The sequence below is a fragment of the Rhinoderma darwinii genome, chromosome 6, assembly GCF_050947455.1.
Source record: "Rhinoderma darwinii isolate aRhiDar2 chromosome 6, aRhiDar2.hap1, whole genome shotgun sequence".
Taxonomy (NCBI): domain Eukaryota; kingdom Metazoa; phylum Chordata; class Amphibia; order Anura; family Rhinodermatidae; genus Rhinoderma; species Rhinoderma darwinii.
In genome coordinates this window covers 42,164,544-42,308,722 of record NC_134692.1, presented here as the reverse complement: position 1 = coordinate 42,308,722, position 144,179 = coordinate 42,164,544, and the positions used below count along the sequence as shown (strand labels likewise).

General features: G+C 42.7%; 3 protein-coding genes across 4 annotated transcripts in view; 1 reads left to right on the top strand and 2 right to left on the bottom strand.

Annotated features, from left to right (window-relative positions):
- Nucleotides 1-67: 67 nt before the first annotated feature.
- ARL4C (ARF like GTPase 4C) lies at nt 68-1,808 on the bottom strand. Its single transcript, XM_075829598.1, has one exon. It carries the CDS (start codon nt 1,467-1,469, stop codon nt 888-890), a length of 582 nt encoding a protein of 193 aa, XP_075685713.1. The 5' UTR covers nt 1,470-1,808; the 3' UTR covers nt 68-887.
- Nucleotides 1,809-69,238: 67,430 nt separating this feature from the next.
- On the top strand, nt 69,239-120,260 carry SH3BP4 (SH3 domain binding protein 4). Of its 2 annotated transcripts, XM_075829597.1 has the most exons (6): nt 69,239-69,359; nt 88,960-89,046; nt 107,346-107,542; nt 111,548-113,910; nt 116,661-116,849; nt 118,810-120,260. In XM_075829597.1, the coding sequence occupies exons 3-6, from the start codon at nt 107,425-107,427 to the stop codon at nt 119,032-119,034; spliced, it is 2,895 nt and encodes a 964-aa protein (XP_075685712.1). In that variant the 5' UTR covers nt 69,239-69,359; nt 88,960-89,046; nt 107,346-107,424; the 3' UTR covers nt 119,035-120,260. The 2 variants fall into 2 exon arrangements, with proteins under 2 accessions (XP_075685712.1, XP_075685711.1); XM_075829596.1 differs by lacking the exon at nt 88,960-89,046.
- Nucleotides 120,261-134,217: 13,957 nt separating this feature from the next.
- Nucleotides 134,218-144,179, bottom strand: part of LOC142655441 (UDP-glucuronosyltransferase 1A1-like) — a 10,852-nt gene continuing 890 nt past the window's right edge. Inside the window, exons 2-5 of the mRNA XM_075829595.1 lie at nt 142,157-142,288; nt 141,554-141,641; nt 137,501-137,720; nt 134,218-134,702 (exon numbers count right to left, since the gene is read on the bottom strand). Of these exons, the coding sequence (XP_075685710.1) occupies nt 134,411-134,702; nt 137,501-137,720; nt 141,554-141,641; nt 142,157-142,288 (732 nt within the window). The 3' untranslated portion in view covers nt 134,218-134,410. The remainder of the gene's footprint in view (nt 134,703-137,500; nt 137,721-141,553; nt 141,642-142,156; nt 142,289-144,179) is intronic.

Here is a 144,179-nt window from a genome sequence, read left to right as displayed (position 1 = left end):
GTGGTCTTGCCAACCATGAATGCAAAGACGCAACAGAGACCAACAAAACAGACACACAAGGCAGGAATTAAAATTCAACAATCATTTTTAGTAAGGAGTGCAAATAATATGGAGGCTAGAAAAGACAAGGATAACAGGTAATTCTAGCAATCTCACATATTAATCTCATGCAGTAGAAATGGGCACCAGATGATACCAGCCATGGATCCCACCCCGAACCTTAACCTCCCCTCCCCATTCATTGTGAGACTGAATCACAGAAATGTAGCAGAAAATGAATGTTACATTTGTAACCTGTGGCTATGAATGAGAGAGAAACAGTGCAGAATGGAGTGAGGAAGGAAGAATTAACACCAGGCACAACTGTCAGACCAGACAGAAAAGACACCAACCCCCTGCAGACCCTGCAGACCCATCACCCCCAGCAGGCAGTGATACCAGGACTTGTCCACAGAGATAAGAATGTCAACACTGTACACTAAAAACTTCAAGTTTCATTATTTTTGGCCGGTGGATAAATTACATAGATTGAATAAGGTCTATCACTCAACATTTGTGGTCCACTGTCAGAGAAGACACTTGTCACCTAGTCCAATACCAAGTCTGCAATTCCATAAATTCAGTACACCATTTTATTTTACCCCCTTTGTGGCTCTGGAGGGTTGGGCCAAGTATTGCTCAGCAATGACACGACTTTTGCCTTCAGCATACAAGGAGTTAAATGGCAGGGTCCTGCCCTGTATCTGGGGTAGACTCGATCCCCTTGACACACAGTGCAAGGAGTTTATAGTTATCTAAAAATGCCAAGCCAATAGCAGTGGATCGCTGGCCATAATCATAGTGGGCATCTTTGGTTGGCATCCTGTAGCTTTGTCAATAACCCAGCGTTACCGCTGCTTTTTCTTTTGCTTGAGTGTCTTCCTTCTCTTGAGGATCATCTCATAGAGTTTGTCCATGCCTTCTGTGAGCCCCTCACCAATGATAGCGCAGGCCGGCTGGACGTGGTATGGGGTAGATGGACTCAGTTCCTGCAGTGCCAGCTGTCTTTCAATGTCGACCACTGCCAGGGATTTGGGCAAATCCTGCTTGTTGGCGATGACTAGGAGCGGGGTTCCCTGGTTCTCTGCAAACTTAGTCACTTTTTGCAGCTCGGTTTTGGCCTCCTCCAGTCGATCTGAGTCCACGGAGTCCACCACATAGATGATGCCATCTGTACATCGGCTGTACGACTTCCACAGGGGGCGCAACTTCTCCTGACCCCCGACATCCCAGAAGTGACAGCTGATTCCCTTGGCAGCCCCGTTGCTTAGTCGTATCCTTTCAGTGTTGAAGCCAATGGTGGGCACAGTATTGACAAACTCATTGAACTTCAGCCGATATAATACAGTTGTTTTCCCGGCAGAGTCCAGGCCGAGCATGACAATGTGCAGGGACTGGAAGGACGAGATGTTGGAGGAGATGTTGCCCATGTCTACAGGCTCAGGCACAGCTGCAGAACACGGTGATGACGCGCCGGTGGTGCCCTCTGAGGTTCCTCAGCCCATGCATGCCATGATAGTCTGCAATGTGGCCAGAGACACTGGGATCCCTCCTGGGTAGACGAGTCCCCTGCCTAACTGGCCAAAGCAACCTCACCCGAGGTGCATGTCTGCCGGGTCTACAATGGCACAATCCAGCGCTGGTCATCCAGGGTGAGTGCGGTCTGCGGGATCCCCTGTGTAAGTGGAGGGGATGTCATCCAGAAGACACCCTCCTCCTCCTCCGCGTCTGCTCTCTCTCCTCTACACCTCCTATCTCTCTCCCTCCTCCAGCCCTTCACATGATAATGAATCTGCATCCCTAGCCATCAATCTCCTCCCAACTCACACCCCTAAGACAAGGAGGGAGGGGGAGTCTTAAAAGGGCAATTGTATTACTGAGAGAAATGCTCTGAAGTGAGGCATAGATGAAGGCATAGATGAAGTGAGGCATAGACACTATATCCATGCGCTGCAATATGGTCACCCTGCTCAAATAAAAGAATAAAAGGTCCATACTTCATGTTATTGCTGAGATTGTACAGGTGTACAGCAGTTGGCAAGCAATTTTCCCAGGTAAACGCGTGTAAAATTGGAATAAATAATTCCTAATAAGGCTTCGTTCACATCTGCGTCAGGGTTCGTTCTGGCGTTTCATTGGAGCTTACCGTCAGAACGGAACCCTGACTGAAAGGTTTACAGTTGCATCCTATGTTCGTTTGTTTCAGTCAGGGTTCCGTTTTGACAGAAAGCTCCGAAGGAACGCCAGAACGAACCCTGATGGAGATGTGAACGCTAAGACCGTACACATGTGCACGGCCGTGATTTTTGGGTCGGCCGGGTGCAGAGTGTCATCCACAAGCCACCCGCAAATCGTGGGCCGTGCACATGGCCGTGGCCATTATTTGCTATGAGCCTGGACCGCAGAACACAGTCGTAATAAGACATGCACGTTCTTTCTGCGGTCCAGGCTCCTGGGCCATGCATGGATCGTGGAAAGCATGGTCGTGTGCATGGCCCCATAGGAATGAATGGGGCCGCAATTCTCCCGTAGATTTTCGGGGGAATAGCAGCCGCAAAAGAACGTTCGTGTGCATGGGGCCTAAGAGATACAAAATGTCAGTCCTCTACAGGAAAGCTTGCTATTCGTGCTCACTTCATATGTTGTTAGAATGATATATCACCTGTACAGGACTGTCAAGCGTACATATTTTTTCAGGTAACTTTTCAGAATATGCTGTTATATGAGGAATAACTACATTTTTGGCCCTTGTATTTGGCATCATTTAACAGTTTTCCTCAGCAGGCTCTCTCATTCTCAGTTGTCTCTGAGATAGTGGGTGGAGCCTAACTGCTATCATGTCTTCTATACACAGCGCACATAGAAAAGAGGAGAATCCTGCTCTCCTATCTCTATCACATAGACATCTTACTAGGAAGATGCTGCAGCATCTCTGTGTCTTTTTCACTCTTCTCCTGCCAATACATGTCTATGGAGAGGGGGCAGGAGGAGAGAGCAGAGAGAGTGAGTCAGACAAGTCTTTAGAGAGGCCCTCCTCCTGCCTGCCTGCTTGCAGTGTGCCAATTATATAGCGCCAACATATTATGCAGTGCTGTACAAAGGTCCTCTTTTACTGTCCCTATTGGTATGTTTTTGGGAGGAAACCCATGCAAACACAGGGAGAACATACAAACTCCATTGCAGATGTTGTCCTTGGTTGGATTTGAACGCAGGACCCCAGTGCTGCAAGGCAACAGTGCTATCCACTGAGCCACTATGCTTCTCCTCCCCTCTCTATAGGCTTATTTTGGCAGCGTCTGTGTTTGTTTCTTTCTCTCTCTGCTCCCTCCCCTCTCTATAGACTTTTATAAGCAGGCATTGAAGAGACACCCCCCCACCTTTGCAGTCTGTCAATTTTGCTCCGTAACCAGGGACGCCCATATTCCTCTAATATAAAGCTCATAAAGGGGTTGTCTGGACATTTTTTTTTCATTGATAGCCTATCCTTAAGATAGGACATCAATATCAGATTGGTGGGGGTCTGACTCCCACACTTCCACCGATTTAGCTGATTGATGGGGTCCGGCTTTCTTTGCTGCAACCTTTTTTGCAGGTTTTTTTTTACAGACACAGCGCCGTAACACATCTGGAGTGTCTGTGCCTGGGATTGAAGTTCCAGTTCCATTCAAGTCTGAGAGACTGAGCTGCAATCTTAGACACAGCCGCTACCGATGTGTACGGCGCTGTGCCTGGTAAACCTGGCCCCTTCAGTCAGCTGAGCAATGTGGGTTCCGGGAGTTTGTACCCCCACCAGTCTGATATCTCCACCAATCTGATATTTATGGCCCATCCTAAAGATTGGCTATCAATAAAAAATGACCGGACAACCCCTTTAATCTCCCGCTTATTCACAGTCTACTTTGATGCATGTAAATATTATAGCAACCTGTGATCCTGCTGTTTTATACGCCAGTCTTAATATAAAGATCGCTTGAGTAAGATGCTCCTAATTTATTAAGACACACATCTTAATAAATTAGGCGCATCTCTGGCCATCCGTGCGCCTGAAAGGCAAATCTACGCCAGTTATGAGCTTACGTAGATTTATGCTATAATTAACATTTTTGGTGTAAATTATAGTAAATTTGTTGGTTTTTCAACAGGCCACCAAGCTCTACTTAATTTTTGAAAAAGAGGCGAAGGTAGTGTAAAAAGACCAAAGTCCGTTCTGGAGCGATGCACCATTGAGATATTTATATGTCTGCATGGCGTTATTCTTTTTTTTTCTTTTTTTTCCATGCTTAGTTGAATTTTCTCTGTTTCATTTCCAGGTCGCCGCTGCCGTTTAGCTTGTGGGTGGGTTTGGGTGGGTAAATTAGTTTTCTTTTGTGTATAGTATGGTTTTTTTTTTCTTTCCTTTTTTTTTCTCCTTGTTTAAATGTTGATATGCTAGGGTATGTTCACACAGCTTATTTTCGGCTCTTTTTCGGGCAAAAAAAATGGCAGGAGAACGCCTTTAATCATCTGCCCATTGATTTCAATGGGAAAAACAACGTTCTGTTCCGTTGGGCCATTTTTTTACCTGGCCGTTTTTAAAAACGGCCGCGTAAAAAAACGGACGCGAAAAAGAAGTGCAGGTCACTTCTTGGGACATTTTTGGGGGCATTTTTCATAGACTCTAATGAAAACAGCTCCAAAAAGGGCCATAAAAACGCAGCGAAAATCGCGAGTTGCTCAAAAAACAGCTGAAAATTGCAACTTTTCTGTGCTTTAAAAGTTTAACCCCTTTGTGCACCTTGACGTTAATGCACGTCAAGGTGTGCAGTAAGTTCGGGCACCTTGGCGTGCAGTTACGTCTGTACTTTAACCGTTAACCGCCGCGCGGCGTTACACGGCAGTGGTGGTTAACTGTGCAGGGTGTCTGCCCTGCTCTCCCTGTTGCCGATCAGCTGTCCATCACCGCTGATTTCAACAATTAACCCCATAGATGCGGCGATCAATTGTGATTTGTGTTTGTAGCAAATCGGCAGCCCTCAGAATGCAATTTCAGAGGCTGCCCATGGTTGGCATGGCAACCGGAGGCCAGACAATGGCCTCTGGCTCTGCCATGTACAGAAGCCTCTGGCTGGTCCTCATAAGCTTCCTATTACTTCACTGTCAGTGTCAAACTGACAGAATACATTACACTACGTAGGTCAGTGTAATGTAGCGATCAGAGCTGCAAGTCTTTAAGTCCCTTAGTGGGACAAAAAAAAAAGTTTAAAAATGTTTTATAAAAGTTAGGGTATGTTCACACGGCCTATTTTCAGCCGTTTTTCAGGACGTAAATGCCCCAAAAAATGGCTAAAAATGCAGGGCTGAATGCCTACAAACATCTGCCCATTGATTTCAATGGGAAAAACGGCGTTCTGTTCCCACGGGGCGTTTTTTAATTTTTTTAAAAACGGCCGCGTAAAAAAACGCCTCATAAAAAGAAGTGCGTGTCACTTCTTGAGCAGTTTTTGGAGATGTTTTTCATTGACGCAAAAGAAAAACAGCTCCAAAAACGACCGTAAAAAACGCCACAAAAAAGGCAAGTTGCTTAAAAAAAACGACTGAAAATCAGGAGCTGTTTTCCCTTGAAAACAGCTCCGTATTTTACAGCCTTTTTTAGTTACAAAAACCCCCAAAATTTTTTTCCGATAAGTCTTTTATTATAGGAAAAGAATTAAACCGTTAAAAAAAGAATACATATTTGGTATCACCGCGTACGTAAAGACCCAAACTATAAAACTATAATATTATTTTTCCTGCACACCGCAAAACAAATAAGTAAAAAAAAAATGCCAGAATCACTGTTTTTTGGTCACCACCCCTTCCAAAATATAGAATAAAAAGTGTTCAAAAAGTCGCATGTTCCCCAAAATAGTACCAATAAAAACTACAACTGTCCCGCAAAAAACAAGCCCTTACACAGCTTTTTTGACTAAAAAATAAAAAAGTGATGGCTCTCAGAATATAGTGACAAAAAAGAAAATATTTTATTAAAAAAAAGTTATTTTATTGCGCAACTGCTACAAAACGTAAAAAAACTATATACATATGGTATCATCATAATCGTATTGACCCGCAGAATAAAGTAAAATTGTTATTTATAGCCCAGTAAAAAAAACACTGTAAAAAAGAAATAAAAAACATTGTCAGAATTGATGGTTTTTGGTCACCTTGCTTGCCAAAAAATTTGAATAAAAAGTGATCAAAAAATCGCATGTACCCCAAAATGGTACCAATGAAAACTACAGATTGTCCCGCAACAAATAGTCCCTCACACAGCTCCATTGGAGAAAAAATAAAAAAGTTCTGGCTCTCAGAATATGGCGATGCAAATGTGCAGAGCGTTACAAAAGCGGATAACATCTGCCACCATTTATCAGTGCGACACTGGCCACATATCTGCGGATTATTATTTAGTTACCCCATTATTATACCCCATTATGATACCCTGATGTACTCCGCACATATTACATGTGCCTCCACATTTTAAACTGAAATACCAGTAGAACCCCAAATAAAACTACTACCAAGCAAAATGTTCCCTCCAAAAGCCAAATGGCGCTCCCCTCTTCTGAGCCCTACAGTGTGTACAAACAGCAGTTGACATCCACAGATTTGGCATCGCCATACCCGGGAGAACCTTAACATTTTATAAGGTATTTGTCTGCAATGGCACAAACTGGGCACAACATATTGTGCACTAAAATGGCATATCAATTTTCACTTTTCACCATCCGCTGCGCATTAACCCCTTCATGCACCATGACCTAATAGCATGTCGTGCTGCGGGGGGGGGGGGGTGATGTATGAAGTGGGCTCACGCGCTGAACCCGTGCCATATGGTGCGTGTGTCAGCTGTGTATTACAGCTGACACCTGGGACTAACGGAACAGGAATAGTGATCGCGCTGTTACAGGAGCCTGTAAAAATGACAATATACTGCAATACATTAGTATTACAGTGTATTGTACTAGGGGGACTAATAAAATGTATATAAAAAAAAAAGTTAATAAAGTTATTATTAGTGAAACAAATTTAAATAAATATTTAAAGTCCAAAAAAAAAACAACTTTTCCCATTTTTCCCCTAAAGGAATATAAAAAAAAAATAATCAAAATTGGTATCGCTGCATCTGTAAAAGTCGCACGGTGAACGCCGTAAAAAATAAAGAATTTGAAACTACAAAATCGCTGTATTTTGGTCATAGCTCTCAAATAAAATGTAATATAAAGTGATCAAAAGATTGTATGTATGAGAAAATTGTACCAATAAAAACGACAGCTCGTTCCGCTAAAAATAAGCCCACACACCGCTCAATGGCCCAAAAAAACAAAAAAAGTTATGGCTCTCGAAATGTGGTGAAACAAAAATTATTTTTTTTTAACATATAGTTTTTACTTTTTAAATGTAGTAAAATATAAAAAAAACTATATAAATTTGGTAGCACCGTAATCGTATTGTCGCAGAAAAAAAAAATTTGCTTTTACCGCACGGTGAAAGCCGTAAAAACGAAATCCAAAAAAACAATGGAGGAATCGCAGTTTTTTCCAATTTCAGCCTGCAAAGAATTTTATTTTCGGTTTCCCAGTACATTAAATGGTACTTTAAATAGTGTCAATAGAAACTACAACTCCTCTCGCAACTAATAAGCCCTGATACGACTCTATTGACAGATAAATAAAAAAGTTATGACTCTTGGAAGACAGGGAGGGAAAAACGAAAATGAAAAAGCAAAAAATGGATCATTTCTGAAAGGGTTAATTAATTTGTAATGAAAAAACATTTATGACCACATGTGGGGTATTGCCGTACTCAAGAGAAATTGCTTTACAAATGTTGAGGTGCTTTTTCCTCCTTTATCCTTTGCGAAAATGAAAAAATGCAACATTTTGATATTAATTTTCACGGCCTAATTCTAATAAATTCTGAAAAAGACCTGTGTGGTCTAAATGCTCACTATACCCCTAGACAGATTATTTTAGGGGTGTAGTTTCCAAACTGGGGGGTTTCCACTGTTTTGGTCCCTCCAGGGCGTTGTGACATGGTACCCGCAAACCATTCCAGCAAAATCTGCGCTCCAAGATCCAAATGGTGCTCCTTTCCTTCTGTGCCCTGCCGTGGATCCAATCAGCAGTTTATTACCACATATGGGGTATTTCCGTAATCGGGGGAAATTGCTTTACAAATTTTGGAGTGCCTTTTATTCTTCCTTGTAAAAATTTAAAATGTTTACGTTTTTTCCTAAAAAAAGGGGTCACTTTTGGGGGGTTCCACTGTTTTGTCACCACAAGACCTCTTCAAACATGATATGGTGCCTAAAATATATTCTAAAAAAAGGAGGCCCCCAAAATCCACTAGGTGCTCCTTTGCTTCTGAGGCCTGTGCTTCAGTCCATTAGCACACTAGGGCCACATGTGGGGTATTTCTAAAAACTGCAGAATCTTGGCAATAAATATTGAATTGTGTTTCTCTGGTAAAACTTCCTGTGTTACAGAAAAAAAATGTATTGCAAATGAATTTCGCCCAAAAAATGAAATTTGTAAATTTCCCCTCTACTTTGCTTTAATTCCTGTGAAACGCCTAAAGGGTTAAGAAACTTTCTGAATGCTGTTTTGAATACTTAGAGGGGTGCAGTTTTTAAAGTGGGTGATTTATTGGGTCTATCTAATATATAAGGCCCTCGAAGCCACTTCAGAACTGAACTGGTCCCGAAAAAAATAGTTTTTTTTAAATTTTCTTGAAAATGTGAGAAATTGCTGCTAAAGTTCTAAGCCTTGTAATATCCTAGAAAAATAAAAGAATGTTCAAACAATGATACAAACATAAAGTAGACATATGGCAAATGTTAACTAGTAACTATTTTGTGTGGTATTGTAATACCCATGGCTGCGGGCCACCAGGTTTACTTACCTCCTGAAGGCTGCAGGTATGGATCAGTGAGCGCTGGTCCCCATCTCCTCCTCACGAGATGCCAGCGCTCACTTCCGCTTCACTCTGCTGTGTCCCGTAGGGTGCGCGCGCACGCTCGTGCCTGCTCTTAAAGGGCCAGCGTGTGCCCCTCAAAGTAGAGACCAAATTAGCCCATGAGTACCCTGGACTATAAGAAGGGCCCTGCCCCTTCCTGCATTGCCTGAGCATTGTTGTTGTTTACCTATGTTTGTCTCTGCAAATGATCCCTTAGTGTTTCCTAATTCCCAGTGTTCCCGTTCCTGCTACCTGTATCCTGTGTCCTGCGCTATCCAGAACCAAGTGCCGTATAGAGTTGGAGTCGAGCTGAGCAAATTACCACACCTGGTGTCTGCCAAAGTCTCTTCCGAGCATGTCTTGCTGCTGTCCGAAGTTGCCACAAGTTACTGCAACACGACAGTCGCAAACTGTTGAGTTATGGTCGCGGCAACCTTTGCTGTGTAGCCCTAGCCTTAACTGCAAGGAGATCTCCAGTGCATTTACTCTTTGCTCAGCTGTCCATTTTGCATAGATCAACACCCGGGAGAATGAATGCAGAGCACTGTAGAGTTTTCTGATTGGTTGGGCTGCTGCGTGTATTCATTCAAGCTTCTCCAGTGAATTTTTTCCAGAGTACATGATGTCACGATCTAGGGGTATGTGGACCCACTAGGCCGCTCCGCCATGGCAGAGAGGCAGCTGGCCAAGTCACAGTCAATGCACATGTCTATACAAGAAGTACGTAGCACGAAAGTACCTGAGATAGTCCAGACAATTGGCAAGGCCTTTAGCATGGATGGAGGTGGATGTGGCAGGTTGCGCCAGACGTGGCGGATGACAGCAGATGCAGCAGGTTGCGCCAGATGTGGCGGTTGACAGCAGGTGCAGCAGGTTGCGCCAGACATGGCGGATGACAACATGTGCAGCAGATTGCGCCAGACGTGGCTGATGACAGCAGGTTGCGCCAGATGTGGCGAATGACAGCAGGTGCAGCAGGACACGACTCCAATCACTAAACAGGCTCAGGAACAATAACACAGCACGGGATACAGGTTGCAGGGCACGGGAACACTGGGAGCAGGGTAACACTCAGGGACCATTTGCAAGACTAACATGGGAATTACAAACAACGCTCAGGCAAGGATCGAAAGGGCAGGGCCCTTTTTATAGTTCAAGGTGATCAGAGCATAATTAATTAATTACATATGCACGCGCTGGTCCTTTAAGGCCGGGAACCACCGCACGCCCTCTGTTGACCACTGCGGGACAGAGAGGACGCGTGTGCTGGTGTCTCCGGGAGGGAGACATCGGCAAGAAGAGGAGGACCTGTGGGAGGCAGGTAAGAGGAGGTTGCAGTCTGTGACCGCAGCCGTAACACATGCTGTGCCAACGCAGCTCAGGGTATAGGATATAATAACGGCTATACTGGGCTGTACTGATTCTTGTATATTTGGAAAATGGCTGCTATTTTTATGTAGAATTTCATCTTTGCCAGATTCAGAATTTGTATAAGCCTCTGTTCAGATCCCTTCTCCCTTTGAAGTAGGAAGTAGAAATTCTTATTTATACTCCAAAAATGACGAACCATGATGCCTACTTTTTGCCACCACCAAATAACATAGGTTATGATAACTAACACTTCAATAGGCATATATTAAGAAACAGATTAGCAGAATACAACTTTCATTTATCTGGAATCCATGCCCAAGCAAGATCCATACATATCTACAAGTGCTTGAGAAAGCAATAATACGTTTTCTAGGCGGGCCACCACCCTCACTTCCAGAATGCTGTTGCCCTTTTAAGAAGAAAGTGTGTATTTTTTTTTGAAGCTGTGAGCAGGGAAACCTCTTATCATGAACAGGAAGGGAAGGAGAGATAGTGAGAATGATTGTGCACTCTGAAGCTGAGATCAACTAAGGCTATGTTCACACGGAGTATTTTGGGGGAGGAATATCTGCCTCAAAGCTCCAAACGGAATTTTGAGGCAGATATTCCTCCCCCAAAATACTCCGTGTGAATAGCAATGATCGCGCCGTTTTTCGCCCGCGGCCATTGAGCGCCGCGGGCAGAAAACACGCTTTCTCCTGCCTCCCATTGAAGTCAATGGGAGGTCGGAGGCGGAAGCGCCCGAAGATAGGGCATGTCGCTTCTTTTTCCCGCGAGGCAGTTTTACTGCTCGCGGGAAAAAGACGCCGACGCCTCCCATTGAAATCAATGGGAGGCGTTCTCGGGCCGTTTCTGCCGAGTTTTGCGACGCGGTTTCCGCGTCAAAAAACTCGGCAAAAGACCCCGTGTGAACATAGCCTAAAAGAATAGATTTTAGGTTTTAAAAGCAGGTGGACAGAATACACAAAATACGATAACATTTTTTATCTATATGACGTTTACTCTCCATCATAATTCAGGTTGCATATAATTTACACCGTTGTAACTAAGGGCCCTTTTGCCCCGGCCAATTATTGGGCAAACAAGCGTTCACAGAACGCTTGTCCCGATAATTGCCCTGTGTAAACAGGGCAACGATCAGCCAATGAACGAGCAAACACTTGTTCATCGGCTGATTGTATTGTTTTAAATGCCCAAAATATTATCGTTGTTGGCAGCACATCTCCCTGTGAAAGGAGGAAACAAGCGCTGATCAACGAGCTGTCTCGTTGATCGGTGCTCATTTACACGGCCCAAGTCGGCCGTGTAAAAGTACCCTAAGGGCCTGTTCACATCACCGTTGCCCTTCCGTTGAGGGGTTCCGTGGGAGGTTCCGTCGGGTTAACCCCTCAACGGAAAGGCAAATGGAAACCTCAGCTTGATGTGAACACACCCTAAGTCATATTTCTTACACAGGAATATCTTGACCTCTTCAAGGTTCCAGCTTCGTATGTCCAGGATCCTTGGAGGAATAAGGAGTCACGGGGCTCCACAGGAGTAAGATCAAGAATCTAAGCGCTGAGTTTAGAAGAATTGATAGGCAGATGCTACAAGCAAGATAATGATTACAGTACTACATAACTAGTTATAAGCAGTGTCGAACAGGGTTCCTCGAGCCCACTAGAGCAGATGATCCTGAGGGCACACTCTCTATAAAGGACATGTTGCGCTATTGTTTCTGGTAAAACCACAAACAAACTGGGGGAAATCCAGATGGAACCCATCAAAGTCAATGGATTCTCTTGGCCACCGATGGTGTCCGTGGTGCAACTGAGCTGGTGCTTCTGGGTATTCCCTTGTTCTGCTCCTCTGATGGAGCAGAACAACAGAATGACAGGCAGCGTCGAACTGGGGTCCCTTGGTCCCACCAGAGAGAATGATTCTGAGGGCCCATCCACCATCTTTACAGAATATGTGCACATCCACTTGTTGTTATCATTGTATACATAGGACATATCGTAAACAAGGTCTCATAGGTTATTTGTGAATCACTCATATTAAATAGACCATAGTGGCAAGTGCTTGGCTCCAAGTTACCTCCCAATGGAGTTGACTTCTTCTAGACCTTTTGGCACCGAGTCTGGGCAGACCTGAAGATCCTCTGGTACTCTAGTGGTCCAGTCTGACCTCAATGACCGGTATGAACATAGCCTTATTTGTGAATTAACCAATAAGAAATAGACCCTAGTGATGAGGAATTGACCCCAAAGTCAGCTCCAAATGGGGTGTTCTCCTAGAGCCCTGTTGTATTAAGGGCCTAATAGGGTATGTTCACACGGGAGAATTTTGCGGCGGATTCCGCTGCAAAATTCTGCCTCCCATTCATTTCAATGGGAATCGGATGCTTCTTTTTCCCGCTAGCTGATTATTTCAGCTAGCGGGAAAAAGAAGCATCCTTCTCGATCTTCGGACAAATTCTGGCCGAACATCCCGTTGTTGTCAACGGGAGGGAGGAATTTCCTGCCAATGGCACGTTTTGCAGCGGGACCAGCCACACAAAATCCGCCGTGGGAACTAGCCCTTAGTGGCTGATTTTGTTGCAGACATTTTCTGCGACTGAAAATCAGTACCATTCATCTGAATTGAGTTGTTTCTGCAGCAGGTGTATGGATTCAGATGAATGAAACGGATTTTAAATTACGTAAAATTTCTGGATCAAAATACTGTCGCGTGTGACTGCACCCTTAGGTCATGTTCACACGTAGCGTAACGCTGCAGAATTTCCGGTCAGATTTTCTGTGCAAACATTCCGCAGCCTAATGGAGATATGTAAAATAAAGTAGTGACCAAGGGAGCAGAAACAGCTGCTAACAGAGGAAAATAGATTGCATACATCTGCATAGGCAATGTAAAATATGAAATAATAATATTCATCATCAATAATTGTGTTTTTATGATGGGGTAAAGAAGGAAACATAGACATCTCCTTTCCCACGTTTTGATGGGCAGACAGCACCTTTGTTTTGCCTGGGGGAAGCATCTGCTAAACAAGTAAGTACAGAGTGGTATTCTCCATTGATCCTGGTGCTGAGATGCTTGTAATTATCGATAGGTTTTAATGGAACAACACATTGTTGCTTTCATGATTAAGTATTGATCAGTGTAGTCCCATTGGAAACTTTTTTCTATATTCCCAATTAAAAGATTCTGAGTATAAATATAACATATTCCGCAGTTCTACTCCTACATTATTTATATAAGCATGGCATTAAAGTCCTATAAAAGTAATAGTTTAGACTCAAGACGGTGTCCAACTTTCTAATATGCGCCTGTCCAGATTCTTATTCCCATTTCTTTACCTTCCTTACATTCTAGTCAAGTAGTGTTCATCTGTAAATACAAAACACTTATGTTATACTGTAGAATAGGCGCATTCACTACAAAACTATTCCTCACTAGGACACAAGGAAAAGTTTATGGGTATGTTCACACATCGCGTAAACACTGCAGATTTTCCGCACCGGATTACAGTAGCAGCAGAGTAGATGAGATTTTTACAAATCTCATTCACACGCTGAATAAAAAAATCTGACGAAAAACTGTTAATAAATTGACCTCCGGTGTGTTTTTTTTAATCCGCAGCATGTAAATTTACGCTTCGAAATTTGCTTTTCTGTTGTGGGTTTTCCCCATTGAATTCAATGGGGAGGTAAAACCCGCAAGAAATAGCAAACGTTGCAATTTTTGCATAAAAAAATCGCAAATAAAGAAAAAAACTTATAATAATGAATAAAAAAGTTAATACAGCCTGGCCGTTGTCATAGCGGCGCTTTCTCTTGCTCTCATCCATGCCGGCTTCCTAAGATGATGTTTTATGCCATTTGACAGCTTCAGCCAATTACAGAATGCAGTGGTCACATGGGCTGCAGCGTCATCCCAAGAGGCCGGCCTGGATAAGAACAGAAGAAAGTGCCAGGGTATGTATAAACTTTTTTTTTTACCTTAACCACTGTTTTCCGCAGCGGAGATTCCGGCCGAATAACTGCACCACAACTGAGTGCATTTTCTCGGCCGAAATTCCCTGCGGGTTCCAGGATGGAACTTTTGTGTACTTTTACGCAGCGTATCCGCCCTGTGCGAACATGGCCTAACAGTACTTGTTAAACAGCTGACCTGTCTCAATCGGAGTCTATAGGGCTGGATTACCCTCACCTAAACTAATTATTCTGCAGTATATAGACTCCAAACCTGAGTAATCAAGACCTACCAATAAGAACTGTCGGGAATACTCAGGAGACTTGCTGCAAGTTAGGCCAGATTCACACGAACGTGGGGGAAATCGGACGTGAAAAACTTGATGTTTTTCACGTCGGAGCTGCCCCTGTGCGGGTTCCATTTTCATGGATACCATGGACTTGAGTCTATGGAGGGATCAGTGAAAACGGAAGAAAATAGGAAATGTTCTATTTTTCAACGGACCCTTGAAGTTCTTTTTACATTATTTTTTATTCCACTAGGTACTCTTTTAGTTTGCTGGCTGCCATGACAACCGATCAAAGGATGCCGATCCAGGACACTGATGAAGTCACAGAGGGAGCACTTATTTGCCATGGTCGCTGTGTCCCTGAAAATAATAATGCATCACACTGTGCCCCCTGAATATAATACTGCCAAACATTGTGCTCCCTGAATATAATACCTCCATACACTGTGCCCCCTTATCATAATACTGTCACACACTGTGCCCATGAATATAATGGTGGTGCACACTGTGCCCCCTAAACATAATAGTGCCATACACTTTGGCCCTTAAATATAAGTCTCTCAATGTGCGCCTTGAAATTAGCACACTGCGCTAAACACTGTGTCCCCTTAATATAATGCCACATGCTGTTCCCCATGGAAATAGCACTACACACACAGTGACTTCTGAACTTAATAATACCACACACAGAGGTACATCCAATGTCTAACGGCTTAGATGTTGTGGTTGCTTTTTAAATAAATACAATTATCTACGATCCCAGCAGTTACAGGCTCTTATGTTACGTTGTCCATACTAAAGGAGCCATAGATGCTCCGTGCCCCGCCGTATGCATGAGCCCTTAGAATGTATGGTTAATACATAAAAGTATTGTTAGTACATGGATGTTATGTTAGGTATGCAACCTATTTTAGTGGACCCTATCACATTATCCAATACCTTAGAAATTTTAGGTAGTATTTCCTTTAACCCCTTATTGACAGCCCATATGCCCTTACACAGCAGTCATTAAGATTACCTATGCCTTGGTTGATAACCCGCAACGGATCTTCTTGGGTGCTGCAGGATCTCCTCGGTGGGGAGTGTTGCCCCTTCCTCCTCCCCTTATCCTTCTCATTTATCTTTCTTTATCTCGCTTAGTCTCTCTTGCTCCTTTCTCTCAGAGGGGAATGTCAATCAGATCAAGGGGGAGATGTCACATGTGGTTATACCTCCCTTGAGGCTTTCAGTATGTGGTTAAACACTATGTATCTTCATTTTTGGTTATGTGCTTCATTTTCCTTTCTGTATTTTCTGTATTCTTGTTTTTTTATTATGTAAAAATATGGTTGTCGGCCATGAAAATAAAGAATTTCAAAAAAAAAGATTACCTATGCCACAGCACCGCCTTTTCACGTCGCTGTGACAAAAGCCCAGCACAGGTATCCCGTGACGACTAGAGCAGTCATCGGAATCTCTAAAGACAGCCCGGTTTCTGCTCTAACGGGCGGGATCGAAGTTACTTTTTTAAAAGTAGTAAAGGATAAAAAAAACAATATAAATTTGGTATCGCCGTAATCGTATAAAGTTAATATTTATACCACACATTAAAATGAGTAAATTTAAGACACATAAATAATAGCAAAATATCAAGTTTTTTTCCATTACCCCCTAAAAAAAGATGGCATTAAAAAAATACAACTTGTCCCGCAACAAGAAAGCCATCACACGGCTCTGTCTTCAGAAAAATAAGAAAGTTATGACTTTTGAAACACGATAATGAAAAACTGAAAATAAATGCTCCGTCATTAAGTCACAAAATAGGTTGGTCACTAAAGGGTTAAGAATATGTATACCAAACTGATTACAAACATAAAAAATATATATTTAAACAATGTCCCAGATCAGAGTTTCTGTGTCTTCCATCTGGTTCGGAAGTACATATGTTTCCCTCACCTATCCAGTCGTTTTTTTTATTTCCCCACCCGATCCACAGGATATGTCATAAATGTCAGATAGATGCAGGTCCTACCTCTGAGACCCGCACCTATCTCTATAACGGGGCGCCCTAAACCCCGCTCTACTGCTCTGTGTTGTGGCTGATGCTGAGCTACGCTGTTTTTGTAACTCCCATAGTAGTGAATGGTAGTTACAGAAGCAGCGTAGCATGCGAGCTATGCTGTTTTCGTAATTAATGCTCGGGAATCACATGCTTCAGCCACACGCAAAGCAGTAGAACGGGGTTTAGGGGGCCCCGTTCTAGAGATAGATGTGGGTCCCACCTCTGGGGCCCGCACCTATCTGACATTTATGACATATCCTGTGGATATATCATAAATGTCTGTGATGAGAAAAACCCTTTAAAGAGGCTCTGTCACCAGATTTTGCAACCCCTATCTGCTATTGCAGCAGATCGGCGCTGCAATGTAGATTACAGTAACGTTTTTATTTTTAAAAAACGAGCATTTTTGGCCAAGTTATGACCATTTTTGTAGTTATGCAAATGAGGCTTGCAAAAGTTCAAGTGGGTGTGTTTAAAAGTAAAAGTCCAAGTGGGCGTGTATTATGTGCGTACATCGGGGCGTTTTTAATACTTTTACTAGCTGGGCGCTCTGAAGAGAAGTATCATCCACTTCTCTTCAGAACGCCCAGCTTCTGGCAGTGCAGACACAGCGTGTTCTCGAGAGATCACGCTGTGACGTCACTCACAGGTCCTGCATCGTGTCAGACGAGCGAGGACACCGGCACCAGAGGCTTCAGTTGATTCTGCAGCAGCATCAGCGTTTGCAGGTAAATAGCTACATCGACTTACCTGCTAACGCCGATGCTGCTGCAGAATCAACTGAAGCCTCTGGTGCCGATGTGTCCTCGCTCGTCCGACACGATGCAGGACCTGGGGCAGGAAATGAGTGACGTCACAGCGTGATCTGGCAGAAGCTGGGCGTTCTGAAGAGAAGTGGATGATACTTCTCCTCAGAACGCCCAGCTAGTAAAAGTATTAAAAACGCCCCGATGTACGCACATAATACACGCCCACTTGGACTTTTACTTTTAAACACGCCCACTTGTACTTTTGCAAGCCTCATTTGCATAACTACAAAAATGGTCATAACTTGGCCAAAAATGCTCGTTTTTTAAAAATAAAAACGTTACTGTAATCTACATTGCAGCGCCGATCTGCTGCAATAGCAGATAGGGGTTGCAAAATCTGGTGACAGAGCCTCTTTAAACTCAGTTGGGCAGGGATTTTTTTCTCTTCATGTATCATGTTTCTGTATGTATTTTGCTGAAGTGTGAATTTGCAACCCCTCTATCATGCAATATGCCTTGCTGTAATAAATAAGTGTGCTTTATAAATAAAGAATGATGATAATAATAATAATAATAATAATAATAATAAAAGTTACTTATTCAATGTAATAGTCACGTTCCTATTATATATAGTCAAATAAGGACAGTATTTATTTTCCTTTGTTTAATAATATTATGGCTCCCTCTGGTGGACATTCAGTGAATAACATGAACAATAATTTCTGCATGATACATGTTTTTCCTTATATCCCAGAAGACATATATGTATCAGTCTCTTCGAAAAAGAGTTTATTCATTATGGAGCCATACATAATATTTCAGTTTAGAGTGTAATAACCAATGGTTTACACCTCTGATACAGCTTAAAATGATATTTAACCCATACAGCACTTTAATAAGCTTAGCCTACGAATGCGCTAAACGTAGGGCAAAAACGTGGTGTGAATGGGGCCTAAGTCAGATTGAAAATGAAAACAGTGAACATCATTGTTAGGGCAGATTCAGACGAACGTTGCGTTTTTGCGCGCGCAAACAACGCTGCGTTTTGCGCGCGCAAAAAACATTTGACAGCTGCGTGTGTCATCCGTGTATGATGCGCGGCTGCGTGATTTTCGCGCAGCCGCCATCATAGAAATGAGGCTAGTCGACGCACGTCACTGTCCAAGGTGCTGAAAGAGCTAACTGATCGGCAGTAACTCTTTCAGCACCCTCGACAGTGAATGCCGAACACAATATAGAGCAACCTGTTAAAAAAAAAGAAAAAGTTCGTACTTACCGAGAACTTCCCTCCCGGCCGTTGCCTTGGTGACGCGCCTCTCTTGACATCGGGCCCCACCTCCCTGGATGACGCAGCAGTCCATGTGACCGCTGCAGCCTGTGCTTGGCCTGTGATTGGCTGGAACTGTCACTTGGACTGAATTGTCATCCCGGGAGGTCAGACTGGAGGAAGAAGCCGGGAGTTATCGGTAAGTCAGAACGTCGTTTTTTTTTTACAGGTTCATGTTTATTGGGATCGGTAGTCACTGTCCATGGTGCTGAAACAGTTTAACTCTTTCAGCACCCTGGACAGTGACTATCTCCTGACGTCGCGTACCGGAAATTTTTTTGCCGGGTTCGGCCAAAACGAGTTCGGCCGAACCCGGTGAAGTTCGGTTCGATTGTCCGGGTTCGCTCATCTCAAAGACACTCCATTTGGATGTTTGGAAACAGAAAAGCACGTGGTGCTTTTCTGTTTACATTCATCCTTTTGACAGCTGGTGCGCTGTTTCAGTAGGTTCGCACGGAAGTGCTTCCGTGCGACCTGCATGGTTTTCACGCACCCATTGACTTCAATGGGTGCGTGATGCGCGAAATACGCGGAGATATTGAACCTGTCGCGTTTTGTACGCAGCGAACAAACGCTGCGCACAAATCACGCACTGTTTGAACTGCCCCATTGACTTCTATAGGGCTGTGCGTGGCGCGCGAAAAATACGCGGCCTGCACGCACGAAAATCACGCTCGTGTGAATCCCCCCTTACTATGGAAAACTACTACACTTTTTGTCTTCACTGGTTTGTGTTCATGGATTTTGGGAATACATTTATTTGGATCTATGATTCTAAAGGGCTATTTCGATTTCACAAAATAATGGTTAATATTTGTATAATGGAAAGTTATACCATTTTTCAATTTATTTTCTATATCAATTCCTCACAGTTTTCAATATATCTGCCTCATTCACACGAGCGTATCCGATTCACACGCGTGAAAAACGCGTGTGAATCTGGTTCGTGTGTGTTGCGTTATGCATCAGTGTGCTTTGCGAGGGCATGCGTTATTCACGCACTCGCAAAGCACATCTTTTTTTTTTTTGTAAAGGCAGACTGCATGGCTAGGTGCTGGATTTTAAACACCTGTGGCAGTGGGACTGAAAAAAACACCTGAATTCAATGGTTAAGAGCTGTGTCCCAATACTATTGTCCATATGGTGTTTGTACCCCTTTCTGCCCTTTCTCTTCCACTGATAGAATTTTACACATCTTTTACTGCTAAATGATATCTTCACTTATGACAATAGTAGACCATATGTTTATATGTTCCATCTCCGTTTTTTTTTTTTTAAATCTTTTTCTTTTTTCTTTCTTTTGTATTCTTTTTGCACTATTATGATATATACGGCTATGTTTATTTTCAGACATATGTTCTTGGCAATTAGGGGTACATAACTGTAATCGCCATTTTTCTAAATGCGGTTAAAATATATAGAGATCGTGAAAGGGTAATTTCTTCCATATGTCCACTAGGTGGCCTCAAAGATCAAGTTTCACATTCTGCAACTCTAGGTCACTGCTGCAGACTCATATCACGTCGCCTATTTAACAATATCACATAGTGATAAGTTGTGTTCAAGAGTGGACTCTGTTTACTAATATTTTTATTGTTATTGTTATTATTGCCTCCTTCTTAATCTATTCCCTGATAGCTCCATTGCTATCTAATATTAATGTACTATAAGCAAGGTATATATTGTTTTTTTGTTTACAGCCCCTATGCAGACCTATGTGTTTTCATGGTAAGTGTAAAAAAAAAAAAGCCCTGTGTAGTTTGATCCTATATATACACTCCCTTTTATCTGTCCCCTACTTCTTATTAATATACGGTTGGTAGGTTAACAAGAAGTAGGTGGATAGATGGATGTCAATATGACTGCAGTATTAGACTACACAGTTTTTGTTTGTAGTCTGTAACCATGGAAACACACAGGACTGCAAAGGAGCTGTAGACACAAGAGGACAGGAAATGTTTAATTAGGACTATTTGCAAAGATTATTCAGTTTTTATTTAAGATGCAATGGAGCAATAAAAAAATTGGTTGCAGAGTTGGACCAAGAGAGAATAGTCAAAGTGAATGTCCACCTTTTAACACCATATCATTTTAGGTCCAAAATTCGGACTAGAGAGGAGGGGGAATTGAAGAGCTTACTGCATACTATTTTATTATTGACTTTAATGTATAGAATTATAGACCATAAGCTCTTAAGCTCATCTAGTCGTTATTACTTAGGGTATGTTCACACGGCAGCCTCCGTAACGGCTGAAATCACGGAGCTGTTTTCAGGAGAAAACAGCACCGTAATTTCAGCCGTAATGGCATGTGCAGGCGTCTTTTGCTGCGTCCATTACGGACGTAATTGGAGCTGTTTTTCCATGGAGTCAAGGGAAAACGGCTCCAATTACGTCTCAAGAAGTGACAGGCACTTCTTTGACGCGGGCGTCTTTTTTACGCGCCGACTTTTGACAGCGGCGCGTAAAAAAAATGACCGTCGGCACAGAACATCGTAAAGCCCATTCAAATGAATGGGCAGATGTTTGCCGACGCTTTTGAGCCGTATTTTCGGACGTAATTCGGGGCTAAAATGCCAGAATTACGTCCGTAAATAGTGTGTGTGAACCCAGCCTTAACTCTATGTCATGTAGAGATTTTGGTATTATGGATCAGATAAACTAAGCTCTGGCCGCAATAAAAACATTAAGTTAAAGAGGCTCTGTCACCAGATTTTGCAACCCCTATCTGCTATTGCAGCAGATCGGCGCTGCAATGTAGATTACAGTAACGTTTTTATTTTTAAAAAACGAGCATTTTTGGTCAAGTTATGACCATTTTTGTAGTTATGCAAATGAGACTTGCAAAAGTCCAAGTGGGCGTGTTTAAAGTAAAAGTCCAAGTGGGCGTGTATTATGTGCGTACATCGGGGCGTTTTTACTACTTTTACTAGCTGGGCGCTCTGACGAGAAGTATCATCCACTTCTCTTCAGAACGCCCAGCTTCTGGCAGTGCAGACAGCGTGTTCTCGAGAGATCACGCTGTGTCGTCACTCACAGGTCCTGCATCGTGTCAGACGAGCGAGGACACCGGCACCAGAGGCTACAGTTGATTCTGCCGCAGCATCAGCGTTTGCAGGTAAGTAGCTACATCGACTTACCTGCAAACGCCGATGCTGCTGCAGAATCAACTGAAGCCTCTGGTGCCGATGTGTCCTCGCTCGTCTGACACGATGCAGGACCTGTGAGTGACGTCACAGATCTGCACTGCCAGAAGCTGGGCGTTCTGAAGAGAAGTGGATGATACTTCTCATCAGAGCGCCCAGCTAGTAAAAGTATTAAAAACGCCCCGATGTACGCACATAATACACGCCCACTTGGACTTTTACTTTTAAACACGCCCAGTTGTACTTTTGCAAGCCTCATTTGCATAACTACAAAAATGGTCATAACTTGACCAAAAATGCTCGTTTTTTAAAAATAAAAACGTTACTCTTATCTACATTGCAGCGTCGATCTGCTGCAATAGCAGATAGGGGTTGCAAAATCTGGTGACAGAGCCTCTTTAAGGGGTTTTTACACAGGACGATTATTTAGCAGACGAGCATTAATATAACGCTCGTTGCCGATAATTGCCCTGTGTAAACAGGGGAACGATCAGCAGATGAACAAGCAAACGCTCGATCTTCTGCTGGTCGTATCGTTTTAAAAAAGTAAAATATTATCGTTGTCGGCAGCACATCTCACTGTGTAAACGGAGACGCGCTGCCTACATGATAATAATGGATGGGGTCGAGCGATCGGAGTAACGACCGCTCATCCCCATCTATAGCTCCGTGTGACAGGAGCAAGCGAGTGCCAATCCACGATCTCGCAGGTGTAAAAGGGCCTTAACTCAGCATAAAAAGTTGGACCTATATAGTTTAAAAAACAAAATGCTGTTGAAGTTTGAACATTCTCTCTAAGGCTTTGTGAATGGGTTTTATTTGGACTGCACTGTTATGAGCACATGCTTTCACAGTGTACTGGAACAGTTTGTATTTGGTGGAACATGAGCTCCATTTTGATAGCATAAAAAAAATTGTACAAAGATCATTGGCTGTTGATATACATCTTATCATCACCAAAACAAGCATTCGCACTGGACAGACCAGGGTTCCTTTGTTAGGTCTATTTTCTCATTGTTGCTCCATTTATCTTGTCTGTACAATAGAGAAGTAGAGACGTTGACAAACAATGACAAACATCAAACTATTTACCCCTGTGCACATAAAACAGAAGTCAAGAAGAAAAAACTTTTGTAACCTTCATAGCTTGAATTCCTGCACAATTTCTAGAGAATACATAGATGTATCCGTGTTTGGGGACTTGGGGTGGAGCGCCACCTCAGTGATGAGTCAGTATCTGGAATTTGGAAGGAATGCAGATTCCTAACTTGCTCAGGGCTCAATCTTTTATTTATTCTGAGATATATACAAGTATATTAATAAATCAGCATACAGTAAAGTGAAAAAATGTCCTGGGAAACTCTAGAAATGAACCTGGATTTTGTTAGTTATCCTTTCTGCTTAGCTGGTCAATGTATCACTTGTATAATGCAATTGTCTCTTACCGCACAGAGACATCTAATATTATATAATACACGCTCGGAAATCCACCTAAAATCTACAGAAAGTTATATAATTCTATAATAAATAATATGTCCTCTCTCAAATCTAATAAAAATCCTTTTTCTAAAGTTTCCAAAGTACCTAGAATAATGTAGTAGTAATTGTATCATTAACATTAGTTACGGAGGGGACATTGAGTGTAAATCTTGAGTTGCCTTGAGTTAGAACCATTATAATCAAGATTACCTAGTTACAGTTATAGTAGTAAGGTTAGATAAGGATTTCTAGTTCTAAAGAATTTTTTTCTTCTTGGCAACAGAGTCTAATTCTCAGACTTAATTCCCTATTACACTGGTCAATTATTGGGCAAAAGATCGTTCATATAACGCTTGTTGCCGATCATGAGCAAAAGCTCGTTCATCTGCTGATCGTATCATTTTAAAAAACTAAAATATTATCGTTGTCGGCAGCACATCTGTGTGTAAACAGGGAGACGCGCTGCCAACATAATAATAATGTATGGGGACGAACGATCGGAGTAACGAGTGCACATCCCCATCCATAGCTCCTTGTGACCGGAGCAAGCGAGTGTCAATCAACGAGCTGTCTCGCGGTATAAGAGGACCTTTAGTGTGAGTCTGTCTGGATTGTAGGAACTGTAAACTGTCTCTCTTTAGGCAGAGGGAAATTTATAACTGGCCATACACATTAGATAGATTTTGGCAGAAATGCATGTTCGACCAAGTGCACATGTATTCTGAATGGGGCGAGGGGAGTGAAGTGCTTCCGGACACCTTTGGCGGCGAATTATCTTCCCAAAAGAAGAACAAAAGGATTGGTCATGTTGTAATCCAACTGCCTGACCAGTCACACCACTGACATCTGCCATCGGGGGTGAGTCTGGAGGGTTCCTTACACATTAGATTATCGATGGCAGACAAAAAATGGCGACAGCACCCTGCGACACTAATGCCACCTAAACCACTAAATATAAATAAATATGCACTAAAGCTAAATCTACTTACAAATAGGGAGGTTCTTAGTGCACATTTTGATCAAAAAGTGTTAGCCCACCTGCCACGACAAGGCGACCTCTGTAAGGTGGGAACCTACGCTGCACATACACCCAGAACTGGGACTAAGCCTACATATATATATATACCTGGGGATGGTAGGATCCAGCATTGAACTGATTAAAATCACCCAGGGCAGAATGGGAGGAGTGCAAGAACAACAAGTGGAGGCAGTCACTAACCCCACATATATGGATACCATCAACACAACAAAAATTTGAACAGCACATTCCAACTAAATGATACAAAATGTATGCAGGTGCAAGAACACCTGTGACTGCAGATATACAGCAGACAAAAAATGGCGACAGCACCCTGCGACACTAATGCCACCTAAACCACTAAATATAAATAAATATGCACTAAAGCTAAATCTACTTACAAATAGGGAGGTTCTTAGTGCACATTTTGATCAAAAAGTGTTAGCCCACCTGCCACGACAAGGCGACCTCTGTAAGGTGGTTAGATTATCGATGGATACTGCAGAATTAGTCGGCCGATTCTGCAAAAAAAATGCACAGATTTTAGAGCATACTGCATATTTTCAAATCTGCTGCAAAATCAACATACCCTACACAGATTGTCAATGGGGAAACTTTTTTTGCGCCCAAACTACACAAATGCCAGAGGAAGACTTACCATATATGTTCAACCTGAGCAGCTACACATGGGCCCTGTAGACAATGGGGCACAATTCGATCTTAAAAGAAAAATATCTGTGCTTCTAAGTGCCTACTTAGCCTACCTGATGGGCAGAGACTTCGGTGCCAGACAATTTGTTTCTAAGGGCTCCTGAAATGTAAATCCATTTCTACTTACTCTCAGTTAAGAAGACTCATCATGTTTGTTTTAGTAAAACATGTATTTCCCATAAAAAAAACATTGTTGGCGCATCTGTTCTTAGAATGTTGCGCTGTGCTATTCCTCTGTTATTCCTCCTCGAAATGTATGAATAAATTGACCACTGGGTGTTATCATTCCCCTTGTACAATATGGTGCGTCCTTACACTTTCAGCAATGATTATAGTGTGGGGATACGCCACATTGACAAGGAGAATGATAACACCCAGTTGTCAATTAATTCGTACATTTTCAGAAGGAATAACAGAGGAACAATAACACAACACAGAGTTCTAAGAAAAGGTCTGCCAGCACTGTTATTAACACCTTAACGACCGCCCACAGTCTTTTGACGGCAGGCGGTGCAGGTGCTTAGTCTACAGCGACGTCTTTTGGCGTTGAAGAGGCTGATGAGTGCAGGACACTTCTTTGCAACGTAATTTGAGCCGTTCTTCATTGAAGTCAATGAAGAGCAGCTCAAGATTACGGGCGTCAAAGACGCCTCGCATAATACGAGGAGGAGCTTTTACGTCTGAAACGACGCAGCTGTTTTCTCCTGAAAACAGTCTGTCTTTTCAGACGTAAAAGCCACTTCTCGTGTGCACATACCCTTACTCTTTTATCTCGCCATCGGAAACCCGGTGATGTGATCAAAGAGCAGGGAATCCCTCTGCAGTCAGCCATGGGGACCTACAAAGGACCCCAGGGCTGTCTGTTCAGTTTGCCTGCTGTTAGGGGACACTATGTGCTGTCCTAACAGCAGCCTGTGTCAAAGTGTCACAGTATAATGTATTAGCATACAGGAGTATACTAATTCATTATAAGTAAAAAATAAAGTTGTAAGTAAAAGTTATCCCTTAATGGGATTTTTAAAAAAAAGTAATAAAAAAAAAGTTTAAAAAAAAAGTTCAATTATTTTGCATAAAATATATTTTATTGCCCCTACATTACATAAAAACAAAAAAACGTACACATATTAGGTTGACCGTAATAACCTGAAGAATTAATATGACAGGTTATTTAGTGTGAAGCGTGAACGGGATAAAAAATAAACAAGAAAAGCTATGCCGAGAACCGCTTTTTTCTATAGTCACGCCGTAAAAATAGTTTTTTTCTACCCCCAAACTGCAAAAAAAAAATACTATTTCACCCGCGTAAAACAAGGCCTCATACAGCCACGTCAATGAAAAAAAAAAAAGTTATGGCTGCTGAAATGCAGAGACAAAAACAGAAAAATTAAGGGGTTAAATGAGGTATGCAAATATTTACTAAAATAGACGCGTTAGGAGGGCTGACAGGCCCTTTTTGAATCATCAGTTGGAAAGCAAGAGGCCCACATGTTCCAGCACAGAAGACCTCTACTGCCTGTGACAAATAAATCATTATGCATTCATCATAAGAGACTAACCGCTACCCTAAGGCCTCGTGCACACTTCCTTCACCGTTTTAGCGGCCATTTTTAACGGATCCGTGTGCCCATTTTGTTGGCCGTGTGGTTTCCGTGTGCACTCTGTGTTTCCGTTTCCGAGCGCCGAGCATGGTACTGTCCAGGGTGCTGAAAGAGCAGGGTTGTTCAGCGCTGGTCACGCTACAGGATGCTGAAAGAGTTAATGGACTGCACTGATCGGCGGTAACTCTTTCAGCACCTTGGATAGTGACTAGCGCTGAAGAATGACCATGCTCAGCGCTCGCAAAATACAATTTTAATGAAATAAAAAATTAAAAAATCAGTTCATACTTACCCAGAACTCCCTGCATTTTCCTCCTGTCCGGCCTCCTGGTATGACGTTTCATCCCATGTCAACGCTGCAGCCAATCACAGGCTGTAGTAGCGGTCACGCCGGACTGGATGACGTCAGAAGGCCGGCCTCCAGAGATGACGCTTCATCCCACATGACCGCCTTTGCAGCCAATCACAGGCTGCAGCGGACACATGGACTGCCGCGTCATACAGGAAGGTCGGACTGGAGGAAGAAGAGGGAATCGTCACCAAGACAACGACTGGGGTACGTATGAACTGCTGTTTATTTTATTTTTATCAGCAGCCTCTTTTCTCTATCAGTGCTGGATAGAGATAAGTGGCTGCCGATTAGTGTAATATCGCTAATGTACTTCTGCCCGCCCAGCCGTTGCTAGGCAACGGCTCCGTCACACACGGACGGCACACGGATGCCTTCCGTGTACCTTCAGTTTTTTTGACGGCCCCATTGACTTGCATGGGACTCACGGTCACGGAATCTCAGACCAAAGTAGGACATGCTCTACTTTTGTCGCAACGGAGCAACGGGAACGTCAAAAAAACTGAAGTGTGCATGGCCCCATTGAAATGAATGGGTCAGGGTGCTAGCCATCAGAAAAACGGCTAGCACCCTGAAGAAAAAGACTGACGTGGGCATGAAGCCTAAGGCCTCGTCTACATCTGCGTTAGGCTTCTGTTGATGGGTTCCATCAGACCTTTCTGTCAGTGGAACCCATGAACAGAAAGCCAAACGGAGCTATAGCTTCCGTTTGCATTACCATTGATTTCAATGGTAATACATCTGTTGCAAATGGTTTCCGTTTTCTCCGTTCCGTAAGGTTTCCGTTTTTTAAGCGGAAACAATAGTCTAGTCGATTGCGCTATGGTTTCTGCTAAAAAAAAAACCTGTAAACATTACAGGAATACAGAGAAACGGAAACCATTTGCAATGGAAGCATTACCATTGAAATCAATGGTAATGCAAACAGAAGCTCTGGTTGCCGTTTGTCTTTCCGTTCATGGGTTAATTTGACAGAAGGGTGACGCTGATGTGAACACACCCTAAGAGGCATGCATGCAAAAATAATTTCTGTTTTTCAGGAGTTACACCTTGGGGGATTACTGCCTGCTAAAACAGCAAGCCATTTTGTACATTTTACGCTACTTTTCATCTAGGTGCCAAAGGTTAACTATTTTTTTCCTTTTCAGGCATATAAAACACTATGTCACTGGCTAGGATTATTTACTGACACTAAATAAAAAAAGTTTGATATGTCCGTTGGTCACCATTGCGGCAGATATCCGTTTTTCCGACGGAATCAATAGCGCAGTTGACTGCGTTGATTCCGTTGTTAAAACGGAAACCTGACGGAATGGTGATGAACGGAAACCATTAGCAATGTTTCCGTCACCATTGATATCAATGGTGACTGAAACGGAAGCTGTGGTTTCAGTTTGACTTTTCGTTGCGGGGTTCACCCGACGAAAACCCCGGAACGGAAAGCCAACGCTTATGTGTACAGGCCCTGACCTTTTCCTATGACTTCACAATGTTTATTATCCATGTACTGTGACATGACTGTGACTTTTATCCCTGTATGGTGATACATAGTAAATATAATTATTGTACTGTGACATCATTGCATACATAATTACTGCACTGTGACATCACTGTGACTATTATTCCTATGCTGTTACTTCACATTGGTCATTACCTTATGTTCTGTGACATCACTGTCTTTATTGTCCCTGCTCAGAGATATCACTTTTGTTTATTATCACTGTGCTGCGACCTTGCTGTGTTTATTATGCCTGTGGTCTGCTATTATTGGAACAGCTGTAAAAATTATTCCTGTGACATCACTATGTGCATTTTCAGGGGTATAAATATATATAGAATAAATTCCTCTGCCACATAAGAGGATACCAGTACTAAATGACATTAAACATTATGAAATGTTGCATCATGGTCCAGGAACTTAGTTGCACCTCCGATAGTGTGTATGCATGTCAAATTCTTTTAAATTCACTGAGGTCTCATCTGAATTATAGCCATCCACATTTTATAGATTCGCTGGACATGTTGGTCTGTTACAAGTTTAATTACAGCACTAACTCTTCCTTTGAACATGTTTGGTGTCCCAGATTTTGCTATTTTCATTCACCACCTGTTCATTTAAACTTTATGGCAAGATCCCACAAAATCCACAGCCCATAATGTGACCGGATGATATGATAACTGTGAATTCATTCCTTGGACTTGGTACAAATTCCTGCTTATTGACTGCATCTTTCCCAGAAACGGGCAAGCCTCAACATGTATTTTTGCATGCTGGGATAACCACAATGAAACTGCTCTTTGTCAAAGAGAAAGCAAATTTAGGTTTGGTGCTGCCCAGCAAGAGTTTAATGGGTTGATCTACAATTGACAACTAAAGTAGGAGCTGCATGGGCTAGCATTTATGCATACATTGATTTAAAAATTACAATGATAATGAAAAAAAAAAGATAACATCTCTACTAGGGCGAAGCAAAACCTTTTACACCTATACTGGCGATACACATAGGGTTCTGATCTGCCAAAATGCAGCTGATCAATTGTTAGTAGGATCGCTAGACTAAACTAGTAGACCAGGGAGCAATTTCTTGAAACAAAAAAATAACAGACTGGGCTTGCACATAATGGCAACTGATCGAACAAATTTGGCCAATCATGCCATGCTGTCACGGCCGTGGTCGCAGACCGCCGCCGATCCTTACTTTGCGACAGCAGCGACCACAGACCGTTGGCATGCCGCCAGCGTCTCCCTCCTAAGAGACGCCAGCATTTGCGGCCGTCCGACCCTGCTCTGAGTGTCAAGGTACGCTCGCGCGCTCGGTCCCGGCCTTAAAGGGCCAGCGCATGCACATTTTAAAGTCCTTAATTAACACCTGTTCATCCTGAACTATAAGAAGCGCTCCGCCCTACCACTCGCCTGAAATTACGGTCAAGAATAAGTTTGCCCAGAAGAGAACCTCAATACCCTTACCCTCATAAGGAAGTTCCTCTTACGCTCCGGATCCGGGAAGAGGGGGCGTAGGGGGTACTGTCACGGCCACAGTCGCGGACCAACTCCTTTCCTTACCTTGCGACAGCCGCGACCAAAGACCGTTGGCATTCCGCCAGCGTCTCCCTCCTAGGAGACGGCAGCACTCGAGTGTTAAGGTGCGCGCACGCTCGGACCCCGGCCTTAAAGGGCCAGCGCTCACATGTTATAGTTCCCTAATTAACTCATGTTCATCCTGGACTATAAGAAGGGCTCCGCCCTTCCACTCCTTGCCTGAGCGTTGTAGTTTTCTCATGTTTGTATTGCAAATGGTCGATATACGGCACATACATCCCCATAGAGAATGCGAACAGGAGCCGTTCCATTCACTATAGAGTACGCCGCCTGTGTGGGAACGGCACATGCGCCGCTCCTACACAGACCAAAAGGAAGGTCTTTGGCAGAGCGAAATCCGGCGCTATTTTCATGTGGACCGGAAGCCGCGGCCGGACAGTAAGATGACGATTTCCGGTTGCGGCTTCCGGCCATATGTTCAAGGCAGCGAAGACGCAAGGTATAGGAGCGGAGGCGGCAGCGGTGGCAGGAGCAGGTAAGTTATGTTTGTGTATGTGATGTGTGTATTATGTTTGTGTATGTTCGTGTTATACTGTCTGATTACCACGTTATCTAATCCTCCTACACTGTGCATTCGATCAGAAAATGGCGGCACACAGTGTAGGAGGTTTGAAGATTCAACCCCCTCCTTCTCCTGGCACTAGCCAGAATAAGGGAGGGGGGATTGTGTGAGGACACTAGAGCGAGTGTGTCTACCCCAAATTTGCAGCATAAAGCAATGAGGTTTATAAATTAGAATCTAATTTATAATATTTCCTGACTTGTGAAAAAATTAAAAAAATTAAAACAATGTGTAATCACTTATATACTAACTGTTTAACTGAAAAAATGAAAATTCTAGCGACACATTCCCTTTAAGGCTGGGTTCACACACCCTATTTACGGACGTAATTCGGGGGTTTTAACCTCGAATTACGTCCGAAAATACGGCTCCAATGCGCCGGCAAACATCTGCCCATTCATTTGAATGGGCTTTACGATGTTCTGTGCCGACGGTCTTTTTTTTTACGCGTGCCGCTGTCAAAAGACGGTGCGTAAAAAAGACACCTGCGTCAAAGAAGTGCCTGTCACTTCTTGGGACAATTGGAGCAGTTTTCCATTGACTCCATAGAAAAACAGCTCCAATTGCGTCCGTAATGGAGGCTGCGAAAAACGCCTGCAACATGCCATTACGTCTGAAATTCCGGAGCTGTTTTCTCCTGAAAACAGCTCCGTAATTTCAGCCGTAATCTACGCTGCCGTGTGAACATACCCTAAGAGTCTAAGTACATAAATATGCTCCACAGTGAGATCATGGACAGAAAGTTTCCCTATGATCACAGGATCTTTTGTCTCACAAATCTCCAGTACTTAGAAATTCCAATAACACTTATACAGCTATGGGAAAAAGTAAGAACATCTCATGTAAACTTTTTTACTTTTTAACAGATGTGGACATACCATTATTTTATCTTAAATCAAGCAGTATTTAATTTTAGGATCGGTGGCGGTCCCAGAGGCCGGATCCCCACCGCTCAGAAAGTGATGACTTATCCTAGCTATATGCCGACAGTTTATAAGATGGGAAAACTTATTTGACTTTGCAGTTCAGGAGTCTACATAGGAAATGCTCTGCCTCCTGAAATCTGGGCTATCAAGCAAAGGGAGTATTTTCTATGCAGTCTCACAGGGGGCTCATGGCATTGTCATAAAACTCTTTTGTGCCTAGTAGAGGAATGCGGACTGGTGGAGAAATTATGTTTATCTTAAAAAAACTTCACTTAAGAGTAAAACTTTGGGGTGAGAATAATTAAAATTGGGACCCCTGGCTTGAGCTGGCGCTAGCCATTACACCTCTCCATCCCTAGACAGAATGGCCGGATGTGCCCCTTTCTCCCACCCACTTTTTATCCCTTGTAGGAGAGTAGGATGAGATAACCCATTAGCCATTTTCGCCTTGACGCTTTAGCCATTGCTGCACTTGCAGTTTTCATTGCTGTTGCATTTTTCCCCTTTAATGTTAATGAGGAAAACTGTTGCCCACATAACAGGCCATATGCCCACATATTATTGTTATTGAATTTCCATGGAAAGTGTTAATTTATATCTGAATATCTTTATGCAGAACTCTTCCAGTTACTGTCCTAGTGCTATGTAGTCAAGTATATTTCTGGCTGGTGTGAGTTTGTGTGAGGTGCAAGATCACAACACTTACAGCATAAGGTGGCATCACACCTGGAAGGAAGAAAACTGTTTCATTAAAGCTCTGTGAACAGATAAATCTAGTTGCTGATAATCTGAAATAAAGTTAGAGAATATGATTACATAATTACAGTTAGAGATTACGGAGATAAGGACTTTAACAATTGTTTTCCAAAAATATTTTCTATTTATGTTTAAGAAAATACGAGAAGTCCCAGACATTGGGATCATAGACATTCATAACACACACCGCTGCTCATGTGCAATATTTTTTAAGTCATTTGCTTTGGCTTTTGCATTGTTATTTTGCACTAATTAATTAAAGGGAACCTGTCAGCTCCTATTTGCCTACTAAACTGGTCCCAGCGTTTGCTAGGTCTTCTAAAACGATGTACCCACATACCTTTAGTTTGCTTTTGTATTACCTTTTTTGTCCAGATAAGCAAACTTTATTGCCATATGCAAATGATTCTGCAAGTGCCACTCGGGCAGTTTGTTTCCCCACAAGTGCTCCTGTTCTTGCCATTTTGGCCTGCTTAACTCTGCCCACTCAGTGAGGAAAAGAGTGATGGGGCTATAGTGTGCCAACGTCAATCCTGAGCAAGGGGGCGGAGTTGAGCACGCTAAAATGGCGAGAACAGGAGCACTTGTGGGGAAATGGACCACCTGAGTCGCATTTGCAGAGTCATTGGCATATGGCAATAACGTCCGCACTAATCTGTGGAGGTGTCCCAAGAGACCGAACTCCCTCCATAGCAAACCTTTATTTAACTACAGGTGGATGCCCACCAAGACCCAGAGCCAATAGTAGCTGCAGACCATGGAGGGAAGACATCCCCTCCCTTTCGTAAAGGGGCCAGTCAACGGCTCCCTTACTTTAGCAGTAAGGGAGCTAAGCAGTCACGTGCGGCAGATTTTGTTGCAGAAATGTCTGTCACTGAAAATCAGTTTAATTCATCTGAATGGAAATTCCAGAACTCCATGCACCTGCTGCAGAAAATGTGGAAAATGATGGAGTGGAACTGATTTTCATTTGCAGAAATTTCTATAACAAAATCTGCCGCGTGTGAATCCATCCTTAGGGTATGTTTACTCCGTGCAGATACGCTACGTAAAAGCAAACAGCGTATCTGCCCTGGTTGCCGCAGGGAATTCTGGCCGACAAACCAAATTGTGGTGCAGTTTTTTGGCCGAAATGTCGGCTGCGGAAAACTGCGCATAAAAAAAACCACGTTTCATACTGACCCATAGCCATGGCGACGCGACCCTCTGCCGTGATGCAGCCCGGCCTACTGGGATGACGTTTCATCCCATGTGACCTCTGCAGCGGTCACATCGGATGAAACGTCATCCCAGGAGACTGGCCTGAATAAAGATACACAGAATTCTGGGAAGGTATAAGATTTTTTTTTTTCTGAGTTGTGATTTTTGCAGCGGAATAGCAGCTTTTCCGCCGCAAAAATCGTAACGTCTGCTATTTGTTTTTGGGTTTGCCTTCCCACTGAATAAAATGGGGAAAACACGCAACAAAAAAGCAGCGATTACGCAAATACAATTGACATGCTGCGGATTTTAAAAAAAGCACAGCAGGTAAATTTCTGAGCGTTTTTTTCCGCTTATCATTAATTACGCAGCGCGTGGATGATTATGCTGCAGATTTTCCATAATGAAATCCGTTGAGGAAAAATCTGCAGTATTTACGCTACGTGTGAACACGGCCTTAGGTCCCCTGCACACCCTGCAGATTTTGTTGCAGAAATTTCTGCAACTGAAAATCTATTCCATTCATCTGAATGGGGTTGCTTCTGCAGCAAGCACAAACTCTGCACCAAAATCTGCAGCGTGCGCAGGGGACCTTAGTGGTTTCCTGGAATTTTCCATTGATGGACCTCCGAGAAGGACCCAGGAGGGAGCGCCTGTCTGCAGCTATTAACATACAAAGCTTTTCTTGGAGTCCTGTTTCCAAGCACAACATTCATGGGTAAGTACATTTACATTAGAAAACCTGATTTATTCCAAAAATTCTAAATCTGTTTTTACATTGTTGCCCTGCTCTGTCTTGTGTTTTCTTTTTGAGAAACATTACTCAAGTAAAGCAGGTGTGATGGGTATGGGCATAACACAGTCTGCTCATCTACAAATCTATTCACTTCCAGCCCTGCTCATCTCACCTCCATGCCTACTTCTGTATATTTATTCATCCTCCTCTTTGCCCCAACTTTTCACACTCAGCAGAAATCTTAATTGTACTGTCCAATTATTGTGCTGTGCGTTGCAGAGAGTGGAAGGAAAGGGTGGGGGGGGGGAATAAGTATTCAGATGCAGACAACGTAGAGTGGAAATTCAAGGAGCAGAGACTGCTACTTGCATGCATTTGTATTCCGCCTCTTGTCTATCCCCTTTTCTCAGCAGTACACACGGAGCAGTGTTCACACAGAGTTTTTTTACGCGGAAACCGCGCAAAAAAACTCCTCAAAAACCGCCCGAAAATGCCTCCCATTGATTTCAATGGGAGTTGGACTAGGTTTTTTACCGCGAGTAAAAAAAACGTGTCGCGGTAAAAAGAAGCGTCATGACCCATCTTGAGGCGGTTTCCGCCTCCAAAACCCCATTTCAATCAGTCAGAAAGAGGAAAAAAAAACCTTGACAAGTGTTTTGACGAGTTTTTGTCAAACCACTGCAAAAACCTACTGCACCAGTTTTTGCAGGAGGAATTTTCCTCCTGCAAAAAACTCTGTGTGAACACAGCCTTACTGGACCAAAGATCCTATTGTAGATGTAGAAGCCAGCGGGACAGCAGCCAATCATCTTTATGTACCCGACTTCTTTTGAAACTGCAAATAGTTGTTGGTCACCTGCACTACTGTATTTTTATGTGACAGCACAGTAGCAGTCAAGCGTAGTATATTTAGCATTTGACTACTGATATGACAAAAAGGGTTGTAATTGTTTATAGTAAACATGGACCAGTTGTAGGCATACATTACAACTGACTGCAGATCAGTCCATTTATGTTTGTTTCTATTTTAGCATGTTTCTAATCTCATCCTATATAATTTATAACAACAATAATAGTAATAACATACCCCCCCCCCAGGCATATTTTGGGACGGTTCATTCTTTTGACCCAAACTCCTCCGTGCCTCTTTGTTTCAGAATAATTTTTTGGGGAATTAATCATAAGATGTGCAATAATAAATTGACTGCAAGCGTTTTATAAAATGATCTATGCTGAGATATTCGCACTTGATGTTACAGGCCTAAAGCCGGATGCTGCACTACTTGCAGGTTCTAATGACAATATTCCCAGTTCCGAATTCTGTCAGGTACAGTGTTATCATGGACACTTTGGCCCACATTTACTTAAACTAGTATATCATACCAGCCTTAGTAGAGGAGATAGTTGTGGTGAATTGCGCCAAATTCACACCTCTTAATAAATTTGACGCATTTTGCACTGGAAGGTAAAAAATAAATCTAAGCTTGATAGGAGCACGTGTAGATTTGTGCCAAATTTTGCACCATTTCCAGGCTTTATACTTAATAAATTTGACTAAAACTATATTTTCTTGATGACTACTCCCACTTTTCTCATCACTATCCAAATTTTGCGAATGATGAAAAGTCAAAGCTTTTAACACAAATGGGTGTCTTAATGCCAATACTGCACCTGGCACCTGACAGAAATCAGACGGGAAAATATCTTCACCAGAATGTAACTTCAATTGGTCATATTTTCTCATAAAAGTAAGGTATCAAACCATGTTTTCACATTTTCCATGGAAATTAAGCATGTGTGACACTGTTTTTTTTTGGGGGGAAGCACTATGTGCCGCACTGATTTATGGGGGCTTTATATGTGGCACTGTTATTCAGAAGGTACGGTGTGTGACTCTATTATACTCAGAGGGGGGGGTGTAGCACTATTATATTCAGGGGGAAAAGTGTGTGGCGCTGTTATAATCAGGAGGCATAGTGTGTGACATTATTAGATTAAGGGGCACAGTGTGTAACGCTATTCGATTCAGGGGGCACAGTGTGTGACGCTATTAGATTTAGGGGGCACAATGTATGATGCTATTAGATTTAGGGGCCGAGTGCCTGTGTGACACTATTAGATTCAGGGGGTACAGAGTGTATCGCATTATTATATTCAGGGGACACAGTGTGTAGCACTATAATATTGTAGTGGTATTAAATTCAGGGGGTACAGTGTGTGGCCCTATTCTATTCAGGGATAGAGTATGTGGCACTATGAGGATTTTGTATTAGTTTTGAGTCTGGAGATGTTCTACAAAAGTAAGGAACCAGAGACATCGGCGGCAAACTCTGCAAAGATGGGTCGTGACCAGGAGAAACCGTCATGATGGTCTGGCTCAGATGGAGAAGAAAAAGATAATAGCTCCAATCAGAGAAGACGTCACATGTGAGTCACTGAATGTCATTGTTTGTACTCACTCTGACTGTGTCGCATCAGTACTGGATTCACTGTATGTTCTGCAGCGATGATATGTGGTACTAATCTAGTTTATGAAACAATTCCCTTTGAGCCATACTAGAAGCTGTAGTTTCAAACTTATATAACAATTGACTTTGCAATTGATATTTGTACTGTGATTGATACTAGTGCTGTATTTATTTACTGAGCTTTGTTCTGGTACTGTATTTATGTAATGAACTCGGTTCTGGTACCACATTTGTTTACTGAGCTTTGTTTTGACAATGTATTTATGTACTGAGCTTGGTTCTGGTACCTTATTATCTATGTAATAAGCTTTGTTCTGGTACTGTATTTATACAGTGAGCTTGTTTCTTTTGCTGTATTTATGTACTGAGCTTGTTTCTGGTACTTTATTTATGTACTGAGCTTGGTTCTGATGCCACATTTATATACTGTGCTTTGTTCTGGTACTGCATTTATGTACTCAGCTTGGTTCAGGTACCGTATTATATATTTGCTTTATTTTGTACTGTAGTTATGTAGGGAGCTTGGGTCTGGTACCGTATTTATATAGTGAGCTTGGGCCTGGTACTGTATTTATATAGTGAGCTTGATTCTGGCATTGTGTCTATGTGTTAAACTTGGATCTGACACTCTATTTGTACTTTTGTATTTAGAGGATGTGAAAAAAGGCTTGGAGATTTGCTGTGGCGTGCTGTGCACCGCGCACATCTCTTCTAGTCTCGCCCTGCAGTCTAACTAAATGGGCTGTGCATTAATATGAATCTGTGCCCATAGGTATGTAAGTACAGATGTGTTTATAGTGAGTGTAGCTAGGTATGTATATGTACATGTAATTATATTCATAGTGTGGAAAATTTGTTTTTAAAATTTAGTCTGGGTGGCACACAAGTTTGGAAAATACATAGGATATTACTGTTATGTACATAAATATGTATTTCAATTTCAGATTAATATAAACTGTATTTTGAATATTGTAAATGTTGAATATTAGGGTCGGAATAATTTTTGCCGAGTAGGGAAATTGTTGTTAAAAATTTTAATCTCACTTCTGGGTAGTCACAACTCACACATTCATGGCATATCCACAGGACATATCCAAGCAGCAATGCGGAGAATGGGGGTGCCCCGACCCCATCCTGCTTTGTGATGCGGCTGCAGGTCGCCGCATCTAGGCAAAGAATGAATGAAGAGGTGGCTGTGCATGTTCTCAGCTCTCTTAATTCAGTTCAATGGATATGCCATAAATTTGATAAAACCTTAATCCTTTCAGTGTGTTTTTTTTTTTTTTTGTCCATGTGGTCAGAAAATTAACTCATGAGCCCTTTTAGGGATAGAGATTTATGTGATTATATTTTGGGTGACATGAATCAATACTGTCACTCTATCATACCAAATGGAGAAACCTATTCCACAAAATGTGACATATAGCATATGCCGCACACTGTTATAATTTTATGGTAAAAGTAATTCTAGCATGTCTAGTAATTGGTGCGCATGATTTTTCAGAATGAAGAAGTAGCATATCTCTTCCATCTATACAATGTATGACATAAGGAAACATTAGGGCTATCTTTATAATAAATAGAGACCGAATAATAATTAAAAAATATTATTACTTCCCAATGCATGTGATGATCAGACATAGTCTAGTGCCATGATGTCTGTTTATACATAGATGTGACATTTTATAGTATAGAAAGCTGACAGTCTGCATCTCATTTGGACAAAAGACTCTCTGAATCAGATGTTTCAAGTGAAGAAGGGTTCAGATGTTTCCATGGAGACAGAGCTCTGAGATGCTGGGGGATAATGGACTTTTCTTTTTTGACATGTGCAAAATGACCCCATTGAGCAATACAAAAGATTAGTGTGTGCAGGTTGCTGAGGAAGAAATAGAAACGTACTCAAGTCATAAAAGTGTTACTCCAGCATCCTCTACTAATAGTTCATCATAATATTTAACCCAAAATCTGGCATTTCAGATCATCAATAATTGAATAGATGTGAATATAGATGTGGATTAAGGCTCCTAGGATTATTCTTGGCATAATAAATATTGTATTAAGTCATAGAAAGGGACTATGTAGAGTCAAGTAAATGATTATAGTGGTCAGTCAAACAAGTCATGTGTGGCAATAGTCACTGCATCCTCAAAAAATTGGTCTTAATTCAGAAATCTGGTCCGGTTGCGCGGAGATTGGGGGAGGGTTTATACAAGGCAAACCACACACATTGGGGGGAGAAATTCCTGAAACAGTTTCTTAACAGAAAGTGATGGATTCAGAGATTGAAGCATTCACAGGCTCCTAGTCATGTTCAGGTCAGGGTCAGGTTGCTTCTATCAAGGTCTGTACCTAGAAACCAAGAGTTTCATAGACACATAGCAACCTCCAGTACAGATTTAGGAGTAGACGTTGATTAACAAATGTGGGGAAAAGAGACTCCAGTAACAAATGATATCCTGTTAGGTCAATTCTAATAAGGATAGCCTCATTTCACATTATACACATTAGGTGCAACTGCATAAAATAGATCAGATTGTCTTCCTGTTGGAAACTCTATATATAGATGTGTCCACCATCACTTTTTCTTGAATTGCGTTAAGGTATACAATTTGTTATGATACCAATTCAATATAATACGTTAAACATATACGCTTTTTGAACATGGGAGTCTATGGTTAACGGGTTGCTGACAGGTGCCTCTGATGGATGCCATCCGTCAGTCATCCATCGCCCGTAGACTCTGTTAAAAATGTGTGCATTTAACGCCAACATTTTTTACTGAATAGCTGTGACGTATACGTTTTTAACATGGGAGTCTATGGGCGACAGATGGCTGACGGATGGCATCTGTTGGAGGCATCTGTCAGAGGTATATCGTTTATTTTTTACATGTTTGTTTAACATTTCGTGCCATACATCTCGGAACAGTTGTACATAGAAACCAATAGGATTTCCTAAGGATATACTTCTATGTCTGCATGAGGTCCAAAGACTTATACAAAAAAATAGGGTTAGGATAATAAATTTGAATATAATCTGTCTCCAGACCAGTTAGAGGGAGATTTCCATACTGGAAGACCCTTTTTGTTAGAAGGGTGTCCTAACATTAAATTGATCACAGGGTGTCCAACTGTAAACCGGGGGAGTTTAATTCCCCTGCAGTGCCCCCACAGGGAAAACTAAGAATTACAGTTTCCTTTAAATAAATAGGCTGATTGTGTAATGCACAGTCTTGTCAGGTCCACCAGGACTTATAGATGAGGATCATGAATGGGGGACCCCTGTTCAACCGGGAGTTCTCTTATCGGTTATTTGAAAACAGGTTTTCTAAACCAGACAACCCTCTTCAAATTATGCCATCAAATTGACACCCTAAGATTTGTAAGGCAGGCTTTACATAGGGCGGTTTGATGGAGTTTTTGTTTTTCTTATATTTGGCTAAAATACAAAAAACAGCATAAACTGCTCTTTGTTAACCTGACCTAGTGGGTGCCATTACAAGAAAAGTGTTGTGGATCCGTTCATAGGATCCCTCTCAACCAATCGCGCTCTCATGCATCTGTAAAACGTCTGACTGTGAAGACTACTATGTATATAGACTGTGTGTGTAATATATATATTTCTAATATTAAAAAAAATATTCCTAATTAAATTTAGAAATCGTTTATGTTACGAAATAAATCTTTACCGCACTCTGCCTGTTTCCATCAAGTACCTGTCTTTAAGATAGATAATACTAATCCCTATATTTTTAACATAAAAATCATAAATGAAAATAAAGTTACATATTCGCAGAACTATAACAAGTTTCTAATTATTTTTCCATAGCCAATGATGATATTATCTACACACATATCTGTCCTTTAAACTGTATTCGAATCTTGGCAGAACTTCATGAACTACAGCAGGGATTCCAACAGGAAAGGGACTTACAAAAAATGTTTATAAGTAACATAACTTCAAAGACTATGGAGATATTGCCAGCTTTTACACTCTTAATGAGGACACCCCCTAGGGGCCTGAGATCCTGCATAGGATATCTGGAATTTATGATAAGAGATGCCAAATAACTTCTAACTTACCAATATCATGACTCATTTAATGAGGACCTGTCACGTCCATTTTTGCACCAAAACCGCTAAACCTGTCATGTAGACTAAAGTAGCGATACTTGGTCTTCGTTAATTGGTTTTTTTTTTAATATGCCCCATACTTAGGCAATTCATGTGCATGGAGAATCTAAGTTATGAGGAAAGATTTAAATAATTAAACCTATTTAGTCTTGATAAAAGACGACATGATTAACGTATATAAATATATGAATGGCCCATACAAGAAATATAGTGAGAACATGTTCCATGTAACAACCCCACAAAAGACAAGGGGGCACTCCCTCCGTCTGGAGAAAAAAAAGGTTCACTCTGCAGAGGTGACAAGCCTTCTTTACAGTGAGAATGGTGAATTTGTGGAAAAGCCGACCGCAGGAGCCGGTCACAGCAGGGACAGTAGATTGCTTTAAAAAAGGCTTCGATAATTTCCTAGAAAAAATATCAGCTCCTGTGTCAATGTGTAGAATTTTTTGTTTCATCCCTTCCCTTTCTCCCATCCCTTGATTGAACTTAATGGACATATGTCTCTTTTCAACTGTACTAAGTATATGTAACTATGTTCAAGGAGTGCGCACATCGTATGTAAATTAGTTGGTCTGCATCATCACTGCTTTTTTTCATCCCATGTGACCGCTGCAGCCATGTGACCGCTGCAGCCATGTGACCGCTGCAGCCATGTGACCGCTGCAGCCTGGATGAAGATGTTAGGAAAACGCCTGTTCCCTTAAGATAACCATGACTACTGTTCTAGCTTCTGGGCGGTTCTCGTTTTACTTTAAGCCTATCTCTTTTCTCTGGTGTAGGGTTGTATTTATACTTGGCTTCCTCCACCTGTTCTTTGCTTGTGATTTTCCTGTATGCATGTGTTTTGATCAAGCTACTTACCTACACCCTTTACCTCTGACTTCTGGACTTCTTGGAAATTGACCTCGGCGTGTATTTGGATAACCCTTTGTTTACCGATTTTGATTATCTGTTCCCGGCTGGTTCTGACCTCTGCTTTACCTGATATCCACTTGTTTACTGTTTTGAACGTTCTGTTTACCCTCTGGCTGTCTGGTTCCTATTCAGGTTTGCCTGCATTGCACCTCTTATCCAACACTGAACTCTGCTAAGACAATCTGGGTTCTATGCAGCCTTGCGGTCGGCTCTGGCGAAGACCTTAGTGTAGCCTTAGACTCTGTCGATCAGTGTTGTGACGGATTTGAGGTTGCAGATTTATTTGCACGCTTTCTCCCGGCAGTCTCCAGCAGCCTTTGGGGAATTGCTGAACTTGCAATTCCATAACAGAAGAAACACAGAATTCAATTCAATTAGATGGGTAAAACACGCAACAAATAAGCAGCGATTACGCAAATACAACTGAAATGCTGCGGTTTAAAAAAAACGCACCACAGGTCAATTTCGAAACCTTTTTTCAGCTCAGCATTTACGCAGCGTGTGGATGAGATTTGTGAAAATCTCATCCACTCTGCTGCTACTGTATTATGCTGCGGATTTCCATTGTGGAAAATCCAAGGAAGTGTTTACGCTTCGTGTGAACTTACCCGAAGGGCGAAGCTATGCTTTCCTTCACCCATGGCAAAGGTTCAGTTTCCTGCCCCCCATCTCTTTATCTAAATATCCTGGCCAAGTCAAAGTGACTTGATGGTACCTCATCTGGAACCCTGCACTTGGGGTATGTGCATCAAATTGTTTTATATTGTGTATGTGTATATATTTTCCTGGAGCTGTACAAGTTGCACTATGCTGATTTCTGTATTGCTTTTTTCCTTTCTAAGACCTGCTATCTCTAACATGTCTGCTTGTGGAGCTGCAAGTTCAGAGATCAAGGGGTATTCCTTGTGAAGGATGTTAACTTTCTCCCCTTTCTCAGGGCTGGCATTAGGGGGTGGCAAACAGGGCAATTGCCCAGGGCCCATATCCTATACGGACCACCAGCCCACTATGGCATGAGGGGGCCCGCGCCGCCCCCAGGACATAACATTTATGGGCCGGGATGGCTTGGGCCCCCTTAATGCCCGGTGGCGTTGCTAGCCATTAATTAATTTCTTTTTTGGGCTGTGTGGCACTATCTCAAACAGGGGAGGATTGCTGTGTGGCACTATCTACAAGGGGAGCTGTGTGGCACTATCTACAAGGGGAGGGCTGTGTGGCACTATCTACAAGATGGGGCTGTGTGGCATTATCTACAAGGGTGGTGTGTGGCTCTATCTACAAGGGGGACTGTGTGGCACTATCTATAAGGGGGTCTGCGTGGCACTATCTACAGGGGAGGTCTGTGTATATGTGTAAATATATTTTTTATGTTTTACTTCTTTTACAAAGAAAAATTAATTGTTAAAAAACATTTGTTTTGTGTCATATTTTGAGACCCATATCTTTTTGAATTTTTTCATCGATTGAGCTGTGTGAGGGTTTTTTTCTTGCGGGATGAACTGTCGTTTTTATTTTTTACCATTTTGGGGTACATGTGACTTTTTGATCACTTTTTATTCCAATTTTTGGTGAGGTAACAAAAAAACACCAATTATGGCAATTTAATTAAATTGTTTTTTTTACACGGCATTCACAGTGCGGGTTAAATAATGTTATATTGTATAGTTCGGACTTTTACAGATGTGGCGATACCAATTATGTTTTTTAAATTACTTTAGGAAAAAATGGGAAATCTTTTGTTTTTAACTTTTAATATTTTTTTTGACAACACTGTAAAAGTGTCACGGGTGGAGGGGGGTGGCGATGGGCTGATGAAGGGGGCCCCCTTCTTCTAGCGGCTAAGAGTCAGCAGTTGCTATTGACCGAGGCATCTAAGTGGTTACAAAGCCGGGATCGGTGTTATCGGTGTCGACTGTTACAGTGAATAGTGCTGAACTGCAATACCAGGCACAGCTCCTGGACAAGTATGACATGTCCAAGACACGGACTACAGCACCTATAGCTTGCGTATTCAGTCCATTTTAGGCTACAGATCCCAACCACAGACTGAACATTTTATTTAATTGCATGGTTGATAAAATGGAAATATCTCATGTACAAGCATAAGTATTGTGTGAATATTTAATCAATGGCTGTATGATGTCAATACAAGAAAATTGTAAATGGCCAAAGGCAGTGATAGATTGAGAAAGACAATTATTCAAAGGCCATGCAAAACTTTTTTAATTTGCACATCACTTTATTTACATATTCCATAAGGTTAACTTGTATTGGTAAACTATTGATGGAAACTTATTCATAAAAATCAGGGTTTAATGTTGCTTAAATGAATAGCAATTAATCTTAATCTGGCAATATTCATTATATATTTATGAGCGAATTCCTCTATATTCAATGGGATCCACCAGCAATCTACAATAAATTATGTCCCTCAATATTTCTTGTTGTTGTTGTTGTGGTTTGGAATTTTAACCCATCTGATCATTTTCCGCCCCTGTAGAAAAGCATTCCCAGAGGTGTTTGATAGTAACTAATCTCACTCCCCCTATTGAAACAACATGTCCATTCAGCCATTCTGAATGTGCATGTCTGCGGGGGAGTTGGGGTGGATGGATTTCTCAGCAGACCGCTATCTTATGTGTATGACCAGTTTAAGAGTAAGATTAAGGATCTGTTGACCAAATATTATATTGAAACATTGTGTACACAAGTCATTCATTACAATGTTACAATGGCTTCTACTGTAGGGGTTAAAAATGCCTTTAGGCTAACCATACACCTCAGATAGCTGTTGGCCAAATGCTCGATCGGCCGAAATCTATTCCTCCCCCCCATACCCATGTATGCTCGGCTCGGTCAAGCCTTCATGTATTTCAAAAGTGGAGAGGAGGAGTAAGTCGCTGCCAGACAACTCTGGCAGCGGCTTATATTCCCTAAGAACAAAAGGATTGGGTATGTTAAAAACCAACTGTCCGATCCTTCTGTCCCATGACAAATGCCATTGTGGAAACGTCGGGAGGCCCCATATAGATTAGATGGTCGGCCATTCCTGTCAAATTCAGCGGGTTCGGCTGACGTTATACTAATGTGTATAGCCAATTTAAGAGGTCTGAGTGGACTAGTCATTACTTACTGAATGCATGCTATATTCAAAAATTTAATCTCATTTTGTTTCAGTTTACCCTTAGGTGTTATCCGTGTGGTGAGTGGCTACAGTATTTGCCTTTCACATAATAACCTGAAAGGACGAGTTTGGATCCTGTCCTATGGGATCAGGAAAATGTTTAAAATGCTTTACTGATCTAGCAGAGTGAAATCCAATCACATTCTTGGCACTTAAATATATGGTTCATGCATGGAGCCATAACACGATCTTGTGCATGAGCCCTTAAGCTGGCCGTACACAATACACCCAACCAATTTCAGAGTGATCCACAGACAATCTAATGGGTATAGAGGCAGCCGGATGGTCCTCCCAAGTTTGCCATCAAGAGAACGAAGGATCACGCATGTGGTATTTCACAAATCACAATCCTTTCTTCCCCAGGGAGGTACTGTAAGCACTGCTGAAGATGTCTGATAGTGGCCTCATTTATATTTACCTAATATAATATTCTGATAATGACCTGCAGGAATATAAGTAAAGCTGAAATTTTCTGCCTGCAGAATTATCAGTTTAGCACGTTACTAAATATATGCAAACTCATCAGAAAAGACTGCAAAGTGGAAATGTGAATTTCATAAATTACTATTTGCAAATATTACATAACTAGCCACTTCACTTAAAAAAATAAAAACGTGGTCAATGAGTTACATAACAATTTTTTTCTTGTTGAGTATAGAGGACTCATTTGTTTTTGTATTGCTGTTTTTTTTGTTTTTTTTTGAAGGCCTCATGCATTTATTTCTTATTTTATACTGAGGCATATGGAGGTTCGAAATCGGACAGAAAGAAAATAGTGGCGTTCTCCATCACTTGCAACACTATGGAGGTAATTCTAGGGGAGAATATGTCCAACATATGGCACCTGATGGAGCACCATACAGTTTTTATTGACATGAGCCCTTAAGCTGACTATACATTTTAGATCGGTGTCGACCAAACGCTCGTTCAGCCAACACCTATTCCTCTCAACTCTCCCTATTCAGCTTGGCTGTGCATGTGTTCTCAAGGAGAAAGCCACTGCCAGACTCGTCTAGCGGTTGCTTAAATAATAACGAACAAATAGATTGGGCATGTTGTTGGGGAAGGGTTGGATTGGGCAGACGTCGGGACGCGGGCATACACTAAGTAACTACACTAACACAGCCGTCTACCAGGAAATTTTTGAGCACTTCATGCTTCCCTCTTCTGACAAGCTTTATGGAGATGCTGATTTATGCCAAATGTACCAATACCTGGTTTAATAATCACAGTATCACTGCGCTTGATTGGCCAGCAAACTCGCCTGACTTAAACCCCATAGAGAATCTATGGGGTATTGTCAAGAGGAAGATGAGAACCACCAGCCCCAACAATGCAGACGAGCTGAAGGCCGCTATCAAAGCAACCTGGGCTTCCATAACACCTCAGCAGTGCCACAGGCTGATCGCCTCCATGCCACGCCGCATTGATGCAGTAATTCATGCAAAAGGAGCCGTGACCAAGTATTGAGAGCACATACTGTACATACTTTTCAGTAAGCCAACATTTCGGTTTTAAAAATCATTTTTGAAATTGGGTTTATATAATATTGTAATTTTCTGAGACACTACATTTTGGGTTTTCGTTAACTATTAGCCATACTCATCAACATTAAAAGAAAAAAATGCTGGAAATAGATCACTCTGTGTATAATGAATCTATATAATATATGAGTTTCACTTTTTTGATTGAATTACTGAAATAAATTTACTTTTTGATGATATTTTAATTCATTGAGAAGGACTAGTATTACAGAATATGATATCACGTGGTCAGAATGCTTTGAATTTCTATTGTTTTATGTTACTGAACAAAATGAAATCACAGACAAATATGTTGAAAAGATCTGGATTATCTGCAGTGGATTATACAGGCTGCAGGGGAGACAGAAGCCATTTTTAGAAAGCCTGTGTCTGTTAATCTGAAACACCATAGAGGAAAAATCAGATTAGTCCTCAACAAACAGGTCATGCAAAGTTTTAATCTTTTGCTTTACTGCACAAAATAGACTTTCAATTACAGACATGGTAAAGTACTGTAGCATCCACTGGAAAGTATTAACCAGTTAATAACCACTTTAAACCTGCGCCAATGTACATGTATGGTATCCTCTAAAAAGCATATTGATAGATTAATTGGACTTTTATGAAATTAGTCCTTAACCCACTTAGGACTGACTTATTTTGGGCCTCCATGACAGTGCAATTTTTTCGTGAAGGCCCTGTGTTTAAACAGCACCATTTTGGGGTAAAAAAAACAACAACATTATAAATAACTTCATTTTATGTCTTGTTTCATGGAATAAAAATAAATTTTTGCGTCACTGCATTCTGAGAGCCATAACTCTTTTATATTTCCATAAACTTAGCTGTATGAGGGCTTTCTTTTTTTGTAGGACATGTTAGAGATTTCATTACCACAATTTTGGGGTACATACAACTTTTATTACTTAGGGGTATGGAAAAGACCATCATTTTAGATGTCGTTTTTAGGATTTTTTTGATATCATTCACTGTATTTAATAAATAATATGTCGACTTTATCCACATGCTGCTAAACATTTTCCACACGGCAAACAGAGCACGGTGCAGATTTTTAAATCTGCAGAATGCTCATTCTTTTCTTGATGTTCTTAGCTAATTTCACCCTCTTCAACAGTGGTGTAACTACAGTCCTAATAGCCCCAGGCAAACTTTGTACCTGGAACCCCCCTCCTGCTTGTTGCTCGAATGCGTGGGCCCTAGTGGTGCTGCAAGTCTCAAAGACAATATAGCTATGTGGTAACTTTACCACACTTTATGTGGTAACTTTTTAAGTTACCACATAATAACACTATTGTCACGATCTAGGGTATGTGGACCCACTAGGCTGCTCCGCCGTAGTAAAGAGGCAGCTGACCAACTCACAGTCTATGTAGAGGTGATTAGCACAAGGGTACCTGAGATAGTCCAGACAGCGGTAGGGTTCCGTCACAGATAGGTGTGGCAGGTTGCACCAGGCGTGGCGGATGGCACCAGGGATGGCATATGACACACAGACGTGGCGTATCCAGCCGGCGGAACCACGCGACTCCGATACAAGGCAGGCTCAGGAAGGAAACACAGCATGGGATACAGGAGATAGGATGCAGGGACCGGAACACTGGAAGCAGGAAAACACTAAGGGACCATTTTCAATACAAACATGGGAAAAGTACAAACAACGCTCCTGCAAGGAGTGGGAGGGCAGAGCACTTTTTATAGTCCAGGGTGCATTGGGGTAGGGTAGGAAACTTTTAGGAAGTGCGCACGCTGGCCCTTTAAGGCCAGGGACGAGCGCGCGCACACTCCATCACACATTCCAGGAAGGTAAGGCCGCGCCAGCCGGGGTCTCCAGGGAGGAGGACATCGGCCGGCCGGCCAGGGAATTGCGGTCGCGGCCATTTGCCGAGGGTTAGCTATACATGGATCAAATTTCACCATATTGTTACTGAACAAAACCCAGTATACCAAGGCCATTATTACCAATGATACTACTATACAAGCGACAAACAATACTGTCACAACATGATCACATATTACCACCACATAGTGACTGAATAATACCACCATACTGTTACCAATTAATACTACTACCGCCATATTGTTACTGAATAATACCTCCACACAATGGCCACATATTACCACCACATAGTGACTGAATAATACTACAATGCTGTTACTGAATAATATAGCCACCCAAGGACCACATTTTACCACCACAGTGACTGAATAATACCACTATACTGTTCCTGAATAATACCACCACACTATGGTCCCATATTACCACCACATAGTGACTGAATAATACTATCATTCTATTACTGAATAATATCTTCACACCATGACCTTACACTACCCCACATAGTGGCTGAATAATAATACCATACTGATACTGAATAAAATCCACTATACAAAGTCCAATATTACCACCACATAGTGACCATATAGTGGTAGATACTAGTCCTACTCAGTACACAAATTTATATCCAGTGACTCAAAGTTGACATTTTCTCAGATTTGAGTCATTCACTTCTTCTTCATCCTGGCCAGACTGCCATGTCAGCACATATATCTTTGGCTTCCTGATTTTCCAGAACCATCCCCACCTATTTGCCCCACCTCAACATTAATATTGCCCCCTTTAGGCCCCGTAATGTAATAGTACTCCTCTTAGTACCTTACATAGTAATAATGCCCCCCAAACAGTAATAGTGCCACCACACAGTATTAATGTCCTTCTTTGTGCCCCCCACACCGTAGTAGTCCTTTTTAGTGCTCCATATAGTACTTAGGTGTCCCCATATAGTAGTTAGATGCCCCTACATTGTAGATAGGTGCTCCCATATAGTATAACGCTGGCGGCGGGTGCCGCTCCTCCTGTGCTTAATTGTGGCAGATTCTCTGGTCACCTGGAGCCTGAACAGCTTTTGTGCAATTTAGTTTGTTCCTGCAAACGCTACCATCTGCATCCCGCTACCTGTTACCAGTCCGTATCTTGCTACTCGCTATCAGTCTGCATCCCGCTACCTGCTACAAGTCCGTATCATGCTATCCGCTACCAGTCTGGATCCTGCTGCTTGTGTTATTTACACCAGTTTGTATCCTGCTACCTGGTACGAACTGTGACCTCAGATCAGGGCCGGCCTTAGAGGTGTGCGACCTGTGCCTTCGCACAGGGCGCATCACTCCAGCAGCTGGAAGGGGACGCTGCACTGGCTCCCTTCCCCTGCCTGTTTCAGAAGCGCTCGGGCGGAAAGGCGACTTCTGAGTCTCCGGTAATCATAGCATGAGGGTGGTGGCGCCGCTAGCAGCCGCTGCGGCTGCTACAGCGGTAGCGACGGCACTATAGCAGAGCAGGGAGGTATTTCCCTGCTCTGCCATCTACTAGTGCCACTGTAGCTCCCTGAAGGAGCGGAATCCTCGTGTAGCCGGGGATTCCGCTCCTGGAGCGCTCCGCTTGATGTCTCTGTCCATATATGGACAGTGACATCAGGGCATACTCCTGAAGCGGAATCCTTGTCCACAGCATTGCAGACTCTGTGACCGGGGATTCCACTCCAGGAGAAGCCAATGACATCACTGTCCATAAATGGACACAGACGACAGGAGCTTCTCCTGAAGTGGAATCCCCAGTCACAGCGTCGGCTACGCTGTGGACGGGGATTCCACTTCAGGAGTTTCTCCTGATGTTACTGACCATATATGGACAGAGGAGCGGAATCCCCGGCCACACAGGGATTCCGCTCCTCCAGGGAGCTACAGTGGCACTATTTACAGGAAGGGGGGGTGCTATCTACAAGGGGGCTGTGGGCTGTGTGGCACTACCTACAAGGGGGCTGTGGGCTCTGACACTACCAACAAGGGGGCTGTGTGGCACTACCAACAAGGGGGCTGTGGGCTGTGTGGCACTACCAACCAGGGGGATGTGGGCTTTGTGGCACTACCAACAAGGGTTCTGTGGGCTGTGTGGCTCTACCAACAAGGGGGCTGTGTTGCACTACCTACCAGGGGGCTGTGTGGCACTACCTACCAAGGGACTGTGTGTCACTACCTACAGGGGACTGTGTGGCACTCTCTACAGGGGGCTGTGTGGCACTCTCTACAGGGGGCTGTGTGGCACTCTCTACAGGGGGCTGTGTGGCACTCTCTACAGGGGGCTGTGTGGCACTCTCTACAGGGAGCTGCGTGGCACTCTCTACAGGGAGCTGCGTGGCACTCTCTACAGGCGGCTGTGTGGCACTCTCTACAGGGGGCTGTGTGGCACTCTACAGGGGGCTTTGTGGCACTCTACAGGGGGCTTTGTGGCACTATCTACAAGGGGGCTGTGTGGTGCTATCTACAAGGGGGCTGTGTGGTGCTATCTACAAGGGGGCTGTGTGGCACTATCTACAAGGGGGCTGTGTGGCGCTATCTACAAGGGGGCTGTGTGGCGCTATCTACAAGGGGCAGTGTGGCGCTATCTACAAGGGGGGGCTTTGTAGAGCTATCTACAAGGGGGCTTTGTGGCGCTATGTACAAGGGGGCTGTGTGGCACTACCTACAATGGGCTGTGTGGTACTACCTACAAGGGGCTCTGTGGCACTATCTACAGGGGGAATCTGTGACTGGTGAGCTGATGGTCATTTTACTTTGAGTGGCGGGCTGATGGTCATTTTACTGTGAGTGGTGGGCTGATGGTCATTTTACTGTGAGTGGCGGGTTGATGGTCATATTACTGTGAGTGGCGGGCTGATGGTAATTTTACTGTGAGTGGGGAGCTGATGGTCATTTTACTGTGAGTGGGGGGCTGATGGTCATTTTACTGTGAGTGGCGGGCTGATGGTCATTTTACTGTGAGTGGCGGGCTGATGGTCATATTACTGTGAGTGGCGGGCTGATGGTCATTTTACTGTGAGTGGGGGGCTGATTGTCATTTTACTGTGAGTGGGGAGCTGATTGTAATTTTACTGTGACTGGGGGGCTGATGGTCATATTACTGAGAGTTGGGGACTGATGGCCATTTTACTGTGAGTGGGGGGCCGATGGGTATTTTACTGTGAGCGGGGCGCTGATGGTCTTCAAGTGGTTTCCACCTCTGACCTCCAATTGAAATTAATAGGAGGCAGAAAATACCTTGTTCGGTGCTTTTTTGCCTGCGACTTTTGCATTAGCTTCAACGGCTTAAAAAAAAACGCAAAAAAAAAAAAAGGTTAAACAACGCTGTCAATATAAAATCTGCTTCAAAATTCCTCAAGGAGTTTTGAGGCAGATTTTTTTTGCCTTACAAGAAACGCTGTGTCAACATACCCTACAAGTATAGTGCATGCGGGGCATTATACTGTGTGGGGGCCACTAAGCGGACATTATACTGTGTAGGGGTGCTACAAGGGGCATAATACTGTGGGAACAATTAGAGGACAAAATACTTTGTCCTTGAAGGGGGTTACAATATATTATATTCTTAAATATTATTATTATACTGTATGGGGGCACTAAAGGGGCATTATACTGTGTGGAGGCACTATATAGGGCATTATACTGTGGGGGCATTATACTTTTCTTATGGGGCATTTTTTTTTATGATGGGGGTGTGGCGCCGAAAGATAATTTTGCACGGGGCGCCACATTTCCTAAGGCCGGCCCTGGCCGCATGTTTTACCTTTAAAAAGAACATCCTGCAAGCTTGGTAAAATGCAACATGAGCAGCAGATTGTACGTAATTAATTGCTATTGAACTGTAAAAGCTGAACCAGGTAAAAGACTATTTAGCAGGCAAAATCAGCTGTATGTAGTCTCTTGCTGTAGAAAACTTGGGTTTTGTGGTCTCTTTGTTCCCATTTTCAGCTGCAGTTTCCTGTAGCAAAGTCTAACCGATTTTGAAATATAATATAAAATAGGCCTGTAAATCAACAAATACGCAAATATTGTATACTCTGCAAGCCTCGATCTTATCAGAGACAACACTCAGCAGCTCACATTGCTTATCCTATCTAATACGATCTATGGCAATGCGCTCATAATAGTGTGTTTTCCCAAGGGAAAATATCTCACATGTGAAATGACCTCACTTCAGAGGAGACCGCCTAGCCCACAATCCCATGCCTGTAGCAGAATGGTGTTGTTGCCTTGGCTATTGTTTGTGTTTCTCATGTATAGTTCTTTTCAATAGTAGCTGCTAAACTCTCGTCATCGGAAAAAATTAAATGGTGTTTTTCTGTGTAAATGAACTTAGTCAACGAATCCCTCTACTTGAAGGAATATAAAGTTCATACAAATAGTTGTATTCTGTTGCTACATATTGTCACACTTACCAAGACAATATTAATAAGGCCTTGGTTAGGCCCCCTGCACATGGCCGTTCCCGTAATCACGGTCCATGATTACGGGCACGGGAGGCCGCGGACAGTCACCCGCATTTGCGGGCCATGCTCCCATTATAAAGTATGAGAGCACGGTCTGTAAAATCAAAAAATAGGACATGTCCTATTTTTTACGGATGCTTTCTACGGCCCAGACACCTTCACGTAAATATACAGGAAGGTGTCCGTGGGCCATAGAAATGAATGGATCAGTATTTTGATCCGCAATTACAGTCCGTAATTGCGGATCAAAATTACGGTCGTGTGCATGGGGCCATAGATTTTACAACCTTATATTGCCAGGCTGCACAGGGTTTATTACAACAGATGCCATATATGCTATAATAGTGAATGGGTGTAAAGGATCTGCCAGACACAGCTTCTGTGTCGACGCCCGTGGTTACTCAGTCTGCACCTGCTCCTAAGTCTGATAGAGTGACTCCTTCTTCCACCACTCAGGCTGGGAGGCTGAGGAGTGGGAGAGCCTATCACAGCCTGGCCAGACGGAGCTAGCTCCCGCCCTCTGTCTATTTATACCTTCATTTCCTGCTTCTCCTTTACCTGTGATTCTGCTTGTTTCCTGGCTCTGCTGTTACTTCTGCTTGTACTATTTGTCCTCTGCTTCATATTGACCCTGGCTTTACTGACTACTCTCTTGCTCTGCGTTTGGTACCTCGTACACTCCTGGTTTGACTCAGCTCGTTCACTACTCTTGTAGCTCACGGTGTTGCCGTGGGCATCTGCCCATTTTCCCTCTGCTTTTTGTACCCTTGTCTGTCTGTCTGTCGTGCACATAGTGAGAGTAGGGACCATCGCCCAGTTGTACGCCGTCGCCTAGGACGGGCCGTTGCAAGTAGGCAGGGACTGAGTGGCAGGTAGATTAGGGCTCACCTGTCTGTCTCCCTACCCCGTCATTACAATGGGAGTTTACAAAATCCTCATCCTCACACTATACAGAGGAGAGCTGCACATTTTTTAGGAGCCTTGTTTGATTCTTCAGACCATGGCAAACCCTGTCCCTGATTTTATTAAGTAAAATGAGTTACAGAAAAAAATAAAGTATACAATGCATTTTTCTATTTTCTGTGGTATGGGGAAAATCTGTGAAATTGATGTTCTGATATGTGATATATACTTTTGGGACCATCACAGTGGTAAAATGTATGGCTTAGGGTTACCACTGATTTCCAGAGTAAAAGGGCTCTGAAGAGCGCTAAAAACCCTTGTTACAAAACAGCGGCCCAGGTATATTCAGGCTACAGCCTAGCTAAACACTCTGAATGACTCCCCAATGAATACTTACAATGAAAAGCTTATTTTGTACCTTAGTTCCACTTAATAATACCAAACATCAATTTTAATTGGTCTAATACTGAGAAATCTATGGTATCATTTGTACAGGAAGATCTGAGACATCTGTATCGAGGTGCATACTGTAAGACTGTGATTTCTAACCTTTGACTTTCCAGCTGTTACAATTCCCAGCATGACCTGACAGCTGCAGACAGCAGAAAAGCCACAGACCCCTGCTGTAAGGGAAACAGGTCCTTTGGACGACTTGTTTTGCAGCCTTGGCAACAGTAACTGCCACAGTGCCAAAAACGATCCACATCTCAACCCTTTTCCTCTCCTTTTCCAAATTTTTGTTTTTATCAACCAGTGTTAAAACAGTCATCTCCAGGAAATATCTGACTAACACTGCATGTTACAGAAGTACAGATAAGCATGTGGGGGATTAGAGATGCTTCAAAGTAACCTAAAAAAACTACATACATAATTAAATGGGAAAAAAAAGTCCATCTAAAAGACGTGCCATGCAATGCACAAGATATTTCAGAACGCTCCTGGAATGTTGGCAGTACCCCAGAGACATCTCCTGTGCCAAAAAGGAAAGGTTTAACATAAAATGTCAAGTTTTGTATAACTTGCATGGTTGGTAAACCTGCACACACAGACAATATAACTGCACTTGACTTTACGCTTGAAAACCTGTATGCACTGTATTTGATGCTTCTACAACATGAAATTGATGGTAAATTGATATGAACATAGTGTTCAACACCCACCAAATATGTAATTCAATGGTTCTCTTTTTTTTAATATAGTGCTATAAAAAAAAAAAATTGCCTTTGGCCTCGTGCACACGACCGTAGCCATGTGCACTTCGCAAATCCATTATTTTCTATGAGCCTGGACCGCAGAACACGGCCGTAATAAGACATGTCCGTTCTTTCTGCGGTCCAGGCTCCTGGGCCATGCACGGACCGTGGAAACCATAGAAATGAATGGGGCCGCAATTCTCCTGTGGATTTTCGGGGGAATTGCGGCCGCAAATGCACATTCATGTGCATGGGGCCTTAAATCACAACATGTCCAACAAATATTGACGTTTCTAAGGGCCGGTTCACACCTGCGAGGGAGGCTTCATTAGGGGCTTACGTTGCACATCCATCCAACATTACCGGAAACAATAGCCCAGCATGCTGTACTATTGTTTCCGGTGAAATCACGGACACCCCGACAGAAAGCCGACAGCACCCTTTAAAGCCAATGTCCATGGTGCAACGGAACCGACGCTTCTGGTTATTCCCTTGTTCTGCTCGTCTTGGTGCTACCCTAAGGCAATGATTCTGATTATGCCCTCACTTAGCGGTTGTTACGCTGCATCTGCTCTGTTTGGATCTGCTGATTGTATTTTCTTTGCTTTGTTGGTACTTTCCAATGACGTTACAGGTATTTAAACCCCATGTTCTTCTACACTGCTATACTGTGTGTATTTCCATCCTGTACTTGCCTCAGGCCTGATATTCTTCTTTTGTTACTCCTGGTTCATGATCCTGCGCACTCCCTCTGTTTTGTCCTCTTGCCTGCTGACTCCTAATCTTGACCTTTGGCTATGCTTCCAACTATGTCTCCTGTCTGCTCCCTTATACTGCAGTATTCTAACCTTCAATTCAGACCACTAGCTATGTCTGCCCTATATGTATCTATCTATCTATCTATCTGTGTATATATACATATTGTGAGGGTTTAGCATCAGGAGAGGTTGGTACAGCGGTTTCTTAGTAGCCAGAGACAGGGACACCGTGCATTAAAGTTCATAACAGGGCTTTGCCTGTGTTTTATTCTTGTCAAAGAAACAGCCTTTTGTACAACAAGGCAAAATACTAAATAAATCCTGCTCGTCTGAGCACTAGCTAAACAAGATATTATCTAACTATACCAAGTGCCTTCCTACCAGGCACTGGACACAAAGTAACACAGGTCTTTACTCACATAGCATACAGGCTACTCCAGACTTAGTAGTCTCCGGTCTGAGTCAGGGCTGAGACTGACACACACTGTGTCTGCACCTTTTTATACACAGGCTGCAGGTGCAGCTAATTGAGCAGCAGCCTTGTCCTACAAACAGAGATGGACTAGGGATTGGGGAACCCGCCCTGCTCTTCCCCAATCCAACTCCAGGCCCTTTTTCCGGCTTTTCCTTAAGCCGAGATTGGAAAGCTAGAGCTTTCTATTGCAAAAAATACTCATTCCCTGGAGCCTAGGATACATATGACAGGATTCTAGGGGAAATGTACCTTCCCTCAATGACTTTACCTGTCACTGTCTCACAATATATATATATATATTATATATATATCTACAGGGTGGGCCATTTATATGGATACACCTAAATAAAATGGGAATGGTTGGTGATATTAACTTCCTGTTTGTGGCACATTAGTATATGGGAGGGGGGAAACTTTTCAAGCTGGGTGTTGACCATGGCGGCCATTTTGAAGTCGGAGATTTTGTATCCAACTTTAGTTTTTTCAATGGGAAGAGGGTCATGTGACACATCAAACTTATCGAGAATTTCACAAGAAAAACAAGGGTGTGCTTGGTTTTAACGTTGCTTTATTCTTTCATGAGTTATTTACAAGTTTCTGACCACTTATAAAATGTGTTCAAAGTGCTGCCCATTGTGTTGGATTGTCAATGCAACCCTCTTCTCCCACTCTTCACACACTGATAGCAACACCACAGAAGAAATGCTAGCACAGGCTTCCAGTAACCATAGTTTCAGTTGCTGCACATCTCGTACCTTCACAGCATAGACAATTGCCTTCAGATGACCCCAAAGATAAAAGTCTAAGGGGGTCAGATCGGGAGACCTAGGGGGCCATTCAACTGGCCCACGACGACCAATCCACTTTCCAGGAAACTGTTCATCTAGGAATGCTCGGACCTGACACCCATAATGTGGTCGTGCACCATCTTGCTGGAAAAACTCAGGGAACGTGCCAGCTTCAGTGCATAAAGAGGGAAACACATCATCATGTAGCAATTTCAGATATCCCGTGGCCTTGAGGTTTCCATTGATGAAGAATGGCCCCACTATCTTTATCACAAACTTGTAAATAACTCATGAAAGAATAAAGTAACGTTAAAACCAAGCACACCATTGTTTTTCTTGTGAAATTATCGATAAGTTCGATGTGTCACATGACCCTCTTCCCATTGAAAAAACGAAAGTTGGATACAAAATGGCCGACTTCAAAATGGCCACCATGGTCAACACCCAGCTTGAAAAGTTTCCCCCCTCCCATATACTAATGTGCCACAAACAGGAAGTTAATATCACCAACCATTCCCATTTTATTTAGGTGTATCCATATAAATGGCCCACCCTGTATATCTATATATATATATATATATAGCAGACAAAAAATGGCGACAGCACCCTGCAACACTAATGCCACCTAAACCACTAAATATAAATAAATATGCACTAAAGCTAAATCTACTTACAAATAGGGAGGTTCTTAGTGCACATTTTGATCAAAAAGTGTTAGCCCACCTGCCACGACAAGGCGACCTCTGTAAGGTGGGTACCTACGCTGCACATACACCCAGAACTGGGACTGGGACTAAGCCTACATATATACCTGGGGATGGTAGGATCCAGCATTGAACTGATTAAAATCACCCAGGGCAGAATGGGAGGAGTGCAAGAACAACAAGTGGAGGCAGTCACTAACCCCACATATATGGATCACATAAACAGAACAAAAAGTTGAACAGCACATTCCAACTAAATGATACAAAATGTATGCAGGTGCAAGAACACCTGTGACTGCAGAAATACAGCAGACAAAAAATGGCGACAGCACCCTGCAACACTAATGCCACCTAAACCACTAAATATAAATAAATATGCACTAAAGCTAAATCTACTTACAAATAGGGAGGTTATATGATACAGTATTGGTTTTGTGTATATTGTATGTCCCAGACCACCACCACATGGTTTTAATGTGTATGTCTACTTTTAGGTCTTGATGGCCAATTGATTTTTAGATTGTGTCTTAATAAAACATAAACTTTTGTATGCTATACATGCTTTGGATTGTGTTCAGTATATGTACATGTCTTTACATATGTTGATAGGTAGTATATTTAAGATAAGTGAATTTGTGCATAATTCGGTATAGGTATATTAGTAATAAAGCAGACCTGTTCCCATACTATGCTGACCTAAAAATGGGTGAAGTCTCGAAGATGGTGAAGCAGAGTTGCACAGTGCAGAAGTTTGCCAGCCGTCAGGAACAATTAATTACTGAGACAGTTATTAAGTTGGTGCAGGCTAACCTGGGGTGCGAAGTATAAGGAATCCTTCGTTCTTTACCTTTAACCGCTGCAAGAAGGTATGGACTTTGCCAGTAAGATTCGAGGGACAAAGGTCTCCAGGATAGTCCGAAATAGACGGTCGGCCTGCAGATGGCAGGTATGAAACCTCTCGTGGCGACAGACGGGCAGCATGAGGTCCAATAATCGGTATCAGGAGACAAGGTCAGGTTTAGGCCAGAGGTCGGTACATGGATGAATCCGATCAAGCTGAGTCAAGACGAAAGCCAGGTCAAACACAGGAAAATCACAGAAGATAACAGGAACAAATGCTAATAAACTCACCACCAGGGCTGATAACCAAGCACTGGAAGATTATAGCGATTCCCCCGTAAAGGGGTTGTCCAGTCCCAAAAAATTGATGGCCTATCCTCAGGATAGGCCATCATTAGCTGATCGGTCGGGGTCCGACTCCCGGCACCACCGTCGATCAACTGTTTTGAAGGCGAGAAGTCTGTAATACTGTGAACCACCGCTACAAGTGTGTCGGAGGTTCACAGTAAGAGCATATAAGGAATGAAGCGAAAACAGAGCCTGTACAAACGCTTCTGCCCCTACAAAACAGCTGATAGGCAGGTGTGCCGGAGTTGGACTCCGACCGATCATCTATTGATGGCCTATCCTGAGGATAGGCAATACATTTTTTTGGACTGGACAACCCCTTTAAGGGCTGAAAGAATGATGTCACGTGCCATGCCGGGCAACAATATGTTGGCTGGAGCCATGCATCTCAAGCAAAGAAGAGCATTGTCATCCTATCACTACACTACTTTATAATATACTCACTCTTAAAATTTGATTCCCAACACTGATCTCCGAGCTGCAAGATCAGGGAGAGTATTTTTTTTTTTACATTGGGTCATAGACACATTGTAGGTTTGCTTTTCAAATGCCCAGCGCTTTATGCATAGACTACATTGCACATTTTACAGAGGCCCAGTCACAGGGTGCAGTCTGTACTCCGCATGAGAACTTAGAATTTTTGCAGCTGCCAGGTCAGTACAATCAGATTTTTGGGGTTTTGAAATGGAGCATACGTCATATTGCAATTATATTAGGTTATCGCTATAAACTGCTCCAAAGTTTGTCTATAATTTCAAACAACCAAACATCGATATGTCTATTTCAGGTGGTCTGGATGGTGCTTTGGACAAAAAGACAAGTCAGCTAATGAAGTTCTGGCGGCGTCTCTTCTATTTTTAACAATTGTGAATAGCAACCAGAAATAAAACACTGAGAAGTATGAGGTCATTGTGTATGGACATCCACGCTAGCTCAAATATGTCAATTTTCTGTATAGCAGGAACACTGTGACAAATCACACGTAGCTGTTATAATTCGCAGGATCATTTCTGTAGATTTTTATATAAACTTGTTGAAAGTGTGACCTGCAGTTGTTTCAAGGGGCTGCAGCTCTTGTACGAGAAGGAGAAGGAAACCAGAGAAGAGCGCAGCGAGAGACACAGACACGCTTAGCATGAAATCCACTGCATCCCAGCTGCCATCTACCTCTCTTTTTTTTTTGCCTTGAATGAATTGCTGGTGATACCAAGTAATTTAAAGGGGGTATTCCCATCTTGGAAATGTATGTAATATCCGCAGGATATGCCAGAAATGTCTGATAGATGCGGTTCCCATCTCTGGGACAGGCACCTCTCTCCAGAAAGGAGGTCACCCGAACCCGTCCAGCCTGATGTAATAGCCGCAGGCCGCCGCATCCAGACAGAGAATCAATGGAGATGTGGCCAGGGAAAACAGAAACAGACAAGCACGCTGTGCTTGACTGTTTCTGTAACTACCATAGAAGGGACTGTTTTGGAAACAACCGTAAGTGCCATCCAATTCTCTACGGCAGATTTCACATCCCTTTAATAGAATCCCAGTCTAGGTCACCCCAGGCTAAGGCAGAGATCGATTGGCAGATTGTCATTTTACCTTATCAACCAAAATAACAACTCTAGGGTATGTTCACACACTGTGTTTTCAGGCGTATTTCAGTGCATAAACTCCACAAAAAAACGCCTGAAAAAACGGTAGCTGAACGCTTAGGCTGGATTTACGCGAGCATATTCGGTCCGTAAAGGACGGAACGTATTTCGACCGCAAGTCCCGGACCGAACACACTGCAGGGAGCCGGGCTCCTAGTATCATAGCTTTGTACGATGCTAGGAGTCCATGCCTCTCCGTGGCACTACTCTCCCGTACTGAAAACATGATTACAGTATGGGACAGTTGTCCCGCAGCGAGGCAGGGACTCCTAGCGTCGTACATAACTATGAAGCTAGGAGCCCAGCTCGCTGCAGTGTGCTCGGTCCGGCACTTGCGGCCGAAATACGTTCCGTCCATTACGGACCGAACATGCTAGTGTTAATCCAGCCTTCTAACATCTGCCCATTGAAATCAATGGGAAAAACTACATTTAGTTCATACGGGGCGTCTTTTTACGCCGCTGTTTTAAAAAACGGCGCGTAAAAAACGCTCTGTAAAAAGAAGTAGCATGTCACTTCTTGAGGTGATTTTTGGAGCTGATTTTCCATTGAACACTATGAAAAACGCCACAAAAAACGCCTCAAAATAAGTTTCAAAGAAGCTTCATTGTGAGCTTCAAAAACAGCTGAAAATCAGAGACTGTATTCTATGAAAACAGCTCCGTAATTATCACACGTTTTTTACTTTGCGTCTGAACATACAGGACAACCTGAAAACTTTAGTGTATGGCCATCTGATGACAGATCAATTTTTATTTTTAATTGAACTGCAAAAAAAGCTTCAGAAAGTTTAACATTAAAAAAAATATAAATTTATGTAATTTACAAATGTTTGTGTGTTTACTTTTTGCTATTTATATAATTGTAACCAATTTTAATCTTACCATTCCCTTATCAAATAAATAATAGTTTGTTGTAGCTAATGTATAGGCCCAGATGTAGGCATACGTCTGAGGCTATCTTTGGAACAACATTCCACGAACTCACGAGAAGCGATCTAAAATTGTCCTGACGTCATTCAGCTGCTAGAGTTATGTAGGTAAATCCAGTTTTGCAAATAGTGTCAAAATCACTGAGTCACTGCTAATGGCAGTGACACTGACACCTCCAAAGCACCTGATACCAGAACTGTGTTAGGAAGCATACGCTGAACAATAAATGCTTTTGTTTTTTTGGTAACAACATACAGTATTTATAATCGAAAAAAATAATATTAAGCAAGATGGGTTCTAAAAATAAAAATCGGTTTCTCAATGAAAAGTCCATCACAGGGTTTTCTGCTGCTGGGACCCCAGAGATCAGCAGTAACCTCTGGGGGAACCTGGCAGCAAGTATTCAATTTCCTGCAGCGCCACCACAGGCGAAATGGAGCATTACGCACAGTTTACATTGAAATCAACGGGATGTCCTTCTAATGCACAGACGGGCCGGGTCCTTCAGAGAAAGAGAAGGTTTTTATAGCTACTCTCGACTCTGACTAATCGATGAGGGTTCTGAATGGGGGAGACACATCTATTAACTCTAAATTCCCTAATAAGGCATTTTAAAATAGGTTTCCTAAGCCAGACAACTCCTTTAAACGAGTAAGCATTCCTCTGCTGCTGATTGTCTGAAAGAGAGTTCAAGCATATGTGACGGGCAACAAAAGAGAATCCCACATAGGGTTTCTTTCATCCTAAGGCCAGAACTGCACCAGTGGGTATCTAAAAAATGGAAACTACACTGGGGCATCCGATCCTAGGCACAGGACACATACCATGAATAACAAGCAAAAGGGTATTGTTTATACAACTGGGTCACCAGGTATTTAGCATAGAGTACACTGCCCACAAGAGGACACTATGCCATTTGATAAAAACCTAAGTTCAGTGACAAAACAACATAGGACTTTTGTAACAGGTACAACATGCTATGTAACATGATTGTAGTCATTTTCCTGTGATTACCCTTCTGCTTCAAATGATGTTCTCCTGTCTCCATCTGTCAAATGACATCACTATCGATCTCGGTGACTCTGGAGTCTAGTCTCCTAACTGAATTAATTGTTGTCAGTTCACATAGGGGCTTGGGAGAGAATAGAGCAGGGACGGTCCACCCAAGAAGCTTGAAACAGTTATGGAAGATGATGCACAGTCCTGGTCCTGGAATGTTGATAAGAAGAAAAAAAAGTGGTAATATGCATAGAGCTCAGGGTTGTGTTAGCTGGTAAAGGGTTGTTTTTGTGGTAGAATCAGACTTTAAAGAGGCTCTGTCACCACATTATTAGTTCCCTATCTCCTATATAATGTGATCGGTGCTGTAATGTAGATAACAGCAGTGTTTTTTATTTAGAAAAACGATAGATTTTGACCAAGTTATGACATTTTAGATTTATGCTAATGACTTTCATAATAGACAACTGGCCGTGTTTTTACCTTTTGACCAAGTGGGCGTTGTAAACAGAAGTGTATGACGCTGACCAAAATAGCGTCATACACTTCTCTTCATTCCAGCTCAGCTTCTTTCACTGCACAGCGTGATCTCGCGAGATCATGCTGTGCTGTCACATACACCCACATTAACTTTACTGAAGTGTCTTGAGAGTGTATAGACATCGCTTCTAGCCAGGATGTGATGTCTATTCACAATCCCGACACTTCGGTAACATTTGTATGTGACTTACAGCACAGCACATCAAGATCACGCTGTTTTGTCATCCACAGCGTGATCTTGCAAGATCACGCTTGCTGTCATTAAGTCCCACACAAACGTTACTGAAGTGTCGGGATTGTGAATAGACATCGTGTCCTGGCTGGAGGTGATGTCTATTCACTCTCAAGACACTTCATTAAAGTTAATATGGTTGTATGTGACAGCACAGCATGATCTCGCGAGTGCTGATCTCGCGCTGTGCTTAGTACATGGATGGAGAAGTGTATGACGCTGATTGGTCAGTATCATACACTTCTCTTTACAACGCCCACTTGGTCAAAATGTAAAAACACGCCCAGTTGTCTATTAAGAAAGTCATTAGCATAAATCTAAAATAGGTAATTTCTTGGTCAAAATTGATTGTTTTTCTAAATAAAAACCACTGCTGTTATCTACATTTCAGCGTCGATCTCATTATGTAGGAGATGGGGAACTTATAATGTGGTGACAGAGCCTCTTTAACTGTGCACACAGCATACTGCCCTCTTGGACTATGCACATCGTGTTCAATTCAACAATACCTGTCCACAGATACCTGTTGTTTCAGCGCCTCCGCTCCATTCCTCACCGCTGCTGTGTATTGGCATAGCTGCACCGATGGCGTGCCCGTATACCCATGTAATCGCTGCTGCCAAGCACTGGCCTCAGCAATCCTGTGCAGTATACCCACGGAGACCTGTGATTGGCTGTAGCGATCATGTGGGTATACAAGCACATGATCGTTGCAGCTATGTCAATACACAGCAGTGAGGAGGAACGGAAGCGGCGGAGCTGGAATGACGGGGATCCGTGAATTTAGCAAGGGTTTTTTTTTTTTGCATCCCTCCTACCCCTGGCCAATTTTTTGAAATAACTCGGAAAGCCCCTTTAAGTTTAATTTCACCTAGAATTTGAAACCCCAAACTTGGATGTGCACTCCCTCTGTATGAAGTCACTTTCTTCCTGCAGACAGTCCTAGTGCTATGCACCTTCTTCCTGCAGACAGTTCAGACATTATCTGTTTCTTATTTCCTTTATCTTATCTAACACTGCTTCTGGTACAGAATCTTTTGCTTCTCTACTCTGATGAGCTAGGTCCACATGACCTTGTAGACGTTGCCATTATAATCCGAAACACCAAGCTTCACTTATTGGTAGAGAGATATGTTAATGGTTTTTGAAGAAAGGATAAGATAATGACTGTGTATGCTGCGAAACAATGTCATTGTATTGAAAGCACCCAAAACGTAGATAATTCAATGTTTATTTGATTGTTTCAAAATAAACAAGTGTTCAGCAACAATACCAAGGATTCTGTAAATGCTTGGTCATCTATTGGAAAGCCTTGCTCCATATGGTAATGTTCTTCAAATTACATAAAAGGTATATTATAATACATACACAATTCACAACTTCAATGCCTGAGTACAGATTGCAAATTGTAAAGTGTAAACAGTTTAACATACTTCAGTTGGTTTGATCCAATACTTAAATTTTATTATCGGTATTAAAGATTTCTATTACTATATTTTGATTTCTAAGATTATAGACTGTACATGACCCTTGAATAAGTTCCGGCATAATGCTGCTCTTACATTGTTATTTTCCTTGGTATACCAGACCTCAATTATAATGTTTCATGCTATCATGTTACAAACATTGTTTTTGTGTTTTCTTACCTGTTGCTCATGTTTTTCATACCTGTTGCTTATTGAAAACTTTTTGATCAAGGGTGACAATGGACAACGTGTAATGCGTATTGATGGACTTACCATACCTACTATAGAGGCACGGCACACAATTTCTATTTGGTTTGTGGTGGGAAAGGGTCTGGCTCTGAACTGCTTGCTGCGGTGCTATTATAGCGGATATTTGCGTTCGCTACTAGTGGGAGATCACTGCATACAGACTTCGGCCTCATGCACACTTCCGTTGAACGTCGTACGGACGCGAATGACGGATCCGTGAGACACGGATCGCACACTGATGGCTTCCGTGTGCAGTCCGTTGTTTCACGGACCAAATGAATGAAAAGACCGAGACTGTTCCGTCAAAAACGGACAGGAGTAGGACCTGTCCTAATTTTGTTGAAACGGCCACACGGTTCCGTTAAAACATCGGAAGTATGCATGGCCCCATTGAAATTAATGTGTCAGGGTGCTATCAGTTAAAAAAACGGATAGCAGCCTGATGAAAATGACTGAAGTGGGCTATCAATACCAGCTGTATAATTCCATATGCAGTTAGCTTCCCCTAGTAATGGCTGCATGCAGACAGAACTATATCATATCAAATCTGAATAACAGAGCACCCCTGTCCAGATATATTATAGAACTAATCTGCAAAAAACTTTTGCGAGCATGTAGACAGGTGTTGTATTTGAAAATTACTTAATTGAGAAGGTGAAATGTTGCAGTGAATATTTGGTGAATACATCCACTTTTTTTTGAGTGCTGCTTCTTCGCTATTTGAAATTCTATGACATAAGGAGAGGTCACTACTTTGAAGCTGTCCACTTGCTGTATGGTTTTTCTGCTACAGTGCTGCTCCATTAATTTCTTTTGCTTTCTAGACTGGTATTGTTATGTTTCAGAATCTGCACTGCAAGATCTGCACTGCAAGATGCAAGGCTCTGTCACCACATTATAAGTGGCCTATCTTGTACATGATGTGATCTGCGCTGTAATGTAGATCACAGCAGTGTTTTTTATTTAGAAAAACGATAATTTTTGATGGAGTTATGACCTATATTAGCTTTATGCTATTTAATTTCTTAATGCCCAACTGGACGTGTTTTACTTTTTGACCAAGTGGGTGTTGTGGAGAGAAGAGTATGACGCTGACCAATCAGTGACCAATCAGCGTCATACACTTCTCGCCATTCATTTACGCTGCAATAGTGTTCTTACTAGATCACTATATGCAGCCACATACACACACACAAACTAACACTACTCAAGTGTCCTGAAAGTGAATATACATTACCTCCAGCCAGGACGGGATGTGTATTCAGAATCCTGACACTTCTCTAGCGTTTGTGGTTGATTTACAGCAGAGCAGGCGTAGTCTCGCAAGATTACGCTGTAAACTGTCATTTACAGCGGGACTACGCCTGCTCTGCTGTAAATCAACCACAAACGCTACAAAAGTATCAAGATTCTGAATACACATCCCGTCCTGGCTGGAGGTAACGTATATTCACTGTTAGGACACTTGAGTACCGTTAGTTTTTGTGTGTGTATGTGGCTGCACAGTGATCCAGTAAGATCACTATTGCAGCGTAAATGAATGGAGAGAAGTGTATGTCACTGATTGGTCAGCGTCATACACTTCACTCCACAACGCCCACTTGGTCAAAGAGTAAAACACGCCCAGTTGGGCATTAAGAAACTCATTAGCATAACACTAAAATAGGTCATAACTCCGTCAAAATGATAGTTTTTCTAAATAAAAAACACTGCTGTATTCTACATTACAGCGCCGATCACATTATGTACAAAATAGGCCACTTATAATGTGGTGACAGAGCCTCTTTAAAGGAGTTGTCCACTACTGGGCAACTGATGACCTATCCACCGGATAGGTCATCAGTATATGATCTGTGGGGGTCCGACATCCGGACCGCGCACCAATCAGCTGTTCCGGTTGCCTCCGTACACCGGAGGTCATTGCACAGTATAAAATGTACGGAGCCGGAAGCAGTTGGCTCTGTGTAGTGCATAGCAGCCATGCTGCAGAACTGCAGTTCTGCCCTTATTCACTTGAATACTGCAGCTCGGCCGCTATTCCATGACCAGAGCTATCTGCTACCGGCATGGACGTCCGGTGCCCGGAGGCAGCAGGAGCGGCTGATCGGTGCAGGATCTGGGAGTTGGACCCCCACAGATCATATACTGATGACTTATCCAGTGGATAGTTCATCAGTTGTCCGATAGTGGACAACCCCTTTAAAAGCAAATTTACCTCAACAAGCTTTACAATTGGGTGCATAAATCGGTTGTCACTTCACATCCCTCATTTAAAGAAAACCTTTCACCTGCCCATACATGTGCAGCTGAGTGCAGCATGTAATGGGGAGGGCTTCACAAACACTTTCTCACTTTACATTTTTTTCCTATCTTCCTCCGTTATTTACATATCGGCACAGTTATATTTGGCGCCCGATATGTAAATAAGCCCCTGAACTGTCAATGGGGCGTTTCTATCTAACGAAATGGTAAGGGGGCGTGATGTCTTCGCTCTGACACTGTCCAATCAGCTACGGACAGTGTCAGGGCGAATTGCGCTATTTTCCCTCCCGCGAGAACACACACAGACTGGTGGTTTTTGCAAAGAGAGCTCTCTCAGTCTGTGTGTGTTCTCGCGGGAGGGAAAATAGCGCAATTCGCCCTGACACTGTCCATAGCTGATTGGACAGTGTCAGAGCGAAGACATCACGCCCCCTTACCATTTCGTTAGATAGAAACGCCCCATTGACAGTTCAGGGGCTTATTTACATATCGGGCGCCAAATCTAACGGTGCCGATATGTAAATAACGGAGGAAGTTAGAAAAATTATTTCAAGTGAGACAGGGTTTGTGAAGCCCTGTCTATTACATGCTGCACTCAGCTGCATATGTATGGACAGGGGAAAGGTTCTCTTTAATAAATGAGCGTCTAGCCATACTGAAGGGATCTATCCAGCAGGGGTATAGTTATGGGAGCGTGGTGGGGCATAAGCCCAGGGTGCTTAAGTTTCAGGGGGTTCCTCTCTGCCTTGCCCAAACTATTTGGATTAAGGCTATGGTTCACGATCAACTGTGTCGCGCTGCATACATCGCAGTAATGTAAGCGAATGTGGCCACGTTGCGACATCAAAGTTGTCGAGACCGTGACTTGACAGTTGCAAGAAATTCAAAAAGTTTGGATTTCTTGTGATGGTCGCTGCAACTTGCTGGTCGCAACGCGGCCACTTTCACTTACATTACTGCGTTGAATGCAACGTGAGACAGCAATCTTTGGATGCACAACCTGTGTTGCGGCCAAAGTCGCCAAATTGGGCTTTATTGAATTAAATCTGATTGTATCTGATTGTATTTCTGTATAATAATTTTTTTTGGGTGGAAAATTTAAATTAAAAGTCTTTTTATGTTTTAATTTAGAAATACATATCCCTAACCATAATAATATAGAGGAGTGTGCAGCAGACATTGGGCAGCTTTATTCCCTGTACACATCATGTTATAGTTGGTGACACAAGGTTACGGTCAACGGAGTCGCAAAATTTTGCAAAGTTGCAAACTGTCACACGAGTCGTTGGGGCAGAGGTGGCGAAACATATGCAAAAACTCATTCGGTCCACAGTTTTACTCTCGACCCCCCTATAAACATGCACGCGGGGCTTGGCCGTCCATTAATGTTTATTTCAATGAGGAGAGGGACGGGTCAGACTGTAAATAGTATTGTACTGTATAAATCGTTGCAGATTTAGGATGGGTGCCATAGGCTTCTATCAGATCATACATTGTGCATGACCCAACATGGCTGTCACCAACAGTTGTATTTGTGACAATAAAAAAAAATCTATAGAAGTCAATGTAATTCACATGCAATCACATTTGTTTGATATTTACATTAATTTATGTTAAAAAGTCACATGACATAATAAAAAGATTGATTTTAAAAAGTCACATGACTCATTTCACGCAAATGTTGCATTGTGGAATACAAAAAAAATGGCATTAAAATACTGTGAACCAATGTGATGGTGTGAAGGGTTTTGATTTTTACGTTGTCATTTTTGTTCATTTCATTTGATAACATTTTATGTAACTTTATTTTGTACTTTAATTTTTTATTAAATTCCATTCTCTATTAGAAGTCTGCTTCTCAGACAAAACGCTCCCGGTATCAGCCTAGACCAGGTCTAGTAACTTGACCCTGAAGCATCAGGATTCCTGAGACAGATTGTATCTGCCCTGCAGGAGTTAATAAGGATCACAGACTTCCCCCCACTCTGACTGCTCCCGGGGGCGGGGTCACGCAAGCTCCTCCCACTCCTCCTCTCGAAGCAGCTGGGACGGTTCCCTGCTTGAAGACGGTTAGTAGCGGAGAGGGATGGGGCTGCGGTGACCCGGGATACGGAGGATCCCCGTTATAACGGAGGTGAGAGACCCTCATGAGACGTATTCGTTATTAGGCTGATATATGTGTGTTAATGTTTGGAGTGTGGGAGACCGTGTCCCCGTTATGTATTACTTTACAGTTACAGATACACAATACTGTGTAGCAGTGTCTGCATGCGGTGTATAGTTGACGAGCTTGTGTTTTGGGTGCAGTTCCAATATATGTTATTGTTAATTTGTAGTCTGTTATATCTCTATCCTAATTGCCCCTCTCTGGGGTATTACTCTGCTAGGTGTTTCTATAGAGGATTATATCTATGTACCTCCGTGTTATATGAAGCAGAGCTGAGTTTGTCATTTGAACAAGCCTTTATATTCCACATGTGGTTACAACTATGTTATCTCACCAAAGAGTGAAATAACAAATACAGCTCTGCTACATCTGTACACATAACATTAAACCCAAAGTCTGCAGTGTATAACGGTATAGATTGTAAAAAGACCTAGTAATATTCTTTACACCCATGTATGTAATGTTGCTGGAGGTTCCCACAACTTGAGATGAAGCGGTGATCATGGGGGCAGACATTTTTCTGGACTTCCTGTCAGTAATTCCATTGAAGAACAGAAGTCTCCCTCTCCCCAGGCTATGATCGAGCTGATAACGGAGAACAATAGATCACAATCCACTGCATAACAAATGCTGATAACCTTTCGACTTGGGGCTTAGTGTCCCTTTAAGGCCTGTTGAAGATTTGGCACCTTCGAAGTTGCATGAGGGAAGTATCCGGCAAGCTCATGCCATTGGAATGTAATTGTGATTCCTCCCATGTGTAGATACCTTGGGGGGGCAGAAAGTGGACGGTTGTTACGTGGGCACATTATCCTGCTGGCACCGGCTGCACACAAGATATGGTGGAACTTTTTAATAATCTCGCTGGTTTATGCCATGGAGCTGAAGTGCCCCTAATGCTAGAGGTTATACATTATCCTCCAATGTCAGCTGGTTACTCCACCAAGGAAATGCATGTACTTCTATCCAAATAGCTGCTGATTTATGTCCCCAATCATCTGACTACAGCAGGCTAATGACCCTCAGCCCGCCGCTAATATTAGCTCTCTCAGTAAATGTTTACGCTTTCGGCGTTTTCCTTACATTACATGCCTTCTCCCTGGTGTAGGAGCCAGTGTTTGCATTCATGTCACTCTCCCGTGGGGTCAGGATTATTCTGGTTAATGCTGGAAGGTACTATAGATGCATATAATGTGTATGCTAGCTCTATTACATGTCTGCGAGCTGTATACTTCTCCCCAGGCGGTGTGTATGTGTGTCAGGTTACTGTGCCTGTTGGACCAAGCCTCCAACTCCTTTTTCTGGTTCCTTAGTGTTAAAACTAATGAGTCCGAGTAATGATCATTTTCGTGCCCTATTTCCAAAACGATGAAGTGAAATTAGTACAAACATTTTGGATTGTTTTTATATTTTTGATTACTACTCATAAGAAAGATTTGTAATAGGCAATCTGATGAATTGTGGAATATATGGGTCATAATAATAACGGTTGATTGGTAAACACACTTTTTTTTTTTTTGTAGTTTGCGCTTTGTTTGAGACTAATGCCAAAGTGCGTCCGTCTTATTCATAATTACATCTAAAAAAATAAATAAAAATTCCATGGGCCATTGAGGCCTCATGCACACGACCGTAGACTTCATCTGTTAGTACAGATCAAGTCGTTACAGATTAAATCGCGGACCCATTAATTTCCATAGGCATATCGACACCTTTTCGTATATTTACGGATGTGTGTCCGGGCCATAGAAATAATCATAATATAGAACATGTTCTATTCTTGTCCGCAATTGCGAAACGGATTTGCCCATAGTCTATTTGAGCTTCCGCAATTGTGGACGGCTACGGATGTGCTTCTGTATTTGCGGACAGTAAAAACCATTACAGTCGTTTGCATGAGGCCTGAAGAACTGATGCGTTGTCAACTTAGCTCAGTGTCAAGCAAGACCTTGATTTAAAAACCATGGGGTCAGAGACGCCAGTAATACATACACCTCCCAATCAATAAAGACACCATAGCAGAATGATTTGTTAAAGGCCGTAGTATATATTAAGGGTTACCATACAATAAAACGTCATAAATGTTTATGAATAAAAATCCAATTTACCAGATAACAACGGGGCACTATAGGGCTGTGAAAATGAGCGCTGATCAACCAGATCTGCGCTCCTTTGCAACTTTCACAAGGAGTAATAATTGGTTATGTATGGGGACGAGTGATTATTACTACGATCGCTCGTCCCTATACATTTTGATCATGTTGGCAGCGCAACTCCATGCTTACACCGGGAGATGCGCTGCTGACAGCAATGACTTTTAATGCTGCGTAAAAGAGCAGATCAACCGATGAACGAGCATTGGTCCGTATAATGGGGCCTTTAGTACTAATGTCTCAAGCCTATAAGTCCAATTTTAAATACTTAGCACTAATCAACCTTGTCCACCCATATTTAACTGGGCGACAACTTCACTAAAAATACAGCAACTTCAGAGAGGAATGCTGGGACACCGCTCCAGATCTTCATAGACGCCACTCGCGCTGGAAATTTGGAATAAAAAGCATTGAATTCTTGACCAGCCGCTGCTGTCAAATCAGCTGGGCCCACCGCTCACCTCGCGTGGCTTCTAGAAGAATCCAGCACTTGCCCATTTCAACACAGCTGAACTTATAGAGAAGGTGCCAAAACAATAAATATGGCAATGTGATCCCTTGTTGCTAATGGAAACTGCTGACCTTACATTCTAAGTTGATACAATGTATGTTCTAAAGATGTAGTTCATTTGAATGGGATCTGACAAGGGGTCTTTATTATTGCCCTGGCAGAGTGTCAGCAGCGTACAGGCTGCCATAAACAGTAATCTGTATTGTGCCTTTTGGGGCAGCAGACGCTATTGTAACACAGGAGTTCTCTCCAGTCATACAAAGGCCGAATCAGACAATTGGAAATATGACTGATTTGCAGTATTCTCTGAAATCTCTTAAAACATTACACCTCTTACATAAAAATGTAGATAAAGATCTGTCAGTTTCCCACAGCAACAAATCAGATTTAGGCCTTATTTACACAAGCGTAGTTCACGTCCGTGATGCGCACGTGATTTTCGCACGGACCTATGTAAGGCAATTATTAAGACAATCTGTGTTTTTCACGCAGCGTGTGTCCGCTGCGTGAAATTCACATGTCCTATACTTGAGCGTTTTTTGCGCATCACGCACCCATTGACGTCAATGGGTGCGTGAAAATCACACGGACGCACTTCACGCGCAACAGTAGATCAAGAAATTAAGGGAAAAATAAAACCACCTTCATTTCTTTTTCTAAACCTCAAAACCGCGTGTCCTAAGGATAGCATATGCGTGAAAATCACGCAGCGACGCACCAAACACTTGACACACGGAACTTCAATGCACAAAAAACGCTGCATTTTTTGCTTGCGCAAAACGCACACGTTCGTGTGAATTTCGCCTAAAGCTTTCAGTTTTCCAAAGCAGGTTTAAATATGAAAGACGTGGTCTGATCTTTTTGCCTGCACTGGTTTTATGCAGAATGCCCTCAGCGGGAATAGAAATCCTATTTTCTATTTCCTCATTGTCAAAAAAACTGCAGTTGCCAGATGTTATGTTAAAAATCCCCAATGTCTGGTCCCATTCACATTGCGTTTTGTGCTATCCTTCGAGCGTATACGTTTTTTTTATGAATGTGGACCATTGAAAACGTGTACCATTTTCTGTTTACCTCTGTTTTTTATAGCGTGTACGTTTAGCGTATACTCATACGTCGGTATACGTTTCTGTCCATTTTTTACCTAAAAAAAGTATACTTGTGAACACTGATAGAAAAACAACCCCCAAAAAACTGATAGATTTACTGTATGTAAACGGATACAAACGCATAGCATTACTTTTTCATACGTCGTCCATTGAAATTAATGCTAAAAAAAAGTTGTCGCGTATACTTTTTTTCTTTAAGTACAGAATAGCGTAGCAGACTATGCTTTTCAGTACTTTAAAAAAAAACAAAAAAAAAAACAGTATCCCAACTATGACAAACAAACCAAACGGATGCTATTTTGGTCTACGTTTGACCGTTATAGTCTATGTATACGCCGAGCTATACGTCTCAATACTTTTTCTAGTGTTGAAAAAGGTATACACCCGGCGGATGGCACAAATGCGATGTGAATGGTGTCTTAGGCTGAATTCCCACGTCGCTTATTTGACTCAATTTCACCCTTTTTTTATTGAAAAGGGTGAAATCTGCATTGAAAATCTAAAACCAATCCGCAACGCATGAACTTTAGTCTATTCACACGGTGTGAAATAATAGTGATTAGCGCAAAATGCTGCAATTTGTGGTAATTGCCATTTAACCGCACTGTGTGAATACATCCTTTTAATCCTCCTTCAGCTGGACAGATTAGTGATTTCACTCTGCCCTTTTTCTAAACGACTTGTCGCTCGTGGTTGGTCTGTAAAGGTTGCTGTTTTGGATGACCGCTCGAAGTTAAAATGACAAATCGACGATTGATCTCTGCCTTGGTCCGGGCTACTATTGATTTGATGCAGATCCTTGTTTGTCATAAACCAGGGCTTCACCCGACAGTGACTGAAAAAAATCCAACACTGCAGGTCAACTTTTTCATAGATGCTATATCAGCCTTCAGTCGGTGTCTGTCATGCTTGGTGAAACGAAGCTGTCAGTTTGAAAAAATGGTCTAACTAGCCCTTTTTGGCTGTCCAAAATCTGTAGTGTATGGCCGGCTTTACAGCATCATGCAAGAGCCATATGTTTAGTACCGATCACCGGATCGGCTCTTCTCCTTGAAGATCAAGAAAAGTCTTTCCTGACCTCCCAGGATGAGATCCGACCCGTTGCACTAAATATATGGCTCGACCATGGGGTCCTATTGCGTTGATGTGCATGAGCTATTATTCTTGCTTTATAGCAGTGGTCCCCAACCAGTGGCTCGCAACCCCCTGCAGTGTGACTCACCATAGGAACCCTGAGTTAAAACCATATGCTCATGCTACAATATGACATTCACATAAACCATATTAGACATATCCTATTGCCAGAAAAGTGCCCATTTGGATGTGTTAAATGTCAAACTGAAATACTTAACCTGCAAATTGTAATTTCACGAGTTTGCGTTTCTCTACGTTCAAAATGTCTACATTTTTCCCTTAAATGTGGCTCCAAGCCGTCACTCAAAATGAAATGTGACTCGCAAGGTATAAAAGGTTGGGGACCGCTGCTTTATGGCATTTTTCTCATTAATAGGCCATAAAAGTTGTATATCCAGGTTATAAAGCTGTGACTATGTATTTACTGCTCATGTAAAGCTTCTAAAACTAATTGCCTCCTTTTATTGTTCTAATTTCCCAAACCTGCGGGACACGGCAAACATGGAAGCTCCTGGGCATATATAACGTGATTCCACACCTGCCTACATTGCTCGCTCAGCAGAGCAGGTTCTTCCATTAAGGATTACTAGTATAATAACGGGGCTGCTGAGACATCCTGCAGAACCCTGTATAGTAAGGCGTGTTTGTGGTAGGTAGCTGGAGCTTCTTTACCTCACGTCTTCTCTTCGCCACCCTGTGCTTGCGTAAATGAGGCTCGCAAAGCTTGAAAGGGGAGACAACGAGCGGATGTCAGGGCAGCGGCTGAAGTATCCATGGTGATGTGCGTAAGGCCCAGGCTCTGGTTGGCGACGTGTAGGGCTCTCAGGAGGCTTTCATAAGGGCAAATACGTTCATTGTCCCAGCTGTTCTGAGACTGTACAATACGTGGACGTGTATATAGATTAACCCTGTCATTGCAGGCCAGACTTCATGTGCATTGCAGCATAATAGTTTTACCTGAGTTTGGAAAGGTGAAGGTTGCGGCTTATTTATATAACAGCCTGATGCCAGTATTGTGCTTTGTTGTACTACTACTCCCGTCTCCGTAAACAAACCTTCTTTGCCACGTCTCCGAGGGTGACATGTGAGTTCAAACACCTGTGGGAGTGTATGTGAAAGGGACACAGGTACTGGACAAGAATCTATGATTTTTCTTTTTACATCCTTGGCCATCTCGAAAGGTTTTAACTTATTAAAAAAAAATCTGCCAATACACCTGATGCTATTTTCTCAGGTTTTCTCCAATTCAAAGCTTAGAATAGCTGAATTAAAGGGGTTCTCCAGTCCCTAAAAATAAATAATGGTCTATCCTCTGGATAGGCCATCAATATCTGATCGGTCTGGATCAACTCCTGGCATCTCCGCCGATTAGCTGTTTTGAAGGGGTCGCAACGCAAGCACGCGCACTACTTCCCCCTCCATTCATTGTCTGCTACAGTATTACAGCCTTCTCGCATTGAAGTGACTAGGAGAAGGCTGTAATACTGTGAACCGCTGCTACAAGTGTCACAGCTTGAGCAGTAAAAATAATGAAGGGAAAGCAGAGCTCGCATGAGCACTGCGACCCCTTCAAACCAACTGAATGGTCGGAGTCCGACTCCTGGCATCCCCGCCGATCAGATATTGATGGCCTATCCTGAGGATAGACCAGCATTTTTTAGGAACTGGACAACTCCTTCAAAGAAATGTAAGTGCCTTAGGAGAGATTTGATAATGTTTATGACGTACTGAAGCTGTCAGCATACATGCATAGGCTGTGTCTCCAGCCACTTACTTACATGTGTTCTGCAGAGTCCACTGAATTTCCAGGTATGAACTCGTGTGCCCCTACCTTTCATGGGAAAACGTTTTGGTGCACACATTCCACTACATCTGAACATACCATCATTTTAAAATACACTTTAACTCTCGCACTTCCCTGCCCTCAAGAAATTGGAGTGTGGACCACATTCTACGTTTCTCACTCACTAGTTCAGTCGTCTTTGCACCACAAATCTTTAGCATGGGTGCCCTGTTGGGGCTCATGCATATGGCTGTATGATGACTCCGTTTTCTACAGAGTTCCTCGTAGGGCTGTATGTGACCTCCACCGTGTCTCCTCTTTATACGGAGGCTTGCATCGTATACTGTATGTACGGTGGTACTCTCCCATAGAAGCATTTCTTCTAGGGGAGACTGTTTGTATGTAAGGTACCCCACTGAGGCCATAGGGAGTCATATGGCCTCCTTACACTGCCCTACAGGCTCTGAGCACTTGCCCCTGTTGTGAGCAATCTGGAAATATTCTGCTACGGGGGCGAAGTGGCTGTACCCATTTTAATTTCCAAATATTGGAGGGCTTGAACAAAAAAAGATAAATGTTAGATAAATGTGTATACATAATTTACATTCACACATGGTTATTATGTGATCGTTTGAATTTTAACTTGTTGCCTTGTGTGAGTCTACCCTTCTGCCAGCTTGCTTATCTGGATTGTAGCCTTTTATGCCAAATCAAGCAGCTGGTAAAGACATGTTTTCATGTCAAAACTGTTGACTGCTGGCTAAATACCTTTTATCTACATGGAGTGGTGGATATACAGTAATTTAAAATATTATTGCCCTGTTTTAGAATAGTTTGCTATGATGTCTCATCACATCTCCATCAGACCGTTTACATGCAAAGTGCTCTGTCTACTTGATGCTGATGTCTAGGTTCCTTGGTTGTATTGCTTTTAATACGTTTTAAGGCTATGTACACATTTTTTTTTTTCAAAACTTGTTTCAGTGTGATTGATGCAACTTTGTAATTACATTAAAAATTATTTTTACTTTTCGAGATGCCGCTGCTTTGTCTCCTGCATAGAGAGCAGCTGTATTATCTGTGCAGACCTTAATTCATCATGTCAGCGGGACTGATGGATTCAGTGACAGAGGGGTTAGAATCGAGCGGTTTTCGATCACATCGAAGTTGGCCTCATGCACACGAACGTGCTTTTGCGGCCGCAATTCCCCCGAAAATCCACGGGAGAATTGTGGCCCCATTCATTCCTATGGGGCCATGCACATGACCGTGGTTTTCATGGTCAGTGCATGGCCCAGGAGCCCGCACCGCAGAAGAACGGGCATGTCTTATTACGGCCTTGTTCACGGCCTACGATTTGAGGGCGGCTCGCGGCTGTCACTCCGTGGACGGCCGACCCGGAAATCACGGCCGTGCACATGGCTACGGTTGTGTGCATGAGGCCTTAAAGAGGCTCTGTCACCAGATTTTGCAACCCCTATCTGCTATTGCAGCAGATAGGCGCTGCAATGTAGATTACAGTAACGTTTTTATTTTTAAAAAACGAGCATTTTTGGCCAAGTTATGACCATTTTTGTATTTATGCAAATGAGGCTTGCAAAAGTACAACTGGGCGTGTATTATGTGCGTACATCGGGGCGTTTTTACTTCTTTTACTAGCTGGGCGTTAGGAATGGGAGTGTATGATGCTGATGAATCAGCATCATCCACTTCTGTTCGTTAACACCCAGCTTCTGGCAGTGCAGACACACAGCGTGTTCTCGAGAGATCACGCTGTGACGTCACTCACTTCCTGCCCCAGGTCCTGCAACGTGTCGGCCACATCGGCACCAGAGGCTAGAGTTGATTCTGCAGCAGCATCAGCGTTTGCAGGTAAGTAGCTACATCGACTTACCTGCAAACGCCGATGCTGCTGCAGAATCAACTGTAGCCTCTGGTGCCGATGTGTCCTCGCTCGTCCGACACGATGCAGGACCTGTGAGAGACGTCACAGCGTGATCTCTCGAGAACACGGCTGTGTCTGCACTGCAGAAGCTGGGCGTTGTGAAGAGAAGTGGATGATACTTCTCGACAGAACGCCCAGCTAGTAAAAGTAGTAAACACGCCCTGATGTACGCACATAATACACGCCCAGTTGGACTTTTACTTTAAACACGCCCAGTTGTACTTTAGCAAGCCTCATTTGCATAAATACAAAAATGGTCATAACTTGGCCAAAAATGCTCGTTTTTAAAAAATAAAAACGTTACTGTAATCTACATTGCAGCGCCGATCTGCTGCAATAGCAGATAGGGGCTGCAAAATCTGGTGACAGAGCCGCTTTAAGATGTGATCGATAACATCTCGATCCTGTGTGTCAGACACGCAGGACCCGCTGATCTGAAGGATTCAGGTCTCAGTGCAGGATACAGCTGCTCTGTATACACGATACAAAGCAGCTGTATCTGAAAAAGCGTAATTAAATTTTACAAAAAAATATTTTTAAAGTTGCACCAATTACACTGAAACACATTTTTATTGTAGAAAAAAAAATTGTCTTCAAAGGCGTACATAGCCTTTAAGGCCCCATTCACATTGCGTTTGTGCTATTCGCTGGGCGTATACGTTTTATTTTATAAAAACGTGGACCATTCAAATTTTTTCTGTTTACATCTGTCTTTTTATAGCGTGTACGTTTAGCATATACTCATACGTCGTATACGTTTCTGTCTGTTTTTACCTAAATAAAGGATACCTTTTTTTTTAAAGTGAACACTGATAGGACAAAAACGGATAGATTTAATGTATGTAAACGGATACAAACGTATAGCGCTACGTTTGCATACGTCGTCCATTGAGATCAATGCTTAAAAACGTTACGTCGCGAATAAGTTTTTTGTTTTTTTTTATTGTTTTTCTTTTTTAAGTACAGAATAGCGTAGCAGGCTACACTTTTCAGTACTTTCAAAGAACAGTATCCCAAAGTAAACCATGACAAACATAGACCAAACGGATGCTATTTTGGTCTACGTTTGACCCGTTATAGTCTTTGTATACGCCACTCTGTATGTTTCAATACTCTTAGTGTTTTTAAAAAACTTATACGCCCGGCGGATAGCAGAAACATGATGTGAGTGGGGCCTTAGATGTCTTTGCAACGTCCTTTTTTTTTCATTGCACCCTGTAAGTATATCTCATATTTGCATGCCTTGATCCCACTCCCTAAGCAAATATCAGGCCTGATCTACAAGAAGTCCTTTCAGGATTTACTGCATTGTCGGCAACTAACATGAGCTCGAGGGGTATATGGCATTTAAACCAATGCCCCTATATGTGTCCATAATATGATAAATCTTTGCTATTTCGCTTCAGATTCATGATATGTGTATGTGGTATACCCTGACATTCACAGCCTTGCTCATATACTGTTCAGCCAGGATGGGGAAATAAATTGTGTCTGCCCCATTGATCCATTTATGTGGCCCACACAACTAACTTATTGTTCTCTGAACGATATGGGCGGTTGGTGTCAGCCCATGTCATAAAGGTCATCTATGGAGATATTTGTATTCACCGGGAAAAATCATGGCCCAGTCCATGACTATGGTTAGGCTCGTGCTTTATGGAGAATCATATAGTCCTGGCCTTAAAACATAAGGGGGTAATGTCCTTTAGAAGCAAGAGGATAAAGTACAGGATTCAGAATGACCATTGAAGAAGGAAAAGTGTTTAATGAACTAAGTACCAATGATGTTGAAAATGTAGGCACCAGCAGAGAATTGTGTAGGAACATTGGCTGTTTACTTTTTTATGAGTTGGACAACATGTAATTTAGAATATCAAATCACATGAATGCAAAACAAGCAACACATGGTCTGGAGATCAGATTTCAATGCTGAAGGTCGTTCTGAACGTTATATCAGAGATGTTCATATATTTCCCGCATAATATTTCAGGTGTTTTCATGGGGGACGTTTGCATGTTCTTGCTGCTTCTCCTATTTTCTCCATGTAAAACCTATACTGGTAATTAAAATAAATCTGAATTATCAGCTTGAACTTTGCTTGATGTGAACTTTGTGGAAGGCTTAAGGGCCATTTACACCTGACGATATTCGGCCGATGCAACAAACGCCGATCAACGAGACATTGTTGATCGGCGCTCGTTTGCTCCTGTCACACGGAGCTATGTACGGGGACAAGCGTCGTTACTACGATTGTTCGTCCCCATACATTATTATCATGTCAGCAGCGTGTCTCCCTGTTTACACACCAAGATGTGCTGCCGACGACGATAATATTTAACTTTTTTTTTAAAACCATATGATCAGCAGATGATCGAGCGTTTGGTCGTTCAGCTGCTGATTGCTACCTTGTTTTCACAGCGCAATTATCGGGAACGAGCGTTCTATGAACGCTTGTCTGCCTGAAAATCGCCCCGTGTAAAAGCGCCCTTACATTGGAGTGCCAATGGGATGTAGTATTTTTATCAAAACATCTAATTTAAGGTAGTTTTACATGGGCAGATATTGCCTACGATTACACTTTTTAAAACCAACTCCGATCGACATTACAGCGTGCCGCGGTTTGTGTCAAATTAACATCCACATGAATGCCAGTACCCAGCAGAACAGAATCGCAGTGCCACCACTGGTTTGCCTTCTTCCTATAGTTCATTCTGGTGCCATCTCTTCCCCAGGTAAGCAACGCACGTGCACACACATTCTGATGCTTACGTGCCCATTGTAGGCGCTCTTGGTGGTGAACAGGGGTCAGCATTGGCACTCTGACTGGTCTGCGGCTTCATAGCCACAAATGCAGCAAGCTGCCGTGCACTGTGTTCTGACCTTTCTATCATAGCCAGCATCAACTTTCAGTAATTAATGCTACAGTAGCTCTGCTGTGGGATCGGACCAGATGGGCTAGCCTTCATTCCCCAGGCCTAAGGCACCCATGACCCTGTCGTCAGTTCACAGATTCTCTTTACTTTGACCGCTTTTGGTAGGTTCTAACCACTTCATACTGGGAACACCCACAAGACCTGCTGTTTTGGAGATGCTCTGACTCCGTCGTCTAGATATTACAATTTGGTCATTATGGGAGTTGCTCAGATCCTTAGACTGAGTTCCCACGGGGTGGATATTCTGCGTAAAAGCACGCAGCGTATCCGTTCTGTACGCCGAAGGGAATTCCGGCCGAAAAACCGAACCAAACTGTGGTGCAGTTTTTCGCCCGCAATGTACGCTGTGGAAAACTGCAGTACTTAGTAGGCCGGCCTCCTGGGATGACCGGTTGCAGCGCCGGTCACATGGGATGAAACGGTCCTCTGATGCCAGCCTCCTAGGATGATGTTTCATCCCGTGTGACCGCCGCTACAGCCTGTGATTGGCTGCAGTGGTCACATGGGATGAAACATCATCCCATAAGGCCAACCTGAATGAAGAAACACAGACTTCTGGGTAGGTATAAGATTTATTTATTTCTACAGTTGCATTTATTTGTAGTGGGATCGCTTTGTTTCCCTGCAAAAAAACGCAAATATCTGCTATTTGTTGCGGGTTTTACCTCCCTATTGAATTCAATAGGGAAAAACCGCAACGAATAAGCAGTGTTTATGCAATTGACATGCTGCAGATTAAAAAAGCACCGCATGTAAATTTCTGAGTGTTTTTTTCCGCTCACTATTTATGCAGGGTGTGGATGAGTTTTGTTCTATCTCATCCACTTTGCCTCTACTGTATTATGCCGTGGATTTTCTGCAACAAATTCCGTTGCAGAAAATCCAGAGTATTCACGCAACGTGAGAACCGACCCTTAGGCCGGATTCCCACGGGTCTGATATGCTGTGTAAAAATCACGCAGCATGTCTGACCTGGAACCCGCAGTACATTACGTCCGAAATACCGCACCACAATTTCAACTGCGGAAAAAAACACTAATGCTTACCCCCTCCGTCTTCTCTGCGCGTAGTCCGACCTCCTAAAATAACGTTGCAAGCAATGTGACGCTGCAGCCTGTGATTGGTTGCAGCGGTCACATAGGAGGAAACGTCATCCCAAGAGGCCAGACTGCAGTAAGACGGAAGGCGTTATGGGTAAGTGTTTTTGCTTTTAGGAGTTGCGACTTTTTGCGGCCTAATCGCTGCGATTACGCCACTAAAGTCGCAACATTTGGCATTCTGTTGCGGGTTTTGCATCCCCATTCAATTCAATGGGGAAAACCTGCGACAGAAAATCAACAAAAACACAGCATAAATTGACATGCTGCGTAATTAAATGTGTTTTCCGAGCTAACTTGTGTCCGTGCTTTTAACCTCGGAATGTGATTACATTTGTAATGCACTTCCTGTATCACAATTGTCCCATTTCCCAATGCTGCCATGGGGCACATAACTGGTTACGTCGCTCGCTCTGCTTACCAGCCGTATACCTATCACGGTCAAACTGTTAAAAGTTTCTGCCTGGTAGACGGGTGTATAGTCTGTTCTGTTATACAGCCAGGAGCGAGATTGCGCGGTCCATGCGGTTCTCACGCTTGTCCGCATGCGCATTCCTGGCTGTATAATAGAACTCTTTTGTGTGTCAGTGCTTTTAACCTCTGAATGTGATGACATTTGTAATGTACTTACTGTATCAAAATTGGCCCGATTTCCCGATGCTGCCATGGGGCACATGACTGGTGACGTCACTCTTCCGCCCCGAAGGTCAATTTAAGAACGTTCTATTTTTTTTTTTCCCCCAGCGTGGGCATGAGATTTTCTAACTCTCATCCACTTTGCTAATACTGTAAATACTGCAGAATTTCCACGCAGTATTCCGTTCCGTTTACGCTACGTGGGAACCCGGCCTTACGCTTGCCAGTTTTTCCAGCTTCGAACACATCCAATTTCTAGGACTGACTGTTCACTCTGTCAGTGATTTTTAATTTAATGACTGATGTGTGTAAAATATAGATGGATAGCAGTTCTGCCTTTTTTTTATTTTTATTTTACAGTGATCACCGTGCGGGATATATAATGTTAGTTTTATATTAGGGTTGTTACGATTCCGGCGACACCAATTTGTGTACTTTTTTAAAAATATTTTTTTACATAATAGAGCACTTTGTAATAGCAAAAAAGTTTTTATTTTGTTTTTGTTTTTTTTAATAAAAAAAAAGTATAATGTTAAAAGTCCCACTAGGAGACTTTACCATTCAGTCAATTGATATAATACACTGCTATACTTCTGTATGGCAGTGTATCATGCCTGTCCGTTTTAGGCCGGGTTTCTCACGTAGTGCAAACGCTGCGGAATTTACGCAACGGATTTCTATGTGGAAGTTCCGCAGAATTTACAGTAGCCGCAAAGTGGATAACATTCAGAAAATCTCATGCCCACGCTGCGGAAAAAAAATTCAGCATAAATGTTAATAAATTAAACTGCGGTGTGGAATTTTATTCCGCAGCATGTCATTTTATGCTGCGTTTTTGTTGATTTTACGTTGTAGCTTTTCCCCATTGAATTGAATTTAATGGGGATGCAAAACCCGCCACAGAAAGCCCAGTGCTGCGACTTTGGCGCAAAAATCGCAACTACTGAAAAGAAAAAAAATTATACCCAGAATGCCTTCCGCCTTCCTGGGATGACGTTGCATGCCATGTGACTGCTGCAGCCAATCACAGGCTGCAGCAGTGGTCACATAGAATGACACGTCATCCCAGGAGGCCGGCCTGGATGACGTTACATCCCATTTGACTACCTACATAAGTATAAGCGGTTTTTATCGCAGCAGAAATTCTGTGTGAAAAAACGCACCACTTGATCTTCATCAGATCCCGCCGAAATTGTCGCGTTTGTCTGAGTTCTGGCTAATGTATACGTGCACTCTAATGTATGTAAATGTATTCGCTACTTCTAAGTTCATTTGCTTTCAGAATGCATTAAATATACAAAACTTGTTTTTTATTGGGGGGGGGGGGATTTATCTTTTTAAAACAGGATGTAACTGAACAGAATTATGCAGGCTGCTGTTTTCTATTGTGTTGAAGAACAGGATCCAGACACCAGCTGTTCTAAAGAAAATTTAGTTTTAATCTTGGGGGAAACTAAACAATACATTTTCAACAGGATGCTTAGAATACTTTAGGTTACACTGGCCATAGAACTTTGAGCAGGAAGATTTTCTTTAAAATCGGAACACTTGTCAAGCAAAGTGAATGTAGAAAAAGTTTATATTCTGCGTGTGCATTGCCCTCCACATGTATTCAGATTTTTTTTTGGACAAAATAAGCATTTCCAACTAATGGAGCGGATTTTCATTTAGTGCCATAGAAGTAATGATTACATGATCTACATTACATGAAAGATGTCTTAAGTGGCCGATTTAATTTTTAATTTTTTAACATAAGGAACAATCGTCACGGGGAAGTAATTACCGAACGATCACGTCAAATGGTCATTTTGTGGAAATCCAGTCAACGGTTTTAAAAATTTTCACCCCAGTGCTGCTAGAAGTCGAATGTATGTGGGTCACTCGAGCAAACCACACACAGTCATTGGTAAAATGCCAACCCACTGAGGAGGAGAGTAGGCGTTTTGATTTGGATTGGGCAATCTATCTATTCTTCTGGCGTCTTCACAGAAAAAACTACAATTGCTAATTCTGTGGCTTTTTTCTTATTAGAAAATAGTGATATTGCTCAACCGCTCTGCCATGTCTTACATTGAGTTTTGTTTTATATAGTTATAGGAAATGTCTAGTTTTGGTTATTTCCCTGCAGTAACCCATTAGTTTATTGTAGCTGAAATTGTGTGTTGGTTGTAATGTTCTTGGGGAATGATTGTGTCATTTTGTCCAGACAGTGTGGGATCCCGGGAGGGAGAGGGTGCGGGTACTCTTTCTCTTTTGATGAGAGGATTAAGGCCGATTTTCCTGCCCCCTCAGATCCTCCATCCTCATGCTCCTTCCTAAACAAGTTAACCATTTGTTGTCTGGCAGTGTTTTCCATTGCTGGCTGGTTAGGAGCTGCATTGAGCCATTTCTGTTTATACAAAGATTATTCTTGGCTTTGTTCGTTATGCACAGATGTAAACATATTATTGTGGCAGGCATTTTCCATCAACCCTTTGCTATCTGCTTCAGATAGATCATATTATTATTATATATATATATATATAATTTTTTTTTTTATATTACAGTCAATGCTTTTATAAAGTTCAACTATGCAAGTTAAAGGAGTCTTCTGTGACTTTGATGGCCTATCCTTAAAATGAGCTATTGATATCAGATCAGTGGGGGTCAAACTCCCAGGCACCCCCACTGATCAGCTGAGTGAAGAGACAGTGCATTCTGTAGTGGCTGTGCCTGGTACTGCATCTTGGTCCTATTCAAGGGAATAGGACTGAACTTTGATATTATTTGTTAATGTTCGTAACCAAGTGATGAATACAACGTTGGTCTAGAAATTTTGGCCTTTATTTTGTTCATATATATATTTTTTGTTTTGTTTTTGTTCAGGCTACTAAACCAATAACTGCAGGTAGGGGGATTTGTATATTTACTTGACGTACTGGGCTTTTTGCACACAGCAGGCAGAGTACAGCACATGTGGTGGCCAGGGAACGCACGGCGCTTGTTAGATTTCACTGCCATGCCCAGTGAAGTAGGCAGATGCTGGAGCCATCAATCAAGGCCAAGGGAAGGCGTTGGGCAGGGTTTATGCATTAGAGCCAGAACACTTGCCAATCTTGGCACCACCTTCAGGGCATTTGCGACCTCATTTATATATGACAAGAGAAATGAAAAGGCTACAAAGGTCTGTTTGTACGTATTTTTAAGTCCCTCCCCCACCCAATTGCTGTTATTGGTTTAGTAGCCAAAAATTAGCTGACCAATTCCCTTTAAAGCTAATTGTTTGACCAGTTTTTTAGTCTGGCGTTTGAGACATCTGCCCATCCTCTCACCATTACAATGTTTTGATCCTCCTCTTTCAACATGCAGGTAAGTTATGTGTATGTTCGTGTTATACTGTGTGATTACCACTGTATCTAATCCTCCTACACTTTGTATTCGCTCAAAAAATGACACACAGTGTAGGAGGTTTGAACATTCAACCCCCTCCTTCTCCTGGCACTAGCCAGGATAAAGGAGGGGGACTGTATGAGCACACTAGAGCGAGTGTGTCTTCTCCAATTTTCCAGCATAAAGCAATGAGGTTGCTTTACCACATGCCAATTCTGCAATTTTGGGAATTGCTCCCTCTAGTGACCAGCACATGGAAATGTTATAAATTAGAATCTAATTTATAATATTTCCTGACTTGTGAAAAATTAGAACAATGTGTAATCATTTATATACTAACAGTTTAACTAAAAAAAAATATATATATTTTTCTAGCGACATATTCCCTTTAAGCACTTGAGCTGAAGTGCTCAATATTACCATGTATGCAGCCCGTTAATACGAAGTTATTAGTGTCACTCCATCTATCATGTGCTGCGTAAATCTTTACAGGTTTGCTTTAAAGGATACTAATACTTCTCTCCTTAAAGTGTGCCTCCACTTCTAAATCTGCAGTATGAATGACGTACATAGTGGGTGACCCCCCCCCCCCCCCAGGTAAGTTTGGAGAAGGGGGGGGGTGAAATGCACAATCTTTCCTGAATCCAAAATGACTCTCACATGGATGTGATCTTCACATTTTACCATTTCATGACTGGGGTATTTTGGGCCTTAATGCCCAGAGCAAAATTTTTAATGCTGCATTCTTAAGGGGATTTTTTTTTTCTTTCTGGACACACAGGGCTTTCTTATTTAAACTAAATCCAATATGCAAAAAACTTTTTTTTCTTGTTTTAAGCTTTAACTGTATCTTCTTCCCTTTTGCTTTAGACGCAGCATCTGTACATGGATGATGACCATACAAGTACAGGCATTTATTTATTTTTTCTAGTAAAGTCCTGGGTAGAACAGACTAAAATTGGTGGCTACGTTTTTGTTTTGTTTTTTTACTAAAGGGGCATCCATTAGCAGGGAAGACATTTCCTGCTGTCCCCATATACAGATCACTGATAACAGTGATCCAATGTAACAGCCCATTAGATCACTGTTACCTATTATCTAAATAGCCAGACGTGCAGAGAATACCCAGATTGCGTCTGCTCTGCATCCTTCCAGGGAATCCCTGTGATGTCATTATTGGAGGCACGGTTACCGAGCAACCGCTTAAATGCAGAAGCTGTGGCTTCTGCATTCGGAAACACGGCGCCTTAAATTTGAGCGCTGTTAATGGCTTTTTGTGACAGTGAACTGATTGCTTCAGTTTCCCCTTAGGGTATGTTCACACGCTTAACAAAAAACGGCTGAAAATACGGAGCGGTTTTCAATTGCAGGTTCTGACAACTGATGACCTATCCGGTGGATAGGTCATCAGTGCATGATATGTGGGGGTCCGACACCCGGACCCCGCACAGATCAGCTGCTCCGGTGCCTCTGTGCCGTATATGCCGGAAGCAGTTAGCTCCAGCAACGGAATAGCGGCTGAGCTGCAATACTGCAGCTCTACTCCTATTCAAGTGAATAGGAGCGGACCTTCAGTTCTGCAGCACGGCCGCTATGCAATGGTCGGAGCCAACTGCTTCCAGGTTCCGTCCATAGCATTATGTGCCAGAACATCCAGTGCCCGCAGGCCACTGGAGCAGCTTATCGGTGCGAGGTCCGGGTGTCGGACCCGCACCGATGACATACTGATGACCTATCCGGTGGATAGGTCATCAGTTGTCAGTAGCTGGACAACCCCTTTAAACAATCCTTCCAGGTCGCAATATCAACTGAGGTTTGCTGAAATGGTTATGACACCCACCTTTAGGAGTCCTGTTCACTAAAGGTGGTCATATACACACTATAGCGGTCAGCCGACAGCTATTTCACCTAACTCCACCATAAACATGCTGAGCGTGCACATTTAATGGAGAGAGGGGACTAAGCCTCTTCCCAACACCTCAGACAGTGGCTTATCTCCCCCAGGAACAAAAGATTGGGCATGTTGAAATACAACATACCCGATTTAGCTTGCTTTCCTCCATCGTGGGATGGTTGGGAGGCCTCTCATACACCTTAGATTGTTGTTAGAGCCTGCAGAAATTGGAGGGTTCGGACTACTCAAATGTGTACAGCCATGCACATGACCGTAGTGGTTTATCCATAATTATGGATCCATAGTTACGGATAATCTGCAGACCCATTCATTTCTATAGGCCACGGACACCTTTCTGTATATAGTAGTAATGATACGCAAAATATAGAATATGTCTTATTCCTGTCCGCAATTGCTGCACGGACTCGCCCATAGAAGCCTATGGGCGCGTGCAAAATTGCGGACTGCTACAGATGTGCATCCGTAGCCGTCTGTAATTGCGCAAGCGTTGCTATTCGATAGCAGGGGATTCCCCAAGAAAATGGTGCCTGAGCGATCATTTGCTCTTTTCAAGGGGTTGGTGACATAATTTGTACCCTCCTTCCTTTTTTATTTTTTCTTTTTTTACCTATGGCTTGGAATTTGCAGACAACGTGCCAGATATGCAAATGACTACGGATCTGTATTTGCGGACAGAAAAAAAAAACACTACAGTCGTGTGCATGAGGCCTTACACGGGCTGCAATATACAGGCATATGGAGAGCTTTGACTGTGATCACTAGCTGCCTGATGTCACTGAACAGAAAGGTGGCTAATGCATGTAGCCGCCAAATCAGATCCTTACTAAAATTACATCAAGAAGTCCAGACAAAACATTACGTCTTGCTATGTGCTTACGTTTGTTTGATTATATACCTAGAAATGAGCTTTATTTGTTGAAATTGTTAGGGCAACACTGTCCATAAGGTCCCTTGTTCTGACATCTGCTGCTCCTTATTATAGGATCAGGATGACGCTCGTCACCTGCTTAGGATTTGCTGACGTCCAGGTGCTCCCATTAACTCTTACTCATCCTACAGAGTGAGACAGGTATACTTTTTTTTTTTTTGTATAGTTTATAACTTGGTGGAATGCTGCATTGCCCTAAGGCCAGGGCTACACTGACACTTTTTGTAGTGCTACCGATTGATTTTTAACTCTTCAGTGACCGCTCCAGTCCAAGATTGCATGCAATTCATTGTACTCATTTGGACTTCAGCTGTAGCTCAATATTTGAAATCAATCAGTAGCGCTACAAAAAGTCTAGGTGTAGCCCTGGCCTACCCCTCTGTATGGGGCAAGCTATCAGCGATCACTCTATGGTCTGCTGGGTTTCTTATCTTCACCTCTAATGACCCATAAAAATGAAGTCTTCAAGGTTGGTATTTGTAGGGGAGGGGATCAAATGACTTTATCTTTTATATGGTAAATGTACTCCTCCTTCAGGCTCCACGAAAGTTCAGTTGTGAGAATATGTGGGATAATTGAAATAATTAATCACACTGGGGTGCATTCGCTTAACTGGAAATTTCAAGAACAGAGAATTTTATACCAGTTGAAAGGTTAAGGGTATGTTTACATGAGTCGCTGTCCATAGGAATGCATTGAGTAGCTGGAAAATCTCTTAAGTCTAGTAATTTGCTAGCTTATTATTATTATTATTATTATTATTATTTATGATTATTTTTAAATCGCTACATGTTGGAATGATTTTGTATTAAGTGATCAATGTACTCCTATGGAATGAGATTTTATTAGTGATTTAAAAAATGTTTTTTTTTTTTTTTGTAGTGAGCGAAATACTCTGTATGTTGCCCTAGCTTAATGCATTCCTATGGACAGCAATTAAATCCCTTAATGGGGTTGTCCATTACCAGACAACTGATGACATATCCACCGGATAGGTCATCAGTATATGATCTGTGGGGGACCGACACCCGGACCCTGTGCCAATTGGACTTCTCCAGTTGGCTCCGGTTACAGAATAGCAGCAGAGCTGCAGCACGGCCGCTATGCAATGTACAGAGCTTGAAGCCGTTGGCATATTGACATCCGGTTCCCGCAGGCCACCGGAGCAGCTGATCTGTGCGGGTGTTGGACTCCCACAGATCATATACTGATGACCTATCCGGTGGATAGGTGATCAGTTGTCCGGTAGTGGACATCCCCTTTAATGCAAAAAAGTGTAGGTCTAGCCCCAGCCATAGTCCATTCACATCTTGAGGTGCTGTTAGAACTGCATGAAAGAAACATCCAAAAACCGCATGCGTTTTTGCCGTGATTGGATGCGTTTTTCGATGCAGTTACAATTTACTACTGCAACTGAATCGAAATACGCATTTATGATCGGTGTATGTTGTAAAAATAAATAAAAAATGCAGGGAAACGTTTTTCTTTTTCTTTTTTTTTTTTTTATTGTGCATTTTTGCCATAATAAAAGTGTATATAAATTTAAACAATAATGTAAATGTATAAAAAAAAATTGGCACTTACATAAAGTACAATTCGTCGCGCAAAATCACAAAGTACCTTCATGTGCCTCACATTACTAGTAAATAACCCCAGGGGAGTAGCTAGAGGCTCATTGGCCCAGGTACAAGTATTCAGCTTGGGGCCCCCCTACCCCTCCCCAACACCAACATCATCAGAAACCTGCGCGCGCCTATGCCCAGACGCCTTGCCCAACAGCTCCCATAGTATAATGCCCCCACACAGTATAATGCTCCCATAGCTGCCCCCACACAATATAATGCCCCATAACGTATAATGCCCCCCATAACAGCCCCATACCGTATAATGCTCCCCATATCAGCCCCCACAGTATAATGCCCCACATAGCTGCCCCCATACAGTATAATGCCCCCCATATAAAAAAAAACATTCAGGGTGGGTATGTCTTCATATTGTTTTTGTAATATTTGTGGGGGTAGATGGGCTTAATATTTAATCCTGTCACTAGTGTTGGTTACCAGGTGCCTTTGTAAAATATAAATTGTACAATAGACTGGCCTGCAGCTGTCTATAAGTTGGAATCTGATGTCCTGTCTGCTGTTTCCCACAATTTGAAGGCTGAGTTTCCCTGGAGACCCCCTGAAGGGTAGGAGAATTTGGATACTGCACACTCACCCAGTCTGACCAGACTATTGAGTTTTTATAGCTTTGAGCCATTGTGCGTTTAGAAACCGGAAGGGAGCTAATCCTGATGGTTATTGAGGGGGAGTAAGACGAGGCGAGCAAGGAGTCTAGCCAGGAGACATGAGTGATATGCTGTATGCTTTATAAAAAGGCCAGGTATAAAGTCGTTCTAGATGTCTTTCATGAACTCTCCAGTTAATGCAAGTAAATATACAGGATGATTATAGGGCAGGAGCTCATTACCGGTTTTGTGTCACGGAATTCTGTTGTAGCCTGTCGAGCCCCTCTAAAAAGCGATCACTGTGATCTAGTGGTGGTCTAAAAATATGGCAATTTTGAAGTAGTAGTGGACATAGGTTATCTAGAGATAGCTGCCAACAAAATCACAAGTATTTCCCCATCGCAAAATGTAACCCTTTGATAGTTTTAACATTTTTTATTTTTTTTATGAAGACCAGGTTAACATTCAAATGTGACTTTCCATACATTTTTTAGGGCCTAAAGCATTTTTTTTTTTTTTTAAACCTGACCATGACAGGGAAGTATGCAATTTAAAATTCTGCTAATCTGTTACACCATTATTCATCTCAACATCACTTGTATGTAGGTATGATTGATCGGTTTTAAGAGCCGTTGGCTCGGTAAACAAAATGTTAAATAACCGTTTTCATTGCAGCCTAAAAAAACAATTGAATTAGCATTTAAAATATACATTTTCCTGTGTATCATCCGTTAGAAACCTTAATGGGGGAGAGATCTACCATAGAAATACAGAGGGTATTTAAAAAATTGTCCCATTAGGACAAAACTTGTTCAAGTTCCCCACTTGCCAGAGCGGAGATCTGCTGTAAAGCGTTGATCTTGCTCTAAAGAACTTGGCATGATTATTCTTTACAAGGTCACCTATTCGTTTGAATGGGCGCCATGCAATACCACATTATTCCTGCAGTGGTTATAAAATTATCTTGTTTCACACAGTGGAGAGGAGCTCTTCTGTAAGCCAAAAACTTGGCTCTATTTTTGGCATCTTTTGTATCCTGATGTGGCAATTTGTTCACCTTTCTGAAAAAAATATAGCAATTTATCCCAATCACAAATATATGTAGCAGAAAATTAGGAAACGAATAGGATATCCCTGCTCCCTCCTCTGCCATGGACAGACATGGACGTCTCCCTTGGATACCAAACACCGTTTTTATAGATGCAGAATAAATAAAAACAATTAAAAAAAGAATCCACTAAGCGGACAGAGCAAGACTCCTCAAACAGAGTTGTGCAAAAAACAGGCACAACTCTGGGATGTGCGTGTAGATGTAACACCGGCCCTCCGTTTAGCGTGGTTGTTGCTCTACCTGCAGTTTAGCGTGGTTGCTGCTCTACCGAGACCAGTAAAGTAATCCAACAAGAAAGAGCTAAAAGTGTAGGATCATGTTAGTGCCACAGGTAGCTTTAAAAGGAGAGTGGAAAAGTCCTGTACTTGTGAATTAGGTACCTGATGAAAAGGTCAAAACGATTTTGAAACGCGTAATACGTGCATTAAATGCTTTTTTACTAATTTACATGTACATGACCTTTCCACTCTCCTTTCAAAACCACCAGTGGCACCCATATGATCCTGCACTTTTTTTTATTTTTCTCGGTGGCTTATAGGTGATGAATGACATGTCTCCACACGGTGGAAAATTAACAGGCGTTGGGACTGAGCTATTGGCCATGTGTGTCCACTGCCAATAGGGGCACCATGACAAGTATGTAACAGCAATGTCTGCCTTTCTTTAGACTGCACTGCAACCATAGTTACTGGGGGGGGGGGGGGGAAGTAGAGATGGATAGATAAGTATTAAAACAAACGTTTGCGATTTGAGGGGAAATAAATACTTAACCCTTTCATGACCAAGGGTCAGTGATGACCGTGTCCAGGTCAAATTTTCCATTTCTGATATTCGCTTCTTTAAATGATAATATCTTTGCAACTATTTTTACGTTTGTGGTATTTTACAAGACTTTCATTTTCTAGATTGGTTTAATGCCATGTTTTTAATATTCATTACGAGCAAACAGATCACTAAAAATTTGAGAAAAAAACTTTTATTTTTATATATATATATATATATATATATATATATATATATATATATATAATTTTTATATTATTATTTTTTTTAAATATATGTTGTATGTTTATATAAGAATCCCACACGACCTAGGTGTTGAGACAATCAGAGAAGTCCTCAATTCAATGACACATGGTACATCCAAAATAATTGTACCGCAATGGGCACCAAAACATTTTCTGAGGCATTTTTAAAGACTAGTATATCAGTACCCACTTTAAACCCCATGTTTGTCGAATATTTTAAATGTAATAAAATTAATATGAAATTTACGTCCAAAATTAGCCCTACAGAAATGGGCTTCTTAGATGTAAAAGTCAGAGCGAAAGAAGGTTGTGTACATACAGCAGCTTTTAGGAAGCCAACATCGACCAACGCTCCGTTATGATGGTTTCCATCCCCACCATGTTAAGCGAGCCATTCCGTGTGGCCAAGATTCAGACGTTTAAACGACACAGATGAAATGTTTATAGAATAGGTCAATGATTTAAAGAAATTATTTCCCCACCCCCTCTTAGAAAAAGCTATGGAAAAAGCACTTAAGAAAAACTAGAAGGTCCTTTTAAATTCTAAGAACATTAAAAAGGGAAACAAATACCAAAGAGGATCGTAGATTTACTTATACCTTCAAATATAATTCCCAGGCCCAAATAATTAAAGACTCAGTATTTAGGCATTGGCACCCAATTGAGTAAGATTCTATTTTGAGAGAAGTCGCATTGAGAAAACCCCTCTCTTTTAGAAGTCATACAATCAAGGACAAGTTAGTTAGACTCAGTGAATCGACTTTGAAGGATACTGGGCTAGAAAGATTAATCCCAAAGGGGAATCATCGTTCTAGTAATTGCACCCATTGCAAATATAACCTCAAAGCCAAAGTATTGAGTTTTGGAGGACTGTTAGGTAAAGTCCAGCACTTCATCAATTGTAAGACCCAATTCATTGTTTACATAATTTTCTGTCCTTGTGGACGTTTTTACATAGGCAAAACTATAAAATGCCTGTACGTTCGATTTAGAGAACATTGTAAATCACAACAGGATAAGGGTCTCCTAGGTTAATTGACCACATGAGAAAGGATCATAGGGGAGATTTATTTTTACTTGGGCTCCTTCCTGCCCTCTTAGTGACGTCTCAGTGTTGGGTGCGCATGCGACAACGCCTTGACATCAAGTCGCCAGCGCCCTGATGTGCGATGCTGTCGAGGTAATCCCTCTCTGGATTGGGTATGGGGAATAGATGCTATTGTTTACGTGTTACTAAGGTGATGGCAGCTGGTGGGTGAATAAAAGAATACAACCAGCACGATGTGCTTGGGTCAGAAGAAGAGCTATTTAGCGTGAAACAGGCTGCAACCTACTATGCTGTCTACTTTGTCCTCCCTGCGAAGCACATTTTACTTTTTGTATGCCACGATAAAGGAAGAATTTTCTACTAGATGTCTGAGTGCCGCTTTTTCTTTTTTCTCACTGCTACATTTGTTATAGCCGCTGCTTTCATTTCTGAGCACCACCCGAAGTAGTCAAAGGGACACCTGATTCAACCTGCGTCACATCCGTTTGTTGCTGTCAAGTAAATTTCCAGTGGTGCCAACATTTCCTGACCTATGAATTAAATTTGGCAGTTAACAACGGATCAACGGTCAGTTTTTCATGGCTGTTTTGCATCAATGTGTCTCAAAATCTGAATCCATTTCCCAGACATCTGACCGCTTTTAACCGCCATTTGCCATCCGTTTTTCATGGCCGTTAAAAAATAAATAATAATAATTAAAAAATTGATACATTTTATTTGTGAGGGCTTTGTCCCAGACCCCTGAAAGCACCACAGTGCCTATGTAGATAGTGCCACATTGCCCACTGCAGATAGAGGGCGCTTAGGTGCCGCTAAGGGCGGAATCCCTTGTCAGATCGCTCTGGTCGGGGATTCCATTCCTAGAGTGAAGCCCCTGACGTCACTGTCCAGGGCTTCCTCTAAGAGCGGAATCCCCTGCCAGAGTGTCGGCAACGCTCTGGCCGGGGGATTCCACTTCTAGAGGGAACCCCTGACTTTACTGTCCATATATGGACAGTGACTTCGGGCTACTCCTAAAGTGGAATACCCGGCCAGAGCGTTGCCGGAAGAAAGCCCTAGACAGTGACGTCAGGGGCTTCCTTCTAGGAGCGGAATCCCCGGCCAGAGTGACCTGACTGGGAAATCCGCTCCTAGAGGGAGCTTAGGTGGTTCTATCTACAGGGATGGGAGGGGGTCTGGTGTGATCTACGGGTGGGATGGTGCCATCTATAGAAAAGGTGATGCTATATGCAGGGGGAGGTGGCAATATCTTCAGAGGGGATGAAGAGGCGTTGGGGGACTCCCTTTAGGTCGAGAATCCATGGCCAAGGCGATCTGACCGGGGATTCCGCTGCTAGAGGGTGCTTAGTTGGTGCTACCTACATGGGGGTTTGCACTATCGGGAGGGTTTACTCCGAGGCTCCGGCAGACATAAGAATGCAGCGCTGCTTGCAATGAAGCAGCACTGCACTCATTAAACCCTGTTCCAGGCTGCCAATGTTTATATACGTGACAACTGCACAGGGCATTGCAAGTTGTAACGTATATAGTCGTATGGCAGTCGTGAAGGGGTTACGTTATGAACTGGTAGAAGCAAACCCTCAAGTGGGCAAGAGTCCAGTCTTAGAGAGCGCTAGTTGAATGAAATGTCATATTTAATAATAAGTAGTGCCATTCGTCAATCAGGGAGGTTGTGTTGACCCAACATCTGTGAGGGTGTGTGGTATCCATCCTGCTGCTCAAACCATTGTTCTGTAGTTTCACTGTGTACTCACACATGACTCGTGTTTATTGTTGCCTGCAGTTTCACCGTTGTATTTTTTTGGTGTTCTTGTTTGCATTTTGTGTAATTTTTTTTTTCCTGTGGTTTTCCATAATCTCTGTAGTAAGTTTCTGAATGACCCTTCTAGATTCCTGCTGTTGGTTTCCATTTATTGTCACTGCTCCCTGCTGGCGTTCCCCTTTTATGAATTCTCTAGAAATGACAAAGGTGTCTGGGGTAACAATGATTCGTTACATGCAGTATTGGTGATATGTGATGGGACCAGCTTTGTTCCTCTTCATTCCATGTTTGTAAGGTACTGACGATTTTGGTTTCCTCCGTGACCGTAAATAATATTACATTGCAGCCAAAATTTGAGCGCAACCTTTAGTTGACGTGTGGCCTGAGCTAAAACGTCTCTGACTTGGCAAGTTTGATACCATTTATCTGTTGCAACATGTAAAATGTAAATCCAGCTTGGCCAATCCTATTCTCTGTTCTTCTAATAATGGGCACCAATGGATGTCTGACAGCACCTGTAGATCCTGTTGTGACAAGATTTGGGCAGCTCTACTCCTTCTATCCTTGGTCATTATCTTTTCTTATAAACTATATAACATAGAGCAGATATGGATTTGTTGAAATTTCACCCACGCTGCTACTACTGTAATACACTGCGGATTTTCTGCAATTAATCAGTTGCGGAATATCCGCAGTGTTTACGCTGTGTGTGTTCCTACCCTTAAAGGGGTTGTCCACCTTCTGACAACTCTTGACCTATCCATCGGATAGATAATCAGTATGTCAACGGTGCGTGTCCGACACCGCACCGATAAGCCGCTCCGGTGGCCTGCGGGCACTGGATGTTGTGGCACATAATGCTATGTACGGAGCCCGGAAGCAGTTGGCTCCGTACATAGCATAGCGGCCGTGCTGCAGGTCTGCTCCTATTCACTTGAATAGGAGCAGAGCTGCAGTACTGTAGCTCGGCCGCTATTCCGTGTCTGGAGCTAACATCTTCCGGCATGTATATCCGGTGCACGGAGGCACCGGACCAGCTGATCTGTGCGGGGCCTGGGTGTCCGACCCCACATATCACGTACTGATGACCTATTCGGTGGATAGGTCATCAGTTGTTAGAAGCTGGAAAACCCTTTTAAGATGCCTTTCAATTGAATGTATGAAAAACGTATTTTTAATTTTCGTTTTTAACCAGCTATTTAGTTTATTTTCTTTTCTAGATTAGTGGTGACTCATTTAATTGGTCCCATTGTTTGGGATACAATTTATGGACAAAAGTATTGGGGGGACACCTTTTAACCCCTTCCCGACATTTGACGTATGGCTACGTCCTAACCGGGTAGGGGAAGTATGAAGCCTGCTCCATACAATGAGTGTCGGCTGTAATAGCTGACACTTAACAGTAACGAGCGGGATCGCGCTTGAGCGCGATACCACTCGTTTAACACGTTAAATGCCGTGGTCAATAGCAACCGCGGCATTTAAATCGTTATAAAGAGGGGTACGACACCCTCTAGCAGCTCATCGCGCCCCCCTCAATGTAATCGTGGGGTGCAGATGGTGACTGTGGCAGCCCGGTGGCCTAATGAAGACCCCCATGCCTGCCAACTTTGTGCTCCTATTAAGCCCTGCCTCCGGCAGGGCTTAATAGAAGACTGTCAGAAAGACGATATACTGCAATAAATTAGTATTGCAGTATATAGTGCAAGCGATCCAACGATTGCTGGTTGAAGTTCCCTAGGGGGACTAATAATATTTTTTGTAATATGTAAAAAAATAATAAAAAATATTAAATGTTAAAAAACAACATTTTCCCCCTAAAGCGTTGTAAATGAATAAATATAATTGGTATCACCGCATCCATAAAAGGCTGAACTATTACAATATATCATTATTTGACCCGCACGGTGTACGCTGTAAAAAAAAAATATATATATTTAAACCCCAGAATCACTATTTTTTGGTCACTTCATCTCCCACAAAAAATGGAATAAAAAGTGATCAAAACCCGTCATCTCCCGCAAAAAATTGACGGTAAAATAAAAGTTATGGCTCTCAGAATTCGGCGACACAAAATAAAAAAAATGTATACTTCGTTTTTTTTTTTCTTGTAAAAGTAGTAAAACATATATTTTGGTATCGCCGTAATCGTATTGACCCACAGAATAAAGTTAACATGTTGTTTTAATTGCACCGTGATTTCTGTTGAAAAATACAGCGATTCCTCCATTATTTTTTTGCGCTTTTCTTTTTTTTTTTTTTTTTTTTTTTTTTATACCCCACAAATAATTTTTTTCCTGTTTCTTAGTACATTATATGGCACAATAAATGGCGCTACGAAAAACTACAACTTGTCCCGCAAATCATGCACTCGTAGGTCTATATCGACAGAAAAATGAAAAAGTTATGGCTTTTGGAAGGTGGGGAGGAAAAAATGAAAATGAAAAATGGTTTACGACGGGAAGGGGTTGGTTGATCATTGAATTCCTGTGTTTTATTCCATCCTATAGCCACAGGTGTATAAAATCAAGCACCTAGCCAGTCAGTCTGCCTTTACAAAGATTTGTGAAAGAATGAGTCACTCTAAGGGCCTGTTCACATCACCGTTCATTTCCGTTCCGGGGTTCCGTCGGGTGAACCCCGCAACGGAAAGTGAAACTGACAGCACAGCTTCCGTTTCAGTCACCATTGATCTCAATGGTGACTGAAACATCGCTAATTCTTTCCGTTCGTCACCATTCCAGCTGGTTTCCGGTTTTCCAACGGAATCCATAACGCAGTCGACTGCGACAGGGTCCCGCCCGAGTGTCGACCGATAAAATCGGTTGTTTTTCCCGGCCGGTTTGCATAAGTTTTGCATCCGGGCCAGGCATATCTGGACAGTGACATCAGGGGCAACTCCTGAAGGGGAATCCCCATGTGGCCGGTGATTCCACTTCAGGAAAAGCCCCTGTCGTCTGTGTCCATTTATGGACACTGAACGTTACTGGCTTGTCCTGGTGTGGAATCCCCGGTCTCGGAGTGTTCGGGGATTCCGCTTCAGGAGTTTCCCCTGATGTCACTGCCCAGATATGGACAGAGACATCAAGCGCTCTATCCAGGAGCGGAATCCCCGAACACACGGGGATTCCACTCCTTCAGGGAGCTAAAGTGGGGCTAGCACAGTATCTCCCTGCTCTGCTATAGTGGCGTCGCTACAGTAGTAGCAACAGCAGCAGCTGCTAGCGGCGCCATCGGCCATGGAAGGTGTCGCCGGGCCAGGGCGCTTTTAAAACAAGCAGGGGAAGGGAGCCAGCGTAGTGCTCCCTTCCACCTGCTGTACACCCCGGCCCTGCCACACAGTGTATAAACTTACCTCCAGCGTACAGCCATTCGTCCGAATGGCATAAACTCCTCCTCCTCACATGCACTCTGCGCTGTGAGGAGGGAGCGAGCGATGGAATACATGGCCATCACTCGGGACACATTCCGATGATGGCCGTGTATTACCCAGCCCCATAGACTTCTATGGGAGCCAGGCGGCCGGGTAAACGGCCGAAAATAGGACATGTCCCATTTTTTGACGGCCAGGTTTCCCGGGCCGTCAAAAAATCGGTCGTGTGAATAGCCCCATTAGGGGTCTATTGTTCCTACTGCAGCCGGGTGACGGGCGTTTTATGAACGGCCGTCACCCGGCCAGGAAAACCTGTCGTGTGAATAAGGGCTAAAGAGTGCACTGAATTCAAGCGTGGTGCTGTAATAAAAGCCATCGTTGTAAGGCTGGGTTCACACACCCTATTTACGGACGTAATTCCAAATTCGCCGGCAAACATCTGCCCATTCATTTGAATGGGCTTTACGATGTTCTGTGCCGACGGTCATTTTTTTTACGCGCCGCTAGCAAGACGGCGCGTAAAAAAGACGCCTGCGTCAAAGAAGTGCCTGTCACTTCTTGGGACGTAATTGGAGCCGTTTTCCATTGACTTCATAGAAAAACAGCTCCAATTACGTCCGTAATGGACGCTGCGAAAAACGCCTGCAACATACCATTACGTCTGAAATTCAGGAGCTGTTTTCTCCTGAAAACAGCTCCGTGATTTCAACCGTAATGAACGCTGCCGTGTGAACATACCCTAACAAGTCCGTTTGTGAAACTTTGTTAAAGTGGGGTCACCGAGTGCTAAGACGCATAGTACATAGAAGTCGCCAACACTCTGCTGTCTCAATTGCAGAGTTCCAAACCTCCTCTGGCATTAACATTCGCACATCAACTGTGTGCCGAGAGCCTCATGGCATGACTTTCCATGGTTGAGCAGCTGCATGTAAGCCTTACATCACCAAGCACAATGCCAACCGTCGGATGGAGTGGTGTAAAGCACGAGGCCACTGGACTCTGGAGCTGTGGAAATGTGTTCTGTGGAATGACGAATCACGCTTCTCTATCTGACAGTCTGATGGATGAGTCTGAGTTTGGCAAGTGCCAGGAGAACGTTACCTGTCTGACTGCATTGTGCAAACTGTAAAATTTGGTGAAGGTGGAATAATGCTATGGGGGTTTTTTTTTTTCAGGGGTTGGCCTAGGCTTAGTTCTAATGATGGGAAATCCTAAAGCTTCAGCATACCAAGAAATTTTGGAGAATTGTATGCTTCCAACTTTGTGGGAACAGTTTGGGGAAAGCCCTTTTCTGTTCAAGGATGACTGTGCCCCAGTGCAAAAAGCAAGGTCCATATGGTTGGGTGAGTTTGGTTTTGAAGAACTTGACTGACCTTGACCTCCACTCCATTGAGCACCTTCAGATGAGCTAGGACGCAAATTGCAAGGCAGGCCCTTTCACCCAACATCAGTTTGTGACCCCACAGGTGCTCTTTTGGATGAAAGGGCAAAAATTCCTACTGACACAAAGACTACTTAGCAGTTTCTTAGGCGAATCGTGGCAAAAACAACAAAACTGAGGACCCCTGGAATCAAGTGTATCCGCTCCCAAAGGATACAATCGACATCATGTCGGTTCCCTTCCCCGTCATTCTACCTTTTTTTTTAATTTTATAATGCAGTCGGCGCTATGCGTCGATCTGCTGGATGCGGTCTGGTCATAAGACACTGAGAAGAGGATGGCGCTCGAACGAGGAAAGCTGTGTGTCGCATCTACAGCGGGTTTGTCGGTATGGCGCATCTACAGCGGGTCTGTGTGTGTGGCGCATCTAGAGCAGGTCTGTCGGTGTGGCGCATCTAGAGCGGGTCTGTCGGTGTGGCGCATCTAGAGCGGGTCTGTCGGTGTGGCGCATCTAGAGCGGGTCTGTCTGTGTGGCGCATCTAGAGCGGGTCTGTCGGTGTGGCGCATCTAGAGCGGGTCTGTCGGTGTGGCGCATCTAGAGCGGGTCTGTCGGTGTGGCGCATCTAGAGCGGGTCTGTCGGTGTGGCGCATCTAGAGCGGGTCTGTCGGTGTGGCGCATCTAGAGCGGGTCTGTCGGTGTGGCGCATCTAGAGCGGGTCTGTCGGTGTGGCGCATCTAGAGCGTGTCTGTCGGTGTGGCGCATGCGTCACATCTAGGGGGGCTGTGTGTGTGTGGCGCTCTATAGGGGGCTTTGTGTCGGTTTCTACAGGGGGTATGGCGCTATCTACAGGGGGCTCTGTGTATGTGGTGCTCTACTTTATAGTGTTTGGTACTATTTTATTCAGAGGCACAGTGTGTGGCACCATGAGCATTTTATCTTCGTTTATGGGTGTGGAAATGTTGGCAAAGTGAGGAGCCGATAACCTCTGGGCAAATTCTGCAGAAATGGGTTATGGCCGGGAGAAGTAGTCATGAAGTCTGGACCCAATGGAGAAGAAAAGAGGGGGTGGGAAAGTACTAGAATCTGAGAAGTCGCCTGCGAGTTACTGGATTTATAGAGAATCTGTCACCTTTATTATAGGAAATCCTTGTATTTAACAAAGTATTTGTGCAGTCCAGGACTGATGGACAAATGGTTGTTACCATTCCCCTTGTCTGGAGGACGTGTCCCTGCACAGTGTGATACTGTAAACGATATTTGGAGACTGACCGTATGTAGGGACAAAATCCCTTTGACAGGGGGAATTGTAATACCCATTTGTTAATGGTTGCACACCAAGTTATTGTTCACAATAGTTACAACGCGGCGGTGGAGAAGGAGGCCCATGTTTGGGTAACAGCCCAGGGTCTATGGCCAACTTAATCCGCCAGTGCATATAGTGTATGCTAGTCCATCGATATTTAGGCTTGGTTAGTGTGTAACCTGAGAAACTCTACATTGTATTATTTAATTTCCCATGAGACGCAATGTGCAATAGTTTAGATTCAAAATAGTACAAACGTTTTTCTCTGTCACTTAGCCTCTGTTTATAGAGGAATCCTATTATCGACTTACAATGTGTTAAAGAAATTAATAGTCAGTGTCTTGGCACATGTGACATCTCAAAGGTTTTGTTTTTTTCTTTTGCCCAGTTTATTCCTGATATAAACATCCTTTTAAATGACCGAATACGGTTCAGCCTTGTGTATTGACTAATTTTTATCTGTCCGGAATAAAATCTGTAATTATAGCTACGGTCTAATGGGTAACAAGACGACTTGTTACCTATGCACATTCCATCTGAAAAATGTTTCAGCACCAGGAACGTTAATTTTAGATGCTTACAAAAATGTTTCTCTCTTGATTACCATCAATGAGTGGCCATGATTGTGGCGATTATTAATACAAGTCATAATGGGTCATAATTTTTGTCATAATGGGAGCCTATTTCCTAGAAGGGCTGATATCTGTTCTCTACATTCACAAACAGGTAGCAGTCTCCAAATTAAATGATCATATGTTTGATTGTGGATCACACCAAAATACGTAAGGCCCCTGTCACATTACGGAGAAGCGCTATATATCTATCTCATAACTTTTGAACGGCTCGAGGTAGAGGGTTGAAATTTGGTGGAATTTAATGAGGTCATGAAATCTACCAGTTAACGCCCAAAAAAAACAAAACACTCCCACCCTCTTGTGGGCGGGGGGTCAAGTGGGGGCTCATTTGAAAGCCGTTTTCAATACAAAAACGATGCTGCAAACTTGAGAGAGGATTATTTTTCGCTGAGATATTTAACGTTAGTTATCTTCATTATTGGCTACCGCCGGTGCTAGCATTAACCCAAAATGTACCACGTGGGTAATATCCTAAATGTGTGTGAGCTTGGGAAAGGTTTCCTAAGCCTTTAAATGGTCCCAACGGTCTGGTTCAGTAGGCTACACAATCATGGGGAAGACTGCTGACTTGTGAGTGGTCCAGAAGACAGTCATTAACACCCTCCACAAGGAGGTTAAGCCACAAAAGGACATTGGTAAAGAAGCTGTTCACAGAATGCTGTATCCAAGCATATTAATGGAGAGTTGAGAGGAAGGAAAAAGTGTGGTAGAAAAAGGTGCACAAGCAATGATAACCGCAGCCTTGAAAGAATTGTTAAGAAAAGGCCATTCAAGAATCTGGGGGAGATTCACAAGGAGTGGACTGCGACTGGAGTCAGCGCTTCAAAAACCACCACACACAGACGACATATCCAGGACATGGGCTACAACTGTCACATTCCTTGAGACGTCAGAAGCGTCTTACCTGGGCTAGGGAGAAAACGGACTGGTCTGTTGCTCAGTGGTCCAAAGTCCTATTTTTAGATGAAAGTAAATTTTGCATTTCATTTGGAAATCAAGGTCCCAGAGTCTGGAGGAAGAGTGGAGAGGCGTCAATCCAAGTTGCTTGCGGTCCACTGTGAAGCTTCCACAGTCAGTGATGGTTTGGGGAGCCATGTCATCTGCTGGTGTTGGTCCGCTGTGTTATATCAAGTCCAGAGTCAATGCAGCCGTCTACCAGGAAATTATAGAGCACTTCATGCTTCCCCCCCTGCTGACAAATTTATGGAGATGCTGATTTCATTTTCCAGCAGGACTTGGCACCTGCCCACACTGCAAAAAGTACCAACACCTGGTGTAATAACCACAGTATCACTGCGCTTGATTGGCCAGCAAACTCGCCTGACCTAAACCCCATAGAAAATCTATAGGGTATTAAGAGGAAGATGAGACACCAGACCCAACAATGCAGACAAGCTGAGGGCCGCTATCAAAGCAACCTGGGCTTCCATAACACCTCAGCAGTGCCACAGGCTGATCGCCTCCATGCCACGCCACATTGATGCAGTAATTCATGCAAAAGGAGCCCCAACCAAGTATTGAGTGCATATACTGTACATACTTCTCAGTAGGCCAACATTTCGGTATTAAAAAAAAATTAAACAAAAAAACATTTTTGAAATTGGGCTTATTTAATATAGTAATACTCTGAGAGACTACGTTTTGGGTTTTCATTAACTGTTACCATAATCATCAACATTAAAAGAAAATAAATGCTGGAAACTGATCACACTGTGTGTTATCTGCTTGGGAAAGGCTCCAGTGGGCGGAGCTGAAACGTTGCACAGGGCAATAAGGTACCCTTTTTTCACTTGATTCCTGGGAGTTGCTGCGCCTTAATTATTTTTTTTTTAAATTCTGTATATTTGTGACACTGATTATGTTCCTCAGGGCTTCCACCCACCCGCTGCCTGTGCTGCTGGATTTCTAGGTATATGAATATGTGGTGAATTGAAGGAAGAGGAGAAACCTTCCCTAATGCTTCCTTGTATCTGAGATCCTATACTTATAACGAAAAGGAGACATACAAGAGAGCCCATATTTCGAACGCAATGTAAAAGGGGTCTAAGCCTGGGTTTACTCACACACGTTTCTGACCAATCAAACCTTCATTTAGTGACTGCGACAAGACAATTGCAGAAAATCCAAACCTGATTATTTAAATTTTTTGGGCGCAGAATACAATTCGCATGCAGCTTTACTTGCATAGACTCTTCTGTAAGTCGTGTGTGACTCATTTGTGACATTTCAGCTTTTTTTTTGAGGAGCATTTGGGTTTACAAAGTCTAAATAGCATCGTAAAATGGTTGTGCACCAGCAAGTTGCAGAAAAATGTAAAACATTTTTGTTGCCTGACCAAAGTTGGCGTGTATCACTAGCCTAAGATGGCTATTGGCTGGATTCTCGTTTGCTGACCGCTATCTCTGCCAACATCCCCATAAACACGCTCCATTTGATCGATCATTCATCTTTATTTAATGGTAGAAAGGGAGACAGTCGATTGGAGAAAAATCAAGGCCCAAGGATCAACAGTTGCTTTTTCAGAAGTTGGCAAAATGCCATAGATTTCAGGTGCCACCTGGACCACTCCAGGAGCAATTTTTGGTCCAGCAATAAGAGCTTCGACATTAAAAAAAAAAAAATTAACCCAAAAAGTTTGTCACTAGTAGCAATTTAATAGGTACATTGGCCACTTGTCATCTTTAATTTGTCCAGGCCTTGGCTACCTCCTAGGTAGAATGCCAGATCTGCAGATACAATTTAACTAGTGCATAAACAATCTGTTTATCTTTGGTTAAGAATTGAGCACCTCCGATGGAAGTGAAATGCAATGGTTGGAAAATGTTTGCAGTGATCTAAAGGCCATTATCCCATTGATTGGGGTGGATGTTTTCCCAGCTTAGTTTTGTGTGTTTTTTTTTTCTATTTAAAATCCATTCTAGAAAATGTTACCAGAACTCTCTCTACTGGAAAATTAGATTGGATTGTGGTATCGCATGGAGGGGAAGGGGGCGGGCGCCAAAACATTGCACCCAAATTTGATTTTTGTACATGCCTCACTTTTCCCAACTCAAGACAATGCTGGCTGCAAACTACAACAAACCATCTAAAAATGCTGAAGAGTAATCAGGAGAAGCATGTCAGAGATTCTCCTCTAATCAGTGTTGCCACTAGAGCACTCGGAGAAGAATTGACGTTCACCACCCTCAGACCCATTATGGGATCATTTTTGAAGCCCTTCTATAGAACACCACTGTAAATGTAATCTCTCTACTAGTGGAATAGTTATCTTGTGTTTTTGCCAATCAGGCTATTTACTTTATGAGGTACAATATTTATATAACCCTCACACCTGTAAAGATAAATGAATATTGCCTTGAAATGACTGGATGTCGTATTGTTTGCAAAGCTTTTAGAGTATAACAGACTTGAAGAGCAGTAAAATATATCTCGCATACTGGTGAGCATATCTAGCGCCTTTACACCAGAGATAAGGTACATTATTGTCTCAAATTGAAACAGCAATAAATGTTACACAGAAATTCCTTTAATGAAGCCAAGAGCCGGAGTGCAGAAACTAGAAGTATAAATGTTTCCATTTATATATTTAATTTTGTTTTTGGGATCCACTCCTGGTTTTAATTTTGAAAAACGGAGCAAAATTTTGATCAAATACGCAAGTGGCAATGAGGCCTATGACTGTCTTCACACGTAGCTGAAAATGTTTCGCTTTAAAACCTGCAGCAGATAGGGCATGCAGCTGATGTTCAAATCCATAATGAAATTTTGTTGGAAATCTGAATTCAGGGGCTGTTTACCACTTCAATAGCTGCGCTCTTCCTAAATCTGAATAGTATATGTGTAACATAATTTTATGTATAATGGTTCCAATAATCTGCCTTTAAAGGTTCACTGTAGGGATGTTCTGTGAATAATCCCTTGTTGTAAATGGTTTATTCATCTACGTGTAACAAATATTTCTCGACATACATGGAAAGGCGAGTGGGTGTTTGTCTGTCGACTAAAATGGAAGTTCTGCACAAAAATATTCTGCCCATGGACCATTATACATAATTCTTCAATGACATATCAATATAATATAGGGTGAGTAAATTGTCTACAGATCCTATTAAATCTGTGCCATCTACCAAGACGTTAGGAAAGAGTGGGAATAATTTTGTTAGGATAGAACCAATTTCTGCGTAAAAGGCCAACTAAGGGCCTGTTCACATCAGCATTGCCCTTCCGTTGAGGGGTTCTGTCGGAGGTTTCCGTCGGGTGAACGCCTCAACGGAAAGTCAAACGGAAACCTTCGCTTCAGTTTGTATCACCATTGATATCAATGGTGATGGAAACATTGCTAATGGTTTCCGTTTGTGACCATTCCATCACGTTTCCGTTTTTTTGACAATAGCGTAGTCGACGGAACCCCTCAACGGAAAGCCAATGCTGATGTGAACAGGCCCTAATGCCAACTACTCCAATACTGATATTGGTCTTGAATCCATGTGGCATTTCCTTTAACTTTCCTCCCATCAGTAAATTGCTGTTTTTTAAATAGTTTGACAAGCTTACCTCTATTTTCTTTTCAGCTGCCTCCCATCTTCAGACCGGGTATTGTATCTAACTGGAGGATATGTTGCCCTGAGTGAAGAGAAGGGAATCGACAAGATGGCTGCTCAAAAGATTCGGTCGGCTAACACTAATGGCCTGCCACGCTGCAAGTCTGAGGGGACGCTCATTGATATTAGTAGCAATGTCCCTGATCAAAGCCTTAGTGATGTCAAAGGTGAGTTATAAAATGTTTTATTTCTGTATTTAATGGTTTAAAAAAAACAATACAAAATTAACCCTTTAACAACCCAGCCACTTTTCGTTTTTACATTTTTGCTTTTCACTCCCCCGCTTTCCAAGAGCCATAATGTTTTTGTTGTGTGAGGGCTTATTTTTTGCGGGAGGAGTTGAAGTTTTATATTTGCACCATTTAAAGTACCATATAATTTACTGGGAAACGGAAAAAAAATTATTTATGGGGTGGAATTTGGGGGAAGAAAATAAAATTCCTCCATGTTTTTTTGAGTTTTGTTTTTTACGGCTCTTAACTTTATTCTGCGTCTCAATACGATTACGGTGATACCAAATTTTATGTTTTGTTTTTTTTTAAATTCTGTTTCACCAAGTTTTGGGAGCCATAGCTTTTATTTTTCGGTCGATTTGAGAGGTGTGGGGGCTTATTTTTTGTGGGATAAGCTGTAGTTTATATTGGTAAAAAATTTTTTTTTGTATGATTTTTTTTTTTAATCACTTTATTCAATTTTTTTTAGCGCTAAGGTGACCAAAAAAAGAACAATTCGGGTGTTTTAATTTTTTTTTTTTTTATGCCATTCACCGTGAGAGTTAAAAAATTGTATATTGTAATAGTTCAGACTTTTTATGGACGCAGCAATACCAATTTAATTTATTATTTTATTTTATTTTTTACACTGCTGAAAAATGTATTTAATTTTTTTTCACATTTTCTAAGTCCCCCTAAGGGACTTGAACCAGCGATCATCAGATCGCTGGTAAATTACACTGCAATACTAATGTATTGTATGTATTGTCATTTTCACAGGGTTGTGCTAAGCCGTGCCGGAGGGGGCTGCTTTTCTGGGGGCAGTTGGGCTGTCAGAGGGGGCCGTCCTCTCCTAACGGTTATACTAGTTAAACAGCGTGATCGCTTTTCCCAGCCGGGAACCGGATGTCATTGCACAGTATGCAATGTAAGGAGCCGTAAGTAGTTGGTTCCATACATTGCATAGCGGCCGCAGCTCTGAATAGGAGCAAAGCTGCAACTCCGCTGCTATTCTGTGACCGGAGCCAACTGCTAACGGCATGGACGTCCGGTGCCCAGAGGCCACCGGAGCAGCTGATCGGTGCGGGGTCCGGGTATCTGACCCCCACAGATATACTGATGTCCTATCTGGTTTCCGGTAGTGGACACCCCCTTTAAAGTTTTTTAACATTGGAGCCAATAAGTGACGGATGCCGCTGTACGGTATGAACAGGAAGCCCCAGACATCCCTGTCCATAAATGGCAATAACGTCAGGAGTTTTTCTAAAGACCAAGTCCCCGGCCAGATCACCTTCGACGCATTCTAGCCCCTGACATCACTGTCCATATGCTGTAAGGACCGTGACGTCCGGAGCTTCTCCAGAGCCGGAGTCTCCAGCCAGAGCACTTCCGACGCTCTGGCCGGGGACTCCAGCGTTGTAAACTTCTTGACATTACTGTCTATCTATGTACAGTGATGTTAAGGGCTTCCCTAGGGCTGGAGTCCTCATCCAGAGCGCTTGCAATGTATGGACAATGACCTTAGGTTATTCTCCGTGCACAGTGCTTCAGGTAGTGCTCTGCCTGGGGGGATACAGGCAACGTATCCCACTGTCTATACAGCGGGATACGTTGCAGTCTTCTGTCTGAGGCATTAGTCGGGAATCATCCTGACGTATACCTCCCACGGAAGGCAAAAAACTAGATGCTGAAGAGGCCTACCTGCATGTTTTTGGGACTTTCTTCCGTTGGTTGGTTTCTGTAATTGGGTTCCTCATGGTTCGTGGTGTTGTGTGCTCTGGGCCAATCTGATGTGTGTCCCCCCCCCCCCCCTCATGATGTTTCACTGAGACACTGATAAAGAGAGACTACAGCTGTATCCCCCTCCTTCTCGATGCCTTCTATTTAGGGTATTTTCACAGGTCCCAATTTGATAAGAAAAACGTGGATTTCAAGGAAATCTGTGTGTTTACACTCAGAATTTTTTTTTAATGCAGATTTCCTGTTATATGTGCCACGCATCCACACGAGGATTGGCCCCATTCACTGGGGCTAATCCGTGTGTGGAAATCAGCCATCTTTGCACTGAATTGCGGATTGCCCATTGAAATCAATAGGAGGCGGATTGTTCGCACTTCATGCCGATATCCACAACGTGTATTTGGGGCTTGACTATTTCAAACTAGAAGGATATGTTGGGAATTGAAGAGGTTTCTGAATAATAACTCTATGCCTGCAGGCTGCTGAAAGTGCAGAAGATGCCACTTTGTCATAATGAGATATATTGCAAAGTTTTATATTCATATGCACTACTGATTTTATGCAAAAAAACTAAAAAAAACTTTATTGTAGCAACTTTATTATAAGTTAAGATGTCAATTCTAGTTTTTGTGAGATAGGTATAGAAATCAATGTCTTTGTCCTTGCACAGCTTTCAGGATTTCAGTTTTTGTGCTTCTAAACCTGAAGTTAATGCAACCAAGGTCATATATAAATAAACATCAAGCTTTTCACACATACTGATAAGACACCGCACACACCATGGATGGTCTCTTGGTGGGATTGGCTTTTATAAATACACATATTTTTCCTTTTAAAGAGCAAACCCCCACGCATTGGCTTACGTTCTGCAGCTTGGATGTATAGCGGCACAAAAATATAATTTAAGAAAACTATACTAGAAAAATATTTAGGATGCCTAAATATATACATTACATTAAAAAAAAAAAAAAAAAAGAAAACTGCTTCACAGGTTTTCATAGCCTCTAAGGCCTCATGCACACGACCGTAGCCATTTGCACATGGCGGGCCGGGCACATGGCCGCGTCCATTATTTTCTATAAGCCTGGACCGCAAAACACGGCCGTAATAAGACGTGCTATATGGAGCAGTGGCTGAGCTTGTAAGCGGTCAATCCATACAACGTATTGGGAGATATGGATATGGCCTAGAGAGCGCTCATGGCTCTTTCTGTATATCTACCATGCAGCTGTATGAAGCAGATTGTTCAGACCCAGACTTTTCTAACATTTATCACCTATCCTGTGACTTGGTTCTCTTTAGTCACTGACTATGTAACCTAACGTGCCCCATACTTCCGTATATTTTTTTCAATGGCTGGTGATCTTAAAATATAATTCCACCATCTCTGAGTGGTTGATATGTATCTGTATAATATTTGGCTTTTAAATCCGTGTATGAATTTGGTTTCTAAATGTTGCCTCATGTAGGAGAACTCCTGAATGTTATCACATTGTCAAATATTTCTGGTGTTTACTAAAAAAAACAAAACATTCCCAGCACTAATTTATCCGGTTGTGACTTGTATACATTATAATCATTCGAGATTACAGTAAACATGATTCACTTAAGGTTGATCCACTCTTATCACTGTGTGCGCGCACGATGGATTTTCAGAAGTTGTTATATTGCCTCTATTGCTTACAAGCGCACTTTTTATTACATTAATCCTTCTCTCTTTCCTTTTCGAGCCTGCCGACTCCGTACCCCAAAGAAATTTCATTCAGAATCAGACAGAAAATGAAAGACCGTGGCTATACTGATTAGAAGTGCACTAGAGAAGAAGCTGAAAAGGCCACATGCTTTTTCTGCAGAGCCTGCCCAACATTAACAGGGGTTTTCTAGGAAAACAGTGAGGACAGGATCTCTGGCTACTTCCACTGGCTTGTGGGGCATCCCAGGGTTCGGTCCAACACCGATCACCCGTTAATGGCCTATGATAAAAATAGGTCATCAATGTGTTTTTTGTTTTTTTAATGAAAAACACCTTTTTTAATTTAGTCAAAACGGTGCTACTTTTTTTAAATTGCGCAATAGGCACCAAAATACCACCATCCATATTATCCAAGGAAAAATATTAATATTATTAGGCTAATGTTAGTGATTAAGATAGATGACCGATTCTCTTTAAATGTGCACTGTATGTTTGTATTGACTTTGATTTTTTTATTTTTCTTACAGTGTTGTCACCAAGTTCTTTGCTTATCGACAGTCCTACATCCCTAGAGAATGTAAAGGAGGTGGTGGCTATAAAGGATTATTGTCCCAGTAACTTTACCACCTTGAAATTTTCTAAAGGAGAACATCTATATGTGCTGGACAGTTCTGGAGGTGAATGGTGGTATGCCCACAATACCACAGAAATGGGTTACATACCATCTGCCTATGTACAGCCCCTCAACTATCGGGACTCCTGTCTTAGTGACAGTGGTATGATAGATGGATTGATGGAAAGCCTGGATGAAGGTGTTAAAGAGCTGGATCTGTTAGGTGATTGGACTGATATCCTAAATCAGAACTCTGTCAAAACAAATAACAACAACAATCCCTTCTTACGGCCTGCTGTTTCAAACCCTTTTCTGAATGGTCCAGTGAATACCCCTCAGAAGACAGCTCCAGATGCTGGAAATTCAGTGGACTTACTGATGTTTGATCCATTAGCACCTTCTTCTGCCAGCTCTACAGAAACCAGCACCGATGTGTTCTTGGAGTTTTTACCACGTGCCAACCACAGAGATGTTATGGAAGAGCCAGCTCCTGTAAGGAGGGACAATCCATTCTTCCGGAGCAAGCGTTCCTACAGCCTCTCCGAGCTGTCCATTCTCCAGGCAAAGTCTGATAATCCAGCCACGGGCAGCTTTTTTGCTGGTCTCAAGTCCCCAGCTCCTGAGCAGTTCCAGAGCAGGGAAGATTTCAGAACTGCATGGCTCAACCACCGCAAGCTGGCCCGGTCCTGCCATGATCTGGACTTGCTGGGCCAGAATCCTGGCTGGGGTCAGACTCAGCCTGTGGAAACGAGCATTGTCTGCAGGCTGGACAGCTCTGGGGGTGCCGTGCAGCTGCCGGATACAAACATTAGCATTCATGTTCCAGAAGGACATGTAGCTTCTGGTGAGACGCAGCAAATCTCACTCAAAGCCTTGCTTGATCCTCCACTGGAACTCAACAATGATAGGTGCACAACGGTAAGCCCTGTGCTGGAAATCAAACTTAGCAATATGGAGGTGCAGACCTCTCTGACATTGGAGGTAAAAGTCTCTGTAGAGCTGCGAAGTAATATAGCTGGTCCAAATATTGTCGCCATAAAGTGCTTGCGGAGTGATGCTAAAGAAGGTCCTTACAATTTGTTGCCTCATTATTACACATATGGGGACACTGTTCAAGTTAAGCTGGAAAATTTAGAACCAATTATGTATGTTGTGATGGTTGTTCAAGCCAAGAGCATGGTGCCTCCTTCTAGTGTGTGGGAATATGTTAACAAGAAGGTAACTGTTGGACTGTATGGTCCTAAACATGTGCATCCTTCATTTAAAGCTGTGGTTGCTATATTTGGTCACGACTGTGCCCCTAAGACCCTTTTGGTCAATGAGGTAAGCCAGCAAGCCCATGGGATAGCACCAGTAACCTTACAGCTTTGGGGGAAACAACAGTTTATTCTGTCCAAACCTCAGGATCTTAAACTTTGCCTTTACTCCAACATGACGAATTATAGAGTGGATGCTGGTGACCAGGGCAAGATTGTGAGAGGATTTCAACTGAAACTGGGGAAAGTTAGCCGGTTAATCTTTCCAATTGATTGCCATGACCCTGCACAGCTTTCCGATTTTACTCTAAGGGTGCAGGTTAGAGATGAAGTAGGTAACATCTTATCACAGTACTGTGTGCAAACCCCTAGGCCACCTCCAAAAACTGGTCTTAAATGCACAGGGCCAAGAAGATTTCTTAAGAAAAAAGAAATTGGAAAAATAGTCTTGTCCCCTCTGGCTGTTACATGTAAATACCCAACTTTCCAGGAACGACCAGTTACTAACCTAAAATATGGTAAACTACTAAAGACTGTTGTGCGACAAAGTAAAAACCAGTATCTACTGGAGTACAAGAAGGGAGATGTGGTAGCTCTTTTGAGTGAAGAGAAGATCCGACTAAAGGGACAACTATGGACTAAAGAGTGGTACATTGGTTATTACCAGGGCAAGATAGGTCTGATTCATACTAAGAATGTACTTGTGGTAGGTAGGGCAAAACCAAACTTTTTCTCCGGATCAGAGTTGACCACAAGCACCCTTTTAGAGCAGATCCTGCGACCTTCCAAATTCTTAACCTACATCTATGCCTCGGTTCGGACTCTGTTAATGGAGAACATTGGCAGCTGGAGGTCCTTTGCTGATTCCCTCGGTTATGGAAATCTTCCCCTTTCGTACTTTTGCCGCGTGGAATTGGAGAGTGAGGCTGAAAGGGTGGCATCTGTATTGGAGAAACTAAAGGAGGAGTGCAACAACAATGAAGGCAAAGAAAGGAAATCATTCCAAAAGGAGCTGATTTCGGTAAGACTGATTTCTGAATAGAAGTATCTTGGTTAACCTATACACTTCCCCTTTCTATTTATTTATTTTCTTTCCTCTGAGAGGAAAGTTGCACAATTTGAAAACTATGCACATCATGTTGGAACGTATTGATTGGTTTCCATTCAAATGATTATTTTTCTATAGTTTTGAAAGCTTAATCATTTTGTAATAAAGTTTTATGGAGGTTTTTTTTTTTTGTTTTTTGTTCTTTTAAATATTGATTCAATTCCTGAACTCTCAAGATCCCCACTTGCTGTCACTGAATTAAAACGCTCCTGTTTTACACCTTAAAGAGGCTCTGTCACCAGAATATAAGTGCCCTATCTCTTACATAATCTGATCGGCGCTGTAATGTAGATAACAGCAGTGGTTCTTATTTTGAAAAACGATCATTTTTGATCAAGTTATGGCCAATTTTAGATTTATGCTAATTTGTTTCTTAATGACCAACTGGGCGTGTTTTACTTTTAACCAAGTGGGCGTTGTACAGAGAAGTGTATGAAGCTGACCAGTGACCAATCCGCGTCATGCACTTCTCATTGTTAGTGTGATTGTGCACAATGTGATTGTGCAATGAAAGAAGCTGGGCTGGAACAATGAGAAGTGTATGACGCTGATTGGTCAGCGTCAGACACTTCTCTGTACAACGCCCAGTTGGTCATTAAGAAACTAATTAGCATAAATCTAAAATTGCTTATAACTTGCTCAAAAATGATTGTTTTTCAATATAAAAACCACTGCGTTATCTACATTACAGCGCCGATCAGATTATGTAGGAGACAGGACACTTATAATCTGGTGACAGAGTCTCTTTAAGGTCTCTCTCACACGACAGTACTTGGTCAGTGTTTTGGATCCGTATTTGTAAGCCGGAACCCAGAGTGGAACATAAACCGTATAATGAAAAGATTTGTACATCTTCGTGTTTTGGACCCACTCCTGATTTTGACTTACAAATACGGACACAAAATATGTCTGTGTGAAAGTGGCCTTACATGTCACAACAAATTAGGTCAGGTTTGCAGTCTGTTTCTTACACTGTTTCTGGTCTAGACATGCCTATGTGAGCTAAACACATCAGCAACACAAAGCTTTCCTGTATTCATGATTATTACAATGTATCAGTGTAGGTGATAATCTAAATTCTAGGCTGAATGTTGATTGCCTTGAATGCATACATTGCTATATATTGGCCTAAAGCCTCAACTGTGACGTATTCAGTTTTTGGCTATAAAAAAAAAGAATATGTTCTGACCTCAAACAAGGATTTCGAAATGGTGATGAATCAAGACTATATTAGAAATTTGCGTTAACCTAACTGCCCTTAAAAAAAAAAAAACTTCCATATGAAAACCTAGGCCACTTTGTAAATCATTTTAATTAAAAATACTGCAACGTTGCTGAGTTATCAATCTACCTCTGTCCCATGTCCCCACACCCGGAGGTAGGGCTGGGCGATTATGACCTAAATCAAAATAACGATTAATTGAACTTGTAACCTCAATAATGATTATTTAGGTCACACCTCTTTTTGCATTCCACGCCCCCTATTTGCATGCTGCGCCATTGAAATATTTTTTTTATCCCCTGAGCCTGCTGTATACTGCTGTATATAATATACTACCTGACCCTACACAGAATATTGCCCCCATAGTGCTCCCTCCCCAAACAGTATAGCATCCTATAGCTGCACCCACAGTATAATGCCCCCCCCCCCATAGCTACTCTCCACACAGTATTTGGCCACCATAATTGCCTTGCACACAGTATAATGCCCCCCATAACTGCCCTCCACACAGTATAATGCCCCCCATAACTGCCCCCTACATAGTATAATGCTTCCTATAACTGCACTCAACAGCCACAATAGTGCCTAGTAAAAATTAATATACATACTAGCATAACCCCATTCGAACGACTAGTGGAGGAGATCACTCTGCTTCTTGGTCTGTGCGGCTCGGCGCAGAGAGGCGCCATGACGTCACTGCCTCGTGTCCAGTGATACATAGTGAATGCTCTACCGTGGGATCAACTGTATCTTCATTCTAAAGTTGTAGATACCGTTTTAACCGTGGGGAAAAAAAATTGGAAAAATCAGAAATGCGCAAGATGACGTTTGTTAGTTGCGCTGAGTTTCGGTTTTCTTTCGATTTTTTTTAATTGCCCAGCCCTACCAGGAGGTAGCCTGTCAATCAAATGTTTGTCCTGCTGCTTGTCCCTAACCTAGCCGAGTCTGGCAGTTCCTCTCTGTGCTTCTCTTGTCTGATCAGCGCTTTTCCTTGCTTGGCGCATGCTCGGACTGAAGTTCCACTATCGCTCTTTTTCTTACTGCACATGCTTGGACACGTCCATAGATTTCTATGGGCTCCATTCACTCCAATGAGGCCCATAGAATATAATAGGAAGCCATGTGTGCGCAGTAAGCTATTTATGTCTGTAGCTCTGGGCTGAGGAATTGTGGAAGAGTCTACGGCACCATAGGGGGAAAAAAAAAAAAGAAAAGGAGGTAGAGATGAGCCATGGGGACAATGAAAGTATTATAAAGTAAGGTTTTTGGGTTTTTTTTACAAAACATTATGTGCAATGTTTTAAATGTATCCGAAATGTGGTCCGAGGAATAAATAAGTTATTTTGGTTTGTAGAAAAAAACAAAATCTTTAAGCTTTTCTACTATATTTTTAAAGATGGAAACCAATAATACATTACTCTTATTTTATTGCTTTTTATAGGCCTTACTGAAAATGGACTGCCAAGGCCTGGTGGTTCGCCTTATTCAGGACTTTGTATTGCTCACTACTGCAGTTGAGGTTTCTCAGCGCTGGCGAGAGCTTGCCGAAAAATTGGCAAAGGTTTCAAGGCAGCAGATGGATGGCTATGAAGCACCGCACCGTGACAAAAATGGAGTCCTGGACAATGAGGTAAGAGATCATGCAAGATGGATGCATGCACAGAAATAACAATGTTATATTTTACGATATGCTCTCACATCACACTGATATACTACAGACTCTGCAAAAACATAATAAAAGCCAATAAATGCGCACCTTTTAAGCCATCAAGCCTATCGGTAGTGGTAGTTGGCACAGTCTTGGTGAATAGAGCAGGTAAACAGCTGGTGATGTCACTCAATAGTATCTGCCCGATACTCCAAACTGAAGCGGCAGGCCAGAAGATGACTTTTTTTTTTTTGTTCTGTAACCCCACCATCATCTGACTCACTCTATGGGTGGCCTATGACTATCCAGAGGGATTGGAAAGTTGCTTTAACTCTACTAATGGCACAAGTATTGATTTAACCCCAGTACACTAGGGTTTTGGTAAAGACACACTAAATGTTAAAAATACCCTTTTTATATATCAAATATAAAAACAAAAATTTTAATACAGTTTGAATGTTGCATAGCAAGTAGAAAACCATTTATATTGCTACAAATCAGAATTTTAATCGCTTCTGTGGTTATTCTCATTCTCCAACTGAATTTTGTGAGGACAAGAGTCTTTCCCATTCCAGTAATATATGAAGTTGTGTACCTCTGATCTCGATGCACACATCATGGATTACACGGAGGTCACATTGGCAGCGGTCAAGCCACACCAATGCCCGTTTCAATTTGCGGTATTGAAATATTCTGAGAGAACATTTTGATGGCGAACCTCTTCCTGCCCACCCCATGTAAATTAACAGGCTTATGGCATAGTCTGTGTGTCATTAGCCCGTTAATTTATATTCTGCTTTTGAAAGTTTGCTTCTGTGTGCAGTGCGATCAGACGGATTGTGTCAAACTGACGGCTCGATCCTGTCTTGTCACTTGGAATTGAAAATAAATCGTTACTGTCACTAAAAAAAACCCTCAAATTGAGCGATAAATTCTGCATTCGGGATGGGACTACGGATTCCAATTGCAAAGGGGGCTCGGGGGCATGCATTGGAGATGCAATCTGCGTCTTCTCTGCATGTCTGTGTATACAGATCGTGCGTAACTGAATGAATGGGATGTAACCATTAGATCAAGTAATCTGTATATCGGGGCAACAGGCAACAAAAAGCTCACGTGTTCCCTGCTATCCCGAGTGTCCTAGCGTAAAATACATGTTTTAGTAAATTTTAAAATACAAATAAAAAGGTGAAAAAACCTGAATTAAATCCTTCCTCTCCAACAAAACAGAATACACCTCTTCTGCACCGGTATTCGACACCCTGCACACACATGTCCAGCATTAATACAGTCCTATCTCACAGAATGTAAGTTAGCCCAAGCATACAATTACCTCCGGAAACCAATTTTTGTCTGTTCTACACAGGCACTATTTACTTTTGCGGCTTCGCTAAAAAAAATCCTGCACCTGTATCATCACCTATGTACAGAGGTGACTTCGAAAGCGAAGAGAGGGAGCTACGTGTACTACTAAAATGGGGTCTTAGTTTTTGGCACTGTTATATGTTTCGCAATGTACACGTATTTGGCATTACTATTCACAAGAGCATTAGTGGATTTGTTTTTGGGGTAAATATTGAATAATCAAATTCTATGACCGTGATTACATCTCAAGTTTTGACAGAATAAAACAGTAGGCAGAAAGGTTCCAGTAGTCCAGCACATTTCTATAGAATCAGATTGTTTTTCAGAAATTCGATATGACCACAAATTAACTAGTACTGCCAAAAATCGTAATGCTCTTTGTAGCCGTTTCTTATTTTATATTCTTAAAATTTTTAAAGTCAGAAATATATTGAGCTCTTCAGATCCATATAATACTGTACATACTTTATTGCAATCCCTGTTACAGTTTGATACAGTAAATCTAGGAGGTCCTTACAAAACTCAGCCATGTACCCTTTTGGAGCTAATAATTCAACCATCTGTTTTTCATTTTCAGGCCATGTGGAAGCCAGCCTATGATTTTCTTCTTACGTGGAGTGCACAGATTGGGGACAGTTACCGAGATGTCATCCAGGAGTTACAAACAGGACTGGATAAAATGCGCAGTCCCATCACCAAAAGATGGAAGCATCTCACAGGGACTTTGATTCTTGTGAATTCTCTAGACACTCTGAGAGCAAATGCGTTCAGCACACAGGAACATGAGGACTGTGTCATCTAAACCTCAGATGGACTTGGCACGGATTCCCCGTTATAATCGTTAACAGCTGGAGTAATGCAGCCGGGTGCAAATTTTGATATTGTGCGAAATTTTTGGACGATTTTTAGCACCCATAGGGCTCCAGTGATCTAATGTATATTAGTGGAACAGATTCAACTCCTCGCTTGTCAAGAGTTATCTGCACTTTTTTTCCCCTCTATTTAATTTTTTTAAGTCCATGCAGACCAATCTTTGTAAAAGTCTGTACACTGGATGACCCTGGCTTTTAGTCACTGGTTCTGTCTTGTTTGTTATATCTCTAGGGTGTGTGTACAGTGTAAATAATTTGGGACAATTTAAAAACACAGGGTGGTTTGTGAGCCAGGGGTTTAATCCTCCTGACTCCGTGTCTTGTTGTTGGTTTCTGATCGAGCACAAATGCGTTCCATTCATTGTATTTTATCCTTGTACTTTTGGTCCCTATAGTGGTTTATGGCCTCCTTGCACAGGGTCATTTTATGACTGCTAGTTCTTGTTCCGCGTGGAACATTTTATATGACCTTTCCCTGTGTTTTTTTTACCATGTGATTTTTATTTTTATTTTTTTTATTTCTCATTTTGGCTAAACGTAGCCATGTACATATGTAGTTCTATCCCAGAATCCTACTCCTTTCTGTATGTAGGACGTCTACAGGACAATCTTTTGTCACACGTGCCTGTTTTAAAGCAATAAATGTAATGGGTTTAACATCGTTTAAGGCAGTGAATTGGTGGAACTTGATACTATTAACCAATGTCCTGCAATGTAGTCTAACCAGGTTATCACTCCTACCGCCCTTGCCTGGGAATGATAAAACAGTCTGCCTGGTCTTATGAGCACTTAGTCCAATCTGAATCTTTATTTTTAAGTGGTCCACAGGTCCCTAGGACTTGTTAGAGTTTTCGCTGTGCCTTATACCTGTTGTATTATTGTGATAACCGCGCTGGGCCCACTAGGCAGATGGGCTTACAATTCCTGCTCATACCATGGAGAGTGTCTCATTATTTCAGTCCGTCATTGCATGTCTGCATTGCCCATTAACATGTTGGTGGATACCAAGCGAAAGGATTTGACTGCTGGAGATTGAAGGCTAGGAGCAGACATGTGTTTTTTTCTTTTCTTGTGTTTTGTATTTCTGACAGATTTCTAACTACCTCGCATTCATTTCACATGTGTCTAATAAAAGTCTAAGGTCAAAGAATCAAAAGATGCAATGTCTGTTCTTTTGTAAGTTTCTTTTCTGGGTACTGTGGTTAAGCGAATGTCTTAATATTTATACACAAAATGGCTGAAATGACAGAAGTGTGTATATTTATATTTATATATATATATATATATATATATATATATATATATATATATATATGTATGTATATATAATTTTATTTTTATTTTTTTTAGCTATGAAATATTGATCAATTAAGAATAGAATAATCCTATCGCCTGGAAATTCATTGGAGAAGATTAATGTGATACAATAGATAGTGTAGCGGTACTACAGGTTTACAGTGTAAAGACAGGAATGTAACTAGATGGCCTCATGCACACATTCGTTGCCAGTCGTACGGCCGCTAATGACTGATCCGTGAAACACGGACCGCATACAGATGGCTTCCTTGTGCAATCCGTTGTTTTAACGGACCAAATTAATGGAATGGCTGAGACTGTTCCGACAAAAACGGACAGGAGTAGGACCTGTCCTATTTTTGTCGGAACGGCCACACTATACCGTTAAAACAAGGGAAGTGTGCATGGTCCATTATAAATGAATGTGTAAGTGTGCTATCCATTAAAAAAACGGATAGCACACTGAAGATTATAACTGAAGTGGGCATGAGGCCTAACACATCTGTCATACTGCTGCACGGGAGGGAGTCGGATGCCATTCTGCCCATTCTACTTGGTGCTGTTTCCACTCCACTTTCTCAGTGAAGTTCACATGTTGCCAGGTTACTGTTGCATTATTTTACCTGTGCTCTCCAGTTACATTACCTAAGGTGCTATTGGTACCAGAACACTTCAAAATATTGTAGCATTCCCAATTTATTTTTTTCCTATTCACAGGGCATTGCAGTACTATTCACTTTGGCTACAGAGTGGTTTCCTGTCATGGTGGGGGGCACAGACAAGGCCCTGCTGGAAGAGGAAGGGACATTTGTAAACAAGGTGACAGCAGAACAATGTATCAATGTACATCAGCCTGGTGAAAGACTGCAGGCTTCCTCCTCCTCCTGCTGCCTTCAGTACAAGAACATGGCTTGGCGCCATCTAATGTTACAAAGGGATCCTGTCCTTCCATGGTCAATGTTCTGCTTTACTGAACTGATCTGAACCCTTTCACAGACTGTGCTTAAAGGCAATGCATGGGCAAAATATGTTGACACAATTAATGGCACTGTAATGATATTGGACGAGTCCTTACAGCAGCTTCAGCTAATGCAGTATTGTCTAAATACATCCTGATTATCTCCACGTACAAAGGCGAGGGCATCAATATTAAATATATTAACTTTACCATGTTGAAAATGATACTTTATAGGCAAAATACATATGAATTATTAAAATGTCATACGATTCATACCAAATATCTATTGTTTCACACTGTTAAAGGGACACTCTCTATTAGGAAAAACCCAGAAGCAGCACCACTCTTTTCCATGGGCTGTGTCTGGTATTGCAGAATGGGGAAAAAAGCAAACCCTTTTTCTGTAATTTTGGACAACTCTCCAAGTCTGACCTTGTGCTCCATAATCACTAAAACTACATACCGGAAAGATTATGCGTTGTTAGTCTATAAATGCTTCTGGTCATTCTGGCCTGAAACTAAACCTCTTGATAGTATGAAACGTTACATACTGCGATAGCCACATGACAAAAACCTTATCAGCTTAACAAGTGCGTTCCAATGAAATGCAGTGGCCATGGATCAACACAGCTTGGTCAATATTGCCATAGACTCCTTAATAGGACAACCAATGGCTAATAATCTAGTAGCGCTTCAGTTGTGTAGCCAAAGCCTTAGTGGCGTAATGTGCAGATACACAACCTATAGTCTAGGATTGCACATGTGGTCTCAATCTGTTTTCTAAAAAAAACATGGCAGCATTGGCATGAGGTTAAAGGGGTTGTCTGGTTTCAGCAAATGTTTTTTTTTGTTTTTTTTTGTATAATGAAAAGTTATAACTTTTTCCAATATACTTTCTGTATTAAAAGGGTTGTCCACTACTGGACAACTGATGACCTATCCACCGGGTAAGTCATCAGTACATGATCTGTGGGGGTCCAACACCAAGATCCTGCACCATTAAGGTGTTCCGGCTGCCTCCGAGCATCGGACGTACATGCCGGAAGCAGTTGTCTACGGCCACTGAATAGCGGACGAGCTGCAGTACTGCAGCTCTGCTCCTATTAAAGTGAATAGGAGCAAAGCTGCAGTTCAGCAGCACGGCCACTGCTATGTAAGGAGCCAACTGCTTGCGGCTCCGTACATCGCATAATGGGCCATAACATCCGGAGGCAGCCCCAGCGGCTTAACCGTGCGGGTCCGGGTGTTGGACCCGCACAGACTATATACTGACTACCTATTTGGTGGACAGGTCATCACTTGTTCAGTAGTAGACAACCCCTTTAATTCCTCTTGATTTTCAGGATCTCTGGTTTTTGTTCAGTAGAAACGTTCATTGTTTACTCCAGTGGATACAATTCTGTCCCTGGTCATGTGATGATCACACAGGTGCTGTGATCGTTAGTTTGTGTATCAGAGCTGTCTCTTCTAATGATCCCAGCACCTGTGTCTCACATGACCATGGACAGAATTGTATCCACCGGAAGTAAACTATTTCGTTTCCCGTGCTGGAAATCTCACAGAAAAGATTCAGAAGTATCAGGATTCTGAATACACATGACGTCCAGGCTGGATGGTCATGTGTATTCATTATCAGGACACTAGATTAACGTTAATCAAACAGAATCGCTGTGTATGTGGCTGCAGATCATGTTCTAGTAAGAACACGATTCTGCTGTGTAAATGAATGGAGAGGAGTGCATGATGCCGATTGGTCAGCGTCATACACTCCTCTGTACAACGCCCACTTGGTCGAAAGTAAAAATACGCCCACTTCGGCATAAAGCAACTCATTAGCATAAACCAAAATCGCTCCTAACGTTGTGAAAATAGATTTTTTTTTAAATAAAAAGGGCACTTATAATGTGGTGACAGAGCCTCTTTAAGCTAAGGGCCTGTTCACATCACCATTGCCCTTCCATTGAGGGGTTCCGTCTGAGGTTTGTCAGGTTAACCCCTCAACGGAAAGGCAAAGGGAAACCTAAGCTTCCGTTTCCCTCACCATTGAGATCAATAGTGACCAAGGAAAGGACGATAATATTGTACTGTGGTATCCTCTTGTGCAATATCCCTGACACTATTTTGTGCATTATTCCTGTGCTGTGATATCATTGTGTGAATTATTTTACCTTCTGTATGAATTACTGGATACATTTTCCCTGCACTGTCACATCACTATGGATTATCCCACTACTGTGACATCATGTGATGTAGCTCGGTGTATAATCCCAATACTGCGACTTGTGCACCATCTCTATCCAGTGACATCACAGTATTGTGATAATGCACACCGTGTCATCACTATGTGCTATAGCCTGTGAATTCATAAAAGACAAACTTGATTATTTCACGCTCCAATCTGCACACAAGCTCTTCATGTTCTTAACTCATTTGCTGCAGAAGGAGTTCATAAAAGAGTTGGGTCCCATTAAAATGTTGCTGTTCAGCGCTAGATTATTAGTTGGTATGGTACTGCATTATGGTACCACTCTGTCAGGTTTCTGTTGCCCCCAATCGGCAGAATAGTGTAGTCTACTGACGGACCCATTATTAGCCATCATGTACACTGCAGTCGATTTTTCACATTCTCCCATGATGCCTTTATATGAGAGCAAAGCACAGATCTGACATAAGAATGTCAGCCACGGTGTCCCCATAAGAGAGAGACCCTGTCCTCATAAGTGCCAGCCATAGTTCTCCTCCCATAATAGTGACCTCACTGGAGTCCCCTGAACTGAGCAGAAACTGCATTATACTAACTTCTGAGCAGTGTGACATGCTGGTGTCTGAAGCTCGGATTATTGGCTGAATTTAAGCAGTGGTAATAGTGGTATTTCCTTATTTGTGAGGTACAGACCAGTCTCAATGGGTGCCATGTCCCCCAAATAGTTACTTAGAGGGTTTATGTATCATAGAAGCTAAATGTACAGTTGTTTCAGAATTCATCTTCTGTGATGCTACTGGAGTTAGTTTTTCTTATGCTAGCGTAATATAAAACCCTGAAACTACTTATTACAGAGACTGATCTCTTAGTGGCAGACTTAATGTGTGGGTTGCAGACCGTGTTTCCTCCCATATATTTCCTGTTTTTCAGTTGCCGTCCTAACATTTCAATGTCTCGGAAAATTCATTTGGAAGTGAAAACTGTGTTTATAAAGGAAGTGTTGCATTTTAACGCGATAAACCCTTCACCCACCTCTACCTCCTCTTTGCAAGATTCTGGGATATAGACCCAGTTATTATATGAAAATGGATATTACTGTATATGCCAGGTTTCCCTGTATTAAGTGGCTATGGTTAAAGTTTGTTTTGTATTATGGGATGGCCTGGAATTACACTTGTGCCAGCATTAAAGTGGGCACAAGTGTAAAACCGGGCACGGGGCGGTTTTTTATACTGATGGCCTATCCACAGAATAGGTTACCAGTAAATAGTCGGTGGGGGTCCGAAACCCGGACCCCGTACCGTTATTCGTTCCGGCTGTTATGCTGTGGCCGGTGTAAGAAGCAGATGGCTCCGTACATTGCGTAGCAGCCGTGCAGATCTGCAGTAATGCAGCACGGCTGCTAGACTGTGACTGGAGCCATCTGCTTCTGACACCGGCCACAGCATAACATTCTGTGGATGTGCCTGGACAACCCCTTTAGCCAGGCTTCAACCCCTCGGCACCCGGCAAACCCAGGCAAGTGCCCGGGTCCACTGCCCTTGGGGGGGCCCCCACTCGGCCACCGGGTGCTTTACACTGCTGCCATGGCTCCTCCAAGAGCGGAATCACCGGCCAGAGTGTTGCCGACGTTCTGAGCGGAGAGTCTGCTCCTAGAGGGAGCCCCTGACGTCCCAAGCCATGTATGGACAGTGACGTCAAGGGCTCCTTCTGGACCAGAATCCCCAGCCAGAGCGTTGACTAAGCTCTTGCATGGGATTATGCTCCTAGAGGGAGCCCTTGTCTAGGAGCGGAATCCCCCCAGAGCACTGCCGATGCGCTGGCCGGAGATTCTGCTCCTAGAGGTAGCCTCTGACGTCCTTGTCCATATATGGACAGTGAGGTCAGGGGCTCCTCCGGGACCGGAATCCCAGGCCAGATCGTTGCCGATGCCCTGGCTGGGGATTCCTCTCCTGGAGAAGCCCCTAACATCACTATCCATATATGGACAGTGACGTCGGGGGCTCCTCCAGTAGCGGAATCCCCAGCCAGAGCGTCGTCAACGCTCTGCTGGGGATACCACTCCTAGAGGGAGCCCCAATGGCGCTAACTAGATGGAGGGGGGGTGTATCGCCGCTTTCTTCAAGCGGGTGTGTGTGGCACCAACTACAAGGGGGTGTTTGTGGCACAATCTAAAAGTGGGTGCCATTTTACTGCCGTCTTGAGTTCCCCCACGCAAGACAGTCCCAGATTGCAGGTGATGTCCTGCTGGGAGGCCTGCGGCATGTCCCGGTTTCAATTGTATCTGCGTCCTCAGGACACTGATACAGTTGAATGCAACAATGAGCCCAATTCACTGTGTGTGCCTGCTGTGCAGTGACATCGCATCTGCCTGCGCCGAGCCACACACAACACAGACTGGAGGAGACCTGCAAAGGGATCTTCTCCATTTGTCATGGAAATGGGGCTAGGTGAGTATTTATTTTATTGTTTTTATGAGGAACGATGGGGGCATTATATTTTGTGTGGAGGGGGCGCTATGGAGGCATGATAATGTGTATGGAGGCATGATACTGTGTGGAAAGGCAATATGCGGGCATGATACTGTGTGGGGAGGCACTATGGGGGCATTATACTGTGTGTGTGGTGACACTATGGGGACATTATACTGTGTGGGTAAGCACTATGGGGGCATTATACTGTGTGTTGGGAAACTATGGGGGCATGATTCTTTGCATCGGGGCACTATGGGCTCATTCTACTGTTCAGAGAGGCACTATAGGGCATATTCCTTTTGTGGGGAGGCACTATGCGGGCATTATATTGTGTGAAGGGCACTATACTGTGTGGAGCGCTATATGGGGGCAATATACTGTGTGTAGGGCACTACGGGGGAATGATACTGTCTGAAGGGCACTATGGGGGCATTATACAGTGTATGGATGGCACTATGGGGACATGATACTGTGTGGGGAGGTACTATGGGGGGCATTATACTGTGTGGAGGGCACTATGGGAGCATTATGCTGTGTGTGGGGCTCTATAGGGCATTATACTGTGTGAAGCATAATACTGTGTGTGGATGGCACTATGGGGACATTTTAGTGTGGATGGCACTATGGGATCATTTTAGTGTGGATTGCACTATGGGGGCATTATACCGTGTGGAGAGAACTATGGGTACATTATAGGGGCATTATACTATGTGGGAAGGCACTAGGGGGAATACTAGTTGGAGAAGCACTAAGGGCATTATATAGTGTATGGGACACTATGGGGGCATTACACTGTGAGGAGGCACTATGGGGGAATTATACTGTGTGTGAAGGGCACTATGTGGGCATTATACAGTGTGGGAACACTATTGGGGTATTATACTGTGTGGGGAGGCACTATGGGGGCATTATACTGTGTAAGGGGCACTATGCGGGCATGGTATTGTGTGGGGGCATCACTACTGTGAGGGGGCAGTAAGGAGGTGGTATCACTGTGTAGGGGCATTATTGCTGTGTACCATACAAAGAGGGCACTATAAAAGTGTGTGGGGTACAAAGGAGCATTATAACTGTGTGTTTCCCAAAAGAGGACACTATTAGTGTGTGCATAGCTCCCAACTTTCAAGAATCGCAAAGCGGTACAACCGATGTGGCGTGCGTACCAATGCCTCCAATTCGCACCCATACACACCCAATTCAGCCCACACAGTATCATGCTTCCATAGTGCCTCCCAGCAGTATAATGCCCCCCATAGAACCCCCAACACAGTATAATGCCCCGTAGTGCCTCCCACACAGTATAATGCCAAATAGCTGCCCCCACACTGTATAATGCCCCCATAGCTGCCCCAATACAGTATAAAGACAACACAGATGCCCCGATACAGTATAATGCCCTCTTAGCTGCCCCGTACTGTATAATTCCCCATAGCTGCCCCCCATACAGTTTAGTGCCATCTTAGCTGCTCCCATACAGTATAATGCCCCCTTAGCTGCCCCTAGTGCCAGTTCCCGTGCAAGTAGTGCCACACGCACAGTGCCCATGTAGATAGTGCCACAGTGTACTCAGTAGATAGTGCCCATGTATAGTGCCACAGTGCCCATGTAGATAGTGCCACGCCCCCCTTGAAGATAGCACCACCACCCTGTAGATGGCTCCATTGGGGCTCAGAGCGGAATCCCCGGCCAGAGAGTTGCCGATGCACTGTCTGGGGATTCCGCTCCAGGAGTAGCCCCTGACGTCACTGTCCATATATGGTTATTGTCGCCAGCGGCTTCTCCAGGAGCGGATTCCCCAGTCAGTGCATCGGCAACTCTCTAGCCGGGGATTCCGCTCCTGGAGTAGCCCCTGACGTCACTGTCCATATATGGATAGTGACGCCAGAGGCTTCTCCAGGAGCGGAACCCCAGGCCAGAGCGTTGGCGACCCATATATATGGACAGTGACGTCAGGGGCTACTCCGGGAGCGGAATCTCCGGCTAGAGAGTTGCTGATGCACTGACTGGGGATTCCGCTCGTGGAGAAGCGACAGTGATGTTAGGGGACTTGAGATGCCGGAATTCCAACCAGAGCATCGGCAAAGCTCTGGATGTGGAGGAGCCACTGATATCACTGTATATATATATATATATATATATATATATATATATATATATATATATATATATATATATATACAGTGATATGTATATATAACCAGTGACATCAAGTGCTTCCCCAGGCTCAGTGCTTAAAGTAGCACTGTGCCTGGGGAGTTCTCGATGAGTGAATGCTGAAACAGGGAGCTGACTGTTCCTTGCTTCAGCATTGGATTCAACTGTACGTGCGTCCTAAGGACGCAGATACAGTTGTCCGAGTGGAACACCGCTAACCGACTGTCTGGCCGAATCCGGAACGGTTGGGAGGTATGCTGTGTGGGGGTACAAGGGGAACTTGGTGTGTATGGACAGGGATTAACATAACATATGTTAGGCTTAACATAAAAAAAACATGCTGCTGTGTGCCCCGTATCCGTTGAAACCCTTTGCAATAGTTGAAAAGTGGGAAGTATGGCCACGTTTTCTAGGACATGATGTTAGGGGTTTTCCTTCAAACCACATTAGTAACGTGTTTTTGTGGTGCAGTAGTGAATGCACCACCACCGCTATGTGTGAATAGGGCTTTTTTTAGTTAATTTTTCATGTTTACCCTTTCCTATGAGCCACTGTCCAGTCATTAGACTTGAGGATCCTTGGATTGGCCCCACGTTAATATGAATTTCTTTAACAAATTTTATTAAAGAGAAGTTATGCTTATTGAATGTGTGAAGAAAACATGGTTGCTCCATAAAATCTAATCGTTGAATTTCTCTCATTACGTATCGTATCCTTACCATTTTGGAAAATTTTTAGATGTAATTTTTTAAGTCACATCTTTTTTTTTTACATGTTTCTGCGCTCTAGGTTTCCAGGTTTTTAGTTTCAACCTATTCTAATTTTTCCCAGTCTGTGATCACTTGAGGGTATGTTCACACGCTTGGGGTATGTGCACACGTAGTGACCAAAAACTTCTGAAAATACAGAGCTGTTTTCAAGGGAAAACAGCCCCTGATTTTCAGACGTTTTTTGAGCAACTCTCGTTTTTCGCGCCGTTTTCGCAGCGTTTTTTACGTCCGTTTTTGGAGCTGTTTTCATTGGAGTCTATGAGAAAACAGCTCCAAAAACGTCCAAAGAAGTGTCCTGCACTTCTTTTGACGAGGCTGTATTTTTACGCGTCGTCGTTTGACAGCTGTCAAACGACGATGTGTAAATTACAGGTCATCGGCACAGTACGTCGGCAAACCCATTCAAATGAATGGACAGATGTTTGCCGACGTATCGTAGCCCTATTTTCAGACGTAAAACGAGGCATAATACGCCTCGTTTACGTCTGAAAATAGGTCGTGTGAACCCAGCCTTAACAAAAAACGGCTGTAAAATACGGAGCGGTTTTCAAGGGAAATCAGCCTCTGATTTACAGCCATTTTTTATGCATCAGGCGGAGCTGTTTTTCTACTGACCCAATGAAAAATGGCTCCAAAAACGGCTCAAGAAGTGATATGCACTTCTTTTTTACGGAGTGTTTTTTTTATGCGACGTTTTTAAAAATGACAGGGTAGATAACGCCCCGTGGGAACGAAACTCAGTTTTTCCCATTGAAATCAATAGGCAGATGTTTGGAGGCGTTCAGCCCCCATATTTTCAGCCGTTTTTCTGGGCGTTTACGGCCCGAAAAACGGCTGAATATAGGCCGTTTGAACATATCCTAAGGCCGGATTCACACGAGCGTGTGCGTTTTGCGCACGCAAAAAACGCGACGTTTTGTGTTCGCAAAAGGCACTTAACAGCTCCGTGTGTCATCACCATATGATGCTTTTCGCGCAGCCGCCATCATGATGACACTCTTTTTGGATGTTTGTAAATAGAAAAGCGTGTGGTGCTTTTTCTGTTTTCATTCATACTTTTCACTGCTGTTGCGCGAATCACGCGCGCCCCACAGTGCGTGATGCGCGAAAAACGCACAAAGAACAGCCTGCGTAAAAATCACGGCCTGTCTGCACGGCCCCATAGACTAATATAGGTCCGTGCGACGCGCGTGAAAATCACGCGCATTGCATGGACATATATCACGTTCGTCTGAATAAGCCCTGAGGGTATGTTCACACGGCCAAATTTCAGACGTATACGAGGCGTATTATGCCTCGTTTTACGTCTGAAAATACGGCTCCAATACGTCGGCAAACATCTGCCCATTCATTTGAATGGGTTTGCCGACGTACTGTGCAGACGACCTGTTATTTACGCATCGTCGTTTGACAGCTGTCAAACGACGACGCGTAAAAATACAGCCTCGTCAAAAGAAGTGCAGGACACTTCTTTGGACGTTTTTGGAGCTGTTTTCTCATAGACTCCAATGAAAACAGCTCCAAAAACGGACGTAAAAAACGCCGCGAAAACGGCGCGAAAAACGCAGCGAAAAATGCGAGTTGGTAAAAAAACGTCTGAAAAGCAGGGTCTGTTTTCCCTTGAAACCAGCTCTGGATTTTCAGACGTTTTTGTTGACTACGTGTGAACATACCCTGAGAGTCGCACTAATTACAGTAATTGGCTCTCTCCAGCTGGTGGATAGAGGTGAGTAGACGTGGCCACTCTGATAAGTGACACCATGTAATGTCATATAATATGAGTTGCTTCAGATTAAGACACAAGCAGAAATACATATTAGCAGCCATCTGCAGCAAGTGTGCTAAGGAGAGCCAGTCTGTATGAATGACGGTGTTTAGGCGACACCTGGGCGATACGAGGAAACCGACTACTTCATAAAATTATCCGGTGAGAAGACAGATTTTCAAATAAGGTCTTTATGATCTAATTTTACCACTAGATGGCTCACTAGCTCCATTTTATATCAGTCATGTTAACCCCTTAAGTACCAGCATCTTTTAGGACGGGGCTTGTATTTTCATTGTTGCATTCCAAGAGCCATAACTTATTTATTTTTTCATCGACATAGCGGTATGAGGGCTTGTTTTTTTGTGGGATAATTTTTGACTACATATAATTAATTTATTAATTAATGGGGGTTGTCCAGTCCCTAAAAATTGATGGCTTATCCTCAGGACAGGCCATCAATAGCTGATGGGTTGGGGTCTGATTCCTGGGACCCCTGCCAATCAGCTGATTTGAAAGGGGTGCAGCGCTCGTACGTACTTGCTCACTGTGAATCGTCGACACACATAGCGGCGATTCACAGGTATGGCAGCCGCCTTCTCCCATTGAAGAGAATGGGAGAAAAGGCTGCAATACCTGTGAATCACCGCTACAGGTGTGTCGACAATTCACAGTGAGCAAGTAGAAATGAAGGGGAAGCAGCGTTCATACGAGTGCTGCACCCTCCTCAAAGCAGCTGATCGGCGGGGGTCCCGGGTGTCGAACCCCGACTCATCAGCTATTGATGGCTTGTACTGAGGATAGGCCATACATTTTTAGGGACAGGACAACCCCTTTAACTGTTGTTCATTTTTTTGAGGGGGGGTGATTCACCAATTCCATCATTGCTTTTGCAATTTTTACTGTGGCATAAATATTTTCTATATATTTTATTTTACGCTTTTTACTGTGCGGTATAATCATTATCTATATATTTAATATTTTTATTTTAATATTTTTTTTCATAAAACTTGCTTTTGATGTAGAAAAGTAATAAAACAGAAAAAATATATACATTTGGTATAGCCGTATTAGTACTCGTAGAATAGAGCTAGCATTATATTTATGCCACACGGTAAACAGCATTGGGGGCCTTTGTTAGGCCCTCGGTTGTCATGGTAACCCATAGTCACCTTGCAATCATGTAGCGTGGGGCTGATTGGCAGACAGAGGGAGCCCCTCCCTCTCTCAAGCTCTTTAGATGCCGTGGTTGCTATTGACTGCAGGATCTAATAGGTTAATTCCCAGGATCAGCGGTTTTTCTTGCTCCAGCCATTACAGCAGGAGTCCGCCTGTCAATCACAACTGGGCTCCTGTTGATCGTGCGAGCGCAGCTCCCGTTTACGTCATGGAGGCTTCAGCATGTGTACGTCATGATGGATGCTTTGCTTAAGGATCTTTATGATGTCCATGTACTGTATATAATGAAGGCTATACAGGTTAAATTAGACCCAGTTCACACTATTTTTTTTTTTTTCGTGCAGTTATTGAGCCAAACGCAGGCATCGATCTGACATGGAGGACGACAAATTATTGAAAGCTTTGAGTCCTAGTTTCGGCTACAAAATGCAACTGCGCCTTAGGTTTTGTTGTTTGCATGTTCTGTGTTCAGTTTTATTCCATAATATGGAACCGATGTAAGTCCAAATGTTTTTATGTCTGTATTTCCATACAGAGTCTGCTGCATTATAGCTATAATCTCCATAGATGTCAATGGAACTATCCATAATACAGAAGCACATTTTATGTTCATATCTGGAATATGGGAAACAATACAAATGAAAATAGATATGGAAAGATAAATGAAAAACATTTTGCATTGACCAGATCACATTTTTGAGGTGATGTCTTTTTCTATATAGATAAGCTGCTCCAGTGATATCTTGCAAACTCCTCAATGTGCTTTTAACCAAGCATGTATGTAAATAAGCCATTCAGGAGTGATATGACAGCTGGCTGTAGCATCTTTCTCTGTACATTACCCATTAAGGCTTCGTTCACATCTGCATTGGGGCTCCATTCATGGGTTCCGTCGGACCTTTCCATCAGGGGACCCCATGAACGGAAGTCAAACTGAAATAAACGTAAACCATAGGTTTCCGTATGCATCACCATTGATTAAAATGGTGACGGATCCGGTACAAATGGTTTCCGTTTTTAAGGGTTCCGTCGTTTTGACGGAATGAATAGCGCAGTCGACTACAGTATTGATGCTGTCAAAACGACGGAACCCTTAAACAACGGTGAAAAACTGAAACACTTGCATGAGATCCGTCACCATTGAAATCAATGGTGATGCAAACGGAAACCTATGGTTTCCATTTGGATTCCGTTCATGGGTTCTCCTGACAGAAAGGTCCGACAGAACCCATGAACGGAGCCCTGACGCAAATGTGAACGAAGCCTAATTGCATTCTTCACTGTGTTGTGATATTTATTATACAAAGGACATAATCATTTGTTTTAGGCCTCATGCACACGAACGTAGCCATGTGCACGGCCTTGATTTTCGTGTCGGCCGGCTGCGGACTGTCAGCCGCGAGCCGCCCGCAAATCACTGGACATGCACATGGCCGCGGCCATTATTTTCAATGAGCCCGGACCGCAGAAGACGGCCGTAATAAGACCGGTCCGTTCTTTCTGCGGTGCGGGCTCCCGGACCATGCATGGACCGTAAAAACTACGGTCGTGTGCATGGCCACATAGGAATGAATGGGGCCGCAATTCTCACGTGGATTTTCGGGGGAATTGCGGCTGCAAAAGCACGTTCGTGTGCATGGGGCCTTAGTAATCAGTTTTTTTTCTCTGCAGAGTTCACTCTCCAATAGACAAGAAAACATAAAGTTGATTTCTGTTATATTATAGTAGCTATATTATATGCCTACCCTGACCTCTTGCCTGTTTACCATGACAATCGCCTGCCGCATGTCCTGACCTCTGGCTTTGCTAACCGTTAGTGAACATCTGGCACCTGCCCTGACCTAGGCTAATACCAGACCCTGCATCTTGCCTGCTTTTATTGTACCTCATGTATCCACGTCGGCAATTGCCAATGGAGAGTACTCATACCGAGCTTGTGATAGAAGGGATTTGTAATCCACACAGCTATGATTGTCTTGGGGCCTGTTCACATCAGCTCCGGGTTCTGTTTGGGGTCTCCGTTCATCTATTCCTTCAGATGAACGGAAACCATAGCTTCTATTTGCATTAGCATGCTTCCATTTCAGTTTGTTTCCGTTCCAGAAAGTTTCATGTTTTTTTACGGAAACAATAGCATAGTCGAATACGCTATTGTTTTCGTGAAAAAAAAAATGGAAACTTAACGGAATAGATGAACGGAAACCCCAAACAGAACATGACGCTAATCTGATCAGGCCCTAAGGTTTCATATATTGTTGGTGTATTATATATTATTTACATATAAATAAATAGATTATAAAAAAAATAGTCAGTATGGTGAGAAATCAATCTTTAATTGCTGTGTTCAGAAGGGAGATCACGCAGGCTTTTTACTTTTCTAGGGGTCAAATTCTGAGTAGAAACAATTCTGTTCATTGGGGGTTTTTTTTTAAATTTATTTACATTACTTTGTAGAAGTTTATGGCGTAATATAGAATATAGCTGTAGTAATTCTACATAAACATTATCTATTCTTTTTTAGATTTGGACTTCGGTCTAGACTTTCTGCCACAGCATCGTCTGCAGGTGTAGGCGCAGCATTTAATACTGATGAAGAGTGTGGTGACCAGCACAGCCAGGAGGAAGCCAAAGACATCTAGGGAATGGTATTGTATCCAGTTCAGATCATGGGCAGCTGGTCGCAGGTGGGGGGCACCTTTGTGTCTCATAACAAATTCTATCCAGTAAACTGCAAGGTCCAGGGGATGGATTGGTCTGTCCAGATGCAGAGTGGACAGTCGCTGAATGTTCTCCTTGTAGCTAAGTTTGAAAAAAAAATGAGAGACGAGCAGGGTTACTTAAATTGATATTTAACTATGGCGGTTTAATATTTTTATATGATTTTTCAGTCTATGTCAGAATCCTGTTCAAAATGGGGGATGCCTCAAAAACATTTACATCAATGCCTAAAGCGTAAAAAGATGGTTAGCATGGGAAAAGATAAATTGTGTGCATAAAAAAGGGTAAGCAAATATTTCCTTTGTAGCCGATTAGAGGAACTGTTTGAGCGGTTGTCGGAGATTTTCATCTTAATTTGCATGGACATCTGCTCTTCACTCTTTCCTGCTCGTTTTTCTGTGCATTATACGTTAAAGGGGTTGTCCGGAATCAAGATTATTTTTTTTTTTTATGCCATTTCCATCCCTTGGCCTGCTTTTTTCTTGATCCCAGACAACTCCATTTAAGGTTCCATAGCTTTAAAGCGTGCAGTGAAAAATAAAAACATCAACTTGCTCCTAGATCCATGTTCAGTACCTTTGTGTAACCTTTCCCTTCAAAGCTCATCTGTTTGTGCTGCAGACCCCTCGAATAGGAAGTTTATATCATTGTATGACATGTTACAGATACAATGGAGCTGCAGTCCCGTCACAGCCACTGTTTTTGCAAGACTGCTAGCTCACATTTAACATTCTGCTCCTGCTTCCTACACTCTCCCTGTACGTGCACTTCTACACATTGCTTGAATCAGTGCCAATGCTGCCGTGATCACAGGCCTTTAATAGCTAGCAAGTTCTCTCTCTACATACATAGAAAAAGCTTGTAATTCCCTGATTAGGTAAGATATTCAAGTTATTTTAGCTAAATCTCTCGCTCTATCTTACTCCATATCGATATCTCTCTCTCTTTCAGCAGGGAGGAAGTAAAGGTCTGCAGTAATGTGAGCCCCCAGGGTGTATGAGTCGGAGGGCTTTTGACTTCAGTACCTGTACCTTTAAATTGCCGTAAGACAGCCACGTGTAGTCCTAGTATTTTTCTACCTACTTCAATTCGTGCCCTTAAAGTAATTGGCCAGAAGTCAGGTGCTAGGGAGGAGCCCAAAAGTCCATAAAAATTTACTTGATCAAAGATGTTGTTCAAGCTACCCACCCTCTCTCCTTGTTGGCTGTATTTTGTCATCTATGTAGTCTGATGATTATTGATTGTTTGCTTTTCCATCTGTTGACAGGCGTCACAGCTTGGCACCTTGAAGGACCTTGCCAGGAACGGCAGAGCGGCAACAGATTCACCAAGTTTAATAAACTATGACATACACATGGTGGCCTTTCATTCTGTTGTACTCAGATTTTAATAAATACCAAATTGCAAAGTCCTTCTGTTAGATAAAAGCAGTGGCCTACTCCAAAGCATTAATACAATAATGTTTTCTGCCTCTTTATTAGTTCTCTATGGCTGGGTTAAAGGCGAGTGCTGCCCCCCTATTCCTGCAGTCTTTAAGTCTCCTCCTACTCTGTCCCATATTGAAATGAATGGAGTGTGCACCCTACAACTGAATGAAGCTACCAAACAGCATAGAGCATATGTTCAGGACATGAGCAACTTTTAAATGGATAGAGTCATACTGAATATTCACAGGGAAAAAGCCTATTAAAGATACAACTATTAAAGTGATATAGTTTTGACACTAATGCCAAGTTCAAGTCATATTTTGACATTCCTGGTGCCAATAGTGTACAATGGTATTTGCTCTTGACAACACTTGGTGAGCCACATGCAGGGGGCCAAGAGCCACGTGGGACTCCTAAGCCACTAGATGGGGAACCCTGGCATAAAGCAATAATTTGTTGAATTTACATTCTTAGGCTTTGTTCACATCTGCGATAGGGTCCCGTTCCGACGGAATGTCGGTGCTTTCTGTCTGAGCGGGAACCTGACTGACACAAACGGAAATCAAAGGTTTCCATTTCCATCACCAGTGATTTCAATAGTGACGGATCCGGTGCCAATGCTTTCCACTTGTCTCAGTAGTGCAAGGGTTCCGTCATTTTGACGGAATCAATAGCGTAGTCGACTACACAATTGATTCTGTCAAAACGACGAAACCCTTGCACAACGGAGACAAACGGAAACCATTGGCACAGAATCCGTCACCATTTGACACCTTTGGTTTCCGTTTGTGTCATTCAGGGTCCCGTTCCGACAGAACGGGACCCTATTGCAGATGTGAACGAAGCCTAAGATTTAATTTACTCACTCGGCCCCATGTACACGACCGTAGAATTTATCCGTAATTCATTTCTATTGCCCACGAACACCTTCCCTTATATTTACAGGGAAGGTGTCCCTGCCGTAGAAAGACTCCGCAAAAGATAGGACTTGTCCTATTTTATGCTTTTACAGACCGTGCTCCCATACTTTATAATGGGAGCACGGCCCGCAAATGCGGGTAGCTGTCCGCAGCAGTTTGTGCCCGTAATCACGGAGCGTGATTACGGGCACGGTCGTGTGCAGTGGGCCTAAATCCTAAGAAGTTTTTAAGTAGATGCAATAAAAAGGAAAATATTGTGAGGAACAAGTAAGTTTTATCATATGGGCAGATGTGCACCTTAGTGTAAATATAGCAATAACAATAATCACCGAAGAGAAGAAATATCCAATAGTAATGATAAAATTGTCTTAGACGCACTGATGAAATTCCTATTATCCGTTGAAATATTTGGGCATCTTTCTTTTACAATTGAATTGTTCGATAGCAGCTGAATGCTCCAGATGACCAGCTGATTTTTTGTTATCTAGAAAAAGTCGTGAACATCTTATGAAGTCTCATATTTCATGCTTACCTTGGATTATTTATTACAAGGTCAAGAGCATTACTAAGGTCTTCTGGTGTCATATCCAAGACATTAAGTGTCACTCCAGCTCCTCGAGACTCAATCCTCTTAGCATTGTCCATTTGGTCACCAAACAGGGGTAACATGACCATGGGGACAGCATTACAAATACTCTCGTAGATTCCATGTGAGCCCGCATGGGTCACAAAGGCACGGGCTTTTGGATGAGCTGGTGAAATATAAACAAAATTGTCTAAAACACTCATGTTGTAGAATTTTTAACCCTGTACTAAAGGTTTTTGAGAAACGTATTAGTTTAATGTTAAATTATAGCCAAACCATTTTATAGCAATGTACTCATATTCTAAAACAAAAATAGTGCATGAACCAAAAGAGATATGTCTGTTGAAGGTAACAATATATGCTCACCTTATGTAGTTATGCTAGGAGCATAACATCCATAGTTGCATGGAATAAATCCTTAATAGCAGTGACATCTATAGTTCAGGTGCAGCCAGGGATCCAATTTGAGGTCTGTGAAACAGGCTCGATGTTTCAATAGCAATAGGGAATAGGTAGAAAAAAAGGAATTTCCCTCTGGCGCATCCTCAGTTGGAAATAATTATTTGCATTCAAAAGAGGTGATTCAGGCTAAACCGATCTTTATTCAGGTACAATTACGACAAAAAAAGTTTCGAGATCGTACTGATCTCTTCCTCAGGTAGTGTACGAGTGCTCTAGTATCTGTATCACTTGTCATCTTGTTTTTTTGTTTGTTTTTTCTGCTCCTGTCAATCACTTTTGGGTATAGGGGCATTGTGATGCGTCACCCAAAGCATAGGAGACATTTGTCCCTAAACACTACTACTGGTAATTGCTGCTAGCTACTCCCACTGCCTTCTACTTTACAGTCCAAAATCTTCTAGTTCCTGGCCAGCGTGGCATCTCTCCTGCAGCCCACGCTGTTGGCGCCCCTGCTGCTGCCTTTAGCTCGCACACGCTGACCCTTTTCCTCTTAAAGGCTGTGTACACCCTTGAACATCAGTTTTTTGTTTTTTTAATCAAACAATGTTTTAGGCAACTTTAAGATACAGCTTCTATGCGTCCTGTATATGTCGAAGCTGTATCTTGCTGTCAAAACCGATTCCGTCAGGTCAGCTGGACTAACTGCTCGGCTGAAAGCTGGTCCTGCGTGTCTCTGATCCAGCTAATAACAATCACAGCTGTTAGCTGAGCCGTCAGTCCAGCTGACCTGACGTAATTGGCTTTGATGACAATATACAGCTACTATGTATACAGGACACATAGAAGCTGTACCTTAAAAAGTATATATTTTTTTAAATAAAAGTCCTCTGTAAAGTTGCTTAAAATCACCTAAAACATTGTTTTATATTAAAAAATTAATTTTGATGTTCAAAGGTGTACATAGCCTTTAAAGGTCAAGCACACACCAAATTCCACCTAGCTTTCCTGGGTACAAATGGGTACTTCCCACATTGCTCCATGCCTGAGCAATTCGATTATTTGTTTAACTTGCTGTTTTTGCTCTTCAGTGATAACTATTGGATTTACTCTTTCTGACACTGCTTGAACTTGACCATCCCTGTTTGCTGCCTGCCCTGACCTTTTGCCAGTTTACCACGACGATCATTTGCCTGCCTGTCCTGACCTCTGGCTTTCATAACTGTGAGAGAACGTCTGCCGCCTGCCCTGCCCTGACCTATGCTAGTACTGGACCCTGAATCTTGTCTGCTGTTATTTCACCCCACCTGTCCACATCAGCCGTAGCTAACGGAGACTACTCTGGTGGAAGCGACCTAAGAATACGAAGTCCACCTCTCCGTATGTAGGTTAAAGGGTGATTACTAGCTCTCCCTTAGACTCTGCTCCCCAGTTTAGCCTCACTCCAAATCCGTTGGCAACGGAGTGGGCCCACATCATCCTCTGTAGGTCCTGTGACAGTCACTACTTCTACAGGCCCAGTTACACTTCTTTTCTCTTTCCTTTGTGCCAGTCTTACGGTTGTTTATACCCAGCATATTGAAATGACTATAGGTATATCTGTTCTCTCTACTCATTCAAAATTGTGTTGTTAAAAAGAAAATAAGGAGCAACTCAAATTAAATTGGTTTTCTGGGATTAGGTAAAAAAAACTCTGGAAACTTATTTTCCAGAAACAGCACCACTCTTGTCCACGTGCTGTGTTTGGTATTGCAGCTCATACAAGTGAGTCTGAACTTTTCTTCTAATCCCAGGCAATCCCATTGAAGCTCGGGGGAGGAATAAAAGGTGATAAACACTCTAAATGGTCCGAGTGGTTGACATGTCTCTTAACCTGTAGTAATGGGGAACAGCTATCCTAACACTGCTGAAAAAAATCGAAGCCAACTAAGAGGTGGTGTATGAAAAAGAGAATAGTGTCTTTTATTTTTTAACGTAAAACTACAACATACCTATACTTTTAAAGTGTACCTAACTTTTCAGGTAACTTTTCGGATTAAGCTGTCATGTGTGTGTGTACATGAGGAATAACACTGATTCTGGCCATTATATGACTTGTATTTTGCACTTTTTTAGCGGTTGTCCCCTTTGCAGGCTCTGTCTCTAATTCTCAGTTGTCTCTGAGCTGGTGGGTGGAGCCTAACTGCTATCATGTCTTCAATACGCTGCACACATAGAAGACGATACTCCTTCTCACCCCTCTCTGTCTATCACATATATAAAAACTGCAGTAACATGGAGAAGATTAGACAGCAGCAGTGAGCAGCGTAGCGGAGAATCCAGCACTGGGGTGAGACAGTAAGACTCACCAGGAAGCTTCAGCATGTCTGTCTGTGTTTTTCTCACTGCTCCTCCCTCCTCTCTCCATAGACTTGTATAGGCAGCATGTCTGCATCTCTTCCTCTCTTTGCTCCCTCCTCCTGCTCCCCCTCCCCTCTCCATAGACTTATATTTGCAGGTAGCAAAGAGAAACATCCCCACCTTCTACAGTCCATCTGTAAGCATACCTCCCAACCATCCCAGATTCAGCAGGACAGTCCCGGATTATGGCGCTGTCCTGGGAGGCCGGTGGTATGTCCCGCTGTCAACTGTATCTGCGTCCTCAGGACGCAGATACAGTTGAACTCAATGATGAAGCAGAGAACCGTCAGCTCCCTGCTTCAGTATTCGTTCAGAGAGGGGGAGCAAAGGGAGCTCCTCCGCTCGTCGAGGACTCCCCGGACACATCGCTACTTTAAGCGCTGTACCCAGGGAAGCCTTTGATGTCACTGTCCATATATGGACAATGGCTTCTCCAGGAGCGGAATCTCCTGACAGAGCATTGCTGACACTCTGGCCAGGGATTCCACTCCTAGAGGGAACCCCTGACGTCACTGTCCTTATATGGACAGTGACGTCAGAGGCTCCACCTGGAGCGGAATCCCTGGCCAGAGCGTCGCCAACACTCTGGCAGGGGATTCCGCTCCAGGAGTAGCCCCTGACGTCACTGATCATATATTGTCCCTCTCTGTGATACTTGAAAGTTGTGAGGCATGCTGTAACTAGGGACTGAATTTGCTTGACAACAGGGGGCGGACAGTAGATTACAGAAAGAGAGACACCTAGTGGCAGTAACCTCACACAGAATTTGCATGGATAAAACAACTAAATTGTAACAGTAAATAAAGTTATTATATATCAGGGAAACTATTACATTAGCATTAGCAGTTTATAAACTTATGCTCTGTGTAAACAGGGCAACGATTATTTGATGAACGAGCAAACGCTAATTCATTGGCTGATTGTATAGTTTTAACTGCCTAAAATATCATCATTGTTGGCAACACATTCCCTGTGTAAACAGGGAAACGTGCTGCCGACATGATAGTAATGTATGGGGACGAGCGATCGTAGTGACGAGCGATCGTAGTAACGAGTGTTCGTCCCCATACGTAGCTTCTTGTGAAAGAATCAAATGAGCGACGATCAACGAGTTGTCTCGTCGGGCCGTGTTAGGGTACGCTTAGTGTCCTTTTAACCGTGCTTTGTAAGAATTTAATCTTAAAGGAGTCATAAACTTACCAAGCAGATCATTCTGTGGAAGCCACTTCACCAGGTGGGTGTTATTTGCCAAGTTTGAAGGAACTTTTCCTGTGTATCTCCATATAACCTAGAATGGGAAACACAATAATTTTATTTTCTGTTCTTCACTCTGGTCAAATCGATCCAGTGCCACCTAGCACATACACCTAGGGCTCATGCTCAAAGCAAAACCACGTGCACCACCATGAGTCCACATGCACTGTGTGCTGCAGTATTGAGCCTCAATGCGACAAAGACCACTGTAATGTCACAATCGAGCACAGGACAATATTATTTCTCACAGATTCCTCATAAAAAGCCTCTGTTTACGCCTGCGTAAAATAAGGACACGAAGATACAGTAGCATAATCGGTAATACGGCCAAGTTCATAAGCCCTAACTTCAAATATTTCCCATCAATATTAAGTGATCCTCGATGGAGGTGAACACATTGAAACATGACACATAAGCCAAACATTACTTTGCCTTCTTGCTAAACTAAGCTCCAGTCTGTGTTGTTACTCCAAAGTATATTCACTACTGATAAGGAAATGAATTAATTTTGCTGCAAGTAAGTTGGCGATACATCAATGATTTTCCTACCGTTTGAGGAATGAATCCAAATGCTTCTGCTAAATCCATAGCCTTATTCATAGGAATCTCAGATACCATTGATCCCAGGGAGAAAACCACAAAGCCATGTTCACCCGAGCTGTTAACCAGCTTTTCAAAATCCTGAAAAACAGAGAAGAGTAAACCAGACAGACGAGGTCTTGGAGAATTGTACTAGAGATCTATACCTATTAAGGAAAAAAAACGTTCTTGTTAACTATAAACCAAACAATTGCTGTGGAATAAGTTGCAACCTACTGTAAAGTCGACCATAGACAAGCAATTATTCCCCCATAATCATGCATATCAAAAAGAGTGATGACTTGCCAGACACCTCTGTGGTGCACATTTTAGGGAAAACAATAGGATCGGACTGGTTGAAATCACACCTGTCAAACCCTTGTTCCTTTAAAGGACGGGTGTCGAGAAAAAAAATGTTTTTATATCAATTTGCTTTTAGTGTTTTATTTTAAAAAAATTATTTATTTGTGTGTTTGTGTTTTACTTTTTAACTTTTTCTTGTCTATGGGGGCTGCCATTTTTTTTTTCATCTCTGTATGTGTCGATTAACGACACATACAGACATAGAATACGGCACATACAGCCCCATAGTGAATGCGAATGGGACCCGTTCCATTCACTATGCTGTACGCCGTCTGTGTGGGAACGGCGCATGCGCCGCTCCCACACAGTCCAAATGGAAGGTCTTCGGCCGAGCGACGTCCGACGCCATTTTCTTGTGGACCGGAAGCCGTGGCCGGACAGTAAGATGACTACTTCCGGTCGCGGCTTTCGGACTTGTGTTCTAATGCAAGCACTTGGAGCGGACGGACCGGAGGGAGCGGCGGCGGCAGGAGCAGGTAAGTTATTTCTGTGTATGTTCGTGTTTTAGTGTGTGTTTACTACTGTATGTAAACCTACTACACTGTGTGTTCGCTCAAAAAATGGCGACACACAATGTAGGAGGTTTGAACGTTCAATCCCCTCCTTTCTCCTGGCACTAGCCAGGATAAAGGAGGGGGGGATTCTGAGAGCTCACTAGAGCGAGTGTGTCTTCTCAAATATTGCAGCATAAAGCAATGTGGTTGCTTTACCACATGCCAATGCTGCAATTTTGGGAATTGCTCCATCTAGTGACCAGCACTGGGAAATGTTATAAATTAGAATCTAATTTATAATACTTCCTGACTCGTGAAAAAATTAAAAAAATTAGAACAATGTTTAATCATTTAAACTAACGGTTTAACTAAAAAAAAAGAAAAAAAATTTCTAGCGACACATTCCCTTTAAATTGTGGATGTCTGGGGAGCTGCCTGTTACATTAACAATCAAAACCTTATCAGACAGAATTGTGTACCTACAGTACAAGCTCCTGGCATGTAAATACTGGTTCAAAGTATTACGGACTTCTCCCGAATGGGAGAAGGTTGTAATACTGTCAACCACCATTACAAGTGTGTTGGCATTTCACTGTACAGAGCAGTGACAGGAATGAAGGGGGAGCAGCTCTTGCAGGAGCCCCTGTGGCCCCTTTAAAACAGATGATTGGTGGGGGTGATGTGAGACTACCCCAGCGATCAGATATTGATAGTTTATCCTGAGGATAGGCCATCAAATTTTTCTTAATAGAAAACTCTTTTAATTGCCCTGGAGCACAAAGAACTAGCACCTCTCTTGTTTCTGAAACACCTTGGAGTCCATATTCAACATGCATACAAAATAAATATGGACGCTTCAATAAATACCATAGCTGGTTGCATTAATTTGATTCTCATCTTCTTTCACGAATGGTGTACCCCTAAAAATAAGCTTTTTAATAACTGGAGGTACACTTATCACTGTAGCATTTACACTTATCACTTTTATATATATTATATATAGATAGATATTCAGTTATATTAAATACAGTTTTCCATAACAGGAAAACCTAAATATTTTCTGTTAAATATAAAAAATGCTGCAAACAGAACAACCGCAGGGCTGGGAAAAGCTACCTGCTTCCCTTTGTACTCAC

Coding starts and splice junctions, on each gene's coding strand:
- ARL4C (XM_075829598.1), bottom strand. CDS start 1,469: ATGGGCAACATCTCCTCCAACATCTCGTCCTTCCAGTCCCTGCACATT.
- SH3BP4 (XM_075829596.1), top strand. CDS start 107,425: ATGGCTGCTCAAAAGATTCGGTCGGCTAACACTAATGGCCTGCCACGC. Junction 107,543..111,547: donor AAGCCTTAGTGATGTCAAAG/GTGAGTTATAAA, acceptor TTTTTCTTACAG/TGTTGTCACCAAGTTCTTTG. Junction 116,850..118,809: donor ATGGAGTCCTGGACAATGAG/GTAAGAGATCAT, acceptor TTTCATTTTCAG/GCCATGTGGAAGCCAGCCTA.